This window comes from Cupressus sempervirens, chromosome 1, assembly GCF_028749045.1.
Source record: "Cupressus sempervirens isolate cs-2001-9-10 chromosome 1, ASM2874904v1, whole genome shotgun sequence".
Taxonomy (NCBI): domain Eukaryota; kingdom Viridiplantae; phylum Streptophyta; class Pinopsida; order Cupressales; family Cupressaceae; genus Cupressus; species Cupressus sempervirens.
The window spans coordinates 28147113-28291291 of record NC_143118.1 but is presented as its reverse complement, the minus strand read 5'-3'; the positions used below and the strand labels follow the sequence as shown (position 1 = coordinate 28291291).

General features: G+C 34.5%; 2 protein-coding genes across 4 annotated transcripts in view; one reads left to right on the top strand and one right to left on the bottom strand.

Annotated features, from left to right (window-relative positions):
* Nucleotides 1-92, top strand: part of LOC149576004 (uncharacterized) — a 4162-nt gene extending 4070 nt beyond the window's left edge. Inside the window, exon 3 of the mRNA XM_089816121.1 lies at nucleotides 1-92. This exon is cut by the window's left edge and continues 291 nt beyond it. The gene's annotated coding sequence lies outside the window, so the exon portion shown is untranslated.
* Nucleotides 93-55647: 55555 nt separating this feature from the next.
* On the bottom strand, nucleotides 55648-91422 carry LOC149576003 (CRS2-associated factor 2, mitochondrial-like). 3 transcript variants are annotated; one of them, XR_016360754.1, is made up of 6 exons: nucleotides 90736-91422; nucleotides 63951-64078; nucleotides 57185-57410; nucleotides 56958-57085; nucleotides 56497-56752; nucleotides 55648-56368 (listed from the first exon to the last, which is right to left on the bottom strand). XR_016360754.1 is itself a non-coding variant. In XM_089816120.1 (6 exons), exons 1-6 carry the CDS (start codon nucleotides 91283-91285, stop codon nucleotides 56615-56617), a joined length of 1056 nt encoding a protein of 351 aa, XP_089672246.1. In that variant the 5' UTR covers nucleotides 91286-91410; the 3' UTR covers nucleotides 55648-56614. The 3 variants fall into 3 exon arrangements, 2 of the variants coding, with proteins under 2 accessions (XP_089672246.1, XP_089672245.1); XM_089816120.1 differs by having other exon boundaries at nucleotides 55648-56752; nucleotides 57185-57238; nucleotides 57353-57410; nucleotides 90736-91410; XM_089816119.1 differs by having other exon boundaries at nucleotides 55648-56752; nucleotides 90736-91410.
* Nucleotides 91423-144179: the final 52757 nt, after the last annotated feature.

The window sequence follows — 144179 nt, the reverse complement described above, 5'->3', positions numbered from 1 at the left end:
CCTTTTTACTAACATTTTTTTGGTGACTCTCTCGTGAGTATTTCAATACTCATGTGCATCTATAATATAAAAGCTGTCTTTTATGTTTGTTAGGTTTGCTTTTATTTTTAATTTTTGAAATGATATATTAATGCAGTATATCAATTAATCAAACATTTTTTTAACTCTTTGCAGTCATACGATGGGCTTTATTTTAGAACTGTAGTGCGTCTATGTATGTATTTATATATATTTATAAATAAAATTTTCATTTGTGTCAATTTTGTGAAATATATTATATATATATATTTTATCATTGAAGTGATTTATATTAAGTCTATTAGATTTTCACAATCCATATCAATGTATATGTTCTTTTTGGCATCGATTGTGTGAATATTTTTAGCACCAATGTTTTGGATCACACTACATGATCCATCATCAGAATACAGAAGAGCAAAGGAACATGAAAATGCAAATTGTAGACCAAAGAAGGAATAAAAGAGGAGATAGGAGGCAGACATGGGGGCCAAGGATCATCCTTTCTCTTTTATTCCTTCCTTGGTCTGCAATTTGCATTTTCATGTTCTTTTGCTCTCCTGCATTCTGATGATGGATCATGTAGTATGATCGGAAATGTTGGTGCTAAAAATATTCACACAATCAATCCTAGAAATAACATATACAGTGATTTACGTTAGCAAATAACTTTTTAAATTTCTTTGATCAGTAATAGGCCATTGGCCTTTTCAGTTATAAAAGTAAAATTTATCATATGAATTCATAATCTGCTCACCTCAAGAGAGACCACGGTTTGAATAAAACAACCTACACTTTCATTCGATCATTTCAAGATTTGAAACAAATCCTTGTTTAAGATCCTAATATTTGCAAAAACCACCTTCTACCTTGTTAACACAGGGTCAGTAACGTGAAAAAATTAGATATAATGAAGAGATCAATCATCCCTGTGATAGAAAATAGAGTTTACAATTCCTTAGAAGACTTAAACATAAACACAAATTTCATAGTTAAGCTACTCATCAAAATTCAGAATTGATTTTGGAGTCTATAAGGAGTATTCTCAAAGTTAAACATGATTACATGTGGGAATTCAGAGATGAAATTATTACTAAGCCATCTACTCTAAAAGTTTTAAAATTATCCATCATTAAAGGTATGGGGAAAATAATTAAAGTCTTAGTTTGTAATAAAAGCCAATGAATATCCATAGACATGTCACTACTTGTTCCTTTATTAACCCTTAAATTTGCCAATTCATTTGCTCTTTTACTACCCTCCCTATAAATGGGATTAATAGTTAAATTATAAAAGGATTTACATAAGAGAAGGGTCTTGGATAGTAACCAATTAAGTCTCCAATTGGGACTTGATTTAGTTATTAATGCAATAATGATAATGGCTGAAATTCCTTCTATGTCTAATTTATGAATACTCATTTCCTTGCATAGCTCTAGTCCTTCAACTAAGGCCAAGAGCTCGGCCCAATTATTTGACTCTTTACCTATAAGCTTAGCAATTTTTGCAATTTCTTACCCTAGCACATTATGGATGCAACAACCAATACCAACCACTAGGGTTGCCTCGACACACCATTAAAATTTAACTTAAACCATCCATGTAAAGGCAGTTTCCAAGAGCATTTATTTCTCTCTATGAGGATTTTACTGGTTGACCAATAAAGGCAAGTAGCTTAAGACCTACCCATTTCCAGTGTTGTTTCTTGCCCCAATAAGTATAGCCATATCTGTACCAGGATAATGTTTGATGCGGTTATTAGATATCTCAACGATTGACGTTTCAATTTTGTTTAAAAGTTGACTAACCTGAAGCCTCTTATCTTGGAAGATTCTTCTATTGTGTTCCTTCCATAATTCCAACAGAATGATTGAGGGGGAAATTATCCATAAACTTGAATAAATGCATCACTTTTTAAAGCAAGGCCAACTATGAAGAAATTTTAAAAATTGAGTTAGGGAAGGCAGAGGACCATTCAAACTTAAAACTAATCCATTTCCAACATTGGTTTGCAAATGGGTATTGAACGAGATCAATACGTTCCTCCTCATTTTCACACAGAGGGCATATGCTTGGTCCTTGATAGTTCATCCTTCTAAATGTTTTTGTTGTTAAAACTTTCACATTGAGGACTAGCCAAGTGAAAATACTAGCCTTGGGTAAACAAAGTTTATCCCAACATAACTTTAGACGTAGGTGAGCTTTCAGATATAAGTGCTTAGAAGTTAAAAAGGAGTCCAAATCGAATTGTAATCAATATCCTAAATCAAGTTGAAACCTAGTCATAAATTAATGAGCACCAAACCAAATTGAACACTAACCCAAATTTTACTTGAACCTTAAGGGTAAAGAAAATTGAACCCTTACCCTAAACTTGTTGAAGTAGTACAAGAAACTAAACCCTGCGATTATCACATTTTTGCTTCTTTTTTAATCCACACAAGTCTAATCAAATTAAATCCTATAACCCTTCTAAAACATAACCTTAATCACTGTTAAAAGTCTCAAACCTCTCTTGATCATAAGATTAAGTAAATATCAACCTTGACTTTGAACTTAAGTTACACACTTTAAACAAAAATAGTTATTCTAAAACTAAAAGTAGACCAAATTGAATCTCAAACGTGATAGTAGACAAAGCTAAACCCAAAACCCAATCCAAATTAAACCCTACCCCTAACTTATAAAAACTTGAAACATAGTTCTCTAACAATAAACAAAAAAATAAATTTGACGCATACATTAAATTGAATTATAATCAAAACCCTAAATCAAGTTAAACCCTAGTCATAAAACTAATGAATGAAAACAAAACCAAATTAAATTTAACTCTAAACCAAAATTTACCCAAACTTAGGGTAAAGAAAATTGACCTATAACACTAAGAGCATTATCAACATCAAGGAAATTGAACCCTAATCGTAATCTTGATGAAGCAATACAAGAAACTAAACTAAGTGATTATCACATTTCCGTCACTCTTCTAATCTACGCAGATCTATGGGACATAGAATCAAATAAAATCCTAGAACCCTTTGTAAACATAACCTTAAACATTGTTAAATATCTCAAACGCCACTTAAGTAAATACCAACCTTGACTTTGCGCCTAATGGGATTACAATATTTAAACAAAACTAGTTATCCTAAAACTAAAAGTAGACAATTGAATCTCAAACCTTACAGTAGACAATGCTAAACCCAAAACCCAACGCAACTTAAACCTTACCCTAACACATAAAATTTTTAAACTTAGTTCCCTAACAATAAACAAAAATAAATTCTAAACCTAAACCAAATTGAATTGTAATCATAACCCTGAATCAAGTTAAATCATAACCATAAAATTGATTAATGAAAAGCAAATTGAATTAAACACTAACACTTAACCAAATTTTACTTAAATATTAAAAGTAAAGAAAATTTAACCCTAATAATGAGACTATTTGTCAACAATGAAGATAATTGAACCCTAACCCTAAGCCTGATGAAGTGGTACAAGAAAATAAATCTAGAGATTATCAAATTTGTGTTGTTCTTTTAATCCACACAAATATATGGGACATAATATCAAATAACATCTTGGAACCCATTTTAAACATAACCTTAAACATTGTTAAATTGTCTCATTCCTCACTCGGCCATAAGCTTAATTAAATATCAATCTTTACTTTGAACCTAATGCGATCACAATATTTAAAACAAAAATAGTTATCCTAAAACTAAAAGTAGACTAAATTGGATCTCAAACCTGATAGTAGACAAAGCTAAACCCAAAACTCAATTCGAATTCAACCCTACCTATAACACATAAAAAATTGAAAGTTCCCTAATAAACAAGAACATATTCTAAACCTAAACCAAATCAAATCGTGATAAAGAACCTTAATCAAGTTGAACCCTAATCATAAAATTGATTAATGAACGCCAAACAAAAATAAACTCTAACTTTAAATTCTAAACCTAAACCAAATCGGATTGTAATCAATACCCCAAATCAAGTTGAACCCTAACCATAAAACTAATTAATAAACACCAAACCAAATGAAACACTAACTCTAAACCAAATTTTACCTGAACCTTAAAGGTACAGAAAATTGAACTCTAACATTCAGAGTACATGTCAACAATGAAGATAATTGAACCCTAACCATAAATTTGATGAAGCAATACAAGAAACTAAACCCAACAATTATCAAATTTGTGTTGCTCTTTTAATCCACATAGATATGTGGGACATGGAATCAAATCAAATCCAAAAACCCTTTTTAAACACAACCTTAAACATTGTTAAATGTCTCAAATCTCACTCGGCCATAAACTTAAGTAAATTGCAACTTTGTCTTTGAACTTAATGTGATTGCAATATTTAAACAAAAATAGTAACCCTCAAACTAAAAGTATATCAAATTGAATCTCAAACCTTGAAAATAGTCTAATATGAATTAATCCAAACCATTAATCTAAACTAAATTAAACCCCAATCCTAAACAAAATTGAAACTTGACTATAACAAAACAAAATAGAATGATAACTAAAAGCGTAATTGGGTATTAAACCAAATCAAACTCTAATCCCAAACAAAATTATAACTAAAACAATCACTAAATGGAATTGAGCCCTAATTATAAATCAAATTATACACTAAAACTGACACTAAAGTAGATTGAATGTTAATCCTAACAATAAAATAAATTCAATTTGAACCCTAACCATAAATGAATGTCAAACCAAATCAAACCTTATTTCTAATATTAAACAAAATTAAACTCTATATTGAAGAGAGCCCTCACCCTACACAAAACTGATAGAAAAATAATTAAATAATAATAATGCTAAAACAAACTAGAGTTCAAATTGTATAATTACAAGATGACCATGTATTTAAATCAATCCCAGGCTACAATAAAAGTTTAAAATTGGTTTGAAAGTAAGTGCCATTAACAGTAACTTTGGTATCTCAAATAGATTACATTTATGGGTCAAAATCAACAATAACTTGGGCATTAATAATTGCTTCATTAAATAAGACAAACCACCATAGACATTTTTAGACTCACTCAAAAATTTTGTAAATTTTGGGATCACAAATAAATTTGTGGGAAACACTCATTGTCCTGCTCATTAATAGTTAAACAAAATTTAAAATTCACATCCACGTTAAAATTATTGCCATATGTTTCTCTGAGTTTTTGTATTAGTTGTTGTCTGATTGTCTATTGGTCTTTTGGTTTTTATTTGGACGTTCACTTTTATTTATTGCTAGATACAAAGCATAGGTAGACAACATTAAAGTGTTTGGTCACCTAGTTTAATTTTTGTAAGATAGAGAATAGAGGATAGATAAATAGAAATCATACCCCTGATTTCTCCATACGTGAAAATATTTTTCCGTATTTTGGTTGAACATGAATCCATATAAATATGTTTGGATATAACTTCCCCTAGATTGCCTCAAAATGTCAAGAAATAGAGGGAACACAATAGACTTTGGCCACAATGAGCCAATACATTATCAATTTTTAATGTTAGAGTAAAGTGTTAATTTAATTTAATTTATTAAATTACCTTTACTCCCTTCTTAAGATTTCCCTTTATGCACTTGCATTTCCATTTAATAATTAAATAGTAATTATTAAATGTCATTTTCCTTTTAGGGTTTCCCATTTAGGTTTTTTGGTCTCCTTCTATAAGGATTGATTAATTGTAAATTTCATTCATTCCTTTCAGTTTGATAATGTCATTTTCCATATTCTCAGAGCGAAACCCTTGCCTCTTCTTTGTCTTTTATTCTCTGTGATAGATTCTTTCATGCAGGTGTTCTTCGGGTTTTGTGGGTTTGCATTGCTCAAATCCTTCATGGTATTAGAGCTTGACCTATTGTAGCTTGTTCTTATTTGGAGAAAAAGATGAATGAGGGTTTGACAGAACATATTTGGTTTTTTCTAGTATTTTTGACGTCAAAACCCCTATTTTCATACAAAATTTATCGATTTTGGATATTGGGCAAATCAGAGGCAATTTCTTTTGCCTACCAAGGTCATACGACCCTCGACATGCATTTCGAGGCGAAAAAATCCAAAAATCGCAAAATAAATGCTTTTGAAGTGTTGGCAGTTTAAAATTTACCGAAGCGGTTAGCACAACCATTAGCGGTTTGGTTAACTCCCAACGGTCACTTCCTGTGGTCTTCCTTTTACCGCAATGGTGCTCCACCACGTGTCCACCAATGCTCCTCCGCCACCGCTCATCCCAAGCTCCGCCCCTTGCAGTAACATGTGTGTGTGGGGAGGTTTAATTTAAGCCCTTTCCAATTTTTTTTTGGTTATTTAATTATTATTTTTGCTATATAGAGGTCCTATCAGTTTTTTGGCTCTAACATGAGCATATAGAGGAGTTTTTTGGATCTAAAAAAAGTACCAGAAACATGATTCTGAGACGGACATGATGGTGAAGGTATTTTTTTGATTTTTTCTAGTTTGGTACCTTTTTTTTGTTCAAAGTCAGATGATGCTTTTTATCTTCCAAGGGGCATAACTTGCTTGTTTTAGCTCCATTTTTCGATCCCAAACAAACATTGGAAAGCTCTTCTTGAGCACTTTCCAGATTCTTTATAATTTCACCAATATTTTTTACTAGATATTTGTGATACTTAACTGAATTTGGTTTTATTTATTCTTGTATACACATTCCTTCTGCAAATTGGGGTTCAATTTTTTGCATTGTTGGGGGGGGGGGGGCGTGTTTAATTATTTTCTGTTACAATATCAGTATATTAGAAAATTTCAAAACACTTTCTTAAAAAATGACTGAGACCTCTTCTTGTATAGTGCTTCTAAACCCACATAACTATCACACATGGAAATTTGCTATGGAACGACTTCTCCATTCAAAGGGTTTTTGGTCTTGTTTAGATATAGTGCAACCAATTTTTCAGAGTCAATATCAAAATTTGCAACACAAGAATAAGATGGATGAAACCAAGGGTCTAATTTATTTGATTGTTTTAGACAGCTTATAGTTTCATCTTGATGAGTGTTCCACTCCTTAAGAAATCTGGGACAAGTTTAAGGACTTGTTTGGTACCATCAACAAGTTCAGAGCGCTTCAGATTGAGGCAGAGCTTACTTCACTTGTACCAGATGCTTTTCTCTCTATTGAGGAATTTCTCATGAGATTCAAACAATAGATAACTTTTTTACAGGGATGCAAGTAAGAGAAGATAGATAAGGAGTTCATCTATCTGATTTTATCAATGATTTGAGGAAACTTTTAGATTTTCTCTTCTACCTTCCATTCCACTATGGATGCTTTGGGTCCCTGATTTACCATGCCCATTTTTGAGGTATTTTGTGATCAATTGACTAGAGAGCAGTCCAAGCTTATACAATGGGATACTATCATAGGTTCAAAGACACGTGCATTGGTTGCTTAGACATATGTAGGGCAGTCGAAGAAGAAACTAAAGCCAAAGACAAATTTCATAGGTAGTGAGAGTTCCTCCAAGCCTACTCCTAAATCAGATGCTCCTAAATCCACTCTAAAGGTAAATCTTCTAAGTCTGGTGAGTCTTCCTCCAAGACTAAGAAGTTTACATGCGATCCTTGCAGTTTCTATGGCAAAGAAGGACATCTAGTTTCCAGGTGTTGGAAACATCTTGACGCTTTAGAGGAGGTCATGTAGAAACATAGTATTGCTTCTTCGAAGCCATTGCCTCCTCCTTTAGGGAAAAAAATGCTCTTTCTGCATGAGCATTGTCTTCTACAGCTACTTGGATTCTTGATTCAGGTGCTTCCCACCATATGGCACACTCACCTAATTTGGTTAGCTCAATTGCTCAGAGTGTTACTACACAAATTGTAGTTGGTGACTCTACACAACTTTTAGTTTCAGGTTCAAGAACTATCTCTTTAGAGGGTAATTCACTATAGGACATTCTCTTGGTTTCAGACATTTCTATGAACCTCCTATTTGTCTTTCATATTTGTCATTCTGGCTCTGGTAAGACAGTTGAGTTCTCACCACATGATGTGGTTATTAGAGACCTCCATGATCCTGACTTGGTTGTTGCTACTGGGAGTGTTGATCTTCAATCTCACTTATATCAGTTTTATGGATTTAAGAGCTCTGTTTCTACAAGTGTTTCTTTTATTTCTCATGTAGACATAATGAGAAAGCTTTAGCATGAGCATTTTGGCCATGTCAACTACATATATCTACAATAGATGAGTACACATGAGCTAGTGATTAGACTACCTCAAATCTCTTGTACGGACGGTGTTTGTCAAGGTTGTGCACTTGGAAAACATCATAGAGATCCATTTTCGACAAGTAGATTCACACATGCTAAGGAACCATTGGATTTGATACATAGTGATCTTATGTCATTCTCCACTCCATCTTTTTCAGGTGCTCGCTATGTGCTTACCTTCATAGATGACTTCTCTAGATGCACATGGGTATACTTTTTGAAGTACAAGTCTCATGTCTTTGATTCATTTCGAATCTTTAAGACATTATTGGAGAAGTAGTCTGGACTTTTTGTCAGGCATATATGAATTGATAATGACAGAGAATATGTGAATCAATATTTTTTAGATTTTTGCACTGAGCATGGTTTACAACATCAATTCACAATTCCCCATACCCCTTAGTAGAATGGGGTTGTAGGGAGAAACAATAAGACATTATGAGAGATGGTCAATTGTATGATATAGTCTTGAGCTATAAGTTCTTCATTTTGAGCTAAGGCTATCAATTGGGCCAAATATTCAGAATCAGATGCCTCACAAGGCATTGCAACATTTGACTCCTGAGGAGGCTTGGACTCAAGTCAAGCCCGATGTTTCTACATTCCACATTTTTGGTAGTGAGGCTTGGACATATATTCCAGATGCTCAACGAAAAGCCATGGAGAGGAAGAGTTGACCACTCATCTTTTTTGGATATTGTGAGGATGTGAAGGCGTATAGGTTGTTTGATCTTGATTCCAGAGATGTCTTGTTTTGATGAGATATCCAATTTGATGAGCGTTATCCTCAGATGAAGCCTCCATCACCCACTTCTCCCTCACTAACCAATACTTCCTCTGCTCCATGAGATTAGGCATCCTCTAAGGAAAATATTGATATTGATCCCCCTTCACCATCTCCACCAATTGTTCAACGAGTGCCAAAGTGGGCTCGTGATACTGCTATTGCAGTAGGACCTATGGCAGGTGATCCTTTAGATTGTCGTCACACTCATGCTCAAACTTTTGGTACTAGACTATTGAGTTATTCCATTTTAGATGATCCATAAAGTTTTTCACAGGCGACAAGACACTTATAGTGGGATAGGGCTATGGATGAGGAGTAATCTTCTTTGATGAAGAACCACACATGGGATCTTTTTCCTCTTTCGAAAGGAAGAAAGTTGGCTCAGTGTCGGTGGGTGTACTATACCAAGTATGTTGCAGATGGTTCTATTGATAGGTTAAAGGCATGTCTTGTTTCAAAGGGTTTTCCATAGGTTGAGGGTATTGATTACTCCACGACCTTTTCTACTATTTCCAAGATGAATTCTATTTGCCTTGTACTCTCTCTTGAAGCTTCACAAGGATGGACAGTTTTTTAGATGGACGTGAAGAGTGCACTTTTGCATGGAGACCTACATGAGGATATCTATATGGAGCAACCTCATGGTTTTGTGTAGGACTCTTCTTTAGTATGTAGTATTCAAAGGTCTTTATATGGTCTCAAACAAGCCCCTCAGGCTTGGTATGAGAAGATGGATTCCTTCTTTCTTGCTTCACAACTCATTCAGTGTCATTCTGATCCTACAATTTACATTCAACATCATGGGGCTGAATTATTGATACTTGTGCTTCATGTAGATGATCTCATCATTACAGGTAGCTCATCCTCCATGATACAGAGTGTTTAGTGAGCTTTGAGAGAGCAGTTTGAGATGACAGACCTTGGACTTTTGCACCATTTTTTGGGCCTACAGGTTGTTTAATCTTCAGATGGGATAACCATACTCCAACATAAGTATGCTCTTGATATGATTCAGAGATTCACCATGCTTGATTGCAAGCCTGCTCCCACACCTTTTTAGTTAGGTGTAGTTTTATCTACCACTTGCACTACTCCTACAGTGGATTCCACTTTATACAAACAACTTGTGGGTAGTTTTTTGTACTTGACACACACACATCCTGATATTTCCTTTGCAGTTGGACCTGTCTCTAGATTCTCACATGGTCCACATGAGAGAAATTATAAAGCTTCCAAATGTATCTTGAGGCATATCTAGGGTACTACATGTTATGACATTCACTACACATCAAGGGATCCTCATAGTGTTGGTTACACAGACTCAGATTGGGTTGGTGATATTGATGATCGCAAGTCTCCTTTTGGATATATTTTTTTCTATCTTGGTTCTGGTACTATCACATGATCTTGCAAGAAGTAGCATGCTCAAACATTATCATCTATATAGGTAGAGTACATGGAAGTTGTGCTAGCTAGTCAAGAGGTTTTATTGCTTCAACAGTTGATGACTGAGTTTGGATTTCCTCCTGATATTCCCGCCTTTATTTGGTGTAACAATCAGAGTGTTATACACATTTCTCTCAACCCAGTTGAGTATCGACAGACCAAGCACATTGAGCTTCACATGCACTTCATCAAGTATCTGATTCAGGATGGCTCTCCGAGCTTGGAGTACATCCCCACTGCTGAGAAGGTTGAAAACATCTTCACTAATATTTTGCATACCCGCGAGTATCTTCAGTTGTGTTCTATGCTTGGGGTGAAGGAAGTTGTCGTTAGGGGGTCCTAGTGACGAGTCCTTCCTTCCTTCTTCTCTTGCTATCTCTTTTTGGAGTAGGGTTCTTCCGACGTAGTTTTCCCTATTTCTTTGTTTCTTAGAGATTTGGTTGTGAATGGGTACCTTATTAGGCCTTGTTTCTTGGACCCAAGTTTTCTTTCAACATTGTAGTTTCCTTTTTTTTTCATGCATTCTTTGTAGCTGCATTTTTGCTCATCTTAAGGGAGGGTGTTAGAGTAAAGCATCAATTTAATTTATTAAATTACCTTCGCTCCCTTCTTAAGCTTTCCCTTTATGCACTTACATTTCTATTTAATAATTAAAAAGTAATTATTAAATGTCACTTACCTCTTAGGGTTTCCCTTTTAGGTTTTACGATCTCCTTCTATAAGGATTTATCAATTGTAAATTTCATTCATTCCTTTCAGTCTAATAATATAATTGTCCATATTCTCAGAGAAAAAACCTTGCCCCTTCTTTGTCTTTTCTTCTCTATGACATGTTCTTGCATGTAGGTGTTCTTTGTATTGCTCAAATCCTTCATTTAATTTGTAAATATTTCCATTTATTTCTCTAGTTTGTAGTTTCTAATTCTTTATTTCTAAATCTAAAAGAAGAATTTGATTTATGTAGGGACATGAGACTGCCAAAGAAAAAGTGGTATTGGCAATCATATTGGGGATAGATGTAGTAAACAAACTAGATGATATTGAGTTTAGAATGCTTGCCAGATACTTTTTAAAATGATCTAGTAGAGAGTTTGAAACATGTCAATGGGAATTGATTGATTCCATAGTCAATCCTGCAATGACTATTAGATCCAAAAGGATTTCGATAACAATAAACTCTAACAATGGGGAGCAAAAATTTTCATTGTTGCATCCATCTGTGTGAAAAATACTTTGTCCACCTTGCAATGCTTTTCATTTTTCACTAGTAGCTACAATATCAAATAGAATACGATGTGGTTTGAGGGGAACTCTAAATGACATATAGTGGAAAAATGTTTGTGAATAGATTGAAAGAAGCATGCGTTCAACAATTCAAACACCATCTACATTTGACATTCTCAAAGATACCCTCACACCTAAGAAAAGAAGTTATCCACAACTTGGAGGTTGAGTTTGGAACAAGTTAGTTTGTAAGGAAGATAAAGCTACAAATCTCTTAGAATTGTAAGAAATTTTGGTGTAATCAAATGAAGAAGATTAAAAAATCTCTTCCAAGCTAGGGGTCAAGAAAATGCCAATTGATGTAAGCGTGAAAATATGGAAGGAGCTTGTAAAAGCATATGAAAAGTATGCAACATGAAGGAAGTCAAGTGGAGAGAGTACACATGTATTTGAATTTTCTCTTAAGATTATACCAAATTTATTAAGTTGTTTTTTAATTTTATATTGCATCGTTAAACTAAATTATTATATATGTTTCAGGATAAGGCCTCCAAGGCTAGGCTTGCCAAACTTTATGCCACACATCAAAGTGGCTAGAAATATTTATAAGTCTTTACATGTACATTTGTAAGTATATTTAATATGTTTTCCTTGGAAAAATTAAATGATTATATATTAATTAGTATAATAATCTAGGCACCATGTTTTGATAGGAGCAAAAATATGGTTGGCATCCAACACCATTTGAAAAGGAAATGTCACAAAGGAAAAAGTGGACAAATTTTATAATTTGGATAGAAAATGGGGCATCAATAGTTGACTTTCAATAATTTAGATGGATATTGTGTGTTAATATGTCAATTTGCATATCTATTGTTGAATTGTTTATTGATGCATAAGATGAAACTAGAGTGCTTCTATATTATTTGTAGATCCCACTGAATTATCCCATTGTGTCACGAAATCACCTATGTTATACCTTGTAGCCTTGTGCAATTTCATTTAATGTTTCAAGTGCTCATATTCCTTCTTATGCCATTACATTTCTTTTGTTGAGAACCTATCCAGAAGTAAGGACATAACAACAAACTCAACAAACTTACAATCCATTGACCAATAACAAGGACATATGATATTCAATACCAAAACAAAGATTCCATGGGTTTTAGGTTCCTATACCACTCAATCTTTTCAAATAATTAATTAATTTAAAATTTAGAACATAGTTTCATTTTGTTTCTTAAATTAATTATTAGACCCAAAACTTGGTCTTCTCAGATATCCTTTTTGATATCTGTGTAGACAATTCCCTATTTTTTATTAATTACTTTGGATGCATTTATTAAATAATCATAATGTTGATTTATAATGCTCCGATCGAAACAACACAATCTATAGTGCAACCAGAATGCACCATGCCCTAGTTTAAACAAAATATTAAAATAAACTTAAAAAGCGACATTGTATGGGGGTACATTCTAGTTGCCCCATATTCAGGGATGTATGGACCCATGCTTCCTATTAGAGGTTCATGTGTGTGCCCATGTGTTATAAATGTGTCAATATACATACTTGTGTTATTTGGACACCATCTATGGTGACACAAGAATGCATTGACATAGTGTGTTAAACAAAAAAGCACTAGACATAGGTGCATTTATGTTGCCCTATAACTAGTAGCTTGTGCTAATATTTTAAAATATGAAATCATGCTTCAATGCATTCCTTATTGTTTATTTAATAAGTTCTCATAAATGCCACTAAAAGGGTTGTAAAGAGATAGGTTAATGACATTGACCTTACAACCACAAGAAGGATATACAATATTGATGAAGAAATCAAGTAAATTTTCAATTAATGAATTGTAGAGAACAAATTTTTTGAAGGGTGTCACTAGAAACATGGAAGGTTCATGTTCAGAAGTGAGTTGACAGTTCATGATGTAATCCCATGAGACACACTCTGTGAGCTGAAATTTAGCATTGGTGGGTGTTTAGACTACATTTTGAAGTTGAATGGGTTCAATGATGAAGTTGATGTAGAAATTTCTCAAACATATAATAATGGTCATTAAATGGCAAAGGGTTTCAACATTACTACCATAGAGGAAAGGATTGTTGAAGTTACATAGTTGCTTACTATTGTATGCTCAAACATTGACACAATTCTATGAATCGTTATATCTAAGATTGCTCAAGAATGAGGTCTCAAATGACGACTCATAGCTCTCTATTCATGGAGTGCAAGGGTTTATAATGGAGGCCCTAAGTTTAGACCTAGTTCATGCCCATGCAAGTACATCATAAAATGAGAGATTCAAAGAGGAAAAGCAAGAGTGCTAGTCTCCATGATCATCAAATATGCATGCAAATGAAAGTGGAAGCTATTCTATATGATAATAACTCATGAAAGAAAACTAATCTATGAAAGGAAATGCAAATGCAAGATTATTCTATGAAAAAAAATATAAATCAAATCTAGCATGCAAGTGCAAGAGTAATCTAAATGGATTGCCATGGATGCATGAGAGAAGAAGACAAGAAAATAGAAGTTGCAATGTCCAAACTCAAGTGCTCAAGCTCTCCTCCAAAACCGCTCTCCAAACTTGCATAACAATAAAATCTTGATCTATGAAAATGAGAAGGAGAGGGCTCCTTATAAAGGAAAGTGTGGGGAGGAATGCATCCTCAAGAGCAATGTGGGATAAATCCCTAAAAAGGCAAGTGAGAGGAAAAAGCCCACCACTTAGAAATATGTGCAAAAAAGGAATCTTTATTTATTTTTATTTGATTTATTTCCTTTTTTCATCAAAAAGAGAGCTTTAAGTGGGGATTTATTTATTTAATTAAAAGAGGAATTTCCTTTTAATTAAATAAGATAAGATTATTTAATTAAAAGAGAGATTTTCTTTTAATTAAATAAGATAAGATTATTTAATTAAAATAGAGATTTTCTTTTAATTAAAAGAGAGATTTTCTTTTAATTAAATAAGATTATTTAAAATATTTTTTTCTTTGAATTAAATAAATTATTGATGAAATGATCAAACCTTAGGAAATATTGAAATAATTGAATTAATTACGATTTGATCAAGAAAATTGATTTGAATTAAAAATATTGTTAGACATTGATTCAAAAAATTGATAAATTGATTCCATCATTTGATAAATTGAAGAATGGGGGCCCATAGTCTAGTGACCATTTTAGGGTGCATACATTTTCCTCTCTTTGACTAATGTGTGATATTTATGGGAACACATGTAGTCAAAGAATGCAGTTGAAGTGTGAGATCAATTTAGGACCACAAAACAACCTAGACGTGTGATCGATGAATGAGAACACATTAGGACAAAGATAATTTGATTGAAAAAGGCAAGGTCAACACCCTTGTAAATAGGTAATTGACATGTTCAAGATAAGAATCTCAAGCAAGGTTGCCTCAAGCAGAGCAATTAATAGGATTGATGAAGTTGAATCAAGGATTAAAGTTTGATAAGTATTGCCCCCTCGTGATCAAAATCAAAATGAGATAGAGGAGAAATAGAAAATTGATAAATTTGATCAAATCGAACTAAAGATAAGGTTCTTGATGTAAGATGAAAGATATAAGGATCACATAACCAAGGTAGATCATCAAGCATGAAAGATTATGCCCCAAGGTTGAATTAGAAGAAGATAAATGGGGTGAAAGTGAATGGAAGATAGAAGTTTGGAAGAGGTGGAAAGAAATGGAGAGAAGAAAGAGAATTTTCTTTAAGAAAGAGAATGCCCCAAAATCAATGAACTGTTTAAGATAGAAATTTTTGATTGAGATCACGAAAAAAGATAAGGAAATGAAGATCGAAACATGACCACAGTTGATTAAAAGTCCACAAGAAAGATGAAGAAAATAAAATTTGTGCGCCAAAAATGTGTGCTCAAATGTTGACACACTTCTATAAATAATTATATCCAAGATTACTCAAGAATGAGGTTTCAAATGGTGACTCATAGCTCTCTATTCATGGAGTGTAAGATTTTATAATAGAGGCCCTCAATTTAGACCTAGTTTGTGCCCATGCAAGTACACCATAAAATGAGAGATTCAAAGAGGAAAAGAAAGAGTGCTTGTCTCCATGATCATTAAATATGCATGCAAATAAAAATGGAATTTATTCTATATGATAACAATGCATGAAAGGAAACTAATCTATGAAAGGGAATATAAATCTGATCTAACATGCAAGTGTAAGAGTAATTGAAATGGATTGCCATGGATGCATGAGAGAAGAAGACAAGAAAAAAGAAATTGCAATGTCCAAGCTCAAGTGCTTAAGCTCTCCTCCAAAACTGCTCTCCAAACCTACAACATAACCATAAAATTTTGATCTATGAAAATGAGAAGGAGAGGGCTTCTTATAAAAGAAAGTGTGGAGAGGAATGCATCCTCAAGAGCAATGTGGGATAGATCCCTAAAAAGGCAAGTGAGAGGGAAAAGCCCCCACCACTTAGAAATATGTGCAAAAAATGAATCTTTATTTATTTTTATTTGATTTATTTAATTTAATTACTTTTTTCATCAAAAAGAGAGCTTTAAGTGGAGATTTATTTATTTAATTAAAAGAGGGATTTTCTTTTAATTAAATAAGATAAGATTATTTAATTAAAAGAGAGATTTTCTTTTAATTAAATAAGATAAGATTATTTAGTTAAAAGAGAGATTTTGTTTTAATTAAATACGATAAGATTATGTAATTAAAAGAGAGATTTTAATTAAATAAGATAAAATTATTTAATTAAAAGAGAGTGTTAGAATTAGTAATCCTTCCTTGGTTGTATTTATTTATTAAATGGGATAAACCAAGGTATCCCTTATGTTATTTGTCCTCTAGTCCACATGTAAGGACATGTCACTGGCTTGTCCTATTGTCCATGTGCGAGGACAACTCTTTTTTGTAATCCCTTTATAAGGAAAATAGTTATTCCTCCTCAAGAGGATTATGACACTTGTTATGCACACACTTATGAATGTGACAATCATTCACATGAGAGTTGCAAATAACTCCTCTTCTCATCTCTTTATAAGAGATGCTTCTGTCTCATTCTAACAACACATAATCACTATATAGTTCATGTAATGAGCCTTTTGACTCCTCATTATCTCATTCTCTTTCTCTCATCATTTTTTAGGCATTTGCCTCATTCATATAATTCACAAGGGGTTTTCTTTACTTTCTCCTTTCAAAATCTTTGTCTCCTCTCTTGTATTGATCTTGGAAAGCTCATATAAAGTATGGTAATTATTTTCATTACAAACTCTCTTGGATTGATTTATGTTTCTTTATTTTTTAGTTCATTTCAATTTTATTATTTCTAAAATGGTATCATAGCAAACTAATCCTTGTTTTGAGTTTAGTGATGAAGGTTGGAACACACCTTATTTCTACTAGGTATATCTATTAAAAAATTAAATATATATATTTTGCTCTTATTTTAACAAGTAGTATTGATCAATTTTAGTTTAATAGTAATTTTATTATATTTTTTATTTATTAAATATTTAAAATAAAAAATTACATTATTATTTTCCTAACATTTTATTGCAAGGAATACTTAAATAATGATAACTAATATTATTTATGACTTACATTATAGTCAATTGGGTTTAATCCTATTCATATATATGTTTTTAAATTTAAATATTTTCTCTCATCTATAGTTTTTTTTAAAATATTTAATCTTTCATATATATATATATATAAAAGAAATTATGTGAATTTCTATTATTTTCAAATATGATTTATGATTAAATTCTTATTAATAGGTCAAAACCTATTCATATTATCTGTGAAAATATAATATTTTCTCTAATTTTTTTAAAAAAAAATATTTAATCCTAATATTATTATTTTTAGAAATTATGATCAATTTCTAATTTAATCTTACCTTATTTTTTCGCTTTCTAGTTATCTTTTAGAAATTTCCTTGATCTAATCTCCAGTTTTATAGAAACTTTCCTCTATTCTTGTGTTTTATCTCTTTCCCTTCAACTATTTAATTTGTTGATTTCCTTCTTTGCTTGTTTTTTCATTTCATTTCTTGTTTTAGGATAAGTTTAAGCTTTCCGTAGTTTGCAATTTTTTTTAATGATCTTTTTATTTATTTATAATGATCATACCCCAGCTCGCTCATTCTCTTTGGTTGGTCTTTTTTTTGCCATGATATTTTTTTTTAAAGATTTTACCTTCAATTCACTCAAGTCTATTTTTTTCTACATTTGATAAACTTTGTATTGAAAGCACTATATCTCTATTTTCAAATATATAAATATCTTTGAAAGGCATCTTTGTCTTTTCATATCAATCTAATTGAAATAAATCTGGTTGCAGTTTTTTTTTTTTACTTTACTTTCATTATGAATCTGAGTGTTTCTTTATTTATTCCTTTATATCCATTTCTCATTTGGCCTTCTCGCCCTCCAACTCTCTCCCCCTTTCCATGTCATTCTTTCTCATTACCTCTGAGCTCTTTTCTCAATCCCCTTTTCTATGCATTATTTCAAACTTCGTTCAACTCTCTTTCATAGCTCATTGCATCTCATACAGGCTAGCATTGTCTTTCATATGTGCGTGTTCTGCTCCTCTTATCCATCAAGTAGGGGCATTTATGTTTTTCATGCATGTGATTCCAAGAAGGTAGTGCTGCAAATTCTTTGTGTAGTCTTTTTCTTGCTCCCCGTGTGTTGTTGTGGTTGTTCTCACGTGCCTCCCTTCTGCCTTTCATTTGTTGTCCTTCTCTTCCTTGCTTTGGCTTGCTTCTTCCCTCACTGCCTATCATCCCGTGGATGTGCCTCCAATAACATTCATTGTATGGGGTAATTTTGAGCTGCTACTGCTCACCCATACTCGATTTAATTCTCGCCGACATTGTTGTGTTTTGTTCCTATGGAAAGGCATTTGCTCAGAGTAGTTCAAGGGCTTGCCATTAACATGCATTATGGATTTGGGAGAGTTCTAGTGTGCAAACGTAGCCTTATGTTTACATTATTCTTTTAATTTTTGTTTTTCAATTAATAAACTTTTTATATTTCTAATTATAAAGAAAGTGTTTTTTTTTAAAATTAAAATTAATTAAGTTCTATTATTAAGCTTTGATACATATAGAACCATTGAGCTATCGTTATGCACAATGCTAAACAGTAGGAATTCTTGCGAAATCCTCTCTTGAAAAGCTGATCTTGTGAATCAACTCCAACGTTACGGGTGATCTTGCGACCTACTAGAATCCGTTCAATTGAAGATAAAAGTGATTGTTCACAAGGAGGCCTTTGCTAGTTCGTTCAATTTTGGATGAGATGAAGAATCTATTCACTGCTTCAAAATAAACACACAAAAGAACTATGTTTTTGTATTTTCTATTTTTTATGAATGCAATCTAACAATACAACTAGTATGAAGTCCTATTCTAACAAGGGGGTTAATAAAGAAAATAACAAAACTTTAAAGCAAATAACATGAAATTGAAATCCTGATAGACATAAGCTACAAAAAACAACATGTATGCGAGTTAAGCTTTCAAAGAAATCAGTGGGTAACCAATGAAAGAAGGAGCAATGCTTCCTCGATTCTACTGATGTAATCGTCAGTGAGAAACTTAGTAATAGTATGATATTTCACTCTTCATCAAATCACAAGGCCACAAAAAGTGCACTCATGCGAGATGATAAGTTATGCAGGTACAATTCAATGATTTCTTCTCAAGCTAGATACATTAGCAAAATTCGTAAAACCATAGCAAACACCAGAGTTAATAGATTGCACAACTAGAAATAGAGCAATAAACTTTTGGCTCAATCACAATCCCATGAACAAAAATTCACAAAACAATGACAGATTTAGGCAAGAATCATTACACTCCAAATGCGAGCACTAAATGCATAATCTTATTGCAAAATAACGGCGGCCCCAATTACATATTACAATGGAGTATATGTAAGAAATCATCTCCTCAATTTTTGTTGAGAGTGAGAGATATCTTCATGCAAAAATATGCTTTTAAATTAATAAAACAAACTAATTATATACAAACTAACAATCTAACTGGTGCTTAGTAGGACTCCATCCATTTTTATATTCATTAATTGGAAGCATAAGCCTTTACATGTCATAGGACAAAGAATTTATGAGAGAAAAAGAATAAGAAAGCCTTCAGTCAAAGTAGAAGTGTTTGGAAGTGCCAAAAATAGAAGTTAATCTTGTTGTAAATTTGATTGAAAAGATCATTATGAGAAGAAGATTGAAGATCAAAGAGGGAGATTGTTGCTAACAGAATATTTGTAATAATTATTTTGTCATTGATGTCAAACTTTCTAGTTGTAGGAATGACATTTTCTTAGAAGACCCAAGTACTATCACTTAGTTAATTGATGAAGAGGATTTGATCAACAAGATGTAATAAGAGTACCTAAGGGAAAGGTTGAGTTATGATGTTGTAATGAAGTGCAAGGACTAGTTAAGACAATGGTGAGATGATGTATTGGTAACACATTCAAAGATACAGAGGATGGTCACACTTAGAAACATTGGAGGAATAAGTTGTAACAAGGTTGATTGCAAAGCTTAAACTAAGTTCATCAGTGGGCATTGAGCAAGCTAGTTGAAGCCGAGAAAATTCTTAGTTGGAGCCGAGAAAAATAAAAATCTAGTGTGTGCCGAGTGAAGTTTAAGTGTCGAGCATCAAAAAATATTGGTGCCGAGTGGACTTCAGGTGCCGAGCATCAGTAAAAACACAGTTGATGCCAAGTAACACAGTATGTGCTGAACATTAGGATTTCAACAGTACCGAGCTACTGCATTATTTTAAATGACGAAGATTTACCAAATCTGAGCCGACAAAGTTGTTGCCTTGAATTTTGTGAACTAGTTGGAGGATAAGGATGATGAGCTGGTGGCACATAATTCTAAGTAAACAATTTTTGGGCCAATTCAAAAGGATTATTCAAGAAGTTTCTAGGGGAAACAAAATATGGGTTAGATACAATGAATCCTACCTAATCCATACAAATTAAAATTAAAGAATGGAATAATTGAGAGGGAAAGGAACTCCAAGACTTCTATTTAAGGATTCATAGACCAGGAAGCAAATGCTGTTGATGTTGCTGCTGAAGAGCCAAAATTAGGAAGTGGTTAGAAGGGTGTCAAGGAGAAGGCATCTAGGTGAAGGAAGAGCATAGAGGCTCTACTTCTACAAGTGGTCAAGAAGAGATGATTGCACTAGTATATTGAGCATGGAGACTCAAGGAGAATAAGCTTGAAAGGAGGGCAAGTTGTCAAGAGTTGCAGAGATTGAAGGCCAGGCAATGAGAAGAGCTGAAGAGTGATTTGAGATCTACAAGTTAAGTTGTATTCTATAATCAGGTCAAAATCCCTAATTGTTACTCTCTAGCAATTGTATCAGTTAGGATAGAAGGAAAATCCTATGGACTTAGGTTGGCCTAACAACCATTTGTAAATCCTTTAACAAGGTGACATTCCAAGTGAATGTTCTAAAGTCCTCTAACAAGGCCCACTTCTAATAGGGTGGTTGAATCCTCTAACAAAGTCACATTTAATAGTGTGTTGTAAGACTTTAATAGGGGCAAGCCTTTCACAGGGCATCACTTCAGAAGAGTGAGAATTGAGTAGCATGTTAATGGTGGTTTTTCCCAAATTGGGTTTCCACATAAATCACTATGTTATGTGTTGATCTTTTATGTGTTATGCTTGCATGTTGATTTACAGTAACTTGCTGAATAGGATAGTTAAAGCTTGGATGAATGTATGGTTGAATGGGCTCACTACACTTAGTGAAAAAAAGTTTGAATAAGACATTTGGACCTTGAATAATTGATTCACCCCCCCCCCCCCCCCCCCACACCCCCCCCCCCCCCCTCAGTTATTCTAAATCATTTCTAACAGATCCTTCACTAGATGTTTGTCGAAGTTAAATTGCTATCGAAATGTGTTTTCGATGCATGGAAAGCTCTATTTTTGGAACTGGCAGTTAACTGTTGGCACACCTCTGGAAAAGTACACTTGTGGACCTGCACACCTCAAAAGGGTCCAAAATCTCAAAATTTTACTGAGTATTAGAATTGAAATTTTGGCTTCTAGGTTTTGTTGCCCTTCATCCCAAAGCTATGTCAGGATGTTTGCCCTTGAATTTCTCTATAATCTCAATGATCTTGGCCACATCCAATAAATCTAAAGCCTCATACTTGTCTTTGACCTTTTATCTATAGTTGTCTACCTCAATTCGAGTCTCAGCAAAATCCTCGAGTTTGGTATCCAACTCTAATAAGGTTTCCTTTGTTCTAAAAGCCTGTCCGACGTCCTCATCATTAGAAGCTCCTTCAAAAATCTTCTTGAATTTCTCCACTACTAACTCTACGGGCATTAACTTCTCTCTTTCCTCATCCTCAAAAATCTCTAGACACACATCACTATAATTTCTCTTTGCCTCCAAAATTTGCTTTTGGGCTTGGTCCTTGAGCCGATGGATTTCTGCATGAAATGTTTCCATTACTTTATTATTGTCTATAATCTTCTCAATCCAATCATCAATTAAATCTAATTCCTCCACTATATATACATCGATCAAAATCCTATACCTTTGCCCTTTTATGGCTTGCAAAACATGTAATTCTTTTCTCTAGGAATGCACTTCATCCATTATACTGAAATCCTGCTTCAAAATTGCTACCATCTTGTTTACATTTTCCTGTGTAGCATGCAGTAACTTTAGATTCCCTTGCATGATCAAGACACCCTTTTCTTCAAAACTTTCCCACCATTACTGACAGGCTTTCAAAAATGGATTTAGATGCACACCTCCCCCTTCTCTGAGTACAATGTTGAGAGTCTCCTCGAGGTGATTAGGATCCAGACAACCAACAACTTTGGCTAAATATCCCCTCAGGATCTCATTTTGCCTGCAAACTTTTCTAAGTTCAGCCCCTTCTTTCTCTAGGCTTCTAAAAACTTATTTTATTCCCATTGTCACCATTAACCTTGCTGTATCCAATGTGGGCTTCCCGAGCATGACCTCTTTGATCTGATAATCTTGGGGGCTTAAGCTTTTTGCATCTACATCAGGAGGAGGGATAGCCACTTGAGTGAACAAATCTTGATCCCAAGTGCTATTGATAAATGCCAACACTCTTGCTTCCTGTGATAGGGACTCAAGTTTATTCAAGACCTTGACCAATTCAATGATATCCTCCTCATCAGCACAGAATTGTGGTTTCCTATTTCTCATCATTTCTTTCCTCAACCACCGCAGAACTTGTTCAACTAAGGGCCTGCCTCTCGAGGATGAAGGAGTATGTTCAACTACCTCCTTTCCCTTATCACTCCTCCCCGAAGATCTTTCTCTTTGCAAAGGCTCTCCTTCTATGGTCTCCATTTCCGTGGAACCTATAGCTTGCACCTTAGTGTCTTGGGAGGCTTGTTGAGAATATTCAACCATTTGTCCCTCTTTTGACACTTCATCGGTTTCCATTTATTGTGGCTCCTCCTCTTGTGAAGGCTCCTTTTGAACCTATTCTTCTTTGAAACTTGGAGGTGAAGGAGTAACAAAACCTTTATCCACCATTGGAACCTATACTAGAGATGAATGAGTAAGATCAGGACCTTGTGATTTTGGAGGCATCTACATCTAGTCCTCTTGTTGGGGCTCACTTGTCGGGGTATCCCTGATCTTATCCCCAATCAACTCCATCCCTACGGGTATAAAATCAAAATTTGACATCTTAAATACGTCATCACCCTCTTTACTTTGCTCATCCACCCATTGTTGTACTTCATCTTTTGAAGAAGTTACTTCCAAAGGTTCCTCTAGGGTGGATGGTGATGTCACCATGGAACTTCTTCTCCTTTCTTGTTCTATGGCTCTAGCTAGCTAGGTTCTTCTTTGTATGGGTACATCCTCCTCCTCACCTTCCTCTTCTTCTTCTTCTTCTCCCTCAAGAATATGTTCCAGGACAGATGGGAAAGGAAGCATTCTTCTAATCATTCTTTACCTCTTCTTCATTAGAATCTTGATCTTTTGTTTCTTAGAGGTAGAAGGGGATGCTTGTTCTGTCTGCAAAGGAGGAGAGACTTCTTGGGTTTCACCCTTTGTCTAGCTGGGTGCAATTGGTGGTAATTGAGGATTTGCCTAGACTTGAGTAGCTCCAGTATCTTTTGACCCTTGCACATTTTCTTCTTGCTATTGAGGAGGTGCCTATACTTCACCCTCTTCTGTTTCGACCCTTTGAGGAGAACTACTCTTTCTTTTGCCCTTTCCTTTCCTCTCTGAAGATTGATAGTATTCAACTGGGTGGTCAAGTTGGTATATTGTTTCTGGCCTTATCAGTGATTGGGCTACAAAGGTAGGAATAGTAACCTTCTTTCCTCTACCTTTGTCTGGGCGGGCTTGTGCGTGAAAAACCACTATGTCAGGTATTGGATCAAGTTGAAATGGTTTCTTGATCCAATCCTGCGTCATCTTAATGACATGCCTTGCCCTATAATTTATATCATCACTCTCCTCCCTATCCACCTCAGCATTCATTATGGGCCTTTCCCCAATTTTATCTGTGTTGAACAGAGGGTCCAACAGCTCCCCCGAGTCTTGCTTCAATATCTCCTTAGGAATTTGAACCTTTTAAACCTTTTTAGCCAAATACAAAGTCATCCTACAATAGTCCCTAAAACGGACATCGTAGTCGTTTGTTGCATTCATCCAATGATCCTCGATAGCCTCTTCATGTTGAAATTCCCTATCTACCAGACTTTGGACTTTCTCAATATTATTGAAGCATGACCTTGGAGAATTGTATTCCTCTAGGGGATACTGATCCCACTCCCATTCAAAATATGGAATATCTTGCTTCTGCTTAACTAGGTATGGTCCTATGACCAGGGGCCATGTCCAACATGGTCTTTTTTGTCTCCTTACTTTGTCATAGGTAGACTCAATCTATCATGCAATCTCCACTAGGACAAGTCTATCACTAGGATATCAAGGGAGCTTCTTATAGGCCCCTGAGCTATTATCTATACTACTACATCATTAGATAATCTTTTTGCATAGTCTCCCTCTATGAATTAGATGATAGCAAATATTAACACATCATTCATGATTTTGTATTCTTTACTTTGTCCTGAAAGCTTCTTCTTCACCAATTAAGGGTAGATGATATATGTCCAAGCATTGGGAACTTGCATGTGCCCCTCTTGTATAATCTGGGATAATTTGTTACCCTTGTAGCTAACAGATATACCAAATATGAAGTCATGTAGAACTTCTTCTTATCCTTGACTAACTCTAATTGTTCGCACAAGTTTTTGCTCAACGTGGTGGCCCAGTCAAGTGGCATCCTTACTGTCTTGATAGTCTCAATAAAATTTACCATGAAAACATTCAAGTGTCTAGTTGATGGAAAACCCATCACTCTACTCAAAAGAATGATAGAGTATCCAATATCTTCCTTCATATACCCCCTTGTCATATCCACCTTTCCTATTACCTTCCCTAGAGGAGTCTTCTCAATAAGATAAGAGGACTAGATGATCTTAGTTGCCTCACTTAGGTGTTCTCTATACCACCTTTCTGTTGCCTCATAGGTGAGTTTGATGAATTGATCCACCCTAGGGAGATGAAATACCCTCTCAATGTTGTCAGGTTAGAGGTCAAGGACAACTTCTCTAGTTATTCTCTTTACCACCCTTTTCTCAGGAACAAAGTGTTGTGCTAGTGTCATTATTATCTCTGAGGATTATACTAATGTTGGGTGCAAAGCTGCATTCACCAACCCTGATCGGATTAATGCATATACCATAGCTGATCTCTCCTTGGGCTTGTTGCAAATCCTTAAGAACTCTCCCAAATTAGCATGTCCCAAGTCAGTATCCTTAATCTTTGCGTAGTCATCTTGGAATCTTGATTTTGATGAGACACCTTGGAACTTGAACACCACAGGCTTTGGTGTCATTTTCTCACCAGATGATGATGCCATTATATCTGCATGAAAAATGGAAGATGTCCATTAGTTTAGAATTAATAATAACAAGGTTATGATAATGCTTAGTTGAAAATTAAATGCATAAAAACATCCTGTTACCCTCCTTTTTCAAAAAAAAATTAAATATAAGGTGCGCATATTTTTTTGGTGTTTTGCATTATTTATGGGTGCACACTTGTGCACCAAATTAGGTGCGCAAGTGCACACCCATGTTTTGTACTTTGTTAGGATTTGGTGTGCACTTGCGCACCATGTTAGGTGCACAAATGCACACCAAATTTTGCATAAGGGCTTCGTTTGTTTTTAAGTTTTAAATTTTGAATTTGGGTGTGCACTAGCGCACCCAGATAGGTGTACCAATGTGCACCCAAATTTGGGTTCTGAATTCGTCTGCCTTTTATTTTATTTGTATGTGGTTTTAGAAAGGGAAGGTGTACATTTGTGCACCTCACCTTTGTTTATTTTTCCTTTGTGCAGGTGAGGGAGGTAGGAGTGGGTGTGAGGGTAGAGAAATGCGCACCTAGCGAGGTGTAGAGTTCGGCAAGAGTAGGGGTGAGAGCTTTGAACCGCGAAATAAAAAAAAAAACTTAAGTGAGAAAGGAGGAGGGGATGGGGACTTAAATAGCCCCACCCCACCCTTGGTGGTGTGCAAATGCGCACTTGCACAGCTACGCAAGTGCACATCTATGCATCACCAAAGGGTGATGTGCTTAAGCCCTTTTTTATAGTGCACTAGTGCACCCAAACAAGTGCATAGGTGCATGATTTTAAATTTTGCATTTTAAAACTTGTCCCCTCTGATTATTATGATTTTCGTCAACAAGGTTTCTCCATGAGGACATGGAATGTGAATTTAGAGGTAAGTAGGACCTCAAAAATTGGCTCGAATCTCGGACTAAAAGCCCAAAGTAAAGTAGGGGGTCCCCATTTCGATTAGGAAATGGGGCATGCGTTGTAGAACCACAACAAGAACTTTGATTTGTTTTACTTATTGCCTTATTAATAAAGTTTTACTTTGGTTTGTCATTTATCAAACCCATGCTTTTTATCATTAAATCATTTATAAATTTTTAGAGTGGTCATAATATAAGTTATAAAATTGCTTTATAACTTTACTTTTGACATTCTCATATTTCGTATTGTTTCAAAGTTATAAGTCATAAAATTCTGTTATAAGTTATAAAATTAATTTATAACTTATATGTTTGGCTTCTTATAAGTTACTTAGTATTGTTTAATCATTTTAAATTCATTAGGATTCGTATTCATACTTAGTTAGATATGTCTGACTTCACATTTTTAAATCATCTTTTAAGTTTCTATTTTAAGTTTTCTGCAGATTCCTTGCTCAGTTAATAATCTAATAACAGTTTTACTTCATTTTGTTTCCTTAAGTTGCAGGCATATTATTCCTCTAATATTTTTTTTGCAAGGTTGCATTGGTGGTCTGTTACCACATCTATTTCAAGTTATTCCTTGACATTTAAAAAAAATAAAATCTTGAGATTAATCTTTTTAGAATAATTATTCGTAGCTTTATCAAGAAGGAATAATTATTTCATAATGTATTTGCATCCCTATCAACACTTTCCTTTTCAGGGCATTTTTTTTTTCATTAGTCTATTTCAAATAAAGAAATTACATTAATTTTTTTTCTTTCTCTCTATCATATCTAGACCTAAAACTTGTGGCATTCCTAACCCTTCATTCTTAACCCTTTCCTCTAGATCCAACCCCCTACACTTGGTTTGTAGAATCCACCGATTCTACAATAACCCCTATATTGTCATCCCTTGAAGTGACCCTTATCTGAGGAGGAACCCTTTGATTCTCATAGTATTAGACTACCACTAGGATTGCATCAAATGGTGCATATGCCCTTGCCACCATATCTTCTGGCAGAAGCCCAACTATATGAATCATTTCCCTTTCGAAATACATGTGATTCCTTAGTCTCAATCCTATCCTCATTGTATCCAAAAGGGATGTCCGTTACCATATCCTCGTCAAATTTCCTAATGGGAACAATTCCCCCCACCCATGTCTTTGAACCATGCAACAAATAACCACTAAGTGCCTCATCCAATATTGCTGCATTCACAAATGATGGATTTACGCAAATCTCTTGAATCTTCATCAATGTCTTGTACTTGGGAAACATATCATATATGTTTGAGTACGATATGGATTATACTTGAGTTTGATAGATTGGACGTGGTGCCCTTGGCCTCAACACCCCATATCCTATTATGCACCTTATTGCATGCTCCACCTCTCCAAGCATTGCTTGAAATAAAATGTCAAAATCTCCCCTCATGTGTGTTGATTCCAAAGGAAATTCCCATGTTAAAATGGGAATCATCACTCAGAAATTCAACAGTTTGTGATCCATCTCCTTTCTGCACCCTGCATTCAATATACAAAGAACTATAAGCTTATTTTTATGAAAAAAAGATACTACTGTATACTCTATAGTCATATGCATTACCTTCACCAAGAATTAGATCGACTGAAGATTCGTCTAACCTTGAGTAAGGTTCCAAATGCATCTTTCAACTCCATTCTCTCTATCTACAACTTATAGTAGTTCATCTTTATGTTTTCTTCCTTCCTCTTTGATTACACTATTAACCACCCAATGCATGTTAATGGATTTCTTTGGCTCGCCTATAACTTTCTATCCCAATTATATTCTTTTGTAACTGCTAACTTTGATATCATTGTTTTAACGTCTCTGCACATGTATGTATGAAGATAAGAGTTTATGTACATAAAACTTTTTTTTACCAAGCGTTCTCAGCTTTCATTATTTTTGAAAATTCAGTTACGTTTTTTTTTAAAGTACTTTATTTGGTTTGGCAAGTCATTCCTATGCCATTCATAATGATAATACATTTCTTTGACTATGATTAGATAAAAATTTCATTATTTAATTTTATCAAACTTCTATAGATAATTACTATTCCAACTTAAGATATTTTGTCTTTGTACAAAATGATCATTCTACTTGAAATATAATTTTATAGAAGGATCCACTTAATGTTGTTATTATTATTTTGTTAAAGGTAAATCATAATTCTTTCAAGTATTGTGACTTATCATTTGCATATATTTATTGAAGTATATATGGGTGCACACATATATGCCCAGATAAATATACAATTTCTTATGCCTGATGATTTAGAAATTGGTATATTCTTTCAAAAGATAAATTAAGTACCCATGTTTACCCTCAATGGAGTTTTCTACCTGATATCCATACATTGTTTATTTCTCATTGATCTTCCTTGGATCACTGCATTTACCTCAATTCTTTTTGGATTATGAGCTATCTTACACATTTGCCTTCAACTTTATTGTGATCTATTGATTTTCACATAGTTGCAATTTTATGCTTTTATAGCATCTTTCAATGCCCATGTTGGCACTTTATGGTTTTATACCATTGATTTACATGAAGTTATTTGGATAGTTTTTGAGTTGCATAGGGAGCCAATTTTTCAAGGTTAACTGTGTAGGTCCCCTCAGTATAACTGATACATAGTTTCCTTATCTAGCCCATGGAGCATCCCTCCATCCTATATTGGTGTGCATTCACTTTATATGGAGTTTCCCACCATTTGATTCTATTTATTCCACTTTAAAAGGATGATATTTATATGGAGTTTCCCTCCATTTGATTCTATATGCTCTACCTTGAAGGTTGATATTTATGGAGTTTCCCTCCATGTTGTTCCATTTTGTTCCTCAATGAAGAGGATGTTATTATTGAACTTTCCCTCCAAATTCAAATGGTTTGATCCAATTTGAAGATAATATGTTGTTAATCCTCATAATCCTTTCCTTTTTTTTAGTATCCTAATAAATATCATGATGTGATAATACTAATTTGATCAACATGTCTCTCCTTTTTAATTTATCACATATATTAATGTGATAATGCTCTGCATACTTTATTGCTTAGATAATGAGTCATGCAGATTATGAAGGTACACCCCCATTAACTTGCAATGAGATGATTCATTAAGTGGACTATCTATATCCATGTGATTGATGCAATGTTGATGCAAGTATCATTAGTTGGCCTTGTCTGTGGTCATTTGTGCATTACTATAATATAATTTTCATGAGAACACTGATCAAGCTTTTTACTCAAATTGTCCTTGTTGATAATTTTTTTGAGCATATAATTTATCTTGATATTAGGTTATCTCCATTGCTTTGTGGTGACATGTCTTATTTTCCTCTATGTTTCTCTATGAGAGTTTTCTTATCCTTATTCAAAAAGATTTATAATTTGAATATAAGATGAAATACTCCTTGTGGATAGTTCTCTTGTTTCTTGTGTCTATTTTTTCAGGTAATCCATCCAGGCACATACAAGACATTATTATTTGGTATACATATCCTGTGCACCATGACTTGACTTGCAGATGCAACACATTTCTCTTGGCTCTACAAAGATCTACGCACACTCATTGTAAGAATTTTCCTGAGGGAAAAATTACCCAAGACCAAGAAGCACAATAATTAGCACAAAATAGACCAATAGAGTATGATTAGAATAACAATATGATATTCAATTGATTTAATTGATATAGTAGTACACTAGAAGTGCCTTTATATAAAGGCCTCTAGAATGCATCTAGAATGTCTAGGAGTTAGCAATATGATAAGCCTCACAACTAAGCACATGTCCACCAAGAGTGGATTATCCTCCATTGAGTACATGATTTAGTGCGATGATGAGAGGATAGGCCTATGTAGGTGTGTCACGTAAAATTATGTTGTAGACACTATGTGCTTAATTAGAGTGTGAACAACTGTTGTCTACATGACAACTTAGTTAATTATGCAAACTCTAGTGTTGTCAATATGACAATTCATATGAGTATTGTAGTGCCTGCCCCTAGTTCGCATTTTTGCTAACATTGTCAAACTCTTTTGGGGCTAGTTTTATGTTGATGGTTAGTAGCATTGTTTTGAGACTATCAGATATTGTGCTATGGATTCAGTTGATATGTGATGAGATCACTTAGACTTTACATTTCATGTATATATTATGATTTCAATTATTGATGATGATTGGTAAGATGATTTATTATCATATGTGTTCTTATGGATACTTACCCCATACTTGCATGTGTATGGTGTGCATGTTTGTTTTCTTTATGTATGGCGTGTTTGATGTGGTTAAGGAAGGGAGTCGTAGTCACCTGCTAGTTGGGATCTACATGATGCACCACTTCCTGCCATTGCCTGTTTAGTTTAGTATATATTGTGCTTGTACATGCATAGTTTTTATGCAGGTTGCAAGTACCAGGTATCGACTTCCCTGAATTGCTAGGATGAGCGTACCCTATCACATTATCTCAATGGTAAGAGAGGGGAGATAAATTCTCAAGTCCAAATCCCAACCCTTTAAGCCATTTGTCCTAATTGAAAATTAAGACAAGTATCTGAGTTGAGTACCCTTCGAATACGTCGGATGACGTAATTCGTGATATTAACCCTTTTGGTTTGATTTTGTATGTGTTTTGCTATGATGGGTTTTCACCTTGTGAGTCTTTGATGTATTTTCTATTAATTAAGCCTAATTAAAAGATTTAATTAATGGTTTAATTTAATGGAAAATTAATATGATATTTTAATATTTATTTTATTTAATTAATTAAGAAATTAATTAAATAAAATAATTAAATTTGAAGATAAAAGTTATAATTTTAAGTTGGAATGTGATAATATTTATTTAAATAAATAAATATTTATCAATTAAGTTTCGAAAATAAATGTAAAAGTGGAAAAGATATTAAAATTATTAAAAGATTAAAGGTTGCATGATGTGTGCATGTGATTAAAATATAAATATATTAAGATAAAACAAGTGGAGATATTAAAGTTAGTGCATGAGATTTAAAAATAATAAATAAATTTAATTGAAAAGAGTAAAGTAAATATTATATTAATTAATGTGCATTATTTTAATATTTGTTCACATAGGAGTTTGCAAATTCTCGAGATGTTATCATGTAGACAACACATGAGTTTGCACTCTAAGTTTGCACAAGTTGTCTACACTTAGGAGTTAGTATATTATTTGAGCACATGGTGTCTACAACCTTATGGCTCATCTAGAAGGTTGGAGAAGACTCATGCTTAGTTGTCATGCTTATCTTCTAGTTATTTCTAGACACATTCTAGATGCATCTTAGAGGCCTTTAAATAGAGGCTCTCCTAGTGTGTTTGGACAAGCTTCAAAGCTTACATGCATTTGAGAAGCTCATATGCTTCTACATGCTCATATGTTTCTACATGCTCCTATGCTTCTTCAAGCACTTCTAGTCACGTGGGAATTTTGGTTGGCTTGGATCTTGGAGGAATTGCGAATGTTGGAGAAGGAAGGGATTTTCTATGGACGTCTGAAGCATGGCAAATGAGCATCAGTGTCCAGGTGCACTCGTGATTTTCGCATATTCTATTTGCACTCTTTCTCTTCCTATCTTCATCGTGTCTGTTATATGCGTTTGAATATACTTTGTGATTGAATTTGCAATTTAGAAATTTAGAATCTAGATATTGGTTGAGAAGAAAACAATAGAAAACCCTAGTTTTAATTTAAGAAGAAATTAGATCCAAATCGAGTTTGGGTTCGAATTAGAATCAAATTGAGAAATAGATTTGAAAATGGTTTCAAAATTTATAGCCAAATCCATTAGAGGAATTATTGGGTAAATTTGGAGAAAAATATTTTATAAGAAAGTTCTTAAAATTGGAAGCCTTTTTAGATCATTTATATGCCTCATTCTTAAATTTACATGTGTGTACAAATCTGAATACTTATCTAAAAATGATATATATATGTTTATTAAAATGCAATGATTCTTGATAACGAACTGCGTATATATCTATATACATATATACATATATATATATATATATATATATATATATATATATATATATATACATATATATATATATATATACATATATATATATATATATACATATATATATACATATACATATATATATATATATATATATATATATATATATATATATATATATATATATAGACATATATGTGTATACATATATATATATATACACATATATACTTATATACATATGTTTAGTTAAGAAACGCGACAGTGATATATATATATATATATATACAAATTGCATTAGATAAAAACGTTTTATAAAAAAAAGTTATAAAATTTAATCATATTCGAAATACGTTTATATAAAAATGTTTTTATAAAACAACGAATTGCAATATTTGAAGGGGTGGGGAGGGACGAACCCGTACCCCCACCCTTCTCGTTATATGGGCGACGCCGGTGGTTCTGCCGTAATTAAAGCTGCGACAATAGTCGCAGACGGAGGGGGTATTGCGTACCGCATGTTATTATGTTTGGGTTTTTTTTAAAATGGTATAAGTGAATTCGATTTTATTATATGATGCAATTCGGTTTTAAAGTTTTATATATATATATATATATATATATATATAATATTGTAATTTGATTTTTAAATTTGAAGGGTTATTGAATGTTAACTATTATATATATATATAATATTAATAAAATTATATTTAAAGTAATTTATCAAGTGATATAGTTAACCAATTATTTTGGGGTTCTCGAAATTGTAAATGGATTTTATTGAAAATGAAAATAAAATTAAAATGGGATATTATTAATATCCATTTAAATAATTTTTATTGAGATGTTTAAATTATGAAAATTATTAGTAGAGTTTCAATTAAGATACTATTAATTGATTTGGGGTCGTATATGGGAATTTATATACTCCATTAATTAATTTAATTAAGCAAGAATTTAAATGGGAATAAATCATAGAGAGACTCCTTGCCTGATAAGAATGATTATAACAATTATGTGATTATTAATTAAATTAATTAATTATAGAATTAATTAAATTGAATTGATAATTAAGTTATACAATGGAGTTAGATTGAAATGATTGTCGATAATACAAATTTTTTAAGGAAATATTAGTATTCATTGAAAAGAGTGACGAATGTGGTCATTATAGATTATTAATAAGTTTTCCAATATAACTTGCTATTAAATAATAACAAGTCATTATTGAACTATTAATATTAGAGAATTGGATTATGGTTGGCCTTTAACTTACATATTATGGCTAGTTATTAACTGGGTCGTTGATATGGATATGTAATTATTAATTAAATTAATTAATTAGAGTTAATTTAATTTAATTAATAATTAAGTTATGTAACAAAGTTTTAATTGATATGCTAATATCAATTCTTTTAGTAAAGTTGTAAATTTTCTACGTCGAAGTTGATAAGTCTTATTCCTAATGACTTGAATAATGACCTTAGATATTTTAATGGTGAAACTTAGTAATATTTGATTGAGAACTATTAGAATGTTAAAAAGGTCATGGATTGTGTAAGTTATTCAAAGATTGATAATTGACTCTCTTATAATTTAATGAATAATGATCCTTTGATTATGTTGAAAAGTTAAAGTAACATTAAAGAAGAGTTAATCAATTAGAATATGGATCTTAGTTAAATGAAGAGAACAATTTAATTAAGGGTCATTAAAGATTAGTTTAATGAATAAATACTTATCCTTAAGTTATTCTTAGAATATTATTTTAATAATGGAAGGATAATGCTATCGGAGAACAAACGGGTTGACATGTAGGTCAAATGGTAAATCTTATACACTAGAAGTATACTTGCAAACAGAAACTGAAACCTCGACACTTAATTCAACTATGTGATTTTAGTAAACCAAAACATGTGTCCGCATTGTGTTTTCTCTATGCTTCTTGTTTTGGGTTGACTAGTGTTGACCAGTCTTAGGTTGTTACCAGAGGCTTGGGAGTTATGCGATTGTGATGACATGTTAATGTTATTTGGTCTCGATCTTTCTAAACCCAACTATGGTTATGTGATGGTATGCTCTATGAGATGTTTGTATTTACTGATTGTTTTTGCTCATGAGTGGAGCTGAGATGTATTTGTATGAGACACTTAAACTAATCATTTTTGAGTCCTCGATCAGTTATCCTTGGATTACTTTCCAGTCGCCATGATGAGACTAAAGTGTTGATTTATTTCTTGATGATGTCATGTTGTGACATGTTTGACTCAACCATTTTGGAGTCTTCGATCAGTATGTTCTTGAGATATATTTTGGTTATTGAGAACCAATGGATACTTTTGATTATTAGTGATACCTTCAGTTTCCAATAGAGAACTGTTGTGGTCATGATTATTTATGGATGCTTTTCAGTTGCTCATGGAGATTTGATGTTTTTTTTATAATGGAGATTTGATGCTTTTATTGTGAATATTTGATGATTCTTATTGTGGATTATCTTTTGGTATTTCTTTCCAGTTGCTCATGTAGGATTGGGGTGATTTTATGATTCCATGAGCTTAGGGTAGGTTATCTACTCGTAGTGTCGGGAAGTGGCTTGCAATGGGGGCCGAGGCCCTAAGTGGCTACCAAGGTAACTCATTGTAAGTTTGGTTAATAAGTGATAACATTTACATTAAATGGGGATTAAATGAACCTAAAAAGATAATTGTTTTGGTTCTCGCCCATGCCTCGAGTGCTTGTATAGACTAGGATGGGAGTAGAGAGAACGCTTGGTTGTGACCTTGCATTTCATAGTATGCCTCATCAGTATGAGAGGATACTAGTGGCCGCATGAGGATCAGTAGGGACCCGTGGAGTTTAGCTAACTGCCAGGGTAACTTCTACATGATATATGCGATGACACTTTCCCGCTTACATAGTAGGTTCCTAGATGTCTTTGTGTGCCTCTAGGATTAGATGTCGGTTTTGTGATTGGAACCTTTGAGTTAGTATACTTTTAGGATTCCTGGACTTAGAGAGTATTTTTATGCTTTGTGATTTGATAGCCTGTTTGGGACTTGAGATTATCTCCTCAGCACGGTGGGAGTGGACCACTTAGGTTCCACATGGTCGGGTGGTAGTGTATTTCCACTCTTATCATTTGAGATCCATCCGTGGACACCGTGGTTGGAGCATTCTTGGTTGGTAATTATCTTCATTATGTTCTTGGATCATTATGATAGATGATATACCCTATGTTGGTTGTATTTACTGGTATGTTTCTTACATTGATGATTTGCATATGTTAGATGATGTTATCTTATGCTTTACTTTGCATGTTAGATTACTTTCTGCATATGATGTAGTATGATTTAGGAGTGACATTCCTACTATATTAATACTGATGATCTCTTCGGTGATTTGGAATGTTACGCATGGAGGGATGGCTAGGATCCATGATGGTCTAATCATGCTATTTACGGTTGGGAGGAACCATGCATTTAGATTAGATGTGTTTTATGATCATGGCTATCTTTTATGATGGATGTTTATATATTTTGTGATGATGTATCATGTATGATATGTGGTTTCATTTACTTTAATTGCATCATGGATTAATATTGGATGATGATGTACTTTATTTACACGGATGTTTATTCTTTTAAGCCTTTTTATACCCTGTGACATGTACAGTGGATGATTGAGCAATCTAAAATGTAATTACAAAAAAGATACTTGTATATTGTTTAAGAACATTGGATGTATCATTGTTATTTCATAAGGATGTGATGAATAGTTATGATTAGATGTGATTCAACGTTAAGGGATCCATAAAGAATGAAACCTGTTATGTATGTTATGTTTACTTGTATTTGAATTGTTGCTATTGCTTCCGTTATTAAGTATAAGTTGTAAATGGTTTACTCTTATGTTTAAAACAAAATAAAATTGTTTGGCAAACTTAGTGAAATTTTAGATTAATTCTTTGGATCCCTTGGCGGGGCATTACAAGTATGCAAACTCCTAGGTGTCTAACCTAATAAATAATAAAATAATGCCTAAATCATAAGTAAACTTAAGTAAAGTGTACATAATAATTATTTACACTAACACTCACAAGAGACCTCTTGCACAATTGGAGACATCTCAAAGATCAAGTTGTTTCTTTCTACAAAGAATTTAGAATTTCATTGTAACAATTTGGGTTTAATACCCTTTGATGTCATTTCCCCAAGTAAAGATTAAAGGGGGTGTTATAATTAGTAATCCTTCCTTGGTTGTATTTATTTATTAAATGGGATAAAACAAGGTATCCCTTATGTTATTTGTCCTCTAGTCCACATGTAAGGACATGTCACTTGCTTGTCTTATTGTCCATGTGTGAGGACAACTCTTTTTTTGCAATTTCTTTATAAGGAAAATAGTTATTCCTCCTTAAGAGGATTATGACACTTGTTATGCACACACTTATGAATGTGGCAATCATTCACATGGGAGTTACAAATAACTCCTCTTCTCATCTCTTTATAAGAGATGCTTCTCTCTCATTCTAACAACACATAATCACTATGTAGTTCATGTAATGAGCCTTTTGAATCCTCATTATCTCACTCTCTCTCTCTCTCTCTCTCACACACACACACACACACACACTCTCTCTCTCTCTCTCTCTCATCATTCTTTAGGCGTTTGCCTCATTCATATAATTCACAAGGGGTTTTCTTTACTTTTCCTTTTCAAAATCCTTGTCTCCTCTCTTGTGTTGATCTTGGAAAGCTCATATAAAGTATGGTAGTTATTTTCATTATAAACTCTCTTGGATTGATTTATGGTTCTTTATTTTTTAGTTCATTTCAATTTAATTATTTCTAACAGAGAGATTTTAATTAAATAGAATTATTTTATTTAATTAAAAGAGAGATTTTGTTTTAATTAAATAAGATTATTTTATTTATTTAAAAGGGATATTTTCTTTTAATTAAATAAGATTATTGATGAAATGATCAAACTTTAGGAAATATTGAAATAATTGAATTAATTACGATTTGGTCAAGAAAATTGATTTGAATTGAAAATATTGTAAGGCATTGATTTAGGAAATTGATAAATTGATTCCATCATTTGATAAATTGAAGAATGGGGGCCCATAGTAAAGGAAACCATTTTAGGATGCATACAACTATAGGAGAACACTACCCTATAAATAAATATGCTAGAACAACTAGAGAAATGTTTATCATACATGAGGATCATCAATTGAAAGTAGACAATTAGGGAATAAGGAGGCTTTCTTTACTAGATAAATGGCCACAAGTTGTGGTTTATATTATCAAATACATTGCCTATGAGGGTTAGTCATCAAGTCTACACTTTGTAAATTTTAAGCTTCTGAGCCACATGCGGCATGGAAGGAGAATGAATGTCCCCAATGTGTTATATAACGTGTTAACAATCATAGTTGGTAAGAAGTAGAAAGAAAGGGAAAATAATGTTTCTCATCACTATTTATTTACATTTCTTATTGAAACATCTTTACAAGATGTGTCTTAGATGCCACGAGATGAGTTTTTGCAAATTATATCATTCAGAGTGGTGAGCATGTATCTTAGAGGTCAACCTTGATGCACATGTTAGCAAGGAGGTCGAACATACCCTTGAGGCTTCAAGTTCTAGGGTGGTTCCAAACACAAAACCTCTTGCTGCCAAAATGATTTCACTTGAGTCTTTGAACAAAGATGTAAATAGTTCCTCTTCAAACCCTAATGAGGATATTTCTAATAGTCAATATATCACACTAGGAAAGAAGTAGCAAGCAAAAAGGAAAAAATTAAAGGTAAGTATGAGCCATAGAATCCTTCATCTACTTACAAATACCCCAGAGGAGGAGTCATAGGGTCATGGGTAAAACTAGTAAATAGGAAAAATCTACAGCACCTAGGGCGAGCATCCAAATTGAACCCTTGAACTCAGTTCATATCACTTCTAGTGAGGAAGAGAGGATAATCTATAATGGACCTCTCAATGGAAGCCCAAATTTACCTCCTCATATGAGAAACAAGATTGGAAAATGACACCTACACAAGAATCTCGGGTGGGGGGTGAACATATATCTCAAAAAAGGAAATTCTCCCACAAAAAATAGGGGTTATGGATGTAAGGAAGCTTGGAACAAGATAATTTAGGATTAGCAAGGATTGTTGTTGCAGATAAGCAAGTAGCAGGTAGAGCCTAAAAAAAAGCTGATTCCCAATAGGTATTGTCCGACCCACTACTTTCTTGTGGGCATCAATAGCTTAAATTTATGGAAATATATAGAGGATAAGGAAGAAGAATAGAATAAAGAGAAGAACATGTTGCATGAAGTGATTAAAAAGAAAGAAGGAGATTGAGGGGAAGAATGCAAAAATTGTCGCATTAACAAATAAGGCAAACAACTTGGTGACCTTAGTTCCAAAAATTTTAGAATGTCAAACTCCCCAAAGGATATATGCACTAAATCTCAAGGATTTCAGTCTTTATTTTCAATTGTCAAGAGTACCATTTGGTTTAAACCCTTCTATAGGGATTCCAGAAGATTCTTCCAAGCTCACTAGTCTTCCCCATAGAAATTAAAAGATTATTTTGTGAATTATACTTGCAAAACTATATTATTCCTAGTGATCATGGTGAAGTCCATTAATGTATATCATGTATATTCATATAAGGGCACTAATATTTTGGATTTCAAATGAAAATATTTGGAGAAAACAATTTATAGCATATAGAGACAAGGAGATCCAAACACCTTTATAAGAAAAATTAGGTGACCCTGAAAACATTGACTATACATGGCACAAACTTATGTACAAAATTGAATTCAAACAACATATCCTAGGTAGGAGAGAAACCTTTCAAGAATTTGAACATGTTGTTCAATTATTGGAGGGATAATGGAAGGATATCTGAGAGAAAGATCAAATGGGTTACTTGATAACTTGAAGAAAGTTGAACCCTATTTGTTTCATAATCTTTATGTAGTCATAATGAGGCAGGAACCAAGTTATGGTTAGTTGGAAAGAAGAAAATAAAATTATTGGATTCCTTTAATGTTTCAACCACCAATCATTTTGTGGAACATTCCAAAATATAAATAACATCATTATAGTGAAAAAGCAGAGAAATCTAAGTGGGAGAGACTAGATACAAAATAAATTTGATTAGAAAATAGTTGTGAAAACTTTGGGATAGACAATAGACAAGGATTTCAGGATACACACAATACATAGGAATCAAATTCCTCTTGGTGGACGACAAAAAAAAGATAGTTTTGGGGAAGTGATGAGCCCAAACAAAGGCTCATTTTTAATAAGATTTCTTCTGTGTGTTGGTGTGTGTGTGTGTGTGTGTGTGTGTGTGTGTGTATACACATATCTATGTATACATATATGTACACACACACACACACACATATATGTACACACACACACACACACACACACACACACACATATGTATGTATGTATGTTGTCACTAATCTGGGGTTTAGCACCTGGGTGTTGATACTTTTTATGTGGCTTTCTTAAATATACACACATATGTATATATATATACACATGTATATATATACACATGTATACATATATATATATACACATGTATACATATATATATACACATGTATATATATATATGTATACATGTATATATATGTATATATACATGTATATATATGTATATATACATGTATATATATATATATACATATGCACACACACACACACACACACACACACATATATATATATATGTATGTATGTATACATACATATATATATATATGTATACATATATATATATATATATATATATATATATATATACATATATATATATATATGTGTACATATATATATATATGTATACATATATATATATATATATGTATACATATATATATATATATATGTATACATACATATATATATATGTATACATATATATATATATATATATATATATATATATACATATATGTATATATATGTATATCTACATATACATACATATGTATGTATATGTACATATACATATATACACATATATATGTACACACACACACACACACACACACACACACACACACACACACACACACACATATATGTTGTCACTATTTTGGGGTTTAGCACCTGGGTGTTGATACTTTTCATGTGGCTTTCTTAAACTTATTTAGCTATGGGCATGATTGTATCCATATTTTCTTGTTGATATCAAGTTGCCATGTAATCTAATTATATTACTATTACATGTGATTAAATGAATGTTATTCTAAAGTAGTAAAAGATATACAATTTGTTTTGCATATACCAAAGTAATCATATTACTGTCATGTTGTAACTACACTTTGATGAATAGAATGATACTTTAGTTTTTTGGATGAGTTAATATTTGGGCAGACTCATGTAAGGAGGTTCACTTGGTAAGAATTATACAATCAAGTTTACTTTTCTACCGAGTAATTAATTATTTTTTATGAGGCACACAACCTTCGAAAAAGATACAAAGTAAATGCAAAAATGAGATGCCTTATCCTAATAAAAGATATGCAATTGGACAAATTGAAAAATGACTTGGAGTCTTCTAGAGGAAACAGAGAATTGATGGATTGAAATAATGTAGGATCTCCTGGTCATGTCAAACATTCACTACTAAAGGTCCACAAACTATGTCAATGAGTTTGACTAAAAAAATACACACTTAAATCCTTATAACAATATCACAATTTGAATAGTTGTGGAAAATATCTCCTACTTATCCATAAACTATGTTAACTCTCATAAAATATTATTAATTCACACATCTATTCTTCTACATTCATATCACATCAAATTCACATTTAGCACACACTCAGTTCATACTCAAATCAAACATCCGCATGCCTATATATATCAATTCAATCATTAAAAACTTCAACTAGGACAACCATGGTAGAGATAAACAATATTAACACAAAGTCAATCACCACGAATACTTGCTTTTGATGTAGTCCCCCCCCCAAGTGATAAAGGAGACCTATGTACATTATAAACTGCCTCACACAATTAATTTAAATGAAACATACATAACACAACATCCTTCATAAGTGACATTGAATGTAAAGTGTAGAAAATAACATAACACGTTAACTATTCACCCCATAAACATTCTCCAATGCACATCTTAAAGCTGGTCTAAACACAATAAGATAAGACCCATAAAAACTTCTTAACTCTTTTTCCAAAACATATCCAAATGAAACATCACAATTTATTTAAGATAATGTACTAAATAGGTCAGAGACCAACATATACAATGATGTTGAAAAAAAAAACATCGATTGCAAAGCATGTCAACACAATATGTCAGAATTTGAATGTTGCACGAACCTTTTAAACATGACCACTAAGACACACACCTATGAAATGCCAATGTAGAGCATTCTTTATATGAATCTTGATAGCCAACCTTATTGTTAATAAACAAAAATTAACAACCTTGACTTATAAACAATTAGGCCCTAAAAAATGTGATAGTACAATATTCATAGACCATGTATATTAAAGCTATAACCTCAAGCTATCAATGTGGAGGAATGAAAAATATTATTCTATAAGGACTCTAAAACTCTTTCCTTTATATTCCATCTCATCATATTGTCACATTCTCTAAACATAGAATACTAACTTGATATCACCATTAGACATCAAAAAAAAATTTGAACACTCAATATTGGACCTCTGCCAACTTTCACACATTAGGAAACATATCTCTCTGTGAAGTTGACATCAAATAGCACACTAGGTTTACATCAATTGCAACACTAAACACATAGTTCTAACAATCTTAACCTTACTAGGCCAAGACAATTATCATTTTCCTCTCTCTTTTCATCTTTAGTGTTTCTCCTTTTATCTTGGAAGGATTGAAGGGTCCAAAAAAGGTGATAGAAATTGAAAAATGGTCAACACCAATAAATGTTAATGAGGTAAGATTTGAAAGTTTTATAATAGTTTACCACAAACTCATTAGAAATTCTAGTACCATTTGTACATCAATGACTAAGACCATGAGAGGATATTCAAAGGAGTTTCCATTGACATTCAAAGTGGTCTTACCATAGTTCAACAGGGTCTTTGATCTAGATTATGATGCCAGTGCTAGTGCTATAAGGGTCATCATAACCTAGGAAAGAAGGTTAATCACATATTTAAGTGAAAAGTTGAATGATGTTAGAAAAAGGTACTTAGGCTATGATCATAGATTATGCAACTTAAGTTAAGCCATGAAGAAGTAGAAATAATATATGCTAGTGAATAATTTCATGTTATATATTGATCATCAATCTCCCTAGTACCTTTGGTATGTGTAGTATGTTGAGTTTGTGTGGAGATGTATGTTTTTCACTAAACACTAAAGTGGGAATTGGGAAGTCATACAAGGTTGCATATGCACTAAGAAAAACAAGAAATATGATGATACACATGGAAATGAAAGTAATGAGATTTAGTGAGTTGTAACATTTGTATAAGACTAATCCTATTTTTGTGGAGAGCTAGGAGCCAAGAAGAGGGTTGATATTAATCGATAGGAGCAAATAGTTATATTCTTTCATCCATGATGACATGTTCAAAGGAACCAATTTTGCATTCCAAGGAGTTATTTGTAATAAAATCTTATCAATAAAAAGTATTCTAGAAGCTTTGAAAGGCACCCTAGCGATGATAAGAATGTAGCTTTGGAATGGAGACACAATGAGTTCTACATATAACATACTAAGGTGAAAGTAGTTGTGGATTGATTGTTTAGAAGTTGTCTTCACTAAAGGTTCACCCTATTAAGTAGTTGAAATTTAGATTTAGGAGAGATAACATGTGGACCTCTTATATATTTTTTGTAGCATTCACATCACATCACATCACATGGTAGCAATAGGTCAAGCAACCTTGAGTTAGATCGACACCCCTTTGCATCAACCCTTGGTGATTAATCATCTACTTTCAGTCACAATACATTTTAAGTAGGAAATGGACTTGGTGCCTAAGTTTAATATTAATCATTTTGATGTCTGTTTCTAGTATATAATCACTTTCTAGAATGAGTAGAAGGTAGATTAGTACTTAGAGAGTTACAAGTTAGGGAATTAGGATTTGGAACTTATTTTTGCACATAGTTTGTAATAAATTTGTGGCGATCTATGAAGTAGCATGTGTGACCAATTAGGTCTAGTGTAATATGCATATAGGAAGGCTTGCAAGCCTATATGGGTTTTGCCTTCAATCAATACAATTGCATGTTACTTTCAATTGTATGTGTTGTGTTGCACTTCGTTACAAGATTATATTGTCTATTCTAGACCCTTCACCTTGATAAAATCAAAATATGCATAATGAACATTTGAATATTGTATGCATAAATCTTCTTATCCCATCACAATATACTTGTTTGTAACATCCAAAAATGATAACACTTTTCATAATTAAGTTAGAAAGAGGATTCCAAACTCTTAGAATTTTATGTAACTAGATAAAGGGCAATAGTATAATTAAAAAAAAGGGGAAAAAAGGTATAGTTGTTATTATTTGTGTCATTTATATGGGCAAATCATTGCCACCCCAATAATTTCTCAAATCTTGTAATGTTGAAGAAGGTTGTTTACACCTCAATAAATGTTGTAATGTGTATTGCTAAATCATAGCATCAATTGTAATATGTTTTATGCATTACAAAAATGTTGTATCTTGAGTACAAAATAACACCAAAAAAGATCTCATAAAGGACCAAAAATTAATGATATGGGGTTGTAAGCTTTTGTGTGACCAAAACATCCTTTAATAAGGTAGGTATGATCCAAATGGATTTCTAAGTGAATAATGATATTGTAGATTTACGAATAGATAAATAAATATGAAAAAATATATGAAATACAATGAAAGCTACAAAATAAAAATATAAAGAAACAAAGCATAAAACTTACATAGACTATAGTGCAAATGCATTATCCTCCTAGACTACGACATGGGTTTGTTAGCATCTAGGATTGTGTTAAACCAAAGAGATGTTTAAACATTGGTATCTCTTTGTCTTATATAATATGTAACTTTCCAAGACTAAAATGAAGCTTTTATTTCTCATTTCTAAAATGGGTGCTTTAACATTTAGGATTACATTGAACAAAATAGTCACTTAAGCTTTGGCTTCCCACTTTCTCTTATATAATTTGTCACTTTCCAAGAAGAGATAAGACATTTACTAGTCATTTTCATCAAGGACAAGTAAAAATTGGCATGAAGGAAGAGAAAAATGTGAGTTATATTTTTTATTTTCAAAGAAAAGATGAAAGGTCAAACATCTCTTCATTTTTCAAGGTTGTAGGCACTAGAAATATAGAATATGAAATTTTAGTTTGAGCAAACTAGAAAGTACAATTATGTTTTGTATCTTCCTCAAGCAAGAAACCAAAATTATTTATTTTTTCTATTTGACGAGTTACTTAAGTAAAAGAGTAGTTCCTTTTTTTATCGATATTAAGGTTTTTCCAGCACAAAATTTTGTAAAGTGTCATAGCAACTTATTGTGTAACACATAACAATAATAGTTTGTTAATTTTATTAGTCCCCACCTATCTATAGGTAGAAAACTAATGTTTCCAGTGGTGGGTCACAATTAATTTTTACAATCATAATTAGTGAGTTTCTAAAGGTCAAAACCGTTTTGTTTTTAAGTTAATTTTCAATCAGCAATTCTTGAATTTTGATTGGCTAGAAGCAATTTTATCAGGGGCAAAATTAATTATTTGACACCAAAATTAGAGGAAAAAATATTATGGAATGTTCTCCTCTTCTACAACCTTCTATAATTTTCCACTAGTTGTCTAAAAGCTTGTTTCGCCAAGAATATTCCTTCCTTCTACGCACTCACCCCATGCTTATCCAGGCTTGGAGAACAACCTAAAACCAAAAACCAACAATGGCTTTCTCAACACCAACCATGGGCAATTATAGTAGTCACAAATGTTAAGAGGACAAAATTAAGCTACAAAGAAATATTGGTGTTCATTTTTATTCTCAACATTATATTTTGACCTATATTCTTGCCCCAATTCTCTATCCAAGTTCACTGGTTTGTTCTCCTGTTGTTGTCATTATTCCTTCCCCAAATGGGTCATACATCTTTAGCTCTCCACATAACACAAGCTTTCTTAGTTTTGTGAGAAAACAAACATATCCAACCACCATCCAAGGAGGATGAACAAGAAAAACATTGACAAGACCCATTTGTATGTGCCCCTCTGTTGCCCCCAATTTTTTACATCTACAATTACAAGAGGCATTCCTTCATCATATATGATGAATGCCACTTCAATTGCTCCATCCTTTGGTGAAGGCACAACCAAATCTACTGCATTTGATATTTTTTTCATCCATCCAGATTTTGACTCACAAATTCAAGCCCCTTGTTTTAGTTTCTAGATGAGATGCCTTCCACAATTAGACCCTCCAAGTGAGGTAACAACAACCTTCATGTTGGATGAACAACAAAAACCCAATATGCATCTTACGCAGACACCTCCAAATTGTAACAAGGCATACACCTAGAGAGATAATCTGTTCAAAACAAGTAGTGAATAATATCCATGATCTACAATTACACCTCAAAGCTCTTGGAAACACGAACACTTTCTCCACCATTGTTGCAACTCCATGTTCCACTAATGCCTGGACTCAACAGTTCATGAAAATTTTTAAAAACTCCATCTTTGTGTGTGTGTGTGTCGAGTGAGCAATTTGATAGACTACATTTATGGAGGTTTATTGATGGAGACCTATTTTCTCAAATTCTCCAGACAATTGCCAAAACCAACACGTCAACAAATTTAGGCTCAATTTTCATAGATCATGTCAAATAGGTAGTTAGTGGGAGGGAGGTGAGTAGGCCAACGAATTCATTAAGTACAAGATATGAGGTTGTTAGTTATCAGATTCGTCTTTATGAAAATATCTAAAAATGACTCTTATATTGCTTGGATGGAAATACGAAATTAGAAACCAACAATTGATAGATTATCACGAGATTGATAATCTTCCTCTGAATTTTATCGAGTATAGCTCCATGTGTGGAGTATCCAATGAATTTACTAAACTACAAACAAAGATTCTTTTAACTCGAAAGCAAGTCAAGTATACAAACATCTATTCATAAACATGTAATAGATGTGAAAGACTTATACACAAAACTAAATGAATATGAGAAACTAACACAAAGTCCATTCCCTCACATCCACAAACTGTGACTAAAAAGAAAGCATAGAGAATTCAGATCCCCTTTCAATGAATGACTTAATTTGAAAAACAAAGTCTCAAAACCAGCCACACATCTATACTGACAATGATACTGAAAATACTTACAATAAGACACAACTTAATATAACCCAAAGGAAACAAAAATGGATGCACAAACTTAAAATTTCTTCTTTGTTTATTCAGTATCAAAGAATGAGCTCACAGACTCAAAATCAACACAACAAAATCCCAATGAAAAGAAAATACATTCTCCCCTTATTACATGTAATCAAAATAAAACTCTCTCCTCATGTAGCACAACTTTCTAGGAAAAAAAATAGAACTGGACCTCCCTATCTTTTTCCTAGTGTTGCATATTTATCATTTTTCTCTTTGCAACCTTTATTGGTTTCAATAATTGATTCGTGGCAATTGAATATTTTCTCTTTTAAACTTTTTAATATGTCTTCCTGTAACCACATCTGTATGAGGATTTTGGACTAAAGATTTATAAATAAATTGTTACAAATCCTAGAATGATATACACTTCTAATCAGAGTTAGAAAAATGGCAATTGGAATGATGACATGTATCAACTTAGCATTAGAAAATGCCCCACGTGCCTCAGCCTCTTTTCTTCAGTTTAATGATTTATATACATCATATCTATAAAGCTAATGATGAAGACATTTATCATATCAAAATTCACTTACATGTATCCCTTGAAAGATGGAAAACATTGGTCTTTTTTATGGAAATAAATTATTCTCCTCCCATCACTATGTGACTAGCATTAATAGTTTTGATAGGGTTGCACTTATATGTTCGTAACTTTTGATATGTGATGAATCTTGCAAAATGCTTTGGAGAGGATTTAGAGAATTAGGTTTTCTAAAATATATTTAGAATTTAGTCTGATCCAACAGTGGGATTAAAAGTTACGACCCCCACAACATGACTTTTTTTTGTCATCAGCAAATTCATAGCTACAAGTTGCATTGAAAATTATGAATATTATCCACATCAACTCTTACACCTAGATCACCAATTTGAGTTAAGATTCATTGTTAGGATATGCTCTCCCACACAAACATTAATATGGATCTCTGATCATTTTTTATCCAACATCATGACACAATGCTTGTCAATATTTTAACAAATAACTAGTTTGAAGTGTTGAACTACTCTAAACTGTTGAACCAAATTAAACCTGTGATAACCTTGAACTGATGAATTTTTAATTGTTGAATTCCAATACTGAACTTGAAACTTGCACTTCGAAATGAATAAACCAACATGAACATAGTTGAGCCTAGCTGAACCTTTTGAACCCAATCGTACAAATTGAACCAATTGTACCATTTTGAACCTTTTGAATTGATTTGAACCATGTCGAACCCACATATACTTGTATTAACTAATATGCACTTTTTAAATTTATATTGAACCTGTTTGAACCATTCGAACCAGATTGAACTAGTTCAAGGTTGCTCTTGAACTGATTGTACCGATTGAACTAGATTGAATGACTTTCGACCCAAATGAACCTAGTTCAACTTGAGTATAATCATCTTTGAAATCCATTCTTTTTGCAAAAGATCATAAGGAAAAGACACATACATGGTTGTCATTATGAATAGAAAAAGTAATTGGATTTTTGGTTTTTTAATGGGGGGTCCATATGTAGGCTAACAGAGGTGTTTGGATAGTTGAAGTGTAGCTAAAACAAAAGAAAATTTAATACATTTTTGCATTAGAAAATTTGCATTTGACACCTTAAAGTCATTGCTAGGTATCAATATATATGACTACTTTGTCGTGGATCAAGTCAAAACCATGCTGACATTGCATTACCATTCCTTGCCACATTAACATAGATTGCCTTTGTATATGCATTTACAACTCTCAATGAACTAGGGAAGCTTCTACCGCCCTTGAAATATTAATGGGATAAGGCAATTACTCTATATTTTTTGTACAAATTAAATACAAATAGATCAAACAATATAAGATTATGTAGATCAAATATATTTTAAAAATATTATTTTATGTATTATATTTGTATTTTATATTTATTTTTCAATATTGATAGATATTTACAATTGCTATGTAATAAAATAAAATTGTATTGATATTTTGTAATTCTTGATCAATAGAATTTAGAATGTAAATATAATTTTTCTATAGGTTAGTGGATGTAAAATTTAAATAAATATCCTACAAAATCTAAATTGTTACTCTTTAAAACTAATTTTGTTAACAATCACATAATCAAGAGGAACATTAAATAATACAACTTACAAATTTGTTTAAATTGTTCATATAACCAAAATTACAAACAGACTATATATATATATATATATATATATATATATATATATATATATATATATATATATATTATAATAAAAAATTGTATTGATATTTTGTAATTCTTGATCAATAGAATTTAGAATGTAAATATAATTTTTCTATAGGTTAGTGGATGTAAAATTTAAATAAATATCCTACAAAATCTAAATTGTTACTCTTTAAAACTAATTTTGTTAACAATCACATAATCAAGAGAAACATTAAATAATACAACTTACAAATTTGTTTAAATTGTTCATATAACCAAAATTACAAACAAACTATATATATATATATATATATATATATAAACATATTTAGTTTGTTTGGTGAGATTTTCACTCATTTTTTAAAATTTTTTTTTATAATGATTTAAATTTAATGTAATGAGAATTAATTGCCTCTTTTATGAAGTCGAACACGGGGAAGATGTAAAGCTCAAAACATGTACAATTATATTTTATTTTTTAAAGAAAATTTTGATATGTATTTATAGTTTTAAATTATGTTAGTACAATATATTGATATGGTAGTGAAAGGAAATTTAATAATTGAATTTCTTGTCTAAATTATTTATTAATCCAAACAAAAATTTCTATTTAATATATTTATTTGTTTTCTAGTTAAATAATTCTCACTCTTTTACCTTTTTAAAAATATTATGATAATTATTTTTGTTATGCTTTGTACAATAGTCAGGGCTCTAACAAAGCTCTTGACTTTTAATGATTGTAAGTAGGCATGATATAAATATTTGACTTTTCTATAAATAGTGGTCTTCAAATTTATGAGTTATTGTTTGGGACTTCACATGAAGAACAATATATTTTTTGAACAATGGCTCAATTTTTTAACAATAGAACCTTTTGTTTGCACATAAAAATATAGACATGATTACTTAGGAGCGTATAGGCTTAAATATGTTTTAGACCTCCACATTCTGAGAGGGGAGTGAATCAACATAAACAAATACTTAGCAACTTCTGCCACAATTCTCATTTACTTGTTAGTGATCCAACTATTTATTAGGAAGACATATAGCAATGAAAATATACACATAAGCACTAGATTTATGTGGAAAAGTCATGACAGGAAAAACCACGGTTAGAATCACACTCACTTTATGAAATGATTAATATATAAAAAGAGAACAAAACCAAGGAGCTTGTTGCCCCTGATGTTTAGTTACAATGCCAAGGAACCCATTGATCCTAACAGAAATTACACAAAAATTTCATATTTTCTCACACTTGTTAAATAAGCACATAGCCTTCCAACATGTACAAATAAACTATGAAATAATAAGATGTAGGATATCCTAATCAGCTTCTATAACCTCTTAGTTTGATTCAACAATTTATACTTTTTCTCTTCCTTATTTGCATTATTGTTTCTTCACATTCGATCCATCCACAATAAACTAATTAGCTCTCTCTTGCATTACTCATCCAATTGCAATCGTATACAAGGGTTTGTTCGTCAGGTACCTCAACAAGCTCAACCATGAATATATAAGCACTATTTGTATAAAGTTGGCAATCATATACATAAATATTAAATGTAGTGTCTAGAGTGGAATCGTGTATTCATGACATCTTGATGTAGAGTGCAATCAGAATATCAATGAACTAAGCTAGACCTAAGAAAACATTGTCAAATAACGACTCTACAAACATCTCATGTTTCCCTCATTACAATTGCTAAAATTGCTCTCAGACCAACATCTTAGTAACAATTCTAGAATGGGAGTATGTTATTAATGTAGATCATGAATGTTTTTGATTAAGGAAACAGGTTTTGAAGGGTGCCTAAAACCCTTTACACATCTAAATATTTTCAATAGAGCCTAAACAAAAGATACAACAGACCAGAGGTGGAACATGTCCCCAACCAAAATAAGGTAACCAAGGTGGCTTCATAGATAACACAATACACTATTGCCACTAAATAAAACTCAAAAAAACCATTTAGGACCCTTTAATCCCAAAAGAGTGAGATCTAAGAAGTTGATTAGAGGACTGTTGGGAACGTTTGTATTTTTTTCCTTTAACCTTTGTCCAACCTTCCTCCACCAGAGAAGCCTCCTTCTCCCAAACCAAAGAATCAACATCTGACCCAACCGAAGAAACAGGCGAAATCACACCAGAAAAATTGCCCACAGGGACCCGACCGATAGAGGGAGGGGCAACTGTGGCAACCACATCCAACAACAGATCAATAGCTTGGTTAGATGGGGCAGAGCTACATGCACCATCAAAAACCACAGTCGTGAGGGGATCCATAGGAGCGGAGTCTTTAAAGATAGAGTAATGTTGAACCAAAGCCCCAGACCACCAAGGTCTTTTCTTTGATTTTCTCAATTTCGCAGGACAACGTGCAACAATATGTCTAGTCCTGGAGTAGACCCTATAACAAAAAGTAATTCCTTCACAGTCTAGACCCTAAATCTAGCAACCATTAGGGACCTCAAGTTTGATCTTCTCAGGGAGGCCCTTAGATCTATGAATGTTTATATGAGATCTATATGAAAATGCAAGGTAAGAATATGAAAATGCTAAAATAAGTGCATGCATGAGACTAAACAATATTAAGTAATGCTAAATAAATACTAAAACAATGCTAGAACGACACTAAAATGACATTATATCTCTACAACAATGATGTTAAATGGATGATCAAAACGATAGCTCTAATTTGCTTATAATATAGATGCATAAAACTTGGTTTCCTTTGCTCTTGATTTTTCCTTCTATTTATAGGATTTTAGAAGGGGGTTGGGGTAAAGATTTGGGTGTTATCTTTCACTAGAGGTAAGGGTGAAACTGAAAACATCTCACAAAACTCCAAGACGAACTTGGTTTGTGAGGATAAATAGGGATTTTCAATTGTTTTAAATTCAAAAAAGGTGGATTTCACTTTTGAGAGGATAAATGACTTTAGTTGATTTATTAAATATTCCATTTATTTTCAACTTTTTGTTTTAACCTTTTTCCTTTTTATTTTATTATTTTGCTTTTGTGAATTGGATTTTCCTTTTTTTTAAGTGATTTTAGTCTTTGTGAAATTGATTTTAGTCTTTTTGAAATTGATCAAGGGTTTAAGTGATTAATTACTTAACCACTCAAATGACTTGATGTTGTGATTGATTTGCAAGTCTGTTATCTTCCTCATTTATCTAATTTTGTCTTTAATTTTCATTGTTTGATCGAAATTCTTCTTGTTTTAGGTCTTTGCCAATTTTCGGGTGTCTACATGTAGTCCAACTCAAGATAAAGGTGACCGCAATGCATTGAAATTTGTCTTCATCAAATGATATGATTGAAACACGCACATTGCATCATCCTCCATCCTCCATTGACTTGATTTGGTTTCTTCATCGGCTTCATGGTTTTATGGAGACAAGTGTTGATCGAAATATTGTTCTTCGGTGGAGATTATGAGATCTGACACTTCTACTAGATCAAGATGTTGGTACGCTCAGGCCACCTCTTTGTTGGGTTCGATCGGGATTGAGATTGATTGTCTTCCTCCCTATCAGTTTTCGTTGATGCCCCGGCTCATCTTCTTCCCTCTCGTCAGGAGTTGAATGAGCATGTCAGACAAGATATCTATAGGCAGTATATTACCACTACTTGGTGTCATCCCTTGGGTTGTTTGCGACCTAAGATGGTCTTTTATGCTGAGCATTTTCTTGTTATTCAGGATGGTATTGTTGTTCGTCGTGCCTATTTTTACCGGCGTAGGAATCATGCATTACGGTTCTCTTTGGGCTCTTTTAGGGTTGGTTCTCATCGTCTCAGGGCTCGGACTGATCATCATATGGATCAGGCTGATCGATTATGCCAGTTATGCACTCTGATGGAGGTTGAGACCGAGACTCACTTCATATTTCGTTGTCCTCATTACTATGAGATCAGAGGGAGATTCTATTGCCTTTTCAGAGACTATTCTTCTCTCTTGATGTTCTTCAGTTATATTGATTAGCGGTGTTCAACACTTTATCTTTAGGAGGCCACCCATCTTCGAAAGAATACCCTGCAATCCTTTCATCAGAGATAGACTTCTGATCAGCTCATTACCACTTTTTTCTCTCCCTTGTCTCCTTTGCGGGGTTTGAAAAGGCCTTCCACTACTTCACATTCCAGATCTGTCAAACATTGTACCAGTCTCTACAAGCAGCATCAATCCTATAGGGGTTCTTCACGGCATCCGAAGACTATGGATTGTCCACGGATGTACCTCTCTATTACGGATTTCTTTGTGACAATGAAGGACCCTTAGTCCTTCCCTTGTCTTTCTTTCTTCTTGTTGCTCAGTTCCTTTTCAGTCACCGTTTGGTGCCTTTACTTGGCTGGCTCTTCTGTTTGTATGCTCAGTCCCATAAACCGTTTTGGTTTTTCGTGGACATTAATAATTTTATCTTATCTTATCTTATCTTATCTTACCAGTCAACTCAAAAACATTCTCCAAAGCATTCAACGGCACACAAAGCACAATACACCATGACACAATCACTCTTAACCTCTTAACTCTTCCCCATCCTATACAATCCAATAAGACTGAAGTTTAGTCATCACAAATAGTTGAGTCAAAAAAATGCCAACATAGACTACAATATCGTACTTGTGACACCAAAGCTTTACTTTCAAAGTGATTCAACATTAAATATCTAAATTGATCGTATGAATCATCTAACCATGTCCACCAAATTGCATAACTTGAGATACCAATCTGCAGCACTCTAAGCCTATCCAATCCATTTCTGACAACCAACCTTACCATCAACCAATCAATGCTTCATATCTTATTCAAAAGAACAATTGGGGACCCAAAAATATGACACTGCAATATTCTTAGTACATACTTATTATAACTAGAATTGCAAGCCTCCATCATTTTATGCATAGGAATTCAAAGCATTCTCCCATTGGGTCTTCATATACTCTTTCCTACATATTCCAACTTAACATAATTTATTCCAATTTACCATACTTATTTTAGATGATCATACTTCCATCTTTTGGATATACCTCATAATGTCTTTAAATTATCATCAAAACATCATCTAACACATATTGTCAAACATCTATTTTACTTCAAGCACATTTTCTTGCATATCAGACATGATTTTTTCTTTTTTTTGTATAGCTCAATAGATACAATCAATACTTACTCTCAATTTCAGCAACTTTCTCAACCATAGGCAGTTGACATCAATACAACCATTACTTGACATCAACGACAACACTAATAATATAGCTAAAAAAATGAAACTCATCCACACAAATAATTGTCTACTTAACATGAGGACACCCTCATCCTTACAAAAGACATGATTGTTGATTTTGGATGACAAGCTATAATAGACTACAACAACAAAAAACAAAATACATTAGATCGTATAACACCGTTGATGATGTTTAATGCAAGGCAATGGACTCATTGTCATCTAATTCCAAGATGAGTGTTGCACACCACCCAATTTTTATTAGAATGAGAAGGAAAAATTGTAAATTATTATATAACTTACATGAATGTACAATTAAATATGATGATTTTTTAATTGAATCATGACATATTCATTGTATATATTACATTTATTCAATAACTTTTATATTCCCATTATGACAATATAACAATATATTTTTGTATGCAAATATAATAGAAAATCCTAGAGCTTTTCAATTGTCTTCTCATAGTCGCCAAGAGGGACACGGCTCTTCTAGACACTTATTGATCTTAGCCACCTCATCATTGCTCTCCACAATGCCTTCAATCACCCTATTGGCTATGCTAAGCCACAACGTTCTCGCAGCCCAACTTCGTGTTAGCCTTCGACTGGTGATACCACTAAGGCTCCACCACCAACTATTGGTTGGCCAATAAGCTCTCCTTAGCTGGTCTTGGTCATTTCTCCACAAGGAGAAGAGAAGTCAAAGGAGGAGAATGCAATAAGATAGACAATTAACTAGATACTTAGTTGGGATGGGGAAGGATGAGCATGACGCATTGCCTCCTCCCACAATGACATTGATTATTGGGACAAGGATTTAGCCTTTGATTCTATGGACTTAGTCCCTTGGAGACTAACAATTGTATACTTCAAAATAAAAGAGTTAATATAATTTGGTCTGTATACTTTTAAAAAAATGAGTTAATATAATTTGGTCCAACCTATTATAAAAAAAATTAATCTAACAAAAAAATACAATCCAACATTTTACAAGCTCATTTAATACATTTTGAACATTATTTATTACTCAAGTTAAAATAATTATTGTTAGTCACTTTATTACTCTTAAATAAAAATAATAATTGTTAGTCCCTTTATTACTCTCAATTAAACATAATAATTGTCATACATTATTGCTCTTAAGAAAAACTAATAATCGTTAGTCACTTTATTACTCTTATTAATAAGTAAAAATGATAATTGTTAGTCACCAAATCCAAGTCAAATTCGGGTATGTCAACCCTGAGTTTGGAACATATGAGTCAAATGATATCAGGCAAGGTATAGAACCTTCTCATTCGGGTATGTCAACCCTGAGTAAGGTATAGAACCTTCTCATCCTTTTGTATAAATTCACTTCTAATGTTATCAATACACAACTTAGCACGTGGGCAGAGAATATCTATAGTAGTTTACAAATTGTTCGACCAATGCAGAAAAAGTGCACATATTGCATATGTTCAAAATATATTGGCTTCTGCTACTAGTACATGGTGTGATTTTAACCAGTGCACATGGATATGAGGGCCTGCCCTTGCACAATGCTACAAAATGTTAGCTGTTCTGCCAACCCATGCACTCCATGATAAGTGTAACAGAGTCAACTCTTTATTGATATAGAATTGCTCAACTTCTCTTATATCACCATCTCCACAAAACAGTACTGTCTTCTTCAAAAATGTCTTTTTCAAAAGTACAAGTACCATGGCACAAAACAGTACTGTCTTTTTCAAAAGTACTGCTGGGAATTTGTTATGGCATCTTTGTTGAGATTTGCATTTTGCACTGTAAACAATCAAGACTGTTGACAACATATCAAAATCTTGGGATCTGATTCAATCTTGTGATCTAAAATCCATAGGTGGTCTGCCAAAGGAAAGCATGCAATTAAAAGTTTCAAATGTTTGACCTCCATATGCAAAATGCATTCTACATATTCAAGAACCACAAGCTTTTATGGAAAAATGATGATTGTGTAAAATGAAATCAAGCACCATGAAGTTTGCAGTCCTTTATTCGATTGGAAGATGGCAAAATAGCAATCATCAGTCTTTGGATTTACACTGTTGATTCAAGATTTTTCCAAGACACCATGAGTGCTTTTAGCATTCTTCAAGAAATGTTTAATCCCTCGGAAAGACTACCTAACAATGACTCACTTGCAAGATCTTTTTTATTGTCGTAATTCTTGCCTCTCCAAATAACAATTTGTCTATCCTTGAAAATAAGGAGGACACATGGTACTAAATCCTGCACTCAAAATTGATTATTGAGAAGCTGCTCAAACCGATCCACAATGAAATGCAGCACATGAATACAGGCATCAGCAACTCTAATATACTTCTCTCATATGGGTAAAGGTTTAAAAGAAAACAAAAAGACCACCTTTAGTTCAAAATTTGAAAAACACCAACAAAGTCTAAACACATAAAAAAGGGCTGCATAAATAAAGTACCCTTAGCTTTGCACCAATCTTCTTATAATCACTTGTTTCCATGCCTGTACAATCGATTCTTACCACCTCATTCTGCACAAAAGCATCTCTTACTTTCTGCACAAGACGTACATAGCAACCATTTTGTGCTGCACACAATAGAAGACATCAGAAATGACCAGGAGAAAAAATCAAAGCAAATAAAGCAACCGTATACTTCACATAATGAACAGACCATAAATACTCACTAAGCTTTGTCAAAGCTGGTGCATTCAGACCTCGATTCCTTAATTCCTTAGTTTCTTCAAATGTTAAACCATCAACAACATTGTTGATCAATCTTGGATAAATGGGTTCATGGGGTCTCCATAACATAAGAGGAATAATAGGCCTTTGTTTTGGGTCATAATGCCTACCTCTATACAGTATAAGAATGTTAGTCCTGCGAGAAATAATCTTCCCACCAGTTTTGTCCTGTAAAATACAAGGATAAATGCATAATTATTTTACTCATTAAACAATGCTACCAGTTTTTAAAATAAGAACTAGAAGCAGATAAACATGGGTTTTCCAATCAGCAGTTCATGATTCAGTGTTTAACCAGCAGCAAAAAAACCTCTTATCAAGCATAAGTCGTTTAGGGCAAATATCAGCAAATTAAAAATATATCGAGACATGCTCAATAGCATAGTAGTATTAATCATAGAAGCATAAATCGTTTGGGAAATAAATGGCAAACCAGTGTAGAATTTTTTGAAAAAATTGGCAAAAAACGGATTTACAAAAGAATGTGATAAATTGAAGAAAAACAGTCCAGAACGACCTTTTTAAAAATAAATGGACATTTTCATTACATAGATTGTAAAGGACTTGTATCATGATTCAAAGCACTTGCACAACTTCCTCCTGGTATATTTTAAACTGGAGGACTCACAATATTGCTTTCAAGATCCATCTGAGTAGTTTTTTTAGTCAATCTCATTGACCCAAGTTTCATGAGTAGTGGTTTACACGATTTCATCTCTCATGAGAATGAATGGAACGCTTAGCATTCATCGCACCCAAGCGATGGTTACAGGGGTAAAGCACCAAGACATCCCAAGAGTTACCCATCCTTGTACTACTTCAGCAAAAGGACTCTTAACCTCAAAGTTTCCTCCAAGGTCAAGCCCACTTGCTTGCAGCTCCATTTGCAAAACCTTCAAGAAGTGTTGTGCCTTACAAACCATTCATTAGAAAGCCCCTTAAGCTCATTAATTGACAAGTAGTAGATGTTTTCAACAGCTAGTCCAATTGTGATATTGTTATCAGGATTCATCTGTGGTTTTTGAGTCAAACTCATTGACCCAAGTTTCATAGAGTAGGATTGCAAGAACTCATCTCTCATGAGACTAAATGGAACACTATGCTCTCATTGCACCTAGGTGATACTCACAAAGATGAAGCACCAAGACTTCCCATAAGGTCACCCAGCCTAATACTACTCCAGCTCAAGTGTGCTTAACTATGGAGTTACCTCCAAGGTTAAGCCCACTTTGCATGCAACCTTATTTGCAAAACCTTCAGGAAGTGTTGTGCCTTATAAACCATTTATTAGAAGGCCGCTTGAGCACATCAATAGGTAAGTAGGACATATTTTCCACAAGAAGTCAAATTGTGATATACCTATTAGGATTCATCTTGTAAGAATTTGCCTAAGGCAAAGAATGAAAATGTCAAGATCAAGAAGCTCAATTGATAGCGCAAGAGAGACAAATGATATGATCAAATGAATGATTTAATATTGATCAAATGATAATGGGTAATTAGATAATCAGATTAATACATCATAGAGGTGCCTTGTATATAAAGGCAAGCAAGATGACTAGGAGTCATGCAAGTGATAAGCATCACAACTAAGTAGATGTCCACTAAAGTTAGATTATCCTCTATTGTGCATGAAAGTGCGTGCCACAATGTGAGGATAAGAATACAAAGGTGTATTACACATAGAGAGGAGTGAGACAATATGTGCTAACTCCTAGGTGTCTACATGACAACTAATATGAAAATGCATTATCCTAAGTAAAATTAAGTGTAATTAGTAATATTTAATTACACCAACACATCTATATATGTAGCTTTTGAGTCAAACTAATTGACCTAAGTCTCATGAGAAGTGTGATTCACAAGAACCCATCCGTCATGAGAATGAATGGAACTCTTAGCATTCATTGCATCCAGGCGATGGTCACAAAGGTGAAGCACCAAGTCTTCCTGAGAGGACACCCATCCTAGTACTACTCCAACACAAGAACTCTTAACCACGAAGTTTCCTCCAAGGTTAAGCCCACTTTGTTTGCAACCCCATTTGCAAAGCCTTTAGCAATTGTTGTGCCTTGAAAACCATTCATTAGAAAGCCCATTAAGCTCATCAAATGATATGTAGACGATCTTTTCAACAAGTCAAATTGAACAAACTGGATGACGCCAAATGGAACCCACATGCACTGGTGAACCAAAGCCACAGTGGTTTAGAGGAGCCACGTTGAATGCCGAAAGTTAGGGGTAAGCCGTAGAGGATAAGATGTTTTGCTCAAAGATGGGATCAACACCATTTTTGTGGGCTGACCTCGTCAAATCTACAATTCCTTGCAGTTGGGTGTTGAGGCAACATTTGTTTGGTCAACAATGATTCTACATATCACAGAGTATGTCTTCGATAATGTCCTCAATTTAGTGTCGTGAGTGACTAGGAATGGAACTATTGTACAGTGTTGCAATAATAAGAAAAAGACCTCAAACATTAAAAGGTGACTATTCAAACGTTGAAGAAGAGACTTAAGAGACTATTGGTACGAACGACAACTAGTGTAAATAAAGAAAGAGCAGAGAATTTTTTTTCCCATTTAGGGTAGCAAACATGAGGATGGAAAGAATAGCTATTATTGTTAGTAAATATTGAGTAGTCATCCATTAAAGGCTCATTCACATTAAAGAATATGAAAGAACTAAAAATGGACCTTGAATAGCATACTTCCTTTTGAATATTGGTGCTCAAACAAAGATTTTACTTGTAGGGTGACTATATGGAATTAAGAAAATTAATTTTAAATTAAAAAAAGGTTAGAAGGGCTAATCTATAAACCAAAGGTGTGCATTTATGAAAGGTGGTGACTCTAAAGGATTTGAAGGAATAAATATTACAAAAGGGTTGAGGGATGTGAAGATTGGATATTTTTTCTTACCTTAAATTCAGAAAGCTCAGTTGAGCAGATGAATAAGGAATCATACAAACATGTAATTCTACCATACAGATCAGACAAAAAGAACAATTGAACATAAGCAGCAGCAATCAACAAGAAAATATTGACCCGGCGAAATAATAATGAATTGGCATCAGCTTAAGAGGGACATTTACATTTTCTTTCGTCAATTTTGTGAAGTCGTCTATAGGAGAGAAAATTGCAGTCATCAAGAGATGTGTGAAATCTGAAGACAGATTGTCTATTGGTAGTGCATCTTTGGGATTATAATAATCTGCATGGAGTTTGTCAAGCCACTGTTCATCATTGTTATTTCTGATGCGACATAAGTATTTGATAGCTGGAAGGACCTCTAAGTCGCATGAGATCCTCGGCATAAGTGGCACTTTGTTCCACTCCAACAGAACACCAAGATGTGTCCATGGAAGTATTGGTGCATCCAACAAATTTATCCGAGTAATCATCACCTAAAGCAATAGCAGCGGCAGGTATATTGACCAAAAAGTAGTGATCTAAACACTGGTGAAGATTGGAAAGTTCATTGCAGGCCTTCAGCATTATGCGCAAATGAATGAACAAAAGGTGTGCAGAGGTGCACAAAGGAAGCCACCAAATGTCAAAGGAAATCATTTCCAAGAGCATTTGAACATTTCTAGGTGCACTCTAAACATAGCAGACTATTTTTCTATTTATGGTTGAAAGTCAATAGGGATATTACATTATATTCATTTCTGAAAATGAGCTAAAGAATTAAAACTGGTTCTATAAACCATTAATTCTGAGATAAATCTAGACTAAGTGACATAAACAGAAAATTCTCATGGTTTGATAATGACTCATAACCCCTTGAGAAGTTATCCGTAAACTTTGGCTAGATAACAGGAGGGGACCTCACAGTGTACACATTGAGAGGGAGTCCTACCAAAAGTAGTTAAACCTAAACTTCAGAGGGAGCAGATAGGAAACTTGTAAACTCTTCACTAAGGGAGTGCATCACATTAAGTGTCATGGACCCCAGTTACTTCAATTTGGTTTGAATTAAAAGTCATGGATAATTTGAGAACTTGCATACGTGGATTAAATCCACCTTAGAGATGCTCGAACTTAAGAGGGAGTTTATATATGGGCCTACTTTCACCTAGTTTTGCATTATAAACTCCTTTGGGGATTCATATGTATAAGCATTTGTTTTATATTTTATGGGCTATATATTTAGCCTAGGCTACATTATTGGTTGCATTTGTTATGATCACTAGCCATGTTATAGCAAAGACTAACCTCTTTTATATAATTGAGTCTATAATTGAGATATTTGGATATCTTGCATGATCATTTCTTTGATATGTGAATATAGCATAGACTATATTTTTTGTATGCATATATGGCAAATTCATCTATGTGATTATATTTTTCATGATTTGTGGATAGTGGCAATCCACGGTTTGAGTCTTCTCAACTCAAGGATTGAGTACTTGGTGGACTTAACGTCCGGATACTGGTACTCAAAGCACTTGGTGAATATCATGTATTTGATATTCAGATACTAGTGCAGGTGACATCATGGATTTGACGTCGGATTTAGTACTTGGTGGACTTAATGTCTAGATACCAGTGCGGGTGACATTATGGATTTGATGTCGGATTTAGTACTTGGTGGATTTAATGTCCGAATACCAGTACGGGTGACATCATGGATTTGATGTCAACTGAGTCCTTGTGACTCGTGGATCTTGGATCCACAAGTTGAGTACGCGGTGACATCATGGACTTGATGTCGGGAAGCCATTACTCAGAGCATTTAGTGAATATCATGGACTTGATATTTGGCCAATGCTTTTGATATCATGGATTTGATATCGGTTGAGTCAATTAGACTCAAGAGACTAATACTTAGGAGCATATGACGATGACTTTGAGATCTTTTGAGATCTGTATGAGTTTTACATCATGAGATGATGTATCGGATATATAATAGATTTGAGATCTATTGAAGTTATGTTTTTGGTACCTCTACCAATTGTGAAGATAGAGAAGTTGAGGTCTTTTATAGACTTGAGATTTATTGGTTGATCTTCTTCTAAGTCCAAGAGGGAGTGTTAATGTTTGTGGCCTTTACGGCAAAGATCAACAATAAATAATTAAATATGCAAAAGTAAGCCAAGAGTGGCTACATATTTTATAGCAATATAATAATAATAATATGAAATATATTATTTTATTATATGATAATTCAATTACATGGGAAAGCTTAATTGGCCCATTTGAAGTGTCATGTCTTTTGGAAGACGCACCTCTTCATCTCATATATATATATATATATATATATATATTATATTTGTTGGGTGGTGAATAATGAACACACCAAAACATAATGTGCAAGTAATTATTCACCACAGTTGCACTATACCTCTTCTCTGCCCTAAAATCTTAAAGTTTTGACGCCTTGCCTGAGTTTTGTGGGTTCGTGATTGGATTCTTTTGGGGGTTGGCTACCCATAGTTCCATTGTATGTTCTTTAAAAGGTCTTCAAGTTTTCTTGTTGAAGATCTTGTAGGGGTAGCTGCAATGTTTGCAGGAGTTGTTGGTATTTTCTTCAAAGGGGTTGTTCTCCTTTTGGCTGTAGTTCTTTATGCTCCACTTTATCATTTGTGTTATGGTGATCATGTTTTAGGGAGTCTAAGCATTAGGTCTCGTTGTAAAGGCCTTTGGGCTTTGGTCTCTCTTATCCTATTTTAGAATTAGGGTGGAGGGAAAGGCAGTGAAAATAGGGATGGTGTTTAGGGGGGAGGTATTGGATGAAGGGGTGATGGGTGTTGGAAGTAGTGTAGGTATGGATGGTGATTGTGGAGCTAGAGGTAGTCAGAGTTGTATGGATGGTGGGACGGAAGCTGAGCTGGGGGGTGGTAGAAGTGATGGCAATTAGGGAGGAGGTAAATGTGGTGGCAGTTGGGATGATAGCAGAGGTGGTAAATGGGGTAAAGGTAGTGAAAGTGGGGAAACGGAGATGTAATTTGAGTCAAAGGAGGCAGAGGGGAAATTTTCTGATTATTTAAAGAAAATCTGGTCAGAGAGAGACCGAGTTCCTAAGAAAGTTTTGTCGGCAGAAAACATAAACTCAGAATGCCTGCTAAGATTAATTTAAACAATTTCTATGTTTCAAGTTTCTTTATTGTTGTAACGCAATCTTTTAGGAGTTGCTCTTTTAGCATTTTCATAAAGATGACTTCCACTTATTTAATGGACTCTTCTACTTTCTTTAATAAGAAGGGTGTATGGTCTAGGAAAAAATTTGATACAGTTGCATATGTCAACCCTTCCTTTATAAAGAGATCATTCAATTTATTGAGAAAGGTTAAGGGAGCGATAAGAATTGCAAAGCATTGCTGAAACATGTCGCTTATGAAAATTTAAAGTTGACGAAATTATTTTCACTTGAGAGAGAAAATTGAAGCAACCATGGATAATGTGTTGCCATTACATGATAAGACTACTTGTAACTGACACTCAAATGAAGGCACATTTACTATATATATGGTGGGAGGATTTGCAACAGTGGTCAAAAAGCAGCTAAAGAATCATCATCATCATCAGCATAACATATATATATATAACACGGGAAAAGTTTCACCATAGTTGACACAATTTATAAAGCAATCATTTAATAACAACACTCAAGCACATATTTCAATATCAACTCTCTATAAAGAATAATTCTGAGTTTATCTCATCTTAAAATGTTGACAAGTAATTGCAATAAAATATACACTACCTCAAGGTGAAAACAGACATTATCCATATCAATTGTTGGCACACCAAGGCATTTTATTCTCACAGCCTCTGCACGTTTCCAGTGGTTGTGTATATCAACTAGCATATTGTGAGTCACACCCCCACGGCCTAAACAATAAATGGACCAAATTTAGAAAAAAAACCTTTCAACTGCTTGAGTGAAATTTATTATTGTCATAGATAATGCTGTTAAAGAGAATCTAAGATAAGCTGCACCTAGCTAAATTTACAGATGTCAAAGTCATATATCATTCCTTAACTTGTTACAAGAAAACATTGCCTGGTAGGATAATAAATAAACAAACAGTGAGAAAGCACTTAAATTACATATACTATGGATATTTAAATAAAATTGAAGTTTAAAAAAAAAAATTAATCATTAGATAAAAGCCAGAGTCTCTTTAAATTTTAGCTGGCTGTTAAAGCACTCAATTGTTATGATTATCCAATAATTACTATTCACAATATCCAGCACCCTTATATCACCAGCCACTCAAGTATTCTACTTTTCTTCCCTTTGGATGGGCTAAACTTGAACATGATATCTATCAAGTTCACATGGTAGTAACCATTAATTTTTTTTCATAAACAACAAATCTACCCAAGACCTTTTACCTATGAGCTAATTGAAAATTTATATGAAGAATAAAGATATTCTATATTCAACAAGTGCTGCACTGCAGCATAGCTCCTGCCAGGTGTTGGCAGGGCAGTTGTGATTTTCGGAAAAAACATGCTATTTCTCAAGGGCTGCAAAAATCTGTTACCCAAGATATCATACACAATAGTCCTGGTGATGAGCATAATTCAAATCTTTCAGAGTGACCGTTTTCTTTCTTCGAATCCTTCTGGAGCTACCCTGATGCAAATTCAGCTACTTGTCCTCATATGTTGCAGCCTCACAAGAACGATAAAACATCTCTTGTTCTCGTGTAGTGTTTTTGCAGGTTTTGTTAATTCAATTCAGTTTATAATGAAATCACGGACTGGAAAACATTGTCTTTTTGGTAAAGGACGGTAGGAACTCACTTGTTTGGTGTTAGGGTCTGCAACATTTGGAAAGCTCTTCCAACCTCTTTTCCCTGATAAGAACACCTGTCCTTGAATCCTGGGTAAGGGTTAACATAATAATTAGAATTTGAAACCCCCCCAGTTACAAAAGAAGCATAAATACCTAACAATATAGATAAAATGGTAAGAATGTCTGGGAAAATGGTAAAGATGATACAAGACCATTTGAATGAATAAACTGGATTATTTTTGTATTCTGTTTTGCTGTATTGTGTCCTATACAGAGATTCAAACAATGGCATGCAGAGCGATCTGTTGTAGGTCATACGTGGTGCTTATTGCAGCTAATTGTACAGCCCATTACAATTCTGTAACAGTTAGGGTATTCCCAACTACGTCAGATGCATCAAAACCGTGTAATTCTTATAGTAATACACTTGCAGCCTTTGCATTAGTCAAAGATTTTGACCATGGAAAAAATACATGCATGTTAAATGTTTCCCTGCACTACAGTCACTTCCTCACAGTCGCCACATATTCCACATAATACATGTTTGACTAACCATAAGCAAATTTGTATCATCGATGAAGAAAATTGATTGAACAATAAATTTCCAGTTGTCTTCTAGAAGGTAAGATATAATTAGAAAATAAGTAGTGTTGAATTTCAGTTCCCAATAGGATAAATTTGCAAGAAAGAAGTAACGACTACTTACATAAATTTAAAGCTCCAGAATTGAAGGTTACAAGGACAACACTATGAAAACTTATATCACTACCCAGCAACATAAACCTTAAAAGAAGCCTAACTATATAGAAGGCTTGAGTTAACAAGACCAGACTTTATATCCAATGAACAACTAAAGAGAATGACTTGCATGCGAAAAGCAACTGCAGAACACATATTACACACTCTAAGCCCATTTTTCCCCATAACATTTCTCCCCCCTAGTTGGCAAATGTGTATCACCAAATTCAAATTTCAATGCATTACATTTCATCATTCTTGCAATTATACTCACAGAACTTAAATATCTTTTGAAAAGGGAATATTTTATCTGTGGGCATTTGCAGGTAAGGTTGTGAGGACAGATGTCATTAATGCATTTAGGCCGTATTATCAGAATTCACAAGATATTATTAGTGGTTCACAAGATGTTATTAGTGGGTGTTCAAATATATTGTGAAACATTTACCTGGTGTAGCAAGTCCATCCTCTAGCCAACACAATTAAAATTCTAATAGCCATCTGCCAAAACTTTTATAAACTTTTGCACCTTCATTACCTTATAATGCTCACACAAGCCTGACAATATGCAGCATGCTTACTTCAATATTGGCATGTTCTCTTGCCTTGAAATATCTGCACAACCTCTGTCAATCTGAAGATTTAAATCTAAGCCCAATCACAGAGTGCCAATAAAGCGCTCAATTGATTTTCGCCTAAAATACGTGCAGCTTAACAAAAACTAACAAAGAAAGAGCAACTATTAACAATAATTGACTTTGATTAGTTGTTTGAACAGAGATAAATCATTGTTTAAGGATGCTCCCTCAGCTATAGTTCCAGGCAGGAACTAATAATATGGATCATTTTTTGTATTAAAGATAGTAAACAAAAGAGTTTTACAATACTGCATATGAGCCGACCATCAAAAATCTAACCATAACTTTAATCAAAAAAGCATAACTGTAGCTATCACCAGGCTAACCAGCTAGCCATAATCATCTACTCACGACCAGTTACATAAACTATACAAAATTATACAGATCGAGAGTTCTGCAGATCAAAAAAGAATAACTTCAGATACTGCATCAACTTGCATCCCATGCACCAATAATGTTATTGCGGATTTCAGCTTTGTCTGATTTAAATCTTCCCAGAGGGGGATCTATGTCAGGAGTAACACTGGAGGATGCATCCCACCTAGGAGCATCAGTAAGTTTAGGCATCTTATTGATTTCATCAACCTGTTCCTTCGTGATGTTATTCTCCTTTATTAACAGTTCTATGGCCTTGAGCTCCTCCTGGTCCAACATGTCCTTATATGTATCAACGAAGTGTGTTGATTTTATGCCTGATTAGTATATGAGCAGCATTCCTTCACAAATTACTAAATTAGGATCATAAAATGGCTCTTTGGTATATCCAACACAGCAGACACATGTAGCATTATATAAGACTCTGAGTTTATGATTAAACTCAGTAAGGCTCCTTATACCTTAACATATATCCTCGTTCCTCTTACTCCATAACAACCAAATAATTTCACAAAACAGAACAGACCAAAAAGAATTAAGCTTGTCATCAAAGAAATCAATGAAACTAGCAAGTATTTCAAACCACGAGAGGCCAAGACAAGTGCTCCAACTAAGGAGGGACCCAAGAAATATGGACCAGACATGAATAGCAAAAGGACACTCAAAGAACAGGTGAGAGAGGGATTCCATGGATGAACAAACAGAGCAGACAAAAGGGGCAAGACCAATAGATGACAACGCATCACCCACAGCAACCCTCTTAAGTGAGACTTACCACACAAGATGACATTTCTTAGGTTCACCACTATTCCAAAACCTATTAAACACAAAGGACCATCTAGAGACAGTTCAATGAAACCTCAAGCCTCATTACGCCACTGTATGATCCTAGAATCATCTTAGAACATAAGTATATCTGCTTTGAATTGATGCCAAAAAAGGAATTGCCATTGACCCATTTCATCTGTTCCCAGGCCTGAATATCTGACACAACCTTGCCAGGGAAGAAAGCCCCCACTGCCTTGCAAATCAAAGAATATGTTGTTTTTGTGAGTAGAAGGAATGCTGAAGATATCACATAGTTCATCCCATGAACCCAATCAATTAGTAATAAGAAGATCACCAAAAGTAGCAATGTCCAATGTATCCCAAATCTTTCTAAAAAAGGACTGAGTAAGAGCCAAAGGGTTGTTACTCAATATTAGCTTTACAGAATTTAGTTGTTAATCCATCCAGCCCTAGGAATTTTGCATTTGCCAGAGACCAAATAGTATCTTCAATTTCTGATAATGTAATGTCCATAAATAGGGCGTCCCAATCATATCCCTAGACACGTTTTTCGGAATCATTCTACAGCACTGTTGCATCTTCCCTGCATTTTCTTCTTGCTGCTTAGAAGTGAACAGATCCTTATAGAAATCAAAGTACGCTTTAGATATATCCTGACGATTGTTCGTGGGGATACCTTGTAGGGATATCCCTCAATACTTTCCTTCTTCTGATCATCTCTCAACCAAATGTGGTCCCGTTTGTTCATTCTCCTAAAGAAGATAAGGAGTCAATGTTGATTGATCCTGTGATTCCTTTCGGAAACCAAATCTCTAGCAAAATCAAACATAATGTCATGGTCATGATCGTCGAGCTAGAGCCTTGCATCATGCTTCTCACAACATTTCCTCACCTCATACACCTCCTCATGCTTCACTTCCCTTTCACCAACCCATGCTAGAACAAACATGATAATGCTATTCGTATCTTAGATTCTATTACAATTAATCTAGATGAAGAAGATACTCTTGATGATAATGTTCTTGATAATAATGTTCTTGATACTGACAATGATATATTACAATAATAGATAGGTTCTATTATCTTTGTTTAGTATCTAATGGTTATCTATTGTAATCTTTTGTAACTATTAGAATGTTTCTAGCATTTAGTTTTATGTTTCTAGAATAAAATGTTTCTATTCTTTACGATTGTTTCTTAAGGAAACATCGTTCAGTCTCTTGTATAAATTGATCTCTTGATCATTGTTAATAACAGGCAAATATTTTCCAATTACTTTGTAATATGGTATCAGAGCCAATACTCTAAAAAATTTTGAAAATAATTATTATTTCTTGGTTGAAATTATGCACCTTTTATTTTCGAAATTATTTACATGCATATTTGCTTCCAACTCTCTCTATAATTCGACCAGGGTTTCCTTTCTGAGAGATCAGAATCCGCTAACTTGTGGTTTGGTTCTACAACCCATTTCTGTCCAGATCCATCTGTTTTTTCTGCACATTTCTACCATTTTTTTTGGTTTTTTTGCAGCAAGGCCATTTTTGTTTAGAACCCTAATTTTTTGTATCAGATCAAAAAAAAATTATAGATTCTTGGCGGGTTTTTTTAGATCTCAATTGGGTTGTCGTTTGTTTTTTCTGGGTACCTCAATTTTTATGTCTTGATTTTTGAGCCAGTTGATCCAGAAATCGACAAAAAAATCTTTTTGGATTTTTTTGAGCTCACTTTTGGGGCATCCTTCAAATTTTATGTGTCTTCCATTTTTTGCCTTGAAATACGTGCCTTCACACATTTTCACGCTTTTCACTAGAAAATGCTAAGATGCACGGGTACCTCCCGCATCCCCCCAGACCAGTAGAAGTTCGAAGTTTGGGTCTAGTTTGAACTTGGTTCGACTAGGGTTCCATTTTCTGCCTGCTGGTTCGATCTGGTTCAAACAAAGTTTGAACGGGAGTGAACCCAGCCAAAAAAATTGAACCAAGTTCGAAACACATGCTTTTTGGGCCCTATGGACGGCAAATTAAGTGTTTTTTTTGCAAAATTTATTAAGTTGTTGGCATCCACAACCCTAAAAGGTTGTTATGAAATGCTTTTGATGGCCTCTCATTGTCATTTTTTGAAGAATTTGATGCCAACAACATTGTTGCTGCTGCTGATCCCATTGGCCTTAGCTCTATTGTTGAGTCAACTAATGCCAGAAAAAAAGAAAATGAAGGAGAAGAAGATGACTATGAAGAAAAGATAAAGATTGAAGAACTTAGAATATTAATAGATTTTTATTCCATTGGTTGAACAATGAATGTGAAACAATGATACTTGAACTTGATGCTACAATTTATTTTTAATGTTTTGAATCTTCGATGTTGAACTATATGATGGTATGAGCACTATGACTATATGATGGTAAGATCACTATGATTACAAGTTTATAGTGTTTTTGTTATTTAAATGTGTTTATGCTACTATCCTACATTATTAATTTAACTCATACATCATAAATATGTATATATACATCTATTTTTTTATAATTTTTATGTGTTTTGTACTAATCAACCCAAACCCCTTTCCAAAATTTTGATGAACTTGCGAACCAGTTCTCGAACTTCGAACTTGGAATTGATCCTGAACTGGTAACTTAGGAAAAATGTGCTATAGCATCTTTGACTAATATTTTGCTCAAGGGAAATCAAAAGTTCAATAGTTGCAATTATGGCACATAGAAACAACGGATGCTAACCATCTTCAAATATCACGACAACAATAAGGTGGTTCTGGTTCTCAGCAGAGGTCCTCTGCTCTAGCTTCAAAAGGCTCCAGGAAGAAAAAAATTCAATGCAACTATTGCCACAAGTTTGGGCACATGAAGGTTGAATGTCGGAAGCATTTAGCTTCCCTATCTAAGCAATCTGGTTTGCAGCCCATAGCGAACAGTGTGGAGCCTCTTGAGCAGACAAAATCTACCTTTTATGCTTTTTGACAGCTTCGTGCTTTGGATAGATTAACCATTAAGGGAGGGTATTAAGGGAGAGTATTATGATAATAGATAGTTTCTATCATCTCTGTTTATTATCTAATGGTTATCTATTGTAATCATCTGTAAATATGAGAATGTTTCTAATATTTAGTTTTTTGTTTCTAGAATAGAATGTTTCTATTATTTGCGATTGTTTCTTAAGGAAACGTTGTTTGGTCTCTTGAATAAATTGATCTCTTGATCACTGTTAATGACAAGCAAATATTTTCCAATTACTTTGAAATATGATATTCATGCTAGTGATTCTAATGACATGTATGAGACTATTGATATTGATCACGATTTGCCAGCTATGCTTTTACAATAGTTACTTATCACTCCTATTAATGAACATAGTAACCTATTTTCACAGCATGGTCCTTGTTTGGAAGTGGCTATAGTTCCATTTGTTGTGCTTGACATTGCTCCTCTTGTCAGTTGCCCACCTTTTCTAAACACTATGGACCGAGATGGAGGGCAGCTGATACACTTGATTGGGTCCTCTTGTGTGGTGGATTCTATGTGTTTGTTTGTCTTAATATGCTTCCCTTGTGATGTGCAACATGTTATTTGTTTGGTTTATATTTCTTTAAAAGAACCTTGTTGCTCCATTGGCGCAAGAGGATAAAGGAATCACAAATGTTGTAAACATTCTTCTATCTGTATCTCTCCTCTTCTATATAGTGTTACATGTTACGTTGTGCATGTACCTATGTTATCCACTTAGGCTGATGCAAATTAGTATCTACCTATTCTTTTGGTCTCCGTGATGCACGTCCAAAAAGGCTCTTCTTCATAACTCTTACGTGCTTTTCTTCCATTGTGCTTGTACATCAATAACCCTTGGGGGATGATGACATTTCATTTTGACATAATATTTTACAAATTATCATATGATCACCCCAGAGTTGGTAAATCCCTTTCGTGCTCTCTTTTGTCTTGTCATTTCCACTGATTCATTCTTTCTAGGGGGCATTTATTGTGGATGCATGCACACTCTGTTAAAGCAATCGCTCCTATTAAGGTATTTGCAATAGCTTTCATGTCGGGCACACACGCATTGTTTTAATGCTACTTTACATTTAGTCCTTTGACTAATTGTTTTTTGGATCCCTCAACGGATACACTTTCCTTAAGCATGAATCCTCCTTTTCTTTCCAAACCCTACGAAAGCTCACCTTCTATTAGAACAAATTGTTCTTATGGATACACTTTCCTTAAGGATAGATCCTCTCTTTCTTTGTCGACCCTAAGGAAGTGTACCTTCCCTTAGGACAGGTCATTCCTCTGTCAGATCTCTTATTGGATAAACTTTCCTTAAGGAAAGATCCTTGATGAATTGAACTAGCATTACACAAATGCCAGAACTTTCAATGTCATCTTTTATGGTGCTTTCTTTGTGTGATTCACAGTAATACACATAATCTTACTGGGCTAGGTGATCTCTCTCTCTCTCTCTCTCTCTCTCTCTCTCTCTCTCTCTCACACACACACACACACACACACACACACATTAGAGTTTTAGATTTTACGAGGACTTGATGTCTCTGTGTCTCCTTGACCTTGATGAGATCATCTTATACTTTTGATCTACTTTAACATGAGCATGAGCTTGTCTCATACTCCCACTAAAGTGTTGGATAAATGTATCATCCTAAAAAGTTAGCACTCGTTTAAATGTTCACTTTGGGACTATTAGACCTCATATAGTGTTTTCAAGATCCAAATGTCTTAATGCTTGATTTCTTGCATCTTTCATTTTCTTTCCCTGAAACTTTTCTCACTTCCCAAGTCCATGCTAGGACTAGGTTGACCTAAGTAAGCTTTGTCCTAAACAAGGTCGACCCAAGTTGACCTTGTTCTTGAGTATTGATTTTAAGTGGGCTTCGGGCCTAATGTAGAGGTTTTTTATTTTCAAATTTGTTTGTGGTCGGTCCAACAATATTGAAAATCGAAATGAGCATAAAAGGACATCAAAGCCTCTCATTTTGACATCCACAAGTATCCACAATTACAATCAAGCAATCATATGCAAGCAATTATTGGTGATTTCAAGAGCAAGTGCAATCAAGCTAATTGAGATTTTAAATTCAAGATTTGAAGGCAAGCATCCAATTCAAGATCTCCCTCTTCTTCTTCAAGATCCATTCAAGCAAAGGCAATATTCTCTCAGTTATGCAAGTTTTATCTCTTCCACGATGGCCAAGTAGAGAAATTCTCAAGCAAGCAAGAAGCTCCACATCCATTCTTCTTTTTCTCTCTCCTTCTCCATTTAAGTGATCAAGCATACATTAATTAGAGATCTAGGATTTGGCAAGTGCAGGTCCATGCATTTGTGAAGACATCCTTGATTCTCCAACACATTTCAAGCAAGCATACAAGCATCTTCATGGATTTATCGGATCCTAACATCCATCTATGAGGGTTTCTCATGCATGATGAATATGTATAATTATCTTGTTTGCATGCAATTCTATTTCAGTTTAAGGTTAATTCCTATGCAGGGGTTTGACCAAGGCAAGTCCCTTCCCACAACAATTTTCCCCTTCTTTTTTGTGTGCATGAATAGGTAACACACTTTCAAATCCATATTTGCAGAGTTAAAGAACCAAAGGTTGATCCTTCAAAGATCTCACCAAATTGAAAGTCTCCAAGACAAGGCTGACTTTGGTCAGCATAGTCCTAGGTATCTACAATTTTCACAGCTAGATGTTAAAGGTGTCAGTGTTCCATATCTAGAACCATTTCTAATTTCAATGGCTCTGCGATAGTCAAATTTAGATTTGAATTTCACTTTTCCTCTTCTAGCTTCAAGGTAAGCTCATTCTTTCCATTATTCCCTAGCATTTACTTTTATGCATCAAATCTAATATCCCATCTTGTTAGTAGTTATTTCCTTTATCATAGCATAGGTGTCTTTCATACAATTACATATCATAATCACACTTTGCTTGTGAAAGTTACACCATCCTATTCCTGATAATAAGGATGGCTATCAGGAATAGTTAGGATAGGGTCGGAGAATTCTTTGACGTTTCAATTGAATAAAGATAATTAATAAGTATGTGACGAAAAAGTTTTAAGATCTAGGCAAGGCCAACTCACCCCCCTGAATCTTCTTGTATGTTCAACACAACTGTCATGCACCAAATTGTCCAACTATCCTCTAAGTTATTGTGATCATTGCAAAAGTTGTATTAGTGATGTTGTTATAGTTAGGTTTTTTGTGCAAACTTGTAGGATTTGAGCAAAAGCGCATAACAAATCCACGAAGCCCAAGAAAACCTGCATGTAGAAAACCTGTCACGGAGAAGAAAAAGACAAGAAGAGGCAAGGGTTTGATCTGAAAAACTTAGACAAAGAAGAAAAATATTATTCAACAGATTCTTGATAAAAAATACAAAGAGATCAATCCTTATAAAAGGAGATCGAAACCCAAAGAAGGTTAACTTAAAAGCCTAAAAAAGCTAGGTTGCACAATATAATTAATAAAATATTAATTATATGCACCTACAAGATAGCTTAAGCAAACTAGAGTAATAGGCAATTTATTTAATTACTCTAACACGCCCCCTTAAGCGAAGCTTAGGAGGTAAGCTAACCTAGCACAGCTATGAAAGCAGAAAAGTGGGTCTTGGCAACACGGCCTGATCAGGTACCCAATATAAGGAAATCTCTGTAAATCGGAGACAAAGGAGAAAACCCAGTGGGAAAAAGCCCTCTCCAAAAAAAGATAGCAAAGAATATTCCAGAAGATAGGAACAAAGAGAGATCATGAAGAGAACCACTGAAGCATGAAGCTAACGAACCAAGGAAGCATAAAACAACAATATAACCCCCCCTTAATGCAGACAGGGTGAGGTGACAGGCAACTGAAAAGATGGGCCAAAAATCTCCTACAACACAGGAACCAAACACATCGAAAGTGAGGTACAGACACCTATAAAGGCACGTGTCATCGACACATCATGGGGCTAATGTCGTGGAAGGGACACTCAGTTGACAAAGGAAGAGGGCTTAAATGGCAATCAACTATCCCCCCCATGGCACTTTATAAAATAGTGCGAGTACAACAAATCACAATGATGAAAAGGATCCTGAAACGCAAGAGTGGCACTTTATCTCAGTGTGTTTGCATAAAGCTGCTTACAATGAATATCAACAATGATCAGAAAAAGCATAAGGCTGATACAATAGAAGGTATAGCCCAAAACAAAGCATCTGAAGCAACAAAATTGATCCCTGGACCTGAAACAACCAGGATATCCACCAGCATGCAAAAACGCAGAAGGCTGAATAAAATGTGCCTGGAGCAGAATTTGGAACAACAACAAGCATCACTGAAAAGAGCATAGAAAGAGCTTTCCAACGATATAAAGAAGTCCAAAAACGGACATCGAATGCTCAAGATACGCCTCCCGGAGTGCAAAACAGAACATCCGGCATTGACTACCAAAATAGGCGACCAAACTGCATCAAAACTCAAAAAAGCCTGCACAAATATCTTCGTCTCAAAAGCAGCTTTTCGGCGCATTTTTCGGATCAAAAAAATACATCCATATGCTCAAGTTACGGAGAAAAAACCACCAGGCCCTTTGAAATGCAAGAAAATTTATTTTTTTTAATAAAAAAACAAAAAAAGCACCACCCCTACACCACCAGGGGAGCGGCAGTTAGGGTGGCAGAGCGCCGCCGCCACGGTGGAAGAGCGTAGAAGGGCGGCTGAGCTGCTGGCGGCCGGCGGAGGTGGAGCTGTGGCAGCCACCGAGCCGCTGGTGGTTTGCGAAACCACTGGCGGTAACCGCCGACGGTTTACCACAGCTGCTAGCGGTTTCAGTGACCGCCAATGGTTTTCCTAACCACCGCAGCCAAAAACCGCATTTTTTTTCAAATTTTTTTGCGATTTTTAAAAATATTTTTTTGCCTCGGATTGCATGCAAAGGTCATACGGCAATTTTTTTTTGCCTCCTAGATTAACATTGTCCAAATCGGACAAATCTTATATGGAAACGAGGGTTTTGACACCTTTTGAATCCATCCGTGAGGTCTGTTTGGCCTCAAACTGCTCCAAAAATTAGTGACCCCCCTGTTTTCTCATAAAACCCGAAAAAACACCAGATCTGATCCGCCAAACCCTTGTTCTCCCTTTTTCTTGAAACACTGAACAAGCTACAGCAGATCTGGCTCTGATACCATGTAGGATTTAAGCAAAAGCGCATAACAAATCCACGAAGCCCAAGAAAACCTGCATGCAGAAAACCTGTCACGGAGAAGAAAAAGACAAGAGGCAAGGGTTTGATCTGAAAAACTCAGACGAAGAAGAAAAATATTATTCAACGGATTCTAGATTAAAAAAATACAAAGAGATCAATCCTTATAAATGGAGATCAAAACCCAAAGAAGGGTAACCTAAAAGCCTAAAAAAGCTAGGTTGCACAATATAATTAATAAAATATTAATTATATGCACCTACAAGATAGCTTAAGCAAACTAGAGTAATAGGCAACTTATTTAATTAAATCAAATATAATTAATAAAATATTAATTATATGCACCTACAAGATAGCTTAAGCAATTTAATTAAATCAAATAAGTGATTTAATTAAATAAGTTGCCTATTACTCTAATTTGCTTAAGCTCTCTTGTAGGTGCATATAATTAATATTTTATTAATTATATTGTGCAACCTAGCTTTTTTAAGCTTTTAGGTTACCCTTCTTTGGGTTTCGATCTCCTTTTATAAGGATTGATCTCTTTGTATTTTTTTAATCTAGAATCCGTTGAATAATATTTTTCTTCTTCATCTGAGTCTTTCAGATCAAACCCTTGCCTCTTCTTGTATTTTTCTTCTCCATGACAGGTTTTAATTGTGCATTCTAGAGTACCATTTGATTGAATTAAAGTTCAAGCAAGTAGAACTAGGGTTTAATTTTTTTTAAAAATTCCAAAACCATAAACCCTACCAAGCTATTTTGCAAGCCATCTAATTCCCTAGACACTAAATGAAATGGAAGTCATCAACCACTAGAACCAAAAGAAAGGTTTGGGAGAATATCATTGCCCAATTGACAAGGTCAAGTGAAACAAAGAAGAGATAAAGGGTAGCAGTGAAATACAAGTTTTTCTTCAAGATTTTTGTGTTAGTTGTAGACACTCTTATGTTCCTGTTGACGGTTTCAAACTATGGAGAAGAGGTTATAACAAAGCTAAGGAGAGAATATTTATTAGAAACATTTGGGAATATTACCTAGGTAGGATGGTGATACCCAATATCTTTGTGAATGTTGACTTAATCAAAGCCCTAGCCAAAGCATACAATTGATGAAAAGACAATTCCGACCAAATATGGCAAGTCCTTTGATATTATTAGCAAAACACCATCAATGATGTGTTTGGAATAGGGAAGAACACCACATTGGCCATTGAAATAGATGAGTTGGCAAAGGAATTTAATAGCAAAAAAGGATAGTATATGGGTAAGCTTATGGCTTTTAGGCAACATAATTTGAAGGGCAAGATAGATACTTTTTGCCAACCTCCCTACAACGTGGATTTATTTGAAGTATATTTTGAAGAAACAAATTATGCTTTGCGTCAAATGTTTAAGTAGCATGAAGAGCTTAGTATTCCAATCATATGTTGGTGTTGCATGTAGATATCTAATTAAGGAATCAAACTAAACCAATTGAAAATGCAAGTTTGCTTCTAGATAACTTGTATAAAGCCCTGACAAATGCAAAAGGAGAACAGATTGTTGTTTATTTCAAATACTATTCTGTTTTGATGCATATTTTGTTGTTTGATGGATTGAAAGTGTGGGAGGAGCCATTGAAGGTTATCACAAGGATAGATGATCAAGATTAGTTAGTCTAAGAGTAGACATGTATTTGGGATAAGCATCACCCAATAGCCAATAATGTCACAAAGCAAAATATTTGTCAGGAGGATTTTATCTTTGTTGGAAAAGCAAATTGATTGGGACCTAGCATGGAGGGTGAAAAGATTTTTGAGACCTAAAAGCCATCTATACCATCACCATCTTAATCAAGATCCCAACCAATAATCATTCTTGAAAGTCCAAAGGCTATGACACCATTGCACATTGTCACTAGGAAGGGAGATCCCATTTGATGACCCAAACACAAGTTCCAAACCTAAAGAGAATATGCTAGATAGTGCTAGTGATTTGACACCCCATAGGAGTTGTGCAAAATCCTCAACCTACAAGGGTCATTGTTTCATTTGGACTAGGTAGCGACACTAATGATGACATCAAAGAATTGGCCTATTGTGATGACACTTTTCTTCGAAATTCAAATAAGTGATTGCAACGAAATTAGTAGATTAAATATTAATGTTAAATCAATTATAAGATGTGATGAATTTAATTTAAGCATAGATAGCCAAAGTAACCATGGCATGAAATAATATTTAACACGAATTATAAGACAAGTGTTAACATTATAACTTTATAAAACCTTCGCCAAATCTAATAGCATCAAGGGTTCCATATACTTATATTAATCTTGAACACTTAGAATGGTAATTCTCCCTCATACGAAGAATCGGGTGGCCTTGGGTCCTTTATGGCTATAGCACCCCTAAAGGAAATTGGTTCTTACTTAGAACCCATCAATTCACACATAGAACCCAACCCAACTTCATGGCATAAATAACACAGTACTAGCCATGACACTAGCAAGTGTACATTGTGCCCCGAGTTGGGCACACACTTTGTGCCCCTTCTCCAAATGCCTCATAGCCCACCAAGTCACCACCTTCCTCTTCTTGTCCTTCCTTGAGTCATCTCCCCCTTTTTCAACTCTCCCATAAAAATACTTATATAACCATTTAAGGGGTGGTGTTCAAACCATCAAATCCTTTTGAAAAGGCTACCTTTAAGTACCCTCTCATTAATTAAATTGTAACTATTTTTTAAAAGAGAGTTTTAATTAACCTTACTTATTAATAATTCTTTAAATCAAAGGATTAGAATATCCTTTATATTTATCTGCCTTTTAAAACTTAAAGGTTTATTTCATAAACTTACCTTCTCTTGGGGAGTTACATGACACCCATGATGAATTTACAAATGATGTAAATTTTGACAATAAAAAGGAGGAACTCAGGCATTTCATGTAAAGGTGATTAGTGATCACGTGAGGGAAGAATTAGGGATTATACATCCCAATGCCCAACAAAGTGTTGAACTTGATGTTCACATTGCACAAAAAGCCAAGCAAAGAATGGACACTAACACACTTGAGGAAGGTAGAGAGATTGTGGAAAATGGCATCCTACTTCTTGATGGATGGTATATCTCTTCTACAATAGCCTTTGATTGCTTGAGGAAGAAAGAGGACATTGATTTGGATGAAGATCTCGAACAAGCAAAGGATTTACCTTGGGTCTTCCTTTGATGATAGACATGAAATTTTGGCATGGTCTATCTTCCCTACCACTAACAAGCTTGTCATGATGAAGAAGCGCAACAACTTGTGCAACCATCAACCATCTGATACAACAATCATTGAAGTAATCCAATTGATTGCACATAGTGCCAAATTCATAGAAAACCTTTCTATAAAATCACAAGATTAGACTAACAGAGAAGGTATGCAAGCTTGAAGAACAAATACTTTAACAAAGGCATTGATGCCCCCACCAATGTAGCCCACAATCTTTGCAAATGACTTGTCCAAGCTAAGACAATTTTTGGCCACTGCAAGGATCAATATTTCCTAGCAGTAGAGAGAGATTGAAGAGATGAAAAAGAAGAAGGATACTCAACAACGAGGATAGTTGCACAATACAACAAGCCAATAGAAAAAGTCCATTTCAGACTCGATGAGCTCTATGATGGTCAATAGATTGGATGCAACTATTAAGAGTTAAATCTCTCTATTTTTGTTTTTCCCTCTTCCGTAGATTCAATTATATTTCTAATGATCACTCCTCATCTACATTTCCATATTCTCTCTCTATTCAATATGGAAACTTTATCCTTTTGTTTCTCTCTTCAAAATGTGTCTATTTCCCTCCCTTTGCTTATTATAGAAACATTTCTTGTGTAGACTTTTATATATAGATCATTTATGATCTTTGTTTAGTAACAAATTCATTTTTACCAATTACTTTGCGTAATATGGTATCAAATTCATTTTTCTCGAAAACTAATATTTTCATTATTGAGATTTCCTGTGTTATTTTTTGAAATAGGTTTTTGTTGATGCAAGTTTTGTATCACTTACATAACATATTAGGATTTGAATATTCGATATGGGATATCAAACATACAACTCCTCTCTTGAAAAGTTAATGCCCATGAGACATGAGTATAACTCCAATGTTCCTTACACCGTTGGATACTCGCTCAATTTTATTGATGTGATTTGCTGGTAATCACATAGGCGGCCTTACGCAAATTGTTGAGGATGACTTGGACTTTGGTGGGATGAAGGTGATGGTGGCTCGGTTTGTGAAATGTGCGGGTGGCAGATAATGTTGATGGTAGTGATGATGGAGGGTGTGTCTGCCGATGATGATGTTGATGGGAAAGTGATAGTGGTGGAAGGTGAATGGATGTGTTCTAATACTTGACCTACTCTAACTTCTTTCCCTAAACTTTGACTACCCAACTACTCACTATTCTACTCCTACTCCTATGAATGGAAGGTTAGCAAATGGACAGAGATTGAACCTAATGAGAGCTGACCAACGGCCTCACTTCCACAGGTGCAATGATTCAAAGGAATAATAAACTAGCTTACCACACAAAGCTTCCCAACCAGCCACTAGGATGCTAGTGGCCTAGTATTGACCCCTATCAAACATTTACCAATGCTACCATACCACTATCCATCTACTTTACTTTCACTTAAACAACTTGAAATGAAATTTGCTTCAATAATTTGAAAGGAAATCTAAGTGGAAGTAGAAAACATGCAATAACACCCAATGTTCTTGATCAACATGCAAATCGCAACAATGAAAAAGAGAGCAATTTTGGTATTATCTTCGCAACAATTTCTCCAACCCCTTACAAATGAGAGCAAATGGCCTTTTATAGGGGCCAAAAATACAACGGACGGTGGAGATCAAAACAAGATCAACAATCCAGATTGGATCCTCAAAACCCTAATTAGGGTTGCCACCCCATCGGCCAATGAGAAGTTGCCACCTCATCAATGGACCAATGAAAAAAGTGCAAAAAGTGGCAACCAATGAGAAGGCACCAAAATAGTGGCCAATCAAAAATAGACACTTGTCCTATTCTAGAAGAAAGGGAAATTTGCCACTTGGGCTTACATCAAATGATCTTCTAATATAAATCTTCCCTTTCCTTTCATTTTCTTAGCTAAGGCAATGAACTTAGCTAGCCTTTCGTTAACTTCTTCCATAGGAGGACAAAGTGTGTGCTTCGCCTTGAGTTCCGCTGACTTTGCCACGCTGTTCACTGCTTGTAGTATCTTTTCGTGATCCTTCTCATATTCCTTTGCAAATCCAATAAAAGCACTGAGAGAGGAAAGGGTGCCCAAATGCTTTTTCTTAATAGCAACCATTCCTAACTCATCCAACCTCGATCCAAAATCTGTCTCATTGATATCTTCTTCTCTAATATTCTCAAAATCAAGTGCCACCCCAACGTCGCTCATCATGGTTGAAATAGAAGTGTCAACGCTTGGACTGTGTCGTGCAATCTCATTATGTATCTCCTCAAGTGTTCTAAATTTGGTAGTTAATGCAACAAACCAAGATTCAACTATACTCAATCCTCTCATCAACCAACCCGGCCCTTTGCAAATATGCCTCTGGTAGCCCAATGAACGCCTGTAGCCTAGGAATAGCCAAATCTCTGATGGGAAGGAAACCTTTCCACTCTTCTTCGAATAATCTAAACTTGTCTCTAATGGCCACTAATGATTGAAAGTCGAGATGAAGGAAGGCAAGAAAATTCGCCCATCTTGGATTGTATCATGGATACAATCCCTGACTTCGTGTAGCTGAGTTGATATCTCTCCTGAATTGCTCCCGCTATCTTGAGGAAGGGCTGCCTGGTGCAGCTATTGGATGGGTTGGCTATCTCTCCAATATTTGTTCTCAGCCTCCAACTTTACTATCCTTTCATTTCCCTTCCTTAACCTTTCTCTGATTGATGCTATACCTTCCTGGACCTCCTCACACTCCATATCATCTGTATTCCTTCCCAAGTTATGCTCCACTATCTCATATTCTTGGGCCACAATCTCATTCACTACCTTGTTGACTATTGGAATAGCAATTTGAACCTTTCGGTGACCATCATTGTCGCTCCTGATTACCCTTGCCACCGTTCTTGCCATTTGTTTTTGGTTCTCGATATCACCCTTTTCCATTAACCCTTAGATGTCCTCAGTTGTATGGGTCGTTACCACCTCGCCTCTTGGCATAAGCACTTGTCTTAACCATAGTGGTGCAGTGCATCTCCCCAAATCTGGATTTGGTTCGACTAACAAAACATCACCAACGGCCTCGGGTTCCTGACTTGTTGCCTCGATGTCAATCGGTCTATCTTCTTCTCTACTAGTTTCTTCCATATCATTTCCTTGCTGGTTCTCCGAGAGAGGGGAGTACTCGGTGCTTTCACTATAGCCACTTGATTCCGAATCAGAGCTCACCTCCATCGCGGCCCCTTTATCATTTGAATTGACCTCTTGGCTTCTAGCCTCAATTATACTCTCTCTTGATGGCGCTGCATGCTGCCTCTTGGTTGGAGGCTCTGGATGTTCTTTGCCCTTCTCTACCTCCAAAACTTTCTTCTTGCTATTTCTACTCATTTCTTGTTGCCGGCTATTTCCTTCATTCCTTTGTCCGACTGATTTTGCTTGTCTCTCTTTTGGCTTCATCATCTCATAGGTAAGGGGAATCCTTTGTCTTTGTAGCTTCCTTAGTCCTTCATTATACCACGACTTGGTATGTAAATCCACTACCCTTGCGACTGCTTCCAAGGAAGGATCCTGATGGTCATCCCAATCCACTGGATTCAATTCTGTTCCTTCTACTATATCATAGTCTTCTCTCAACACATTTCCATCATCCTCCAGTTGATCCGGAATATCGAGGCCTCTCCATCTAATAGCCCTCATCATGTTCATCGACAACCTTGAGAAACCTAGCTTTCTCACATGAAAGTCATCTTTGGCATTGGCCCAAAAGTCTTCTATGGTGGGAACATGCTTGTACCTTGATAAAACCATTAGGATTGAATCCTTGCCTTGCTTTGTACCATCCTAGATGATACCATTCCAATTCCTTCTCCACGGCTTCAAAGGAGGCCCGATTTGGGCAACTCTCATTGCCAATTACGATTGAGAATGAAATGCCCGTTTTCCCTTCCTTTCTCATTATCCTATCATAGTGCTCAAGTTGCCTAGCCAATTCTAACAAAACTACCTTGTCGGGTGGGTACCTTGGAAGCCTCTTAGGACAAACTGTACTTCCTGCCACTCTAACGTAGGTAAACTGCGGAAATTGGACGAACCAACTCCCAAACTTCTTAATTCTTGCTTCTGCTTCTGGTGAAAGTCTCTTAGCAAGTGTCCCTTGTAGTACCCTTACTGTCTTCATCGTGAAGGCATCGCAAAATATCTTGTAATCCTTGTTATTATGCAAATGGAGCTACGGATAGCATTCATGTACCAAATATTGTCCTGGTGCGCTACCAACTTCTCCTAAGGCCCTAAGTCCCGGACTCTTGTACAATCTAGCAATCAGGTATAACAGATAGGAGCCCATGTAGAATTGCCTTTGGTTTTGCACGGTTCTGAGTTACAATTCTAAGTTCTCGCTTATGATCTTGGCCCAATCAAACCTTCTTTTCCCTCTCTCGATCTCATCAATGAAGAAGTACATCCAGTTTTCAAATTGCATCCCTTGAGCTAGGCCCATGATCCGACTGAGCAGAACAACGAGATCACCATATTTTGGTTTGAAATCCACCATTGTTAGCCTCGATGATCTATTGACTCCTTTCCTTCCCTCGCGTATCCAATTTTGCTTTAGTTGCGTGTAGTAGGCTTCTAGGTTATCTTGAAATGATTTAGTTGCTTGGTCCATCATCACAACCGTCATGCCCTTGTACTGGGGAATGTTGAATGTTTCTTCGATTGCTTGTTCGCCAATGCTGGCCAACACTCTCTTCCCTTCATCAAAAATGATGGATTTATTGTTTAGATCAAATCTGGATGCACATTCTATAATCAATTCCAGACAAGGCAATGTGGGAGGAAAAGCCGCCGCATGTACAATTCCGCTCTTGTATATCCTTTTTGCCAAGGGGGATTGTCCTTCCTTTAGTCTGTCCCTCATCCGTATCATGTCCACTATACCGATATTAGTGTCGGTTATTCTCTTCATTTTCGAGAAGAAGGAAGTTTTGGGCATCATATCCTCTTTGTCTTTCTTAGTGTTTGCCCGCTTGGGATTCTTACTTGCACTACCATCCTCCATGCTCCTTGCCCTATTACGGGATGGTAGAGTGGTGGACCAGAAGGCAAGAAGAACCAAGCGGAGCAATCCTTAGACTAGAGCGAAAGATGGATGTTAGCTTAAGGACCCCTTGCAACTCTAGATGATGAAAATTCACCTTAACCAATAATCTTACAGCGACTTTTCGGAACCTAGAATATGACTTCAAGAATTTCAAATCCCTTTGCAAATTAGAAATTTGAACTTCTAAAACCATCCAACACTTGCTCAATCAAACCAAAATCAAACTTTCATATGCATCCCCTCTCCCAACAAAATCGCCAATTCTGATATAAGAAATGCAGTCCTAAATAGGGAAAAATCAGACCTTCACCATGAATTGCCCATGTCACCAAATCAGATCTGCCTCAAGAAAATGCCGAGAGTGAAAAGTTCTGCCCTTGTCTTAATTCGCCCAAGCATGGAAGTCCTCAATTTGCCCAAAAATATCACCTAGGGCACAAATCGCAGCACATAGAAGGAGAACAAATCACCAAAAATCTGCCCACAAGGAAAATCGCCAAGGCCTGAAATCTGCTCCTCAAGAGAAATTCGCTCAAGAAATGCAAAACAACTGCCTTGATAAACTTGCCAAGTCTGGAAAAATCTGCTCCTCAAGGAAATTCGCCCAAGAATGGAGAGAAAGAAATGAATTGTGGAAAAGAAGTGGGAGAGAGGTCTCCTTTATACCCAATTTCTTTTCCCTCTAAGCTGGCCGACCTGGCACTGGAGGAGAGAAAAAACAAATTAAATCCAAGTTAAGGCCCATAATTAAGTGCTTAGCTCAAAAATTTAATTTTGCCCAAAAGAAAATTGCATTTTTAAATTTGCCAATTAGCTCCAAATTGCAAAACGAAATTAAATGTTGCCTTGAGGGTGTTAAATATTTCCATTTAATGAGGGTTTAGTAATTAATACGTCATTAAATTTGGATTTTGGCTAACCAAAAGCCATTTTTTCAATATTAAATTACCAAATTCATTAAAAACTAAAAACTTTCAAGGCAAATTAATCCAATTAAAGCCAATTTTTGCAACTTTCTACCAAATCAATTTTGCCAAGCTATTTAAAATTTTATGACAATAAAATTGCCCCCTCGAGTCAAAAATTGATTTTGCAATTTAACTTCATCCTACAAAATTAAATCCCCTTTTTCACCAAAAAAAAAAAAAAAGATTTTCCAAAAACTTAAGTCTAATTAAAATTTCCCTTTTGAAAATCATCCAAATTTACACAATTAAAACCAAATTTTCAAAAGAAATCGTCTAAGTATAAAATTCACAATTTTATCCTGCCAAGTTGAAATTAACTTAGAAAATTATTCGGCCTAGGGATAGAATTGATAGCTCTGGAAAATCAAGTTGAAACCGGGTGAAAATAAGCTAAGCCTCCCCACATTTGTCCTGAAGGTGCCAAGGCGTGAAATTTTCAAAAACTCAAAAAATTTGGACAATCCAAAAATTTGCCGAGGCGATAAAAAAAAAGGGGGTCCCCAAGATTTGGGGCGATGTGTGAAAACCTCACAACAATTTTGAAAATCTTTAATTTCTTGATGAATTTTTTTAGACTCGTAAGAGTTTCGACATCCTTTGCCTAAGTGTGCCCAAAATTTTGTTTGCAGAAACGCGACTATGGTTTTCTCATGATCCTTGCTTCTTAGAATTGTAGGTCTGTGCATCGCGAATTTTTTTGGAAGCAGTTTTTTTTGCATGCATGAAATCTTCTAGTCGTCATCACTGCAACTCACAGAGTTTTTTTCCCTACAAATACAACCTTGTTATTTGTGTTGCTCTCTCTCTCTCTCATACACCATTTTTCCTGCAAATCTTTGCTTTAGAAACATGTATATTTTTGGGTGTTTCTCTTCTACAACTTGGCATAAGCTCTCTTTTGCCTTTTGCAAATCCTCTCAACTATTTTGTTTGCAACTCGCAGTTTCAAAAATGGCTTGCATTTTTGTTTTTCTCAGTTGTTTTTATTGCAAACATTTTCCTTTTGCATCTTTAATCTGGAAACCTATGACCCTAAGCATGGTCATTTTTGCCTCAATTATGGTGTTTGTTGGACATCTTTGAACTACGCGTCCTCGTTTGTGGTGTAAGGAGGGATCAACAGCTAGGGCCAAAGGCACACCCAACTATCCAACCACCTCGTTGAGTACACACAATGGAAGCAAAACATAGAAAACAACACCAAGGAGAGAGAGAGAACAAATACTTTTATTGATTCATCAAATGTTCAGCATACATGCCCAGCTGTAAGGCCTTTTGCGCTACAGCCAGATACAAAATATAACCCTACGTTCTATCTTCAGCTTCAAACTTGCAACATCTACTCTGACTCCCAATCCTCTCAGTTCTCCCTAAACTAAACCAAATACCTCCACTTATACTTGCCAAAATGGCTTACAAAAGATTCTAGAACATTACATCAAAGAAAGGTCGACCTCAAAACGGTCAACACTCATCCCTAGACAAGATCCTATCATTAAATTCACGATCTATATTAAATACAAGAGTCGGCTCCAACTGAGAACCAAACACAGACAAACTTGGTCAAAGAAGGGCCCAAGCATCAACAACACAGGTCCACTCGACGCATGAAGGAACACTTGGTCAGCACAAGAACAACTCGGTTCATATTGAAGAGCTCGGTCACCAAAGGAATAGCTCAATTCATACTGAAGAACTCGGTCACCAAAGGAACAACTCGGTTCATACTAAAGAGCTAGGCAAGGTTTGAAAAGAACTCAGTTTGAACTTGTCAAAATGAACAAAAGTACAGGATTAAAAGGCAACCCGAGATGCTCTTGCATCAAATTGTCTGCAAATGCCATTTTTTGCTAGCTTTTTAGTCAATCATGGCCACTATCTAGGTTTTTCTTCGAAAACCCTAGTTTTCTTTGTTAGAAAATATTTTCTTGTAGATGTGTGGTGGATTTTTCAAACCCTCATCTAGGTTGCCTTTGTTTTTTCTAGGTACATAGTTTTTCATGCCACAATTTTTGAGCCAGCGGATTCAAAATCTAACATTAGATTCTTTTTGGGTTTTTTGAGCTCTCTCCTAAGTGTCTTTTCATGTTTTTCAAGTCTTTCGTCAATTTGACTCGAGGTTCATGCCATTTCAGATATTTGTGTTTGTTACATCAAAAAGAGCTTTCTTTTTGAAGAATCAATTATTCTCTATAATTATGGATGAGCACATGTCCTTACAAGAACATCCTCTAAAGATTAAGGACATCAGAGATCAAACTAAGGTCATTGGTCGTACAATGGAGGAAGAGGATATAGTAGTCATTACTCTGAAAAGTCTTCCACAATCCTATGAGCACTTTATTGAGACGCTCAATATTACTGCATCTAATGTTGACCTTAAATTTTCAGATTTGTGCACTGAACTTCTGCAGCAGGACCATTGGAAACAACAGTTTGGTAGCAGCGCTTCTTCATCCTCCTCTAAACAAGCATTTACAACCAATCCTTTCACAAGAATAAAGGCTTGTCTCAGTCATCATCTCAATCTCAGGATAGCTCCAAGAAGGAAAACAATAGGTGCAACTATTAACACAAATTTGGTCATGTGATCCAAGGTTGCAAGACCCACATTTCTTCTAAACAATGGAAGCAGGGAGGGTCTCAACCACAACCCAATATTGTAGAACGTGTAGAGCTCACTGATCAGCCCGAATTTGCCTTTTACACCTTCTGAGTATTCACTTACAATTTTTTTAAAGTTAGATTGACCATTAAGGGAGAGTATTAGGGTTAAATCTCTCTATTTTTTGTTTCTCTTGTCTGTAGATTTAACTCTATTTCTAATGGTCACTCCTCTTCTATGTTTCCATATTCTCTCTCTATTCAATATGGAAACTTTCTCCTTTTTCTCTCTTTAGAATGTGTTTCTATTTCTCTCTTTGTTCGTTATAGAAACATTCTTGTGTATACTTGTATATATAGGTCATTTACGATCTCTATTTAATAACACATTCATTTTTACCAATTACTTTGCATAATAATCATGAGGCATGTGGACTCTACATGGTATTAATAGAGAGCAATGATTCAAATTTATAAAACCCATGTAACTCTTCAGAGCTTTTGATATGCATTGTATCAGTTTTGGGGAGAAGAACAAAATCAACAAAAATCTTGCTAGGACAAATTCCTCTTGACCTAAATGCATATCAAGCACTATATGATTTGTATGCAAGATACAAGCATAGAACACATCTATTGGAAGCACACAAATTGTACACTAGATTGACAAAGGCAGAATTGACATCTTTTGAGGGCAAATCTAGCTACCACATACCTTCGTTGTTTAGTGATGATGGATATCTCAAGAGCAAGACAATGTGTATTGGAGACATAAGGAATACATTGGCCCATTTTTTGATGACACGAATTCAGAAGAAGACAAGACAGTTAATTAGCCAGGCACGTATGTTGATTGCTTGGGTAAAATTGACGATGGATTGGTTAGGATAGAAGTTGCAAGTTATTCCATATTGGGCAAAGACTATGCCAAGCACCTGGTACCCAGCAATAGGATAAAAGATCAGAGCATTCGGGCCCTATGAGATAAAAATGTAGATTTGCCAAGTCCCAAGCTCTGTGAGCCAGTTTTTGAAATTAAAAAAAAAATAGCCAGAATCTAGTTGTTGCCCTTGGCGCTAAATTTTGATTTTTTGAATATTTTTTAAGATCTGGTGAAATGCAAGTATGGAATGGATCAGATTTGATTTGCATTTCAATTTGTCATTCTTCAACAACTTTGCAAAGAATTTGAGAAAATTCATAGTGCACTAAACAGCTCGGTGAAAACATGGTAGTAAATAAGGGCAGTCAATTTGCGGGGATTATCTGATCAACTCCAGATTGATATGCAGACTCAAGCAACTGAAACTTCACCAAGGTTAACATCCAAAACTACCACCTGAAGAAACCAGGGGATTATCCTTGTCTTTTTCCAGCTGCTCTATAAGATGTTTGTCCTATAGTGACTTCATGAGATTACCTGCATGCCAATCAAATTTGTAAATGGCCCAAAGCTTGTATGCTCCCTTATTCTATAAAAAGGAAATTAAGGCCACAATTCAATGTTCTGAGGTCTTGTGTCGATGGGAATAGTCTGTATATTGTGTCTCATCTAGCGTACATAGAAAAGGTCTGTCTGTGACAGTAAATTTTGTATTGTAAATCTCAGAGCAATTTGCTCTATTAATGAAAGTGTCTCTAGCATTTGTGGACTTGAATTCATATGAAATCAATATCAAAGATATTCTGATTTTGTCTCTACAACCAGATTTCTAATTCATTTCAACAAAAGGCCTAAAATTTGCTTAAACTAGTTTCACAGTGATTTCGTGTAAGTAAATTGGGCGTTAAATAGAGCTTGTAAATCATCTTAAGTGGTTAGCTAATGTAAAGCACTAATAATCACTAGCCATCTTCTAAATGCAAATTGCAATCCAAGTTTCTAATATTTTCTAGGATTTGATTCCATATACCCTAGGATAGGCACCAGTCTTGTGTTCTTTTGTCTGCAAATTTCAGTGACAAATCAAATATCAAAGGATTATTTCACTTTCATGTATTTTATGTTTCTAGGCTTAATTTAGATTAAAGTCTTTACTCTCGTGCTTTAACCATCAAACTATTTAAGTATATAGCCAAATCTTGTTGAAACCAAACATTTCCTTGGTATATTTCATTGAGTAGCAGCTGCTATTCACAATGTCTATCAAATTGAATTATTATGACAAAGATATTGTTTAAGGGGGAACTCACCTAGGATTTGCAGGGCCTATAGTGCAACGGACTTCAATCAACTTGACCTATTGACTGAATCATGTTTATTGACAACTGATATAAGGGCTTGTTAGTTGAACATGGTTAATTCAAGGGGCTAACTTGGATAATCAGTCACAGACACCAACACGCCGCAAGGAAATTCCTCACTGTCATTAGCTTCTGATTTTAAAATTTCCCACTAGCGAACTACATGTTTCATGATGTTTTGCAATTGGCACCATCTTGTAGCCACCACATATCATTTGAGAAGTTAGAAAATGGCATTTATACAAAATGAGCTTTGAGATTGTTGGCAAGTTATAAGAAAGAGGAGAGACAGGGACAGCATTATTCGAAAGTTAGAGATACAAGCGGAGGATAATTGATGTCATTGCAGTAGAGTTGTGTTCCAACTCGAGGTATATTATAGTCTGAGCTTTTTCAACGAAGCACTATAGAGGATTTTGTATTTGAATTATCATTATGAAGGCCTCGCAGCAAGAATAGGAAACTATAGCACTGTAAATGCATAAGAGTAGTCCAGTCGCTGCAGACTGGAATTCGAGTAGTCCATGGGGCCAGTTTGTAATCACACTAATAATCGTACAGGCATAAAAATAAATGAAAAAGCTGTTGTTCTTGAGAATTTCGCTGGCATCTTGTTTGTTTTGATGCTTTGGCTGCATGGATGGACTTTTCTAATCCTCCGCCCACGACTGCTTTATGTAGCATCTAATCCAAAGCAAACAAAATAAAAATAAAGATAAATTCACCGCATCCAATAGATTGACAATGGCAATGACACCTAATCCTTCGTATGAAATTTGCAAAGAAAACTGTGAATATACTAAAATTGAAAATTAAATATTTCAGAAAATTAGGAGTCTTACCGAGGTTTATTTGACGATCACAGTTTCCACGGCTATATCTTTCCACAAGATCCCCAATTTCTGCTTCGGTAAGCGGTTCACCGAGAATTTCTTGTTGGCGCTTCTTGAATTCATTTGCATTGTCTTTGAACGGTGCAGGCGCGGGAGCGGCCCAGCCTGTCCATGATCTGTCAATTCTACCAGGACCAAAAGGGGAAAATTTCTTCTCGCGGTACCCTATTGGAACAATGTTGGCGTTTGATTCCGAATAACTGTATTGAAAATCGAATGGCAAAGATGATATAATGGGAGCATTATCTTTTGATTCCAACGACCATGGGGACTGGCCAGGGAGCTCATTGGAAGTATTTCTGTGGCTTTTGTTGCTTAAGGTTTTGGGATCGCCAAGCTTTTGTGAGGGTTTAAGGTCATTGCAGTGTTGAAATCCATGATCAGAAAAAGGATTGTGTGAAAACATTTTAAACAGGTATTGCAAAACATTGTGATGAATGATAAGTTGTTGCCGGAAGCAGCTACCAGTGATAGCCATGTTCAGGCGGAACAATTTCATGTGTGAAGTGATAGCCAGTTTAATGAGAACTACAATTTTGTATCGATAGGTGGAAAGAACGCGCACTGACGATACAAATTACTAAACACCGTCAGCGGTCCTCTCTTTTCACTTGAAAAACTTCGTGAAATTTAGGGCAGGTCTGCTATAGGTAGTTGCCTAGTTTATTAGTTCCTGCAGGCTACTATAGCATCCAGTGGGTGTCTTTTTTGTCTTTTTATATTCTCCAATGAAATCAATTTATTTTTTCGAAAACTATGATCTAATATAATGTATTTATATTGTTTATCTAATTTCTTATTTTATAAATTTGATTAGATAAATTTTTACATAGAATTGTACAATGAATAGTCAGTGTTGCGAAATTTTTTAAAACTTTTCATTTGGCAATTGTTTTTTTTGTTTGCTTTATGGAAGTAGTGAATAAAAATGAAGATGTAAAGTTAGTGCTTAAAAAAGACATATTTCTATTCTACTTAATGTTGTATGACAACTGCATTTACTAGGAGCGGTCTTAGTGGAAAATAGGTTGAAAGGTACAATCTGAAAAGCATCTGATTCATGCCTCTTAGAAATGTGTGTGGCAGGTCGCCCTTAAATTCTGTGAATTTATCATATCGCATTTTGTGATGATTGTAGAGACTTGGGAAAAGTAGGATGTGAAACTTGAGTGTCGAGCATTGATATTTTTTGAAAATAGTAGATTAGGTGTGTCCAAATTCATATCTATTTAATTCTTGTGTCAGAGGAACATATTTTAATGTTAACTTTGGACTGTCTGAACATCCATATCTCTCTGTACATGCATAAGCGTCAATTGCATAAACAGTGAAGCAATTAAATTTTCAAATCTTTCATACATTGCAAGATCGCTTAAGGAATGGTGCGGTCATAGTCAATGTCGGCTTTGACAAGTTACAAATAGAGGTTTCATCATGGTTGCATGGTTATCAGATTAAAAAAGAAGAATTTGCAGAGTGAGAGTGGTCTTCCTTCCTGTGAGGTAAGCAAGTTTTCTTTTTTCGCATGCCGAGTGCCATGGTTGTTTTTTCTTGGCTTTTCTAAGTGCTCTGGTCTTTCTTTTTGTATATTTAACTTTGATTTTATCAATTTCTGTGAAACTATTATGGATTTGTGGATAACAGTAACGCTATTACATATTGTTTTATTGCTAAATTTTGAAAAATGATGTGTTTAAATTTATTTTATTCAAACAATAGTAATTAAAAATTTCACAGCCTTTTGTTTGTCTTTGTCAATTTCCTTTCTCCATCCTAAAATATCGCAAAGAAGCCAACTGGATGCTAAGATTTGCATCAGTCAAAGCTTTTACAATTACTTCCTTATGTTTATTCAAAAATAGAAAGAAAACTAAACATAGATCTGGCCAAAGTCTATTGAGTTCTCATGCCCCATGGCTTGGCATACACTAGCAATAGTGGTATCGGTTATGTAGATGGCCATTATAAAGGGCATATCTTCTCCATATGATAAGCCCCAGTCTATCTATTTCTTTCCACAACATATATTTAAAGTGTCCAACCTCATCATTAACTATTACTCAAAACATTTGTTGCGCTATTTAAAAGATATAAGTGAATAATTCAAATGGGCTATCTGAAGGATCCAATTTCTCCAGCAGATAATCACTATATACAAAAGAATTCAATAACCAATGCATTGGGTGCTTTTTATTCATGCGCTAGTTAAAGAATATATATTTGATATCTGTAATTGAAGTATTTGAAGGATGTATCAGTTAAACCCACAAACTAAATATACCAGAGTCCAGCTTTTAGAAATTTCAAAGAGAAGCGGTAAAATGCAATGTTTTTAAGAACAAAATCATATGGGTACCCAAAAGTTCTGGAAAGCTAATCTTGGGAATGGAAGTTTTAATGTGTTATTTGGGGGGTGTGGAGGAAAGAAACAGAATAGCATTTACAATTGTGTTATGTGTTGTTTCCTTTGATCTTTTACTATTTTACCATTTCTTGTGAATTTTTAAGTTGTGTTCTATCAAAGCCTCTGATGCAATCATTAATGTAATCTATCTTCTAATCTCTGCAATCCACCATCATCTGAACTATTTATAGTAGAAGTTTTTAGTTGGTGTATTTAAGTTGGTTACCAAATTAAGTAAGCAAGATATCAAGATCAACTATTAGCAAATGGTAGGTCAAGTAGACTTTGGTTGAATTGGATGCTCAATCAAATAGCAAAATTAATAATGAATTTTGATGCTAGCTTTGTCAGCAATGTATAAAAGCATTGTCTGCAAAGAAGTACAAAAGTGAATAGAAAAAAGAGAATATTTTCCACTTGCATGTGTTCTACTAGATCTGCATCCATTATATGTGTTAGAGTGCTATGGCGTGCCTAGCAATAACAAATATAGTTACAGGCTTTGGTCAAACCTGATCCTAGTTGACTGTGCCTGCAAAAATGGCAGGGTGGTTGTATAAGTCTGGTTGAGCATTTTGGCAATTCATGGAATCACTCCAGATGGGAACATTTTTGCAAGCAAGCAATTAGTTTGTTTTATAGTATTAAATAGGCCAAAGGCAATGCATTATAATACAATACATTGTGAGTACTCATTGTAAGGTTAAAAGACAAAAGATCAAGGAAAATTAAATTACAAAGCAGGAGTTCTATGGCTTGCCTTTTTTCTTATAAGCAATAGCAAAGCACACAACAATTGTTGTTTTGACTGTTCCATACTATGTTCAAATTCCCTATATCAAATATATATTAAACATTTCTTGTTAATTTTAGTGAAAACATTTGTAGTTCGAATAGTTAGAAAAAATATGTTGGTAAGTTTGATGGAAATTTCTATTCCACAGACTTTAAAGAAATAATTAAAATCCTATGTTGCAGTCGTGGTTGTATGGAAATTGTGCAGTTGTATAATATGAAACACAACTTGTTTCATTAATATGCCAGGGTTTATTCTGGCTTTGTCTGGGCTAGCTCATGGACGTCATGCTGTGCATTTTGCAATTTCTCCAAGCAATATAACCAGGTCTAAGAATAGGTTTGTGCTGGGCCTATGCTTGGATCTGGATCTAGGCTCAGGACCTCTATTGGACTAAACATTGAACATTGCATAACATAAGAGTTTTACTTTCAAATTCAAATTTTCAATTAAAAATATGTATTTTATGTGATTAGTTGTTGTATTAAATATGGGTAATATGGAAATTTGATATTGATTTTTAGTAATTAGCATTTGTTACGTAATATATTATAATATAGTAGGTACATGTCTATTTAGGTTTTATTTTTAACATAAAAATATCAAATTATTTTTAGTAATTTGTATCTGTCATGTGATATATTATAATATATTAGGTGGAGATTTACTGATCATTGACATTAAAATACTATAATATGTTTCAAATTTATACATAATATAAAAAAATATGTGAAAGGTTATCTATTATGTTGTTTTTTTTAAAATAGATGATAAGATTTATATTTTAGGTTATCTACTATGTTGTCACAAGAGCAACACCTTAACTAAATAAGTTTTAGGCATATACTTCAATAAGATTCATGGAGAAGAGCACATTTATAAAATCTTTAATATTTATCAAGAAAAAATAATGGTTATTCTTTTAATTTTTATGATACAGTAAGAACATTGATGTCATTATATGCTTACTCTTCTCTAATAATAATGTTGAAAAAACAAGACAACATTTTTTCATTAATATTTCATATCACATTTTTAATCAAAATTTCTCATCATGCATTATAATCTAGTATGAAAAATCTAACAAACAAAATCACCTTGGACTAATTGAAACTAGAGCCCCCTTTTGAATCATCTTTTTACATATTCAAGTCACTATTGCAAGCATATATATTTCATTTCTGTGTTCATTGTCTGTCTTTCTTTGCACAATATTCACGTTGTTTTCCATAGCACTTACCTTCTAATTGTTTATTTCAAAGTATATAGGAAATTCGTTTCATCTAATATTTTCCACAATCATGGTAAATGGTGTATATCCAAATAAGCAACAAAAGAATTGAAATCTATTTTGTTCTTCATATAAGAAAAAATAAATTGATTGGAAATATTTTAGGAAACTACTTTTATATTTACAACATTACAATTAGACAACTTAATTGACATGTCCATTGTGTCATAAATTTAATGTACTACACTTGTAATATAGGCATTTCTTTTACATATTGAAATTTTTATGTAATTGAATCTAGTATGATTAATTATACTCCTTTTACCACATGTGCTAGGCTTATCAGGACTGTTCAATATCTTCAAGTGCATGTACAAAGTAGATCGATCAGGTATGTATCCATCTAAAATTGTCACTTTTAAACTCTCATTATTTGCTTTTACATGAGTTAACACAAATCAGATTGATATGTTCTATAAAAAACTATTAACAATATGTAGAAATTTTAAATTACACTTATATTAGATGGCAAGGGTAGTTGACATTCATATATAGTTATTACCATTGGACAAATGGTAGATATGAATCATTTCTTTTGTTAAATAACAATTCCTAGTTGAAATAGTAAAATTTAGTTTTAACTGAATGGGTGTCCATCTATTTCTATATTCATTTGTCTTACATTAGTAGATTTCATGAATAACATTGCTTTTATCTAATTTTTTAACAAATTGTGGTAGATTTGACCTTGTCAAAATGTGTGACCGAATTTTTATCCCAAACCCAAGTCCCCAATGGGATTTTCCAATTAGTAATCCAATTGAAACTATACATTTGGAAAATGTGTTTGTAATTGAGTGTTCAAATGTTGAGAAATCTTTGTGCAATGTTCTCAGTGAAGAATTCTTGCAGAATAGGTCAGGGTCAATACATTATGCAGACATTGTTTCAAAATTCCTCATCAATTGCATGGACCTTTTGGAAGATACGAAAGTTGTGAAGCAATTGGCAAATGCATATGTCAAGCCTTACTTCAAGCTTGTTGAAGACTATGATCCATACATTGAGGCATATGTTATAGAGATGAGTTATGCCCTTATAGGTGGCTTGTTCTCGCTTGAATCTTTAAGTGCATGTCATGTGACAACTTGTGTGTATAATTCTGTAGATCATGCATTGCATGCTCACTGGAGCAAGTTCTCAGAACATGATGCTATGAGAATATCAGATGTCTGCAATGCAATTATATTCCTGCAAGTGCATATGTCTCCTAGTCCAATTAGATATTTTGGACAAAGAGCTTGCTCGTTGCCAATAACTAGTACTACTTAGTTTTATAGAATTTAACAAAGTTTGGAAACAATGGTCACCACACACATGTTATCGTCATGCTTGTATGTATGTATTACATAGGGTATGAAATTGAATAACAATTATATCTATATACAATTGACGATGTTCAAATAATGAATTACACCATTCTTCTTCCAATTTCAAAATAAATAGTAAATTCTTTCTGTCTAGTGTTTTGCACAATCATGGTAAATGGTGAATATCAAAATAAGCAACAAAAGAATTGAAATTTATTTTGTTCTTTATATAAGAAAAATTAGATTGATTAGAAATATTTTAGGAAACTACTTTTACATTTAGAACACTATGATTAGACAACTAAATTGACATGTCCATTACATCATAAATTTAATGTACTACGCTTGTAATATAGGCATTTCTTTTACATTTTTTATATATTGAAATTTTTATGTAATTGAATCTAGTATGATTAATTATACCAAATATGCTAGGCCTGTTAGAATCGTTCAATATCTTCAAGTGCACGTACAAATTAGATCAATCACGTATGTTTCCATTTGAAATGGTCACTTTTAAACTCTCATTCGTGTATTTACTTTAATCGTTTAATATTATTTCTCAAAATCCCTATTTCTAAATGTGTAATGTTTACATCTAATATAAATGCAAAAGTCATTGATTTTATACCTATTACTTCTATAAAGTAATGCATAGAAGGCATGAAATGGATTAATTGAAAAAGAACAATATATGTGATTGAGAATGTTGGTTGCACTTTGTAAACTATAACATTATTGTGATACGATATTAAATGCAAACAATTATCCCCAACTAATTGTTTAAATCATTTTTAGGGAACTTTCAATATTTCTCTAATAGGAAACCTATTCTTATTTTTGTTTGTCAAAATCTTATATGAATCCTTCTCTATAGTGACAATGCACTCTTCTATTTGTTACATTGGTTATGAGCATTGAATGGAGAAGCATTTAAAAAGTTTCAAATCACACAATGCCAAAAATTTCAGCTATTACTACATACCATGGTTGGGGATAAATTTCAAGTTGAATTTGAACTATGCATGTGATGCGAGTCCCCTTTCATGTCGACAGAGGATTTTGTTGACTCACACCATGGTTTCCTTGGGCCTTTATTATTACATTGTTTCTAGTTATAATTAAAATTTCTAATTCCAATTAAATAATTAATAGAATATTTCAACTTTTACTTCTCCACACAGTCAAAATCTAAGATAGTTGTCATCACATAGCAAATTGATAAGTTGAATTTGAAGATTCTTTTATTTTAAATAAATCTACCCTACTATCATTTATTTGTTCACTTCTATTCTAATGTCATAACTATGATCCTTGTTTTCTAACAAATGTTCTTTAATTCATTAAATGAAAAAGAAAAATTAGTGTCAAATCCCTTTTGTTCTTCTCACTCTATAACCTTCCTCTTCTTAATATCTATGCCTTCACTTGTTGTAATCACTTACTCTGCATTCACCTTTCTATGTCTTTGTGCCCATATTCCCTCTTCTTTCACCTACTATCTCTTTTTGTAGATAAACCTCTTTTAACACTTAATCTCATACCTTGATTTAAATTATGAGCTTCCTTCACTCTTGCCTTGTACACTTCACATATTGCTATGTCCTTAACTTATTCACTATCTTGACTATCATAGTTTTTTTGTGCAATTCCTTAGATTAGTTAAAACATGTTTGACTTGTTGAAGTTCCTTCTTGAATCTTCTCACCTATCTTACTTGCATTTTCTACCTATTGCAATTAGGTCATTTGTTAAGAAAACTCATCATTAATTCTGTGTCTTTGATCACATTGATTGAATTGCTCATTTCATTACATTGATTGTACTGATCATTTGATCATGCTTTTGTTATTCTGTAACAAATTTTCTCTTCTACATCATATTTGGATTGTCTTTCAATTGATTAAATTCTAGCAATTCTTCCTCTGCCCTCTTTGATGAGGATGAAATGTGTATCAAAGGCATAGAAAAATGCCCTCTGTTTCACTCCATGTATCTGGTCACTTTGCAACTCTGGGAATTGAAACTATCTTCTGATGCATAACACAACCTAGGGCTCCCATGGTATTATCCTCTTCAACTCCTCTCTAAACTATTGGTTCTAAGTCCCTTACCTTTATGGTGGAGAAAACATAGCATTTGCCAATACACCCCACCATCTCTTTTTGAACTCTATACGGTGGTGGTGGATTTGTAAAGTACTCAATATGTGTACAATGGTTATATTGTAGAAGCCTTGTGGAAATACAATAAATGATCATTGGCTCACTAAAAATGACATAGAAATGCTTATCTCTTATTGTACACTTTTTCATCAGAAGAACCAGATTGCCCACCTTTTGCAAACATCCTCCTCCTCGTGTCCATGCATACCATACCCTACAATCATCACACTAGATGAAACCACATTTCTTTCAGACATTGTGTCAAAAATGTGTCTTGCTATTTTCACCCTTCTACATTTACAGTACATGTCAACCATCGACGTTCCTACAAGAACACTCGAATCAAATCCACTCATAATCATATAATGATGAAATTGAACTTACGTATCAATGAGAGCAACACCTATAAATACATGTGAACAGAATCTAAATTTGACAATTTGATCATGAATCCCCTTACCTTCTCTAAGAGCCAACAGACTAGGACATCCTTCACCTTCTTCAAGGGCCTATAATTCTACACAAGCCTTGATCACGAAGGGAAAAGTAAATTCATTTGGCCTTACTCTGTGTTGTTGCATTTGTTGATAAAGTTCAAGGATTTCTCTACAAAGCCCATTATTAGCACAAGCCCTGATAACTACTTTCCATAAGTATATATCTCTATTGGGCACTTTGTCCAAAACTTGACATGCATTATCCACTCTGCCATATAGGCCATAGAAACTAAGGAGTTTAGTACTAAAAAAGTGATCATGTTTAAGGGCAGCTATAAGTATTTTGGCATGGAGTTGGCAGAGTGTAATGAGGTCACTACAAGCCTGCAAAAGGGCAGCATAGTCGATTGGATTGTTATTGTTTGTTTGTAATTGCTTTGGTGCCTTGTAGAAATTTGAAAAAGATGTTGTCACAAAGATTGTTTTTAGCTTGAAAAAAATTCCACCAGATGAGATTTTTTGCATATTGTCAAATAGTTAGTACAACAGTGGTTTTACATTGGAAGTATACCACAAGAAACTTTGAATGTCCATGAAGTTCATTTAGGCTTGCTTTGTTTGTACCTGGCAACTGCTACTCCAATCTCAATTTGTATGCCTTTTAAACCTCTACATAGTACAATATTTTGAGATCATGGTTACCTAATTATACTGCTATGGTCAAATATACATAAAGCGAGTGACATTCTGTAACATATGGTTCATATATTCTTGTCGCAGGGTGTGCCTACTGTAAAGACATAACCGTGCTATACAAAGGTGATAGTTGCATATACATAGAATTCTCTGACTAAGGGTGTTTGTGGTGGTTTGTAAGAGAATCATGTCTTTACTAGAAATATTCATGCTCATAGAGATGTTAATTATGTTGGTGCTCTAATTAATTGTCAAAGAAACACCTCTTTTCCTTCTCTATTGGCATCAAACGTAATAATATTCTATGTGTCTCTCTACATAATGGAGAAATATATGTAGAGTATGCAATGTCAAATAGAATAAGGTAGAAGGAGGTATAGAATTTCAGCCTCCTATTTTGTTTGAATGATATTATAAACAATGGGTGAAGTAATTTAATTTTCAAGATGAACATAATGTAAAAGTTCTTCAACTTATTGATAGTAGCCATAGAAACACTTTATTTAGTAGCTACAATATCTCATAATTCTGATTCCTAATATTCACATTTGCATACTATCTATGTCTATTGTATGTTGTGGGACATTGTTTTTGTATAATACATCATGTCTCATGTGTTGTTAATCCAATCATATGAGACCATATAATAATTTTTAAAAAAGTATAGTAATTTAATCTATATACAAATTGTATAGTTTATGAATAAAACATTGTCTATTAAAATACCCATATTTGATGACCATATGGGAATTATGAATCCATTGAAAAGGTGAACTATTATAGTTAGTTGTTCATTTAGGCAACATTAGTCAACTAGAGTGTACTCAGGAATAATAATGAAGTTAAGCTATAGCTTACAATTCAATCGTCGTTATGAAAATCTAAGATCCGTTGCTCATTGTCGACAGGTTTCATCTCTCCACATTGTACAAGTATGAATACCATGAATACATTTTCTATAGTAAATCGGCCAACAGATGATCTTTTCCAAAGTCCACGATCTAGTGTCCTTGAAAGAATCCTACAACTTCCAAGTGAATGCCAAAGAAAAATATTGCAAAAATATTTTTACAACAACCATGTTGTCATGTTTCCATACAATGGATGGGGAAACATTTAGTCGATACCAAAGACCAATCAAATTCATGTTCTATCTCCATTCATGACAAAAGGAGAATTGATTTACCTTAAATATTTGGTGAGGTTATACAAGGAGGCTCATATCATTTTTCACTGTCAAGATATTATAATCCATTTCCCTCATAGAAATCACACCACAGAAGATTTGACTACCATTTTCAATCCAACATGCAAGACATTGTTTTGTCAGTTATCACCATTTAGAGCTAGCGTTGAAGGCGAGACACTGTTGTGCATAGTAAACCTAATCATATCATATCCAACTCTTACACTTGAATGGATTATAAGACATGATAATTTAGAGCTTGTTGGACAATGGTACGATGAAGAGACAGGAGCCCTATCAAGTAAAACCATAGAGCAACATTACTCTTACTATTATTTGTTTCAATTTGCAAACAGTGACATGTCACCTGTCATTCACCTTGTAGAAGATATTGGAAGATGGCACATTTTCAATGGATGAATTAATTGTTACCACATGCAAATTAGCAAATGTAATAGTAATGACATATAAGGTTGGGCCCCATTTGCATGGATTGCAAAAATCTATTACAATATGTATCTTGGTGATTTGCATCTGAATAATTTGTGCATATCTAAGTTTTAAAGGTTGTGATCTCTTTTTGATATAAAAATTTCATCTACATTAATGTCATACTTTACAAATATTTCACTATTTATTACATAACCCAACTGTAATGATCATATGAACAATGGCTTAAGTAATTTAATTTTGGAGATGAACATGATGTTAAAGTTCTTCAACTTATTGATAGTAGCCATAGAAACAATTTCTTTAGTAGTTACAATATCTAAGAATTTTGATTCCTAATATACATTTCAAATGAACAATGTCCCAAGTCTCCTAATATTATTAGGTTGAATTGTTTGAGCTCTTTGTCCACCATGACTGAATTTGTCTATTTACTATTTTTTTGAATATTTTTGCATAATAAACCATAGTTAGCCTTAATGTTGATATACAAAACAATATTTGAATATGATTTAAAGTTAAAGTAAAGCCAAAATAACAACGTTATAAATGTTCCTCGCTTCTTCTTTATACAATTCTGATATAAAGGTTTCAATCTACTAATTTTTTCCTTTCTCATGTATTGCATTTGTCTTTTTTTTCAACATTGTTCACACGATCTACAAAGAAAACTATAACAATGGCTACTTTGACACGAAAAACAATGATTGATTTGGAGAATGAAGACATGTCCAATTTTGATCAAATTAAATTGATCTCCACCAAATGTGGAAAATGTTTGAAGCATAAGAGATACAAAGGTGTTAGAAAACGCTCGTGGGGTCGCTATGCTGCAGAGATAAGGAACCCAGAAATTAAATGTCGTCAATGGCTTGGAACATTTAAGACTGCAGAGGAGACTGCAAATGCATACAACACTGCAGTGCTTTCCATGAAGCACATGCCAGAGTGTGTCAACTGTTATGCTGAATTTCTAGTACTCAACAATGAGGCATTAATTACAACAAGATCACTTTGTCAAACCTTCATGGCTGAAGAAAAAAAGGAAAGTACTGAATATGCAACATTGGCTAATATCCCTAATGCTTTAGTCTTAGAAATGTCATCCTTAGATAATATCCCATTTGATAATACAATTCAAAATTGCTCTCTAGCCCAAGTTGGTAAACCTTCTGAATCCTCAACAATTCTACCCAACCAATATGAAACTACCTCTATGCCACCATTTATGTGCACACCATTAGGATTACTGGACAACATAGTTATGCAATACTCACTTGCAAATGATACTAGAGAACTCCTAAACGAGTTCTATAATACTTCAAACATCCATTCAAATGTTGAAAGGAAACCAAACATGGCTGAAAATGGCAATGGTGAACATTCAAACTTGTTGCAAAAGGCAGTGGGAATATTGAAAGTTGAAGACTTCCAATATACAAAAATACAGGGACAGAGTGGTATGTTCTTTTACCATTTTAACTACCTTATGTAACAATAGTAGATAGATAACTTATCTAATTATAGTTCTTGAAATTGTATTGTAGGGAATGAGATCATGCACAAGTCCAATGAAAAAGCCACCGTCTCTTCGAAACCAACTAGCATGCCAATAAATTTTGATCCAACTAACTCTGACAGTAGTTTGTGCAATACAGATGAAACAGTCAACTAAAAATGCAATTTTCTGAACTTAATGGAAATAAAAGCAAGATGCCTGACATATGGAAATCTCCATCAAGCAAATGATGTTCATAAGACACAACTTTCACTTCATGAAAAGATATTTGCAGAGATTGGTATTTTAAAGTGCAAGTTATTTGAAATTGAGGATATCATAATTAATATTGAGAAAACACTCTTAAAAGATGTACATGGATGTACACTTGCACTCTGAAATGCCTATGCAAATTCAAAGATATGTGCACATACCTAGCAGTCTTGAAGCATCCTTCTAAGAACTAGACTTTGAGTTCCTCTACTAGTATGAAAATGGTTGTAGATATATATAAATATGTTTTGTACTATGAAGAGGTTAATAACCATGGAATACTAGAATTCATTTTTCCTCTTTGAATTCTACCTACAATTTACCTTTAACAAGGCATAACTTGAATTATACTGTCAAAGTTTTTGAGTTGTACTAATTAAAATGTGCAACACACAAATTTTGATGTCGACTAATTCAAATGAATGTATGCTTCATGTAGGATGAAACACATATATAAAAGCTAAAGAATTGGGTACAAATCTGAACACTGTTCTCATTTGCATGTAGTACATTTTCATAAATAGAAGGAAAATTCTTCAATTACAAATTAAATATCATAGAATGAGTATTGAAAATAAAACTTCCAATATTGATGTTGAGTTGGCAAAGCAAGGATTACATAGATTGAAAAATTTCAAATACAATGTTGGCGATTGCTTATCTGACACTCTTGAATTTTTACTCAATTTTACAATATCTTCGAGTCAACTACGATGTGGTACAATTGACTATTTTTCAATGTGCTTTGAAAGAGGAGATCTCGAAGAAATACATGCATACAATCATGAGCTCCACCCTACGATCATAAAGGATCTCCACAATGTCAATGACAAAACCACTTACCTGCAAAGAATGCGTTTGTTTGCAATAGAACAAAATAAAAACAAGGAAATTGGTTTATGGGGAGACATATTTTGCATTCACTGGCTTTCTAAGTGGTTAAATATCCATATCTATATTTTCTCGCTAAAAACAAGAAAATAATACCTAGACTTTAATAATTCATTGAACATGAAATCGTATCATATACTGTTTTATGACACAAATCCTCTTAGTGGCCACTTTGAACCTCTACTAGAATTAGATCAAATGCAATGCATAACCAAATTTGTAATTTGGATGAACAAGAGGAGAAGCCTTCAATAGATACAGTGATCTTAGAAAATTTGTATGTAATCCAACATCAACACCAAACAAAGATTGACAACTGTGAAGAACGAGAAGATACAAATATTGTTTGGGAAAGGCTTCCTCCATCTCTTAGAAAAATTAAGAAAATAATTTGAACTAAAATGGTAACCAATAAAATAGCATATGTAAATTTTAGCCTAGTGAAAAAAATGCAATACTAATGCACTATCGATGTCAAGAACAAATCACAGTATAAAAAGAAAGAAAACAAGAACAAAAAAGACAGCAATCAAAAAATATGAACTTGAAATACAAGACACCCCAAAATACAACTGTCCAATTTGTCAAACTCTACAATTTAGAAAACATATCAAGCATGTGAGAACAAAGGAAATAGACACATACAAAGTGTTAACAAAATGTAATTACCCGAATGATAGTCCCAACATATGAAAAACTTGTGAGAAATCATTGAAGAAGTCAAATCTACCGAAGTTTGCAACACCAGAGAATATTCAAATGAACAGTCCTCTTGAGCATGCCAAAGTGTTAAGTCAATTAGAAGAAATACTGGTGTCTTTGAGAATTGCTTTTGCACAAATATGGAAATTAGGACATAGAAGATCACAATTAGGCCTAACTGGATCTGTCATAAATGTGTTTGTGAATTTGAACATTGTGCAAAAAGCTTTGCCTATATCATTGATTAACACATCAACAATTGCCGCCTCTCTTAAGCGACGACTTCAATATAAGAGTGCCTTTCAAAAAGGAATGGTAAGACCTAATATTATAATGCAAGTTCTTTTTGTATTGGCACAAACAACATTGTATCAGTCAAAAAATGTCAACATCAATGATACATGGTTGAAATTAGTACAACAAGAAGAAGAAAATGAAACTTTAATGAAAACCATGCCATCTGATTCAGATGAAGAAAGTGATGGTGACAATTTGTACCCATCAGAAACACTGATACATGGATTTACAGATTCAAGAAGCATTCAAAACATGGGGGAAAAAATTATTGAAATAACACCTGCTCAAGAATCTTTTCCAATAGGAATATTCAGAGATAAATATGCAGAGGAAATGAATTTTCCTACACTATTTTTTGGGGAGCCACGAAGTAGTCATATCTTAGCAAAATTAACTTATCAGAAAGTGGCACAATGAGAACTTCTAAACTCTAATCTTAATTTTGCACTCCATATAACAAATCTTTTTTTCAAAGCAATTAAGATACTCATACACCAAGTGCTATTGACAATGTGGGTAAGAATTAGAAAAGGTCAATTGAAAGGTAGAAAACTATTTGCAAAAGATGTCAAGACAAAGCCTAACTTGGAAAAGATTTTGAAATCACACATTGGTTACATTGATTTCAAAAGAATAAGAATATCTCCAGACTATTTCCAAAAAGTAAAAATGAATGTATTTGCTATGATACGACAATTAGGACCTCCTACTTTTTTCCTCACGTTTACAAGTGCAGAACAAAATTGGGAACCATTAACTAACACTCTACTTGCCCTACACAAAGCACATGCAACAAAGATAGGCAACTTTGTACCAAATTTGCAATGTAATGATGACACAACCACCCTCATTTGTAAAGACCTGATTACATGTTCCCGTTACTATCGACAACGAATTAGTTCAATGTGAAAGCTAATAACCAATGACATTTCATTCTTTGGAAAAATAATTGATTTCTTCTCGGTAACTGAATTTCAAAATAGGGGTACTGAACATGATCATTTGTTAATTTGGATAGAAAATGCACCAATCTATGGGAGAGAAAGAAATATCGAGATAGTAACCTTTGTGGACAGGTACTTAACATGTTGTACAAAGCACTTAGAACCTTCTCTTGCAAATTTACAAAAACATCATCATACAAAACAATGCAAAAAATCTTTTAAAAAAACATGTCAATATAACTTCCCCATTCCTCCCTTTCAACAAACACTAATACTAGAGCCTCTATTGAAAACTACTGAGTTGCATTGTGTAAATGCGAAACACATATTCACAATACTAGAAAAAGAGAATTACGATAATTCATGGACATATGAGATGTTTCTCAATGAGTTGCACTTAACAGAATATGAGTACATAAATGCAATAAGATCTACATTACATAGGCCTACTCTATTTTTAAGATGAGCACCATTTGAAATATGGAACAATAGCTTTGCAAAGAAAATACTGCCACTGTGGAAAGCAAATACAAATGCACAATTTGTACTTAATGCATATGTTGCAGCTATGTATTGTAGTTCATATATGGAAAAAGTCGACAAATCAATGACAAATTCATTCAAATAAATACGAGATGACCATAAGAGAAATAATATAGATGCACTTCACATGATAAGAAAACTTGGAAACACTCTACTTAATTTACAATAGATGTCAGCACAACAAGCGACACATTTAGTCCTATCAATGCCACTAAATCAAAGTTCTCAAAGGTGCATATTCATTGATACAAGAACTGAAAATGACCACATTTTTGTGTTGAAATCTAAAAAAGAACTGAGTGATGAGCCCGATGAATCAGAAGATGTAATGGCAAAGTCCCTGCTACAGTACTATGTTGAGCGGTCTAAAATGTTATGGAACATATGCTTTGCTGAATATGTTTCACAATATAGAAAAAATAATCATTCTAAAAGGAAAAATAAAAATGTAATTATTCGTTTTATGAATTACAATATGCATATTGATCCAGACAACTATTACCGAGAACAAATCCTCCTATACATTCCATTTCAGAGAAATGTTGAAACAATATTACATAAATTCAACTCATGGCATCTAGCATATGCACATCATGAACAACTTATTGAAAAAAATCGTGCTAAATTTTGTTACAAAATGAACACTTCATGGGGAGACATTGAAATAGAGGATAATGAGCTATCTTCAAAAGATTGGATCACTGAGAAATCAAATTTAGAAGAAAATGAAAAAAAACCTGAAGAATACAATATATCTAAAGACATTCTGATACAATCATGTAAAAACATACGTACATTGCCACATGTTGGATTTGAGATAGGCAAACAACCTCAGATCATGAATAACCTTGAATGCTTCAAAATACGTCGAATGCTTAATCATGAACAACAAACAATAGTTAAAGACATCATAATGAAAAAACAAAAAAAATATAACAACACTAGTGCATCTCTTCCTAACAGGAGGTGCTGGCACAGGTAAAATATTTATTGCAAAGGCAATATAACATGCACTCATCCATCTCTACAGTAATGACATCAACAATGACCCTGACAAACCAAAGGGATTGATTGTAGCATATACAGGAAAAGCAATCTATAACATTGGAGGTGTCACAATACATTCGGCATTACACATACCATTCAACAAGTCTGAATTGATCCCTTTAAACAGTGATATACTAGACAAAATGTCCAAGCACTACTGCCAATTACAAGTTTTTCTCATAGATGAGATATCCTTGGTAGGATCATCTTTCTTACGATATTGATTTACGTTTACACGACATCATGTTAAAACCTACTGTTCACTTTGGAGGCTTAGACACAATCTTCTGTGGTGATCTACACCAAGCTTTACCGGTTCTAGATTCCAATGTTTTCGAAACTAGACTAACTTCTCAAGAATTAATGCCCTACAATTTTTGGAAAGACTATATAAAGTGTTACTCTTTGACAACCAAAATGCAACAAAAAGATACCACATTCATTCTTATTCTAAATAAAATCCGTATAGGTAAGCATACAACTGAAGACATCCAATACCTTAATGAGCATTGTGTACAAGCCATACCAAATGATCCAACCCTTCTATTCCTGTTCTTTAGGAGGTTAGATGTAGATAGACATAATAACAAAATGTTAGCAACCATGCCTGGTGAAACCATCACATTGAAAGCTATAGATGAATTTGAAGAACAATACAACACGATACGACTATATTCCCACACCACAACACTTCCAACTGAAATACACATGAAGGAAGGAGTCCTTGTAGAAATATACTCTGGCAATTACAACACACAAGATGGTATTGTCAATGGCTTTGATGGCATTTTAAAATTATATAGTACAACTAATGACAATGACATTGTATGGATCAAATTCAATGACACAAACATAGGCCAGCGACAAAAAACAAAGTATATTACATATTACAATGACAAAATAGAACAAGATTGGGTACCAATTCTACGCATTGCAAGACCAATCCTTAAAATGACTACAAATAAAAAAATAACGATACAAAAACAATTTCCAATTCAACTTGCATGTGCTCGTACTATCCATCGATCTCAAGGACTAATAATGGGGGGACTTGCTTTTGATCCAACAGGAGTTAAAAATCATGGTCTCGCATATACAACACTTTCACGAACAAGAACAATTGATCAACTATACTTGCTGAAGCCACTTACAATGAAAAATTTCAAAGTAAAGCAGAAAATAATTAAAGAGATGGAACGACTAACTACAATTTCACAATGGAAACTTCAACATGATGACATATGCTTCAAATCATCACAACATTTGACCATTTTCTCATTAAACACTCGTGGATACTGTGCACATTTACTTGACTTCTCAAATGACTATGACATCATCTCTTCTGACATCTTATGCCTACAAGAAGTCAATGACAAAATTGATGACTCCATATCTTTTAGTGACAAATACAATGACTTTTCTATTCATGGTTTACTAACTTTAACAAAAAAAGAATTATTAGCAACCAAGGTCAAAGAACACGTTACAGAAAACGTAGAAATACTGACAATCAGAATAACAAGCTTCAATAATCAAATTAATATTACCAACTTATATGCAAGGCCAAACACCAATATAGACGAGATACAAACAACTCTAAATTACATACTGAACAACATAGACCAAAATAACATATTTTACATAGTAGGAGATTTCAATATAAATATGCAAACAAGCAACATTCGAGCTAAAACTCTTAACAATTACATGCAACACCACAAACTTAAATTTCTCTTACAACATATAGACAACATTAACACCTCACTTATTGACCACATCTGGTCCAATACAACTACAAATATATGTAATATTTACAAATCAGAAGCATACTGGACTGATCACCTAACAACAGTACTGAAAATCCATCCAACAAATGACAATTTCAACCAACATTACTAAAATTACTAACAATCCATCCAATTCAGATAAGCAAATCAGATAACAACTCCTTTTGCCATTTCTTGACATTGACAAAATTACATACTACAACAAACAAAATATGCAATATTACAATGTTCAAAAAAAAAAGATTTAGAATAATCCATGGCAAACAATTATATTAAAAATATTGTACTAATTACTGTATTAACATCAAACTTTAAAACTCAATAACCACATTACACAAATTACAAAATATTTGCATCCTAATAAAGAATATAATGCATTAAGCCAATTTCTCCTACCCACAATTTACGTACAGGAATCAATGGATGCAAACAAAAGATCAGGAAAGGCTACACAAATGAGGCAAGAATTGTCTACAAAAAGGTAATCTTTGTTTCTTCTCAAAAAAATTTCAATTTCATATGCACATGGAAAATGCACTAACATATATGCTAATGCTGGACAAAAGTCAAAACTGCTAACTGCATTTCTATAGAAGACATAAATGCAAGAAAAAGAGGCAACACATTTGAAGGAGATGTCTTAGTTGTGTACAAAGTCAACCTTGACAAAGTCAACAAAACACGAGAAGTTCTATGAGCAGACTTGACAGATATCAAAGCAGAGATGACAGTAACAGTGAGTGTCAATGAAAACTTAATTCCCCAATATGAGGACAAAATAATCCCAGGCATGGGTGTTTCCATAATGGATTTGAAATTCAATCAAAATCAGACTATGATAGAGGTGATTGTGATTGCATTCTTGTACTAAAAGAAACAAGCACCGTCTAAACAATCAATCACATATGTAACGACTACAATTTCATCCCCAACACTATAATAAGGAACCTATTGAATAGCACATGCAATTACCCTATTGGAACAGTAGGTGCATTAGTCATTGCAGCTCAAAAACAAAGCAACGTCAACATTCTAAAAATAAAGGATGGTCATTCTGATGAAGATAGAGCACAAGTAACAATTACTAGCAATCACCTCTTCAATCATACTTTTCCAAATTATTGGAGCATTTATTTTACAAATACTCAACCCAATATCTTAAACTCTATCTATATATTTTATGTAGTTGGAAATCCATCTGAATTTTATTCAGCACTACATCTTAGCAGAAGAACATCTTGCTCAAAATGAAACACCAGCATTGCTTTTTAGAAACATTATAACAAGGACAGACAGAAAACAAACACTTCGTACAGGCCTATCGACATTTATTTGCAAGTTAAATGACAAAATGACATTGCAAATATTACATGACATAATGCAGAAAACTAGAGAGGTAATAGAAAACCACTGTTAAATTGTAAACAATTGTTGCTATAAAATGTAATTGACACTTAGAGACTGTATTTTGAAACAGGTCAATGGGAAATTGAAGATTGCAAATCCATTCTCCAATCCATTTGGAGCATTTTTCCCACACTGCCAATACAAATTTGAAGGATATGGAATCCTTGAAGAAGAAACTGCACACTGTATTTGATGCAAGCAAGATGTCAACTATGTCCACAAGTTACAGCTAAAGACATTGCTTTTCAGTCAAAATAAACAACCAATCCAATGCTTCATTGACAACAAAATGGTTGAAAAATTAATCCCAGCACTCCGCAACATCAAGTATGAGGAATATATGTAGCAAAAATCCAGAGTTGTATTCATCCTAAGAGAGCTTTGCATTGAAGGAACTTTCACACTGACCCAAGCCAATGTAATTATGCATGTCAATCTGCTTGAGAACAATCAAGTAACTGAAAAGGTAAGCCTACAAATACTTTAAGGAAAGCACTAAAAACATAAATTATTGCACAAATTTTTCATATGCCGATAACAAATATGTAACTTGATTCTTTTGTTGACATTGCAGGACAAAGAAGAATAAAAAAACTTTAGAACACTATTTTAGAAGAAGCTTTGTTACAAAGTGCATCAAACTATAATGGACCACATTGCTATATTGTAGATATCTTACAGACAATATTCCATTGATAGCTTAGGTTGAATAGTATACCAAATATGACTATAACTATGTATCTTATTTTCAAACATATTTGTAAATTGTTAATCAGGGATCATTTCTTTGTGACCCTCTACAACATTTCTATAAAATTAGTCTACATGGCATGAAGTAATTAAAAAAATGAAACAACTATTTGTTACTGTCATATGTGATATATATGCATAAATTTTACTATTCTCATGCATATATCGTGCATATGAAGAAATATGATATATCAATACAAATTCTATTGTTATAATGCATGTGAATGGATATGATGCAAATGCTTCTTTGTTAACTTTGCACAATGCTTTTATGATTGTTTCGATATAAATTATGTAATTTGAAATAGAATAAATGTTGAGTTTCATTTTTAGCTAATGCACAAAAGATTACATGTCTAAATCATGGAAACAAGATTCTACCTTCTTAGTGCTTTATTTACTTACTCAAATAAAACAAATACAAGAAAATCAAATAGCAATAATTAACAAAATTAGCAAGTTCCTCTCACCTCAACACTATAAGCTACAATTCAAAATACATGATGACAAGAAATAGACGCTTTGCATCCTTGTTTCGATATAGGAGTGTTTGTTTGTTTGTTTGTTTGGTTGGTTGGTTTTAGTTTTTTTTTTTCTAAATGATAGTTTCATTTTATTAAGCATATTTATAGAAAGCGTGGGGAACTAGATCATTTTGCAAGAGTTCACATATCATTAAAGGTGGGAATGATAATTATTCATCAAACAAATAGTATGGGGAGGGTCATTGTGATCATCATTACCCTACTAATATTGGGGTGAGCAGGGGTTGGGGAATCAACTATCTGTCATCTTCTTTCTCTTTCCTCCTTAACTTAGGAAGCCAAAATGGCAAAGGCCAAACGAGGAAATTTAGTGGTAGAAGTGGAAGGAGGCCATGAAGAGTGAGTAAGAGTGGATAAAATTGTAGTAGTCAGAGCCATAAGAGACTAGCCAAAGTCGTGATGCGGCAGAGAAGCCAAGTGTTGACACCATCCATCATCAATGTCACTAGAGGAGCGATGGGGAGCCTAAGACCTCAGATTTTGGGACTGACAAGCGAAGGGATTTTGTCCTCCCATGCGATAGAAGTGGAATTTGGCAACACTATGCCAACTATACACGAGTCATTACCGCAATGTTGCAAAAGCTCTTTAAGGTGGGTCATCTCCAAAGCTACCTTGTTGACTTGAACTTGAATCTGCATCATCACAATATTACATATGTAAGCTTTAGTGTATAAAAATACATATCCAAATAGTTGTGACTAAAAAGAACAACATTTATATCCTTCCAAAGAGTGAAAAGAATCTCCATCCTGAAAGCGTGCCAAATCTAGATGAATCACCTAGCAAAACCATATGCCAAGAAAAAGCTTTTGGTCAAAAAGGTCAAAAGAATCATAAATCTAGCTTCAATGTTGTTGAGCATGTCAATATAAACAAAAAAAAAAGGATTTTTGGTGACTACAGAAGGGACATTTAGGGTTTGAGATACCCATGTGCTTGAGTTGAGACCCCAAAGGAAACCCTTGATTACTCTGGCTTCCACATAATCGCTTGGGAGTTCTATTTCCTTCCCAAGGAATCTAGAGGCATTGGTCATATTTCTACCAAAAGTAGGGTTTACCTTTGTGTGCTAAGTGTGTCATTTGTGCCCTTATGGCGGATGAGGCCTAGAAAATTCTTCTCAAGCATTGTATTTCTTCAAGCTTTTTTGTCAACAAACTGACTTGGAAGGGGATTGGATTTCAAACCCTTCTTATTATGCAAGATTCTATCTAGATACAAGGCATTTTTGTAGCTAAAAGTGTTTGGAAAGCCTAGAAGGCTATCAAGTCTTGGCTTTGTTGGGCTGGAAATGGTCTTCGTGATGTGCTCTCTTTGAACTAACACAACATATGGTGGTCTCCCCTATTTTCTTCCTAAGGGTTGCAACTTGCCAAGACGTAAGGGGTTAGTGCTTTGTGTTTTCATAATGCAACATTAGAGTGCCCAAAGACTTATTCTCCAAAGCCACTATGAGCATTAGATCTTGGGAGAACTTTCAGGTCTAGTTTTGGCTTTCTTTCCCATATCGTCACACTTATGACTTGTTGGTCTTTGTTATTCTGCCTCACTTGCTTCACAAGCTTAGGGTCCAACCTATCAAGCTATGGTGGAAAGATTGTAAGTGGTATATGTGGACTTCTCTTACTAGCTACAAGCCCAAATTGGGGTGTCGTTGGCTTATTCCTCACTTTCCCATGGTTACCATTCTCAACCAGCAATGGCATTTGGAATCTTCCCAAAAGGTTTGGAGACTTCACTTTCTTAGTATCTAGTCAACTATTATGGAGCCAAAGATAGCATTTTTTTTTTATGATAAGCAATAAGAGGTTGTGGCCCTCTTGTACAATAATAATATACTAGTCACTCATTAACAATATATTAAAAATATATAGAACACATAAAAAGGCATAACAAGAAGTCTATCTTTATTAAAAACCATCTTAAGAAAAGCAAAGCACCACCACTTATCATAATAAAAAAGTTCAAATTACCATAATCCATAATAGAGTACTTAGTCAATCTTTTAAGTCTAATAACCATAAAAATCCATGCAAGGTCATAATAAAACTTAATAGTCATAATCTTAATGATATAATAGGAAGAGTAAAAACAACCCTTAGGGCTAGTAGAGTTTACTAGATGAAAACACATAAGAAAAAACATCGATTATCTTTCCCTAGTAACGCAGGGAGGAAAAGGAAACAATCAAGGCCTAGGGCACACCTAGCTATCTAGTTCAACCTACAAGAATCAACATAGTGGAAAACACAACACAAATACAACACCAAGGAGAGAGAACAAAATATTTTATTGATTCATCAAGTGAATAGTATACATGCCCAGCTATAAGGCCTTCTGGGTTATGGCTAGATAATTACATTCAGATCCATGATCTAGCTACAAAAGCTACAAATTTGCACCTTTCTTCTTACTTTCTATTTCTTACTTCATATTGTTACACTATTGCTTATTCAAGTCTAAGACAATCTATTTATACTTGTCAAAATGGCTTACAGAACCTTCTAGAACATAGAGAAGCCACAAGTCAACCCTCAGCAATTATACCAAAATTAAATGTGAGTAAAGTCAGCCCAAACTGGAACCAGACAAAGATTACTCAGCAAAATGAAAGCTTTTCCAAAACTAGCACTTGACATCCATACGAACTCAGCATCCAAAGAAAGCACTCGACATCAACTCCGAACTCGGTATCCAAAGGAATCACTCAGTAGCAACTCCGAACTTGGCATCCAAAGAATTCACTCGAAAACCAAAGGAATCGCTCGACAACCAAAGGAATCGCTCAGCACCCAAAGGATCACTCGATATCAACTTAAGGACTCAACAACAAGTGACAAAATGAACAAAAATGCAGGATTACAAGGAAACCCGGGATGCTCCTGCATCATACAACCAAGGTTGGAGAAAATGATTCTCCTGAATCATTGCGATGTCACAACCTGAGATGAATCCAACTCAGATTGAGAAATCCATGAAGCATCTTCTGTAGGTCTATTCTTCCATTTCACCAAATATTTGTAGTAATCTTTTTCTCTTGTACTCTTGCCAACTCTCTGATCCAATATCTGTTCAACTTCTTCAATCTGCTTCTTAGGATAATCCTTTGATATGAAAAATTCATCATCTAAATCATGGTACTTATACAAATCAGCAACATTGAATGTAGGAGATATGTCCATGTCATCAGGTAACTCTATTTCATAAGCATTACCACTTTCAAACTTTTTGATGGAGACACAACCCAAGAATAGAATGGACACAACAGAAAAGGGAAATTATATTAACTAAGAAAATAAGCTAGTACAAATAGTACAGAGAAAATAAACTTCAGAACATGCCCTAAGGGCTTACAATAGCATAAATCTGGAGAATATTTCTCCTTTTAGCACCTCCTCTCAAACTCCACTCCGAACTGCGTTTTACAATGCCAGAAATCTCCTTAAATAGACCTCGGAGGGTTAAGGACTAGGAGTACATTCTAGAAAGTGCTAGTAGGCATCCACCGACCAAATAGAAGGTTTCAAAAGCTGTGTTAGAAGTCGGTGCAAATCTAGAAGAATCCAGAAACGGTAACCGAACTTCCGGGAGGCATAACTTTTGAACCGTAGCTCCGATTGACGAACCGTTTACATTTTCGAAAAGCTCTCGAAGCGCTCTATAGCCCTATGGACAAGATTTGCTCATCCCCATCTTTTGTCCCTTTTCGAGGTCATTTAATTCCCCTAACCTGACTTTGAAGCATTCTTAGGGGGTCTCCAAAACTCGAAAAACTGCAATAACTTTCAAACCGTGGGGCCTTTTGACCTGATTCTTTTTATGGAATGCTCTAAATCATGATTACATTCATCTGGCCAATTCACACCTTCTAGTTTACCAAAATGATGGCCCAAATACATGCTCCTATTTTTTTGAGATTTTCAAACGCACTGATAGTTGAACTATGAGAGTTGGAACCTTTATTTGAGCCAAATGGGTATCCAAAAATGTAAAGACATGAAACAAAAACTAAGTCTAAGTACATTTTTTTTGGGTGACACAGGATTGCCCTTATACCTCTGGATGCTCCTGCATCAGACACCCAGGGTAGATTGAAAAGTGACCCTGTCACTTTATGGATGGTAGAGGAAATCCCAAATGGGAAACCTCAGCTGCTAAAATCCAAGTTGAGTCCTCGATCGACCGTCCTTTCCATTTGACCAAATACTCTTCATACTGCCTATTTCTGGTACTCCTACCCACACGATGATCTAGAATGTCTTCTATCTCCTCCTTCTTAGAAGCAGGAATTGGACATGGCTCTAAAACCAGCTCCTCATCTGCACCATCATCATGATACTCTGTTAAATCTGCAATGTTGAAAATGGGAGAAATGTGAATACCATTTGGCAGCTCCACCTTATATGCATTTCCTGAGTTATGTTTCTTCAAAACTTTGCAGGGGCCAAATTTCTTCATTTTCAGCTTGTTGTAAGTACCAACTGGAAATCTTTCTTTTCGTAAGTGCACCATGACTAGATCCCCTACTTGGAATTCCTTATGTCTTCTCCTTTGATCAACCCTAGCTTTATACTCTTGATTTATCTTGATAATGTGTGCTTGAACCTCCTCATGTAGACGCTTGATGTGTTCAGCAAATTCCTCAGCTTCAACACTTGTCCTCTCCCCTTGTTCTATCTTCCTCAATTCTGGTGCAGTCCTTGGGCTATTCCCATATACAATTTGAAATGGTGATTTTCCAGTACTCCTATTTACAGAGTTATTATAAGAAAACTATGCCTGTGGTAGAATCAAATCCCATCCCTTGGGCTTATCTCCAACTAAACATCTCGGCAAATTGCCCAAACTTCTATTTACCACTTCTGTTTGCCCATCAGTCTGTGGGTGATGCGTGGAACTGAATTTCAAGTCTGTTCTCAACTTCTTCCACAATGTCCTCCAGAAATACCCCACAAATTTAGTATCTCTGTCAGAAACTATACTCCTTGGAAGACCATGTAGTCTTACCACCTCTTTGAAAAATAAGTCTGCAATATGGACAGCATCATGAGTTTTGTGGCATGGAATGAAATGTGCCATTTTGGAGAACCTATCAACCACCACAAATACTGAGTCATTACCCCTTTGTGTCCTTGGAAATCCAAGAACAAAATCCATACTTATGTCCTCCCATGGCCTTGATGGAACAGGCAATGGCTGATATAGGCCATTATTTTGACTAAACCCCTTGGCAACTTGACAAACCTGGCAACTTTGTACAAACTTCTTCACATCCTGTGTAATTTGAGGCCAAAAATAATGTTCTCTAAGAATGGCAATGGTCTTATCCTGACCAAAATGTCCTGCCATCCCTCCATTGTGTTTCTCCTTAATCAGATTTTCCCTCATGGAACTCCTTGGAATGCACAATTGACTACCTTTGAACAACATGCCATCCTGAATCAAATAGTCTAACCACTTGGTTCTATCTACAGCAACAGGTTCTTTACAAGCTTTCCATGCTTCAGCAAAATCAAGATCCTCGGGGTACAAATTCTTGAGTTCATCAAACCCAACTACTTCAACCTGCATTGTTGTAAGCAACAACTGTCTCCTACTTAGTGCATCTGCAACCCTGTTAGATTTTCCACTTCTATGCTTCAACACAAATGTATAACTCTGCAAGAATTCTACCCACTTCATATGCCTCTAATTCAATTTACCTTGGCTATTTAGGTACTGTAATGCCTGATGATCAGTATACAAAACAAATTCCTTTGGCAATAAATAATGCCTCCATTTCTTTAAGGCCTGAACTATTGCATAGAACTCTTGATCATAAACAGAATACTTCTTCTTTGCATCATTCAATTTTTCACTAAAATATGCAATAGGCTTACCTTCTTGGCTTAATACAGACCCAATAGCGCTACCACTAGCATCACAATCCACCTGGAATACTTTTCTAAAATCTGAAAGTGCCAACACAGGCTGTTCAGTCACCTTCTTCTTCAGCAATTCAAAACTTCTCGCAGCTGCTGCAGTCCATTTGAACTCTTTTCTATCCCCTCTTATTGTATCAGTTAGGGGTGCACATATGCCACTGAAATTCTTAATAAACTTCCTGTAAAAACTAACCAGACCATGAAATGATCTTACCTCAGTAGCAGACCTTGGAGTAGGCCATTCCAAGATGGCTTTTACCTTCTCTGGATCCATTTTGAGACCTTCAGGTGATATAACAAATCCCAAATAGACTAACTCCCTTTTTGCAAAGACACACTTCTTTAGATTAATTAACAGTTTCTCTTCCCTTAGCCTTTCAAGGACACTACGAATATGCAGTAAATGTTCTTCCAAAGTCTTGCTGAAAATTAAAATATCATCCAAATAGACAATAACAAATTTTCCCAAGAACTTCTTAAGTACCTCATTCATGAGCCACATGAAGGTGCTTGGGGCGTTCATCAATCCAAAGGGCATGACTAACCACTCATAAAGACCCTTCTTGGTCTTGAAGGCTGTTTTCCACTCATCTCCTTCACGAATCCATATCTGATGATAGCCACTCTTCAGATCTATCTTTGTGAAGTACTGAGCTCTACTCAAGCAGTCCATAAGATCATCCATCCTTGGCAAAGGAAGCCGGTACTTGATGGTTATCCTATTTATAGCTCAGGAATCTGTACACATCCTCCACTCTCCATCCTTCTTTGGTGCGAGTATTGCAGGTACTGCACATGGACTGAGGCTCTCTCGAATCAAGCCCTTCCTCAATAGCTCCTGAACCTGTCTATTTAGCTCCTCTGTTTGAGTAGGAGTCATCCTGTGAGCAGCCTTGTTAGGCAAACTAGCTCCTGGAATCAGATCTATCTGATGATTGATTTGCCTTACTGGTGACAATCCATCTGGAACATTATCAGAGATAATATCTCCAAATTCCCCTAGTAAATCTGAAACTTCAAATGGTATTTCACTACTACCTTCTTTATCTTTCCTAGGAATCAAAGCATAGCACATATGCTGATGTTTGATGCCATCTAAAAACTTCCTTCCATCAACAAGACAAATCCTAGCACTGCTACATACCTTTTCACCTTCCTTTTTCACGGGCTTCAATTTGTGGCGAACTCCATCCTTTGTCAAAGAGTATGTGTTTGCATGTCCATCATGCACTGCATGTCTATCAAACTGCCATGGTCTACCCAACAATAGATGGCAAACATCCATCAAAATAACATCACGAAGAACTTCATCATGGTAACTCCCAATTTTGAATTTTACTAAACATTGTTCACTTACCAGGACCTTATGATCATCTTTTCCCCAAGCAATCCGATAGGGCTGGGGATGTTTCTCCCTCTTGAGCTTCAGCTTAGAGACCATCTCTTCTGATACCAAGTTATCAGTGCTACCACCATCAATGATCACATCACAACATTTATCCTCACACTTGCATCTGGTACGAAACAAACTCCTCCGTTGTCTTGGTTCATTCTCAACACTTAGTAGGACTCTTTCATTTACCAAGGTCTCTCCTCTTTCTGCATACTCTGAATGTGATGATTGCGCATCCTCATCCACATGAGTAACCCTAGCTTGGCCCTTCAGCTCTCCTATCTGTCCTTCCTTGTCGTTGAGGGCATTCAAAGGCATGATGACCTTCTTCATTGCAATGGAAACAGGTACCACGAAAGCCTCCTCTTCCTTGTCCACATCCTCTACCTCTTCCTCTTTGATTTCCAAAGTCTTGATCATGGGAGCAGTTGAAACCCTCATTCCTTTGGTTTCTGCTAGTACCCACATCTTCATTTTTCTTTTGGGTTTCATTGCGGCCTCCAGATGATCTACCACTTCCCCTTTCTCCTTGACCATGCCCTCTTTGTCTTCCTTCAAACCTTTTATTCAACTTCTCTTCAACTCGTAGGGAAAACTGGTATGCCTCTTCAACGCTGGTCATTCTTACCAAACTTAATTCCTCTTGGATGCTAGGTCGCAACCCACTGATATAACGAGCAACCTTCTCCTTATTTGCTTCCACATGCCCCGCTCTAATCAAGAGTCGGTGAAACTCCTCTGTATATTCTTGGACTGATCTTCTTGCTCGCTTTAACCCATGCATCTTCTTAAATAGATCAAGCTCGTAGTCCACAAGAATGAACTGCTTCTTCAATTTGTTCACCATGCGATCCCATCTTGTGATCTTCTCCTTTCCTCTTCTAAGTCTTTCCAGTTGAACCTCTTGCCACCAGATTTTGGCATGGCCTTTCAGTTTGGCCTTTGCAAACTTAACCCTATCTGGGTCCCTTATATCCTCATACTCAAAGTATTCTTCCAGTTCATTGATCCAATCGATCAACTCATCTGGTTTCAAATTTCCTGAAAATATACCCACTTCAATTGTAGGTCTTTTCCCAAACTTAGTAATGGCCCTAAAAAGCCTTTCCTCTATAGGATTTAGAACTTCCCCGTCAACTTCCTCTTCCGGTCCCATTACGTCCTCTTCATTGTCATCCTCACTATTGTCACCTACGACAACATTTGCTCCTCTACGAAGCTCCTCTTGCAATGCTTGTACCTGCCTCTAGAGGGCTCTAACCTCCTCAGGATCAATAACTCTAGCCCTTTCGCCACGCTCTCTTCATGGAGGCATCTTCTAACTCGAACCCACAACCACACAGTCCTGGTGTAAACTGCCTCATAGTCGGTGCTCTGTCTACACACTTAGGTAAACCCGCTCTGATACCACTTGATGGAGACACAACCCAAGAATAGAATGGACACAACAGAAAAGGGAAATTATATTAACTGAGAAAATAAGCTATTACAAATAGTACAGAGAAAATAAACTTCAGAACATGCCCTAAGGGCTTACAATAGCATAAATCTGGAGAATATTTCTCCTTTTAGCACCTCCTCTCAAACTCCACTCTGAACTTCCTTTTACAATGCCAGAAATCTCCTTAAATAGACCTCGAAGGGTTAAGGACTAGGAGTACATTCTAGAAAGTGCTAGTAGGCATCCACCGACCAAATAGAAGGTTCCGAAAGCTGCGTTAGAAGTTGGTGCAAATCTAGAAAAATCCAAAAACGGTAACCGAACTTTCGGGAGGCATAACTTTTGAACCGTAGCTTCGATTGACGAACTGTTTACATTTTCGGAAAGCTATCAAAGTGTTCTATAGCCCTATGGACAAGCTTTTCTCATCCCCCATTTTTTGGCCCTTTTCGAGGTCATTTAATGCCCCTAACCTAACTTCAAGGCATTCTTAGGGGGTCTCCAAAACCCGAAAAATTGCAATAACTTTCAAACCGTGGGGCCTTTTGACCTGATTCTTTTTCTGGAATGCCCTAAATCATGATTACATTCATCTGGCCAATTCACACCTTCTAGTTTACCAAAATGATGGCCCAAATACATGCTCCTATTTTTTTGGGATTTTCAAACGCACTGATAGTTGAACTATGAGAGTTGGAACCTTTATTTGAGCCAAATGGGTATCCAAAAATGTAAAGAAATGAAATAGAAACTACGTCTAAGTACATTTTTTTGGGTGACACAAGATTACCCTTATACCTCTGGATGCTCGTGCATCACTTTCTCAAGATCTTACACAGTCCAAACTTCTTCATTTTCAACTCACTATATGTTCCAATAGGAAATCTTTCTTTCTTCAAATGAATCATCACCTCATCACCAACTTGAAAGTCATGATGTTTCCTAGACTAATAAACATTCTCCTTATACTTCTAATTACTTTGTTCTAACCTCAACTTCACTTCCTTGTGTAAGGACTTCATAAAATCAGTGAATTCTTCTCCTGCAACACTTCTCTTCTCTTCACCAACAATATCTCTCAAATCTGATACTCCTCTAGGATTCATTCCAGTAACAATGTCAAAAGGTGTCTTCCCTGTGCTCCTATTTACAGAGTTATTAAATGCATATTCAACCTGTAATAATACCATTTCCCAATTATTTGGCTTATTCTCAACTAAACATTTGAGCAGGTTACCCAAGCTTCTATTCACAACCTATGTCTATCCATCTGTTTGTGGATAGAATGTAGAATTAAACTTTAACTCAGTTTCCATCTGCTTCCACAAAGTCTTCCAAAAATAACTGACAAACTTACTGTCTCTATCATAAATAATACTTCTTGGTAGTCCATGCAATCTCACAATCTCTTTGAAGAAAAGTTTAGCAATATGCTCGGCATCTAATGTCTTCTTGCATGGTATGAAATGAGCGATCTTAGAAAATCTATCCACTACAAAAAATATGGAATCATACCCTTTCACTATCTTAGGTAATTCAAGAACATAATCCATACTAATGTCACTCCGAGGTTTCTCAGGAATAGTAATGGGTGTATACAAACCAGTATTTTGACTCACTCCTTTTGCAACTTGACAAACTCCACAACTCTTCACAAATTTTTGAACATCCTTGTACATTTGTGGCCAATAATACTTCTCTTTTAGAAAACTCAATGTCTTATCAATTCCAAAATGTCCAACCAATCCACCACTATGCTTTTCCTTAGTCAAATTCAATCACATAGAACTTCTAGGAATACACAACTGAATGCCTTTGAACAACATACCTTCTTAAATGAAATACTCATCGTACTTACTTATGTGATCTGTCAAATTTGGTGCTCTACACTCTCTCCATGCCTTAGAACAATTAGGGTCAATATCATACAACTCTTTCATTTCATCAAAACCAAGAATTTCAACCTTCATTTTAGTCAACAAAGAACACCTTCTACTCAATGCATCAGCAACTTTGTTAGTAACTCCACTCTTATGTTTGATCACAAATGTAAAATTCTGCAAGTACTCAACCCACTTCATGTGTCTTTGATTCAATTCATGTTGACTTCCCAAGTATTGTCAAGCTTTATGATCAGTATACAACACAAACTCCTTAGGAATCAAATAATGTCTCCACTTCTTCAATGCTTGAACAATGACATAAAATTCTTGATCATACACAGAATACTTCCTTTTAGCATCATTCAACTTTTCACTAAAGAAAGCAATAGGCTTACCTTCTTGACTTAATATAGCTCCTGTTGCATTACCACTTGTAGCACATTCAACTTGAAATACTTTGTTGAAATTAGGTAAAGCCAATACAGGTAATTCAACAACCTTTTGTTTCAAAGTCTCAAAACTCTTATCAGCTCCATATGTCCACTTGAATTCCTTTTTATCTCCCCTCATTGTCTTAGTCATAGCATTACAAATAGAACTAAAATTCTTTAAAAAAATTCTGTAAAAAGTAGTCAAACCATGAAATGATCTTACCTCACCCACATTCTCAGGTGTAGGCCATTCCAAAATTGCTTTAACCTTCTCAGGATCCATCTTCAATCCATTAGTTGAAATTACAAATCCCAAATACAGAATCTCCTCTTGCATAAAAGAACACTTTTTCAGATTAATCATCACTTTTCCTCTTTCAACCTCTGCAATACTTGTCTAATGTGCTCAAGATGTTCTTCCTCAGTCTTACTAAATATCATAATGTCATCCAAATAAACAATCACAAATTTACCCAAGAATATTTTCAGAACTTCATTCATCAACCTCATAAAAGTACTAGGTGCACTAGTCAAACCAAAGGGCATAACCAACATTCATACAAACCATCTTTTGTCTTGAAAGTAGTCTTCCATTCATCACCTTCTCTGACTCTGATATGATGATAGCCACTCTTTAAATCAATGTTGGAAAAATACTTTGCTCCACTCAAACAATCCATTTTGTCATCCATCCTCGGCATAGGAAACCTATATTTCACTGTGATCTTGTTAATAACTTGGGAATCAATACACATTCTCCATTCTCCATTCTTTTTAGGTGATAATACAACACGTGGACTCAAATTTTCTAGGATCAAACTTTTCTGCAACAACTCATGCACTTGTTTGTTAAGTTCCTCATTCTCTGTAGGTGTTAATCTGTATGGTGTTGTGTTTGGCAAACTAGCTCCAGGAATTAATCCATACAATGACTTATGCTTCTTACTAGAGGTAAACCATCAAGTATATCTTCTGTAACAATCTCTTCATACTCATTCAACAATTCTATAATTTCTTCTGGTACTCAGCTACCACTATTTGTTGTTAATCGATCATTACCAACTTCTACTACTTGGTCATTATTACCAACACTCGGACTTCTAGGAATTATTTGATTCTTCTTTACTTCCTTTTTCAAATTGCTTTCCATTAACCATACAAACTTGTATTGCAATACAACTAACCTCATCTAGATTTTCAATCAAAGGCAACAATATTTGCTTCTTCCCATTTACCTAAAGAGTATATTGATTCAATCTTCCATCATGTACATCATATCTGTCATATTGCCAAGGTCCACCCAACAAAATATGACAATAATTCATGGGCATAATATCACACAAAACTTCATCAAAGTAATGTCCAATTTTGAACTTCACAAGGCATTGCTCACTTACCAATATCTTATGCTCCTCTTTGATCCATGAAACATGATAAGGTTTGGGATGTTTCAGCCTTTGCAACTGCAACTTTGTAACTAGCTCTTATGATGCCAAATTTGTTGAACTTCCACTATCAATGATCACCTTGCAACATTTTCCAGCCACCTTGAATCTTGTTTTGAAAAGACTTCTTCTTAAGATAGGTTCCTCATCACTTCCCTTATTACATAAGGTTCTTCTCACCATCAGATTTTCTCTAGCTTCAGGTCCACTTGGTGAACTCTCAATGTCTTCTTGAATCACAACATTTCTATTATTATGCCCACTTTCAGAAGATCTACATTCAAAGGATCTATGCCCTTCTTTGCCACATATGAAATAATTACCACAGAAACCACCTCTAGGGTAGGAATTACCTCTTCCTTGGTAAGATCTAATACCTCCTCGGTGTGAACTACTACCTTTCCACTCAGACTTGTCTTTGTCATCATTCTTTCATTTAGATTTGCCTTTATCTTGCACAAAATTATCAGATCTACCACCTTCTCCATAAGATCTACCTCTGCCTCTCTGGAATCTACTACCTCTACCTCTTTGTCTTTGTTCATGCTTCTTGGTCAAGATCTCCTCAACTTTCAAGGCATATTGATATGCTTCTTCCACACTTTCCAACTTCACAAAACTTATTTCATCTTGAATTCTAGATCTCAATCCATTTAGGTACCTTGTAATTTTCTCAATATCATCATCCACATGTCCATATCTAATGTCTAATCTATAGAATTCCTTAGTATACTCCTTCACACTCATGTCCTTTTGTCTCAAATTTTGCATTTTTTTCAACAAGCTAACTTGGTAATTAGTAGGTAGGAATTTGTTCTTTACCTTATTCACCATCGTTGGCCAAGTTCTGATCTTCTCCTTTTCTCTCCTTTACCTATCAGTTTGTAAATGCTCCCACCATAGTGAGGTATGACCTTTTAACATAGTAATTGCAATCTTCACCTTTCTATTATCAGGAGTGTTTTCATACTCAAAGAACTTCTCCATATCTGAGATCCAATCCAACACAACATTGGTATCAATTTTCCATCATAAGGAACAACTTCTACAACATGCTTTGAATTTGCTCTAGAAAACACTCTCAATAACCTTGCTTCATCTTGATCTTCTCCAAGTTTTGGATTAGGGTTTGGTGCTATTGATTCATCATCACTCACATCATCAAGATGTGTTCTTCTCCTTTGGGTTGTCTCCATAGCATCTAATCTGGCTGCAATTTGTCTCAATGTATCCAATATTGCATTGTCAGCATTTCCTCTACCTCTAACCATCTTTACAAACTAGGTTCCTACAAGATTGTAACCCTCTGCAAGTTATAGGTCAAATCTGTAGATCTGCCACCCTATAACTAAATTTGAAATAGGGTTCTACATGATTTAATCTCCACAAGGATGAACCACACACTCTGATACCACCTAATGTAAGGAGGAAAAGGAAACAACTAGGGCTTAGGGCACACCCAACGATCTAGTTCAACCTGGAAGAGTCAACACAGTGGAAAACACAACACAAATACAACACCAAGGAGAGAGAACAACATATTTTATTGATTCATCAAGTGAACAGTATACATGCCCAGCTATAAGGCCTTCTGGGTTATGGCCAGATAATTACATTCAGATCCACAATCTAGCTGCAAATTTGCACCTTCCTTCTTACTTTCTATTTCTTACTTTTTACCTTTACGCTATTGCTTATTCAAGCCTAAGACACTATTTATACTTGCCTCAGAACCTTCTAGAACATAGAGAAGCCACAAGTCAGCCCTCAACAATTATATCAAAATTAAATGCGAGCAAAGTCAGTCCAAACTAGAACTAGACATAGATTACTCAGCAAAATGAGAGCTTTTCCAAAACTGGCACTCGACATCCATATGAACTTGGCATCCAAAGAAAGAACTCAATAGAAAATCTAAACTCTGTATCCAAAGGAATCACTTGGTAGCAACTCCAAACTCGACATCCAAAGAATTCACTCGGCAACCAAAGGAATCACTTGACAACCAAAGGAATCACTTGAGACCCAAAGGATCACTTGACAACCAAAGACTCAACATCAACTTAAGGACTCGACAACAACTGACAAAATGAAAAAAAGTGCAGGATTACAAGGAAACCCAGGATGCTCTTCCATCACCCAGCTGCTTAGATAATAAAATATCCACCCACTCCTCATGAAGGAACTTGAATAGCTCTTAAGCATCATCTTCCTTGACCAGGTTACCACCAGACATCTTCTTATGGAATAGGCAAAAGGTGGAAGTGCATGCATGAATAACATTGAGCACAAACTTGCTCACATCCCTTGAGAAGTTGCTCATACAAACTATATCCTCCTTTGGTTATTTAACTAACATCTCCATACCTATTATTTGGTGTTTGAACTTACCCACTACACCACCAGAGCCAAGATTGCTTTTCTTCAACCCTCCCATAATTGCATTGCTTGGTTCAGTAGGGGAACATGGGGCGGAAGGGGGGGTGGAAGGAGATTAGTTTTTAATAGGGACCGAGGGAATGGGTGACTCCAAGAAGGGGCAATAGAAATGTTATTTTTTGGACTTTGAGATTCTTTGCATGAGGAGTCTCCTTCAGAATAACTCTCAGAACATTTTTTAATATCAAGCACAGTCAATGTCTCCTCTTTTTTTGCCATATTTTTAATGTCTCTCTTTCACACACTCCTTAGCCAATATTTTAGAGCGTTGGGTTTACCTCTGTAGACTATCAACAACTCCCTTAGAATCAAGATTAGGAATATTATTTTTAGCTCTTTTACCAGGGCAGAGATCAAGGGCATCTAGGGTCCTCTTTCTTTTATTGTTCACCAGAGAGTTTAGGGTGGTAGAGGCTTCAAAGGAATCAAGGCTCAAGGAAGAGTTTTTAGCGCATATTTTTCCTTTTGACTCAGAGGGGATGCTTTGATCTAAGACATAGAGGATGTGGGGTTGGGGTGCTACTGGGTGATAATTAACACAAAAATGTTTGGTGGAGAGCAAAGGCCACAATGAAAGTTGTAAAGTCAAAACATTAACCTGTAGTGGAGGATAAAAGGCTTTTTGCCTAGGGCTTTAGCTTCTACCACATCACCAACATTACTCTCCATAGAGTGGAGTGAAAAGAAAGGAATTGAAATCAAATCATTATAACTAAGATGATAGTAAAAGACAACATACTGACTCTCCAACATAAAGTACTTGATGACAGTATTGCAATTTTTTTGCTAGAATTATGCGAGGTATGCATATTGTAGCCACCTTTCTTATGGACATTTTCTCATTAGGTCATTGAAGAATTGGTCCAACCCTGCCTAGCCAGGGGTTCTATTGACCTTCTTCCACTTACGTCTAGTGGCTTTCCCAAAAAGATTAGTATCAATACATCATTTAATCACCTTTTTCAAGATTTACCTTAGCTTCCTCATAAGTATCACCATATACAGTAAAATCATCCATATATACTTCTACACAATCACATGAATCAGATCAACAAAAATACTCAATACTATTCTTTAAAAGGTTGCTAGGGCATTACACAAACCTTCTATTTACCTTCTTCCACTTACGTCTAGTGGCTTTCCCAGAAAGGTTAGTATCAATACATCATTTTATCACCTTTTTCAAGATTTACCTTAGCGTCCTCATAAGTGTCACCATACACAGTAAAATCATCCATATATACTTCTACACAATCTCATGAATCAAATCAACAAAAATACTCAATACTATTCTTTAAAAGGTTGCTAGGGCATTACACAAACCAATTGGTAAAACATTATAGGCAAATGTTCCCCAAGGACATGTGAAAATAGTTTTGTCTTGATCTTCTAGGGCAATTTGAATCTAGTTATATCCAATAATCCATCTAGAAAAGAGAAGAACTGTTTACCAGCTAAAGTGTCCAAAACCTAATCAATAAAAGACGATGGAAAATTATCCTTCTTTGTGTCTTTGTTAAGGGCTCTATAATCAATACATATATGCTATTTACCATTCTAATTAGGTACAACTACAAGAGGAGACACCCATTGACTATCAGATATTGGATAAATAAATGTGAAATTGAAGAGTTTCTAAAGTTCCTCATTCACAATTTCCCAGGGGGGTTGATTTTATCTCCTTTGGGGTTGTCTTACTAGTTTACTTCCTTCATCTATATAGATATGATGATTATAGGTAGAAGGATGTATACCATGCATATCTTCATAATACCAAGCAAAGACTTCTTTATATTTGCATAGTATTTCAATAAATTTGTTAGTTTGGAATTCATTTAGATTTGGGTTAAGGTTAAGTGTTTTTCCAAGGAAATTTTTAGTAGGACAAGATTGTGTAGGAGATTCTATAGCATGAAGTTTTAAGCTGGAATTAGACAACAAGAATGGACTATACTACTAAGTGTGTGATAACAACTGATGTAGAATACTAAAAAGTTGAATGATGATGATTCAGCTACTACCGAAAAGTCCCCAAATTGGCAAAAGTGTTATTGGTATTATTGAGAAAAAAAATTGACTCAAAAACATCATCAACCTCATAATAATTTTGCAACAAATAGTTAATGACAATGTCCTCAAGAAGTACCTTCTAGCTTGCTACTTTGGTCGATGGTCAAAATAGGCAAAGAATCTTCCAAATCACTATCAACCCATAAGGGTTCTTTTGTTTCTACTAAAGCTCGTGTTGGAGGATACAAGATTAACTCTTTCATATGTTCACCATTTGAAATCACCATGTTTCCAAATCTGCAATTAGTAAAAGCATTAGTAGCTACCAACCAAGGTCTTCCTAGAATGAGGGGGTATCCCCCAACTAAATTTTAGGTTGCAATATCATAAAATTAGTTGGGTACTCCCAAGATTCAATATAAATGATAACATCTTCAATCATACCTTCTGGTTTTACGAAAGAATGATGAGCCATTTGCAAGATCATGGAAGTGGGTCAAAGCCCTTACAAATCTAATTTCTCCTCAGTTTCATTAGACATTACATTTATAGCTCCTCCAAGATCTACAAGTGTATTAGGAATGATCAAATCACCAATATGTACCTTAATCATTAGACTTCCTAGATATGCATATTTTAGAATATAAATATTTCCCAGTATTATGTCTATGAGTTGTCCAATGACTTGGACTATTTTCATATCTTCTTTCTTCTTTTTCTTCTTCCCACATAGTTCCTTACTAGCTTTTGCATAGATTGGTACATCTTGAATTGCTTGCAGCAAAGGAAATAAAATATTAATATTCTTTAATTATTTCATGAAATCAAATGTAGACATTGGCTTCGAAGGATTTGGTGGTTGTTCCTCGAGTCTCTCGAGAAAAGGAGGTTCTTTAGGCTCTTGATTGTGATTATCAAGCTCAATAGTATCATCAAATGAATCCTAAATTTCTATAAAAGTTGGGCCTTGAAGAGACTTACCAGATTGAAGTTGAACTCCGTCAATTGCAAGAGAATTGATTGGATATGTAGGATAACAAGCCACCTCATTATTGTGTATAGGTTGATTTACCTTATTATTATGATTTGGTGTTGGTCGTGTCGGCATAGGTGTTGTTTTTAGTGGTCAAGAAGAATAAGATGGCTGATTGGAAGGTGCTAGAATTTATGGTAGAAATTATTATGGTGGATAATGTGAGGTTATTACCAGAGCTGACTAGTATTGTTGAAATGAATATGGTTTTTGAGGTGGATAAAATGATTGTTGCGGTTGTCACCTTCATGCCTATTGTCACGGGTTTTGTGCAACTAGGGGTTGTAGCATCTACTATGAATATTAAGGAAATGGCTGCCATTGAGTTAGTTATGAGGATTGTTGCCAACCTTCATATCCCCTAGATTGGTTGAAAAATGATATTGATTGTTGTTGTCCCATGGAGTAATCATTTTGCATATTGGGATGAGGAGGATGGGAAAAGGACATCTGGATGCCATGGAGTACATAGGTTCTTCATAATACTCAATATCATGGGTTCCTATAGAAAAGGTTTCAAGCTATAGCTTTTGCTAGCTTCTTTAAGAAAGAATATGTTGGTCCTATTATAGGAACATTCCTCGCTAACATGCTTCTTTCTACATCTAGAACAAAATGCTCTTAGAGCACGCTTTGCCTCCTCTTATTTCCTACGAAAATAAAGTATATCAATTTTTTTACCCATATTATTTAAGAGAAAAAATTTAGGATCATTTAATTAATTACAAATTTCTCTTTTTGTTATACTTAATTCATTTCCCAAATAAGTATACTTACCTAGATATGCTCACGCTGACCGTTGGGATCTAGAATAGTTCCTGTAGATATCACAAATGTCTTCAAAAGGTGATTTAGAAATGTCACCATTTCCAATTAGGTTCAATGCATCTATGGTCTTATCTTTAGTTCCCCTAAGAAAGAGAATTTTGATAGTATATGTGGTTAAATCAAGGAGTCTTGAACATTGTAAGCTGAAGGAAAATTGTTCTAAGAAATCTTCTACAAACTCTTCTTTTCGTTTGGTCATGGTAACGATTCCATCCCATACTTACTTGGTTTTGAAATATTCTTGATATTTTTCCAAAAAATCTTCTTTCATTTGGTCCCATGTCATAATGTCCCTAAGGCTAATGAATCATTGCAATGCAACATCTTTTAATGCAGCTAGGAATAGTTTCAATTTTTGTGCATCACTTTGATAACCATAGCTATTACCAAGGACATCAAACTCAAACAAGAACATATTAGGATCTTCAATAGTTGAGCCTCTAAAAATAGGAAGTATTGAGTGAGGTATATTCTTCATAGGGGCATTATCCCTAAGAGGCTAGATAGGAAACTCAAATGTCATAAGATTATTATTGTGTTGGACCAATGCATTGCCATTATTTCCACCATTATTACCTCCTACTACATTTCATGTGTTATCATCCATGATTTATCCAAGACTTTTATTTCCCAAGGTGTATAGTAAGTCTTAAACAATTTTTCTAGAGGTTCAAGAGGTTTACTACACCTAGTTTCAAAAGATTCTTTAAATTATTGATATATCTTAGGGGGAATAATAGTTGAAGCTGGTTGAGTTGGGCTTGGGTTGCCCTTTTCTATCTTGGTTTTTATCTTTGTGTTCAATGACCCTTTTTCTATTTGTGTTTTCTAATTTTTTGAACTACCACCTAACTCTTTCTTAACAAACCTTCCTTGACTATCTCTAGATCTTTTCATGCACCTAAATGATTTAGTGTAGTGCAAGCCTTAGGTACTAGACTGAGCAAGGTTGACACTTGATCAAATGCTCCCAAAGGTGCACTATTTCTAAATTGACTTACTATGATTTCACACCTTTAAAATATCTCTTCTTGAAATGGTTCCAAAAATATAGGGTAAAGTTGGGGTCTATTTGTTAGAAATAAGGATTATTGGTGGCGGGGGGGGGGGGGGGTGTGTGTGAATCAGTAATCTACAAACTTTAGTTGCCAACTAGATATTATTACTTACTTTAAACCATGCATAGCAAAGCAAAAGTAATGCTAAACAGTAATAATAACAATGCACAATGATAACTCATAACACCATATTTTGTTAACTAGGGAAACCATGGCCAAGGGAAACCCCGATGGGGATGATACCCACTAGATAATATATTGATGCATTTCCTTGTTAGACAATGGACCCTGTTAGGAATCAATGAGTAAATTCAATATAAGTAGTCCCTATTAGGAGACTTTGAATCCATGTTAGGAGATTCCAACCTTGTGAGGAGTTGTGCCAACCCTGTTAGGAGTTTTAGTATAATGTATGCAAGAAGAGCCCACTGCCCAAACATGCAATTTCAACTACAAGAAGAGCTCTCACTACTCAAACAAGTATTCTACTATTATTTTCCTTCCTTGACTGATCTTTGATCTTCAACTTGATCTCAAATCACCATATAGCTCATACAAAACTTCACATATATCACTTTCACAAAAGTTTTCTTACTTTGCATAACTTCACAAATACATAATCTCTCAAGTTTGCACTCTTCTTATCACAAGAAGTCCTTTGCATAAATACCATCCCTTTACATAAATTACTACTAGGTCAGCTAAGACCACAATTCACTTTTCCAAGTTAAAGTAAACATCTAGGATGTCAGCCCTAATTGGACAAGTAATTGTTTTGTAAACAAAACTATTATTTCCTTCAATTCCTTTGTCTTTCTTCATCAAAACACGATTAACTTTGTTTTGTATAGTCCATACAAAATTTTAAGGTTATAGACATCATCACTAACATATATACTATCTCCACGTAACTTTTCTTGTCATAATATGACATCTGTGACATGTTATAAACAAAACAATACACTATAACCAAATTCTACACTTGACAATTTTATGATTACCAAACACTAAGTATCTTTATTTTCAAGGTTTCCTGTCAGCATGTACATCATGTGTTTCCATAAATGACAACAATTACATATCACTATTAGCCAATTGTCACCCCCTTTGGCATTGATGGCAACAAAATAGGGAAAATTGGCTAAGTGACAAAAACAAAAGTAAATAACACTTTACATCTAATAGTTAAGTGTTTTTTTTTTTTTTTTTACATATGCTTCCCCTTAAAATATACTTCATACTACACATGTATCTCTCCCAACAATCTCATGTATACAATTTTCACATGAATCTCTCCTCCTTTGACATTAATGACAAAGGTCAAAATGTCAAGATTCTATCCAAAAACTGTCCAAGACTATTGTCCTTCCTTATGCTAAGATAATATGCATACAATCATCAAAAATAGTCTTCAAACTATCTATACCTTTGTTCCATGTCTCCTTGGCATACTCTGTTGATGTGAGAATTGCATATGATGCAATTTCAACTGCATTGACATCTGAATAGAAGAAGTTTGTATATGTGTCCTTGGCCTTGACACATTATTCTAGCTGCTTCTCAACAAATGATAACTTTAGAGCAATGGATTCTCTAAAATTAGATGTTCTCTTCAATATGTGCTCTTTCTAAAGTTCCAGTTTCCTAATATTACTGTGAACACTGGCAACTTGACTCTCAATATCATCAACTTTGCTAGATGGGTGTTGGATTAGGTTGGATAAAGTCTCTAGCTCATTCATCTTTGTCTCTATCTGATTATCCAAGTCCATAGTCTATTTTTATGATAAGGTACACTTAACATACAAAGCTTTCCCTTCCTGCTGACATTTCCAAAATTCTTTTATGCATGTATCAAGATTGACTAAGTCATTCTTGATGTTTTGGAAAATGGTGCTAAATAAGTTAGCATCATGAGAAATTTGAGCCTTCACTTCTGCCACATTCAGAAAATTAGTAAACTCTTCATTGAAAGACTTTAGCAGTTCTTGTGTTCTTAGTTTGAGATCTGATTCAGTGTGCTATACTGTCAAAGTAGTATGTAATCTATCAGTCACTTCCATTAATGATCTCTATAAACTCTTTATTTTTTTATTCTTCGATAAAAGTTCAGATAAGGATGAGATCAAATTAGTTTGATCATCATCATTAGTAGCCAAACTTATAAGAGAGAGTGGAGTAGATGAACTAGATGGTTTAGTCTCATCCTCCCTCTATTTCTTTGCTACTTCTTTAGTTTTCCTCTCTTCCTCTCCTTTCCTTTTTTTTCCCTCTCTTCTTCTCTTCTCTTTTAATCTTTTCCTTTCGTCCTCCTCTATTTTCTTTTTCTTTACTTCTTCTGCAATCCTTCTATTATTTTCATCTTCCTTTCTTTTCCTTTCTTCCTCAAGCAATTGTTGCTTGGCTTCCTCTATCTTCTTCTTTTCTACTTCTAGTAGCCTCTTCTCTTCCTCAATTTGTTTCAACTTTTCCTTAACATCTTTAGAATTAGGTACATTTGGTTCAGAACCACCAAATGGATTGGTATTCTAGGAGTTGGAGAAGATGTTGCTTGTGATTTTGACAACATCTAACTGGTAGTTGTTGTTGTCTCCTTTCTCAACTTATCCTTTTCACCAACCATGAACAAAAATTGCCTCAATTTATTCCTCAAGTATGGAGCAAGATTATTTAACAATCTTTTAATCTCATCTTCATCATCAATCTTGCAGATGGTCCTTAGCATAGACTTCCAAAGTTCAATGTCTTCTTCCCTTGTAGGAGTCTTCTTATCTATAAGTCTCTCATAACTTTCTGATTCACTACTCCTTTGATATCCTTCATACTTAGATCATTTGTAATGATATGTCTTGCAGTAGATATATCAATTTGATCCTTCTCAAAATTATTCTAGAGATCATAATTTTTTTTCATTTGAACGAAGTTTCCCTCATTTGCAATAGTTGTGTTAATCTTCTCAATCTTCAGCTTCCATGGTTGCCAAGCTTTGCTTATTGCTTACTTAGGTGGAGTCACCTTTTCAACTTTTTTGGTTTCCTATTCCTCAACCTCTTCATCATCACTAGATTTAATTGTCAACAATGCTTTCTTCCTCTTACTAGGTCCTGTAGCCATCTATTTGAATCTCTTGGTCTTTGTAGTCACTCCTTCAACTAATCTTTCTGATTTTCTCTTATGTTCATTGGGTTGAACATTGAACATTGCCGCATATGGAATGCTCTATTTTGAAGATGTTTTAGTAATTGAAGCTGACAAGGGTTGTATGTTTAGTACACCTTTTTTCATTGTCTGTCTCACGACCTCAAATTCACTTTCTATCATTCCTGCTTTAGATAGTGCCTTCTTCATGATTGACTCAACCTTCTTGGCATCTCTAAGGTTGCTTGATGAGCATGCTAAATGATCTCATAACATGTGTCAAATCTATACTTAGCTTTATCTTTGTCAAAATTCAACAACAAATCAATGTAGCCAATGACAACATCACCACTTAACTCATAGCTCAAAGGATCCAAAAATATCTCTTGAGGTTCTACTGCTTGAATGTAAGTGTGATTTGTATAAACTAATATGCAAATGTCTTCCTTGAACCTATTCATAATTGCTAGTGAAATCCTAAATCTTAGTTTCATCTCATTTTGAAACGTCCTCATAATTAAGTTTCCACTATCCAAAACTTTGTCTATAGGGTGTCTTCTGCATACCTCTAATATCATTTCCATAGTGCATCTGTCACTACTCATTAAATTCTATTATTGAAAAGTAAGGAAATCTCTTAAGCACATGAAAGAATATGTGATTTATCAATGATTGGAATCTAAACACACCATTCTTTTTCCTCTTAATCTTTTCAAGGTTTTCTAGGAGTTGCATCCTCAGTATTTCACTTAGATTTACTTGCTCTTTCTCTACACATATCTTATAAGTTGAATATATAAATCCTATTGAAAGTTCATCTATCGTAGAACTTGCACAAACTAAATAAGCAATAATTATGTTAAGAAATCTCACATCATCCTACTTGATCAAGCTAATTACCATAGCTTTCCCATTGTATACTACCTTAGTATAACTTTCTACTTTCTTCTTAACCATCTTCTCTCCTATGGGTACACTGCCTTGTTTGCTAAGACTAGTTACCTCATGAATAAGGTTGTCCGAGATGTCTACTACATTATCTTGCATCCACAATTTTCCATCATGTATCCTACTTAGTATAATTTGTGTCCATTCATTTGTATCTAGTTCACAGTAGAAATGATACTTAAAACAAATCCAATTCACTTAAGTGTTCAAATCTAGGCTTCACTGTCATGTAGTGGTTAAATACCAATTCCATATCTTTATTCATATATTCGCTATCAATTGATTCAAACTTGCAATTCAAATAACTTTCTACGTCTTCAAGGTAAAATACATTGTTCAGAGTGATAGACAATGAAAAGTTAGGGTTTCCATCATTAGGTTATACAAAAACTATCTTAAAATTAGGTCTATCCTCATTTTCAATACTGTGTACCATTGACATATCCATAATTCTATATCAATATGAACTTTTACCGAGCAAATTTGCAAAAAATGATAAAATACCTCTTTCCAAGAATAGGGTTTGCTTCAAAATCACTCTAAAAAGTCACTTTTTGATGCACTTCACTTCGAATGTGTTTGCAATGAAGTTAAATCAAATTTGTACTCCATTTATGATTCAACTTGAAACTGCATTAATTGCGTACTTTGCAAAATATGAAAAAGCTATCAATTACGTTCTGTAATCAAATAACTATCCAAATCATCCGTTCGATCTTCAAGTGCCACCCAAATTTTACTATAGCCTCCTTCCATTATGATAAACATCCTCAAGACTTCACATCATGAAATTCTTTGCAAAAAATTACTTTTCATCTTCTATTATAAAATCAACCTTTACTGTAATACTAGTAACTTTGAAGTTCATCATAACTTATTTAGATGAGCTCCAAATCAAAAGTGAGCTTAGGTACCATCTAAACACAACTGAGTACACCTTTTCTCAACTTCACTACTTCTAATTTGGTCTCAGCACAAAGTTCTCAAATATTGATGTTGTGAACAAGCTTAATTCAACTTAATTAAATCAAACTCAACAACTGACTTTGTTCTTTCTGTCTCATCATCATTTAACTTTTCTTTTGAGATATTTGTTCCTTTCACGTATACTTCATTAAGTTCTTCTCAAAGGACGCTCACAATGTTTCTTTGTTCTTCATTGTTTGTTCCAGAGTTCTTTTCATGGTTCCTTCTATCACTCCTATTTTCGAAGTTTCTTCCATTGTTTCTTCTATCTCCAAAGTTTCTGTCCATTCTGCAGTACTCTCTTTTCATACGACCTATTTCATTACATAAAAAGCACTTAACTCTAAATTCATACCTAGTTGTCTTGGGAGTTTCCACTTGCTTTGGTTCATCCAATATTTCAACTTCTTTGTTTTGCTCAATTTCTTTAGGTTTCTCAGAAGATTGACTAGATTCAATCTTATCATCAGATTTGTCTTTTGCTTTTAGATCAGATCTAATCTTAGGTTTCTTCATAGACATGTTAATTAGATAACCAAGACCAGTCTTGTCATAAGAAGGTCTTTCTATAGACATATAATCATCAAGCTTTTCTTTGCTAGAATAAAGTTTCTCACTCTATTGTTTGCACTGTGTCAATTCACCTTTCATAATAGTATTATACTTATGGAGTTCTTCATGATCTTCTTTCAATGTTTCAAACTCAGATGTTTTCTTTGCTAGGCTTGCTCTCATATATACATTTTTAGTCTTCAAATCAGATTCAATTTTGCTAGGATCATTTCTCAAAGTCAACTTCAAATTTGTAATCTTTAACTCATGCTTCAAGATCTTGTACTCTATCTTCAACTTTGAATAGTCATCATCACTAGTTCTAGATTCAGTGGATTCATGCTTTGATTTTAGATGTTTAGTCTTTTCCTTCAATTCCGCTGTCCTGCTTCATCGAAACATGATTAACTATGTTCCGTACAATCAATACAAACTTTTGAGGTTATACACATCATCACCAACATGTACACTATCTCCATGTAAATTCTCTTGTCATAATATGACGTCTGCAACATGTTATAAACAAAATAATACACTCCTGAAAACCAAATTCTATACTTAGATAATTTTCTAATTATGAAACACTAAGTATCTTTATTTCTGAGGTTTCTAGTCAGCATGTACATCATGTGTTGCCATAAATGACAATAATTACATATCATTATTAGCCAATTGTCAACATTATTTTGATGAGTTTTTTTTTGAGATATAATTTGGATTGGAATACTCTGAGAGTGTCAATCCAGGACTCATAAGTTGATGAGAGATATAGTGGTTATCTACTCAAGGGATGAAGATATTTCATCAAGTGGTTATGGATGCATTCTAATTCACATGTGCTATACTAAGGACTGAAATTGAAAACAATTACCTATTGAATCAAATCTTGCATTTAAAAGAATCAAACTACTTTTGGCACTCACAAGAATTGATATTGGAAAAAGAATTAAAAGATCTCACACAATCACACTTAAACTCACTTTTAAAAGAACCTCATTCTTACATTCAAAAGAATTTACATATCAATAAGTTAATATGTTTTTAACTGAGTTCTGCAATAAGATTATTTATATTGAGATTTCATAAAGTTGTTTTCTTCAATTAATCTATGGATTATACCTTGGGAAGAAATTTATTTCGCTTCCTATCATGGAGATAACAAGAAGTAAAATAGAACTTGGGAATATCAAAATTATAGTTTCTTATTGATTAGGTCTAATAATCACTTATTAACAAATATCCTAGATTGCAGATTATAACATCTATAATAAGATTTAACACTAGTGCATTTTGATTAATATGTTATTCTTGTTTTGCAATACATGATTCAACTGTCACTATATCAAATGATTTTTTTTACATAAATTAGCAAATGTTTATAGATCTAGATTAATTATGCACAATCAAATGCAACAAATAAAGTTTAAATAATTGAAATACAAAGATAATACATATAATAATTTTCAATTGAGATCACAAAAATATAAATAACAAATAAACATTACAGTGTTTAAAAACACAAGATTAAATCACCCCATAGTACAAATAAACAAATGCCTAATAACATGAAAAGGGGGCCCTTCCTTTCCTGGTCACCAGGTGCTAAATCCTTCAATCACTCATTCCTTTAAAACATGCATTCAAATTGAATAAAATGATAATAGGAATAGTGTTAACTTTTATATATATGGGCTTTAATGTTTTGATGAATCCATATATATTTATATACTAATCTTTACTAATTTCATTTATAACAAACTATAGAGTATAAACCATAAGTTTTTCATCATAAAAAAATGGAGTAATAGTCTTTTAGCTGACCTAAAATCACAACCACCAGAATATAACAAAAATATAGCAATTTGAGAATTTAAGGATCATAAACCTATCAACCAAAAATGGGTTATTACCTTGTCACTTTCTCATCCATATGATCTGTGCTCCAATCAGTCACATTCTCCATTCATTAATCTTTTGACAATTATGCAATCCAGTTAGCATTTTATCCAAGGTTTTCATTCCTGGTCTGAGTTTTAACTTTTCTCTTAATTTATTAAATTTCTTATTTCTTTCTTACCAAATGGTGAATGGATAACACAAAAGATAGAAAATAAGGATAAATGGGGGAAATATAAGTATCATATCCTAATCTCATCACCTTCAGCCTAGATAATAGTGTGGTTGAAAAGAGGACGAACAATTTAAGCAACTTTTAAATGTCCTTTGTAATTTTGAATAATGCCCCCACTACCTGTATGTATGAATATGTGGCCTATGCTAACACACACACTTCAACATGGTCCTTATTTGCGGATTCATCTTGGAATGAACATTGGATTGTTCATCCAAAAATCAGTCGGCAAGGCGACCTGTTGCCTTCTATCTAAAGAGAATTGCTTGTTAGATATCCTTAGATTTGAGGTGTTAAGCAACATACCCTCTACGAATGAAGGATTTGAAAGAAAATGCAACTAATCTATATGAGAATGCAGATTAATCTAGAATGGAGTATGCACGTTTAATCTAAGAATGTGTAAAAGAAGATTATGCTAAAATGTATGCATATTATGCTAAATGAGATTAAACTAGAAAATGAATATCTTATGAAAGTAATGAGCTCAAATGAATGCACAATCCAGCAGCAATTTGATGCAAATTCTCATTCAACCTCCTTAAAATGAAGAGATGAGGGTCTCTTAAATAGACTTTCCTGGAATCCATCAACGGTTGAGATTGATTTCAATCAACGGTCAGGATTAAAGGTGAAGTTCAGTCATAAAGAAAGATTCCCAAATTAAAGGGAGCTCACTAACTCAGATCTGAGTGTAAGAGTCAGTCAACTCAGATAGACTTTAGTGTAAAAGCAAGTGATCTGGGTCACTTCTAATTTGATTAGCAGTGAACTGGGAATTTCCTTTTTTGAACTGAAGAGAGATTTTGGTGAGATATTTAATTTAATAAAATGAGATATGCTCTCATAATTACCTTTTCTATTTAATTAAATAATTCTATTTAATTAATTAGAGACACTTTTCTTATTTAATTAAATAACTTCATTTAATTAATTAGGAATGGCTTCCCATTTAATTAAATAACTTTGTTTAATTAATTAGAAGTAAGTTCTCCATTTAATTAAATAATTTCATTTAATTAATTAAAATAGGCACATTTATTAAATTAAATAAATTTAATTCCATAGTACATTAGCCTTAGGATATAATTTAATTTAATTAAAATATAAATACTTAATAATTAAATTAAATATTAATCAATAGGTTTAATGTGACTAATATGAGTAAATACTACAGGAATTAAATAATAAGCATGATGAATGCAGATTAAGGTTTTCTGCATCTGACAATTAAGTCAAGTAGTGAGTAGCCGAATAAGAATTTGCCTAATGGAATAGGACTTTAGGATTGGTCAGAAATAGACCAGAATTGGTATCATGGCAATGAGCCAATTTTGGGGTATTACATTTTGCCCCTCTTTGAATGAATGTGCGAGCAACACGTTTAGTTCAAAGAAAATTAGAAAGCATGATGCGAAGATGAGATTGGTTCCGAAGTTGATGACACAAAGACCAATTGATAAGATTTTAAAGACTATCTCTAGAACATAGCTTAATCCCAAGGAATCCAAGTAGAGCACCTAGATACCTAAGATTGGTAGCATTTAAAAGACTATCTTCAGAACGAAGCGTAATCTTTAAGGATCTAGACAGAACATCTAGATACCTGAAATTGATAGCATTTAGATGATTATTTCCATAATGGAGTTTAACCTTCAAGGATCTAGATAGAAAACCTAGATACCTAAGATTGAAAGCATTTAGAAGACTATCTCCAGAACGAAGCTTAACCTTCAAGGATCCAGATAGAACACCTAGATACCCGAGATTGAAAGCATTTAGAAGACTATCTCCAGAATGAAGCTTAACCTTCAAGGATCCAGATAGAACACCTAGATACCTGAAATTGATAAAAGATAACAAGGTCCAATCATGAGTCGTAGAATCATCCCCAAAACAAGGCTTGATCCTCAGGAGTCAGGGTTTAGACTGTCCCAATACCTGTCCATCGAACTCTGAGAAGAGTTGTTATAAGGTTGATCAATTGATGAAAAGATAAGATAGATGGCAAAGATACTAGATAGAAGGGAACAAGATGCCCCAAGTGACGAGGACATGAGATGGGAATGGGATGCCCCGAGCAATAAGTATTCAATGATATAATCATCCTGCCCCCTCGGAAGCAAAATCAAAAGATGACACATCAGAAATATGATTTGAAGCAGTATATCATGAGATATAGAAAAAAATCTGAGATTCAGCAGAATATAGAAGAGATCAAAATGATCGAAAGAAGATTCAGAGTTGATTTGAAATGATTGCGAAGTCACAAAGACCAAGTTTGACCATAAGTTGACTAGATTTAGGTATAGTTGACTTGAGTTGACTATTTTCAAAATGGATTTTGAAAATATGTAAAGTTGAAAGGATTCCAAGAATCACAAAGTATCAGAAAGATTTGGGTTGCACTAGCGTTTGATCGCGTTGGTCCTCAAAATTTTAAAATGCATTTTTTAAGCTCTTAGGTGTGTCAAATTTCAAATTCGATCCTAAAAATGGATTTAGAACGATCAAATTAGCTAGGGGTGTGATTTTTGCAGAAATCCAAGCATTTTGAAAAATTTGGTCAACAACTATATAAGGACTTGAGGGGTCATTTTCAATTCATTTGTGCTTTTTGTCATCTATTGATTTGAGCTCTGAGCGAGACATGGCAGTTAGTGTGAGACATCATTGATTTGAGCGCTCCAGATATCATAGCCGCCCAACAGACTTTGGACCACTGGTGAGTCATCGATTCCCTTCCTTCGTACTTTCACTTTCACACATTTTGATGTCATTTATTGCACGTTTTAGCATGTTTTAGGATTGTTCAATTGGTCTTCACACAAGACCTATCTCTTTTCACATGAAGATCTTCTTTCTTCACACGAAGAAACAAGGTGCGCTGTTTCTTCGCACGAGAAGCATTAGGTTTCGCGTGAAGAATGAGATTCTTCACGCGAGGTGATTCGTTTCTCACGCAAAAAGCTCTTTTTTTGATCAGGCAGTTCTTTTTTCATGCGATGATGTGATTCTTCGTGCGAAGAAAGAATGATTTCACGCAAAATTGGGAGAACTTCGCATGGGATTTCACAAATGTCGTGCAAAATCTCATGATAGTCATGTTAAAAATTTGATTTTCATACTCAAAAATTGCATTTTAATTTGTTCGGATGCATCATTTCGACTTGATACTGATTGTTTCTTGTTGTTTCTGCAGGAGGTCCTTGGTGACATTGCATTCAGATTGCATTTCCCACCATATGGGGAGCTATTGCGGAGTCTCGATGATGTTGATCGGGCACACATTGCTCGATTGGATTTGTCTTCTTTGTGCTGGATTCTAGCTGTGATGGTGAATCACGACCTTCTCACTGTATTGGTTGAGCGTTTCCATTCGGAGACGAACACCTTCCACTTGTCGATGGGTGAGATGACCATCACACTAGAGGACATATGGAGGATTTTGCGGATTCCTTTCCATGGCGCCTAGGTTGTTTATGATACAATGCCCCGAGCAGGGACAAAGGCACTGTCTATTGTATTTGGGCAAGAGCTACCAAGGGGCAGGGCCATTAGCTGGGAAGAGCTTATGCACACTTATAGGCCGACACACAAGCTAGCAGCTGTGCTGGCTATATTTTTGAGCTGTTTCCTATGTCTTGATAGAGGACAACATGGTTTGGAGTGCGAGTGGGGAGTCATGCTCCGTAAGATGCTAGAGGCACCTGAGATCTTTGGGTGGGGTTAGTGCATGCTGGCTCACCTTTTCCATGAGATGCATGAGGTCATCTTCCACGAGAAGAAGACCATGGCAGCCAGAGTGTATGTTTTGCAGATCTAGGCCTGGGAGCATCTTCCTGTATGTAGGTCAATTTTTGAGGATTCTCGAGAGCCCATGGAGCCCTATATATGTAGATATCGAGGGCACATTACCCAGGCCCACTTGGGTAAGACAGAGTAGTGAAGGATATGTCTTGATGACCTAGTGTCTGTTGTATGATGACCCTAGCGAGAGATAGAGGACTGGAATGATGCGCCCAGAGAGTTACCATGGATGTTCAATTCTCGACCTTTGGCGGACAGGACGACATCTATTATCGAGAGATTCATGATCTCACGAGTGTGGCGGTAGTATGGCTGACCATAGGACATTTCTGTTGAGTACTGCGCCTATGCCAGGTTGCAGAAGGACATTGAGCGAGGATGGCCAACATGGATGGATCCAGAGCGATCCATGATAGATATTCGCAGCCTAGCTGTAGTTTAGTGGGACTACCTGTCAGAGGTAGTAGATGTAGGGATGAGGCCTACATATTAGGCATTTTTGATTAGCCATCCGTTCCCATGTTTTACAGATACAGTGGGG

Bases quoted from the DNA above. Each gene is read 5' to 3' on its own strand.
- LOC149576003 (XM_089816119.1), bottom strand. From the start codon at position 91,285: ATGAAATTGTTCCGCCTGAACATGGCTATCACTGGTAGCTGCTTCCGG. The intron at 57,411-63,950 runs GTAGTGTATATT...TGTATTTTACAG, and splicing joins ATGTCTGTTTTCACCTTGAG to GACAAAACTGGTGGGAAGAT. The intron at 56,753-56,957 runs GTACTTTATTTA...TTTTGAGTGCAG, and splicing joins AGATTGGTGCAAAGCTAAGG to GATTTAGTACCATGTGTCCT.